General features: G+C 40.7%; 1 protein-coding gene across 1 annotated transcript; it reads left to right on the forward strand.

The window, feature by feature from the left end:
- Positions 1-43,685: 43,685 nt before the first annotated feature.
- Positions 43,686-108,736, forward strand: LOC124067984 (teneurin-2). Its single transcript, XM_046405810.1, has 3 exons — positions 43,686-44,188; positions 90,701-91,058; positions 107,808-108,736. The coding sequence occupies exons 2-3, from the start codon at positions 90,833-90,835 to the stop codon at positions 108,239-108,241; spliced, it is 660 nt and encodes a 219-aa protein (XP_046261766.1). The 5' UTR covers positions 43,686-44,188; positions 90,701-90,832; the 3' UTR covers positions 108,242-108,736.
- The last annotated feature ends 35,443 nt before the right edge of the window (positions 108,737-144,179 follow it).

The following is a 144,179-nucleotide window of genomic DNA, read 5'->3' on the forward strand; positions in this document are numbered from 1 at the left end:
CCTCAACCAGTGTTCATGAACTGAGAAAAGAGGAAAATATCACTAAATATAGCTATATAGCGAGAGAGGGTGTGATAAAAAAAATGCTCTCTGTTCTTGAATGCTGGTCTTTGAATCTCTTGGAGTCACTCACTGAGCTTTGGTGTCATAGCCCTGAATAGTGACCAAGTTCAAAAGCTAACTTATAAAATAAATGGTAAATGCAGTCAGGGTTATGACTGGCACATTTTCGTAGCCTTTTTTATCCAGCTGTTGTGTTTTCTTAAGCTGATGCTTTTTGTATGGTTTACTTCAGTCATAATCCTTATTTCAGCATGATTACTTTCTTGATGTCTACAGCTTCTCCATCCTCTCTTGGCGGCTTGATACACCAGCTGGATATCTGATAATTTAAGGGGTGCATGAGTCTGGCTGGGATCTTCTCATTTCAGTGTGTGCTTGAGCACCTGTCTTCTTCTATCAAGATACATGGATGATAATGTCTCACTTGGGTTATCATGGTTCTTGAGCTGCTGTAGAACGCCCACTTACAGTTTGACTCTTCTACTGCTAATTGTCCTTTCTTCCTTCACAGTTCCCTTCCAGTTCAGAAAAAAACCCATTGTCATTATGGTTTGTGATGATCTGACTCATGCAAAACAGCAATGGGATAACTCATTACCTTGATATATGTCATACTTGATGGCTGCACAGGGAACTGCCTTTGAGTTGGCCTTTAGAATTTTCTCCACAAACCCTTGATCTTGATTAGGGGCCTTTCATTTGAGATCGTTGGGACAGAGTCAGCGAATAAAAAGCATTCTTTTAGATATGAGTCAAAGAGCATTAAATATCCTGAATAATTTAGGGGAAAAAAAACTTGCAATAAGCTGTATCTGCTGCATCTAATCCAATCCACAACAGAACGTGAGTTGAGTTTCCAGTAGACGAGCTCAGTGGTACTGAATAGTCTGAGCACAGTACACAAAATTGTTTATGGGAAGCCCCAACAATAGCTGTCTGCTGTATCCTGCATCATCAACATACAGGTCAGACTTCCTGTAGACAGGCAGAGTAACATCAGCAAATTAGTAAGATACCCATAAATAGGGTCTATGTGAAGTTTCTGGAACCACCAGCCCAGTCCTGCAAAGGTTATTAAGTAATACTGAAAGGTGTAGATAAAGGGTAAAGACTTGACACGAGTACAGTAACCCACAAGATCAAAAATATGTTTTACCACCCACACTGCTAAGACTAAGTTACACTTTGTCACAGTAACTTAAAATGTAGAGCCAGTTTGTAACATTTGATTAAGATTGTAATGTCTTAACACTAGCAATAACTGTATATCATTGGCATGGTAGAATGGTAATCTTTGTAATGGGACAAGGCAACTTGTTGTGCCTGCATTGAATAAATAAAAGCCAACAAAAATTAATGACAAGAAATGCTTCCATGGATGGAAGATGCAAGCAAGCACATGAATTGCATTTATTTTACATTTGGATGGCAATGGAAAGATCAGACCAATGTTGTAAACATATTTGACAAAATGCCACATTTGAGGAGGGAGTACTGAATCTGGCCTTGTAGTGTGTCCTTTCTGTGATAGACTTATTATGGCATGCCAGTGATGATGGAGAAATAATGGACTCCTGCCAGTCACACCATGTCTTGGATGTCTTGGACACAGCTCCATACCAGGTTAAAACGCTGGCAGGTGTTCCACAGTTAACACATCGTCTCATAACATAGATTAGCAGAAGGACTATTTTTCTTTTTTTCAGTCCTGTAGAGCTGTAAAGTGGGAGGAGCTTGGCACATGCATTTTGACTAACAAAACAGTTCTTTTTGCAAGCCCTCATGGTATCCTTGAGACTGTTTTCATAATCTGTCTAGACAATGATTGTCCTGAAACCCTTACAATACTCAATGCAATGTAATGAGACTTTGTTTCTCAAGTGGAGACATGCTTTAGGTTGAGGGAGACACTTTGTGACTCCGACATTTGAGGAAGACGTGACAATCTCAAAAGCAACATTTATCTTGTCGTTACCCAGCACTGCAACCTGGATGCCTCTTCAGAAACATTTACCTACATTAGGCCTCTGTTGGGATTTTATGCTTTATTGTGCTTAGAAACTCTGATAATGAGTGAGAACAATAGGAACTCTGTGAAGTCACTGGCAGCTTCTGTTTCTTGGGTTAGAGTTTCTTTTCATTCCCACCATCAAGACTATCTTTAATTTGATTTTTCTCATTTGCTGGCTAGTTTGTTGATGGATAGAGTCGAAATTCTCTTCTGCTGATATCACATATAAACTGTAGTTGTGAAAAACAGCAGATAATATAATCTCCAGCTGCAAAATGAGGCTGGAAAATTTTGAAAATGAGCAAATTTTCAAAAGATCTTGGAAACTCACCCAGAAAATGAGATCATTCTCAGCTAAGAGGCGTCCTGGAAATCTACAGGCTGCAATAAACCAACCACCACCTAAAGTCTGACAGTATAATCAGGGTCTGATGGAGCAGCCAATCTCAATCTGGGATTATTCTTTTACTGGTTTTCCATTCAATATTTCTTGCATTTATGTGGTGTTGCAGGCGTCAGAGTTACTGTAATCTTATAGTAACCCAGAAACACTTAAAATGGAGACCTTTCGTTAGGTGTTTGGAGGTGTCTAATTTATATGTACCAAACAACACTAAGACAATATGATGATTTATAATGCAGTTATAAAGGATTTTGATAGGAGATACATATGTGTTTTTCATATTCTGTTTTTGTGAACATTACAAGTGACCCTCAAACAGCAGTCTTTATGTTGTGCTAATATCCGTTGTGAATTTAAAAAAAAAAAAAAAAAAGTGCTTGCGTTCAGTGTTTCTTCTGATATTTTTCTCTGTACTTTCAGGTTCCTGTGAAATTCCTGTAATTTTCAATAGCAGAGCATTATTAGGCCTAAATATTGTGAAATTTGATATGCTGTGTTGGTGCTAATTTATGCTGTTCCATTTGGTGTGTCTTGAAAACCATAAAATAAAAAGATCAGATTTTGGCTGCTAGGTTGTTTTGACTGAGATATTAAGTCACAAATTAATTATGCAACTCATGGCTGTTTTGAAAGATGAACTTCACCTGTTAGTGCTAGTTTGTCATTTGTTGATGAAAAACATATTCTTTCAACTTCAATTTTAGGCTTTTCACTGTATTAATAAAAAAAATAATATAACTGATTGTTTTATTGCTTTTTAAAAAATTGTACCTTTTGAAGTACAACCACATACACTTACCAAAACATCATGTGGCCAGTTGAAGGACTAGTCCGAACACACTTTTGTGGTTTCTTCTTCCTGACAATGTGTGTATTGATTCAATTACCTGAAAGTCATGCCAGTGTTTGTCAGCCTACTCACTTTTTTCCAGCTCTTTGTCCACTGACCCATACATCCATACATACATCTGTCCTCCTACCTCCCCAGTTGTCAGTCTGGTTTTCTATCTGTCCATTTCTCCGTGTCAAGATCCTTCCTTTCCTCTTATGTTGACATCTCACATTCATTACTGCATGGCCTTGGCTCAGTCTCTCTTCCCTTCTGTGGTGCTCAATTACTCTGTCTTCCTGGGGCAAGCACTGGTGTCAAGCCACTGTAATGACTTTCTGATTATCTGTCTTTATGTGATGAATGAGATGGAAATGTACCACCATGGCCAAACAGGGCTGGCGCTGTGCCAAGCTGCCACACCACAGACAGGGTGGATGGGAGCAGGGAGGGGTGAGCAACAAAACAAATAACATTAGATTGTAATACAGATGCAACTGTTGTTATCTGTGTCACTGCAACAGAAGGAGTCATGCTCAGTTTTGGTATTTTAAAGCTTGTGATTTTATTGTTCATGACATAACATGGAAAACAACAGTTCAAAGCCATCCAATGATTAATTAATCAAACGGTTTGCGGGCAAGAGCTAAAGACAGCTCATACAGAGTCTTTATGAGAAATAAACTCTTTGTAGCATCCCAGTGAGATGTGGGCTTAACCTGTACTTGGGCAGACGTGCTCTGTGAACAAATTCGCCTGAGAGGACTCACTTCTCGTCATAAAAGACATACCAATCAAGGACAAAATCACCCTCCATTTTAGCATTTAAATCTACGGGCCTTGCATGATGTAAAGTGGTTGTTGATGCTTGACCTTCTAAAACTCCTATTGATTTTCTCCCTTGCTCCTAGATGACTGTTAATGCCTGTTCAGCCTCTAATGTGCTGGAGGTGAAAAATGAGGTTGACGCAGACATGGTTAACCATAATGCCAAGGCGAATGCCACCTGATAGCAGCCAGACACCTGAGAGAGCAGGCCCGGGTCCAGCTCGCCACTCACCCCCCTCTCCACTTATATTATTCATCCCTCTTTCAAATGCCTTTTATGCTGCTCAATTACCCCTCCACCGGCCCAGTGTGGACACTGTAATGACATTCTGATTATCAGTCTGTAAATGAGAAATGAAATGAGTGTGTGATGCCGTGCCAGGGGAAGAATGGAATGGCTAGAAACCTTTCAAAAATGAAAGCTGTGGAGGAGGGGAAAGGGTGGAGGGAGGACAGAGGGGGAGATGAGTGCAGCACTCTGCTGATCATCGACAAGACGATAAAAAGAGGAAACATTTTGAAACACACTGCAAATGTATGAAATTACACTTTAGAATTTAATTGCCCCCTATTCATGGGTTCACTGTGAGCTTTAACAATGCAGGGAGATCCTTTATGTTTTCAAACAATCCCTGGAGTAGAAAGAAGCCGTGTTGCAATTGAAAATATGTCCAATAATCTCAGAGAGCTTAAATAGCAGTTATCTATTATACACAGAATGAAGAAATAACGTTTCCTGTTTTCACCACTGTAACTTAAATGTCAGACAACACTGATAGAGCTCTACGTTGTGCAAAAACGGCGAATACCTAGAAAAAGAAAATACCATCACCTTGAGATAAGACACTGAAACAATTTACCACTCGAACTAAGAAGACAGTGTCAAAGTTTACTCAAGTCAGCCTGAAAATGAGAATCAGCACACCATACTGTACTTCAATTATGACTGCCAAGAGTTTAATGAAAAATAAATGTTGATTTAAGTCAGTTACTGTGAAGGATCCTTTGACAAATACCATCGTGTGTGAAACAATGTTTAAAGTGTAATATTTTTCAAAGCCTAGGTCCCTTTGCTCTTGTAAAATGACAATGATATCTGTCTGTTTCTGGCTTAGCCATCTAGAAAGTTGTCTGTCCATTTTGCTTTTTATAGCTCCATGAACTGCCTTTCAGTAGCAATTACCCAAAGTTGTTCTTGTCCTGGTTTATCTGGCAATAAAACGCAACTCTGGGCCATCTCTGTGTTCATTAGAGCTGCAATCTAACTGGCCCACTAAACCACAGTCGCTTCATCCTGGAGAGTCTCTCTCATTTCAGCCCAATCAACAGAAATGCTCTGTAGCCCCAGACTGCTGTTTAATAGGATATTAACATCCTGATCAATCACCTTAATTGATATTTTTTAGGCATTAACGCTCTCAAACTCTAACAGATGTAATTGTCAGATAGGGAGTGAGATCCCCATCGGCAGTAATTGGGCCATTATGGATGCAGGCATGACTGAGAGATTTAGAATGCCAATGACATGGGAGATAGATGGAGCCAGGGCCTTTGTGGGTGGATCTGTATATCACTCATGCTTGAGCACCAGAGGAACAAGGCTGGTCTAAATTAGCTGGGAATGAACTCAGATGTGATTTTAACAATCCTGCATGAGTGTGCACAAATGTATGTGCAAGTAAATGTGTAAAGCATGTCTTTTCTTTTGTCTGTGTGTCAGTCCAAAAGTTCCAGTGGCAGTGATGCCATATGGCATATTGCGTTGACTGCATTTGCGTTGTGTGTCATGCCATTAGAGCCAGGAGCCAAGGACTGACTTTGGCATCTTCATTAATCCTGGCTAACTCCTGTGTGCCAGGGAGCCCAGTTCCACAGGAGCCTGCTGATGCTAGCACAATGTCACAGCTCACTCTGTCACTGCTTCCTCCCCTTTCAGTCCACAGTAGAGAGAAAGGGGCCAATTGTTTGCAAAATACCTTTCATTACTCCATTGGCTGAGAGCATTCAAATTGAATTTCTGTGAATTATTGCCCATGGCTGAGTTTATGATGAAAAATTTCCATAAGTGCACTTTGAAGATGCCTTTTATTGAAGCTTGGTAGATGTAAAGCACTGACAAAAGATAGCAGAGGCTAAGTAGAAAAATATACCTTTGTCACATTTTCATTCTTGCTAAATGCTGTTTGCTTTTCTCCACAAGAATAAAAGCTATTAAATGCAACCTCACATGTTTTTGGGGGGTCAGGACCAGACAAAGGAAAGATGGAATAGTGTGAAATCTCCCATTCACACATACATGAAGACTCCTTAACAAATACTTCAAATAATACCAAAATGGATTTTGTATCTATGTTAGAGAACAAATATCTGATCTTTTGTATTCAGTTCATTTCAACCATTCAGCTGGAGAGGAAGTACATGTTTTATTAGTGTTATACTATTTGATTTGATGTAAATCTCTCAACACTTGAGATGAATCTGAATGTTCTTCTGAGTAATTTTTTGATCATATGTAACATTCCTTTGAATAGAGTCCTTTCTTGAGAGGTGTAATGAAAAGTGCATCTTGATTCCATGTGAAACAGGTAGCTAAGTTTAGATTATCTGTTGCCCGGTTACAGGCATGTTAGATTATTTCACAATGTTTAATTATTACAGCAACAAATTTGTCCAACAGCTTGCTCTTCACATTTGCTGTTATTTGGGAGAAATATAAAACCCAGCTTGTCTTTTGGAAAGATCGACTGGGAGCCAAAAGGCATTAAGTGGAATACACATTCTTTTTAAATGAGATATGTGTGAAATATTAGGAATACATCCTAATTCAGTTCAATTCAATTCAATTTATTTATATAGCACCAAATCATCACAAAAGTTGTCTCATGACACTTTCCAATTAGAGCAGGTCTAGACCAAACCTTTTTAAATTAATGTATTGGAACAGAGAGACCCAACAAAAAACCTATGAGCAAGCACTTGGTGACAGTGGTGAGGAAAAATGTCCTTTCAGATTTCCTTACCTTTATTTCCTCTCCTAAGACAGAGATAACCCACAAGCGAGTCAGTCTGATATTTAAAAAGCAATTTAACATCACATGAGAATTTCGTGTTTGCTGTCCTCCAACAGTTTAACTTACCACCTATTTGCAGTGATATGTGTGTGTGTGTCAGTGCACCCTAACACTGCTGATGGGTGTGCTGAGAGGTGCCCCATACAGTACTTGCCTGCTTGAGTTCTGAAATATTAAACACCACCAATCAGAGTTTACAATGCAGGGTTTTGCAGGGAAACTTTGGGTTGTGCCAATCACGTAGATGTTCTTTAACACAGACGACCCACTGAAACAACGCAGACACCAAATATACCCCCCCCCCCCCATGACTTTTACCTCGACTCCCATTGGGACTTTCCTTTACTCTTGTCCACCATGACGCAGCTTTCTGACTGAGCAAGAAAGCTGCTCTGAGCCATTACACCAAGGTCAATTGTATTTGTCAGAATGTGTTTAACTGAACCCATCACATCATCTCATTGTTTTTCCTTTAGGGCCTATGCATCTGTTCAGCTAGCAAATGAGCCCAGAAAAGAAGACAATGCTGACAGTTTTCCTCTCGTATTCAGGTCACAGTGTCTGGTAGTTACTGTAAATAAGGAGCCTCCTCTGTCTGCAACATCATTTTTAGTATATGAGTGATCAGTTTATGCAAGACTATATTCAAAGTATTCTGTGCATAATGTGTTTTCTGGAAAAAAAAAGAAAAAGAAACCTCTATCTGTCTTGCATGTCAAGTGTCTGAATCCAGAGCTTTAAGATTTGACTGAACCATAACAACAGAGTGAGCAAGTAGGAGAAAAAGGAGAATGGCACAACGGTGAGGTGGGAGTCACACCGCTGGGGTGTTCTCACAACATTGTTCTAAACATATGAGACATTTTCTGTATTTTTTTTTTTGTTTGCTACGTTCTGTTGCTATGACTGTCAAATACCTTGCCAGCATTCTTAATTTTTAGGGAATCCCCATCGACTGGGGAGGGAAATGGGACCATCATGGCTGGTACATCCAACAAACTGATATATTTTTTCCAAACCCCTTGGCTGATCACCAGCTAATAGTCCTCCGTTTACTATAAAGTCTCATGTCTCAGTGACCAGTTTAGATTTAAGAGGGAATTGGATGGAAAATGAGCAGATAGGCAAGTGATATTGCATGCATTGAAAGGAAGAAAAGACACCAAAATGCAAAGAAGGAAGAGGAATGCAAGAAAGGGAAGACGAAGTGGGTGCAGGAGTCTACAGCCATGTTCTTTGGGGCTGTGGTCTATTTAATATATAAGTGCTACAGTGCTTTTAACTAGTCTAAATGTTAACATGTCTAAAAGGACAATGCTGACAATTAGCAAACTACAATTGTCAACGTCACGGTGGCACTAGAGTAAACATCAGGGGATCCACAATGTCAGGAAGATGTATCTGCTGGGTACCATGAGTGTCTGTCTCAAACTTCATGGCAAGCCATCCAAAGTTGCTAAGATATTTAAAAATAGGCTAACCAATCACCAGACAGACATTGCCATCCATAGGGCCATGACAGTAACAAATCGAATGAGAGATGATGAGAAATAAAGTGAGAAGAGAGTGCTAAGTATAAAAGAAGCATGTTTACCACATCCACTAATAATCAGTGAGTCATCCATATTCTAGATGGTGTGTTCTGAAGTGATACTGTGTGAGTGTTTTGCATGAAGAATGTCATAATACAGAGACTGACACCAACACCAACCTCTGGCTGATTGCAAAGAGAAGGTTGTGGATCTTACCATGAAGGACAAGAAAGGGTAATATAGAAAAAAAACACTTAGTAAGAAGACAAAGCAAGAGTAAAATTAAAATGTAGTGACTTTCTTTATAGTGATTTTCTTTACCTCTGGTGTAAACATGTTAAAAGGTCTGACAAGAAAGGGATGTCAGCATTTGCACCTTTTCTCCGTAATGTTTTGACATGTGTCAAGCCACGCTCCAGTTTAAAGCTGCACTTCTTTGTCAGCACTGAACTCAGTGAGAATACATCAGAGATAAGCACATTCATCTGACTGAGGGCATTCTTTTGGAGATGGGCAGAGCGCTGACTGACTTTGCACATTTGTTTGCTGCACTGAGGCACATCAGCAGTTCATCTTGATAATGGAAAGGGCTATGTGAGCGGATTTGGTGAAATAACCTTTTGTGAATTTTGTGGGTGTGTGGTTTGTGTAAATCAAAAAGGGAGGGGGGGTATTGTATCATCAAATATTTTATTTCAGTGCTGTTATTTCAATTTTTCAATGACTTTTTGCAAAGTGTTGTACTTTCTATGTTCCCAGCAATAGCAGTTCTTTTGGTACAGAGATCATTTTCTTTGAGGACAGTAAAGTTTACTCAAAGACGCAGATCGATGGAGTACAGTGTATCACTGAATTTAAAAAAAAAAGAACAACAAAATCTTAATAATCTGTCCCCTTTTGTAAATAAATTATTTTTTTCTTTGTGTAAAAAACATTGTGTCGGTTTGTCCCAATGTGTTGTAATATCAGAGTGTAAGGCTACTGTTTGACGAGATGAATTGTCTTGTTAACAGCATATCAACTCACACACATCACACACAAGGGTATCTGTTTCGGTGTATTATTTATTTCCCACCTTCAGTGTTTTTCTCTACTGTATCTCTCCACCTCTACTGTAATTTTTCATGGAGTTCTGTGGAATTATGAATCTTTTTCATGGAACAGAATAGTGGTAAAATAGCTCATTATTTATGAATCTCTAAACAATCTGTATTTTAAGTTGACTGGAAAAAACATTGATATCAATTTTATGTTGTGTATGGATGCCAGCACTTCGTATGGTTTGTGATAACATCTATGTAAAAACCAAACACTCAGCGACTACCTCCAGATCTGCTCAGGCAGATCCGATTCCACTCTGATCATAATAAGTTATATACTGCATTACCATGTGTTTTTCCCTATTTGGATATCATCTTTGGATTCAGACTGAGTTTTAACACCAGGAGTAAATGGGGTCTAGGACAGTGAAGTGGCTAGATGGAACAAGCGACTGAAAGAACCCATGAGTGGGTCTCATCAGCCAATTAGACTATAGTTCAATTGATTCCCATGGTGACACAGATGATGGGCACAGCACTCTGTAGCTCCCCCAGCTCCTTCTCTGTCCCTGTCTTTTCATATGGAAATATATGCTATTGTCCTGAGCCTCTCTGGCAGAAATGCGTCATGAACATGTTGGAGTATGAGTAGGGGGAAGCAGAACTTGAGGAGCACCAAAGACTGGTTTGGGTGGGGATATTGTTTACCTGTTCACTAATTTAACATCCTTTCAAGAAGTTGTAAAATGTACTGAGTGGAGGAAAGTAATGATTCAGAAATATATTAGCACATGCATCAAAATGAATCCGTTCCATTAGTACGACTGTTTCAACATCCTGCCATATTAAACCAATCTTACAAAACAGATGGTTCCTGTTTTGAAATTTTTAAACAATTTGAAAAACACAAATAAACATCTTACATGGTTATTTCGGTGAAACTCAGTCCCATTGTTAATTAGAAAAGGTCACTGTGTGTCAAATATGTGGGTTGAACACAGCCTGAGTTTAAACAATTTATTTGGGGCCCCTACTGGGAATGGGAATTTTAAGGGACTGTGTGGAGCTTGTCCAAGTACCTGGGACTGCAAATAGATCACAAACTGGACAGGTCAGCTAACACAGACGCACTGTTTCCTGAGGAGGCTGAGGTCCCTTAGCGTCTCAGGAAGCTGCTTTGGATGTTCTATCAGATCTTCTATGCTATGGTGTGCTGGGGAAACCGCACTCAGCAGAAAGACGCATCATGGAGTGACAAAATGGTGAGGAAGGCTGGCTCTGTAGTCCTCTGTAGGCAGAGGAGAGGACTCTGAACAAACTCAGATACTCCAAACTCCATAATGAACAGTGTCCATCACCGCCTGCACAGCATCTTAAACAGACAAAGGAGCACATTCAGTGAAAGGCTTCTGTCTCTGTCCTGCTGCAGGAGGGCATCATATGTCCCTCAAGCCATACAACTCTTCAGCTCCTCCCTGGGAGGACATAACTAGACTGTGTCGCTGGACGCTTTCACATTGCACATTTCCTTGATCATCACTCATTAATTGTTTGCACACCATTAGACTGTTTTGTTCTTTTATTCGAGTATTGTTTTTAAGTTTATATACTTCTTCATACTTTATATTTTAATATTTGATACTTTCTTATTTTTTAAATTCTTTATTGCATGCCTATTTGTGTACTTGTCAAATATATTTTCATATATTTTTCTGACTGACTTTTGTGTTTCACTTGTTTTCTGACATCCTCCAGTTTTGGAAACAAAGAACATCACATTATGGAATGGATTCGAAAGTGCCTCGAGGGACAAAATTCAAACTTTCTTTCAACTGTTAAACCCTGTACCACATACAAAAGTGAATTCATGCATATGCATGAGTGAAACCGAACACACAAGCACAATAGCAGAAACAATTCAGTCACGTGTGTGCTTGATCTGTGCATGGGTTTTACTTGTGAGGAAGTAATAATGTCAGGTATAGAGCAGAGAAAAGGACCAACATAGTAGGAGAAGTTGGAGGAGGCTATGTCCTCTGGCCACTGATAAGCTGGTGCTAAGAACTGAGAGCCTGGCAGAGGGAAATGAGAAGGTAGCTATTCAATTGACCAACTAGCATGCCAAGACAAGCAACTCACTGGATCGGCTAGTGCTTAGCTTGGTCATTACATTTCTGCAGCTGACAAGTAGCATGCTGAGGCTAACTAGAGCTACTGTCATTTTCTTCTTTTTATTTTATTGGTGTAGTGGAGCCAAATGTGTGGCTCCTTACTGACACCAACTGTCAGAAAAAGACCACACACCTTGTTATGATTAGACCTTTCACTACCAATCACATGAATTGTTTTCACAGTTTTTCCACTGTTGTGTCAGCTCTGTGCAATTATTGAATTATTCATTAATGTAATTATTCAACTGAGCAATTACTTTACATTTCCACTGCTGGTTGCAAAGTTATTCCAATATTATTTTCACTGTGGTTATATAGTGTACTTCCTTAAAATATTTTTTATGAAGTCCAAATCATTATGTGGGATAAAGATCCAGTACAGTTTGAGTTTGCTGAAAGATTGGATAAGCTTCCTTTCACATTAAAATTGCTTGCTTCAGTTATGTGTTCATGTGCTGTATTCACTACAGCGTGAGCAGGCATTCTGCACGAGGTTTTACTGTATGTAAGAGATACAGTTTGAAACTTGTCCCTGACTGTACACAGCTGTACTATTGCCTCAAATAGTACAGTTAGACCTAACTCATAATTCCTCAGTCTCCTCAGTCTGTTACCAAAGTAAAAATGCTTGCACCTTGAATTTTAGAAATAACTGTCAATTTTGAAAACACACAATAGCAGCTTTTCTAACTTTCCAAAAATAGTTCTACAATCATTAGGCTACAGAGGACTCATTTTATCGAGACCATTTAAAGTAAAATGCATTACAGATAAAAAAGCTTCACACTCTTTATTATATACTATTAGTACCGACTCCAGTTTCTGCTTATGTGTGGCACAGCAGGGTGAGAGACACTCAAGCCTTTACCAGAATAATGACAAACCTTTCTCCGGACCGGTTTTTGTGTCTACATCTATGTTGATCTCAGTGCATCTATCTGAAAGAGCAAACTGAGGCCTGTTCATTTGTGTATCTGTGTGCATGCATGTGCTTACCAGTGCTATTAGATGACCACACCACAGTACAAAAAGCAATTACACCCCCGGTTCCCCCTCAGCTGAATTCAGCTGCAGTGAATGTGGGCTTTTAGGAGAGCCTGGGGTGATCCGGCAATTGGAGCACACAACGGAAATGAGGTGAGACGGATGAAAAACGGGAGAGGAAAGGGATAGGTGTGTGAGTGAAAACGCTCAATCTGGAAGATTGCCGATGTGCTATAATAACTGCAGCACGAAGCAATCTTGTGGAGTTGAATAGAGTTGAAAGTGCTAAAATACAATGATAAAAACAGAGCTTAGTCTGAGTTGAGTGCTATTGTAAAGCAAAGGTCACCCACTGAAGGACAGATGCATCTACGGTGGTTAGAATGCTCACGTTTGCCATGTGTGTGAGCTGACGGTGAGTTTTTGAGCTAAACTATTTTCTACTATTTTATCTTCCTGTAATTGTACTCCTCAGGTGGAGTCAGGATGGACCAGTCACCCCAGGTCACCTTCACCAAAAAACAAATACAAAATATCTGTAGCCAAGTTACACAAAATATCCTCAAGGCAGTTTCAGCGCAGATTTAGGTGTGTGTGGACACAACAGTGGAAGAACATAAGGTGCATCATTCAAATGTCAGATCAAAGCTTGCAGGGGGGCAGAGGATGAAAAGATCGTGGCCTTGATCTCGGAAACACACAAGCCAAAACACATGCACACACACACACACACATGTGCACTGTAACAGTACGCCAGAGGGATACCTTACTTCCGTACTGTTCGTCCAGATGGTTTGAGTGAGAGCCTCTCAGCTTCTGTTAGTTTGGTTCTCTTCTTCTAAAAAAGTTTTATAGAACAGGATTGGTTAATGCAGGCAAATCAAATTAGGTCAGTTTTATTTATACATTATTTTGCCATCATTGGTACATCATGTTCATGCTGAACTACCCAGAAAAGTGATTTGTATGAGCAGGAAGTATGAGGTAGCTTGACACATGATTAACAAAAGGAGGGTACGGCAGAAGAACAACCTGGACCATAATTATTTAAAACCTAATAAATTAAACATTTTTTGGAAATCATGTGTCTCCAATGCAGCATGTCTCGGTCCTGGGGACCCCAAGCCCTTCATGTTTTGGATGTTTCTCTGCTTCACCCAGGGTTCAAACCAGCAACCTTAGACAGCAAGAACAAGTCACGACCTCGTTTAGCTACCTGAAGACAAGTGAGGAATTACAGATGGCTTAACACCGTGACACTATGACACTATTCTGAGAATCTGTGTACTTCCTCTTGACAACATACAAAGATTGATTGTGACCAGCACCTTCTCTGTGGAGTTTGCATGATCCCAGTGTCTACGGTGGTTCCATCACTTTGGCTACTCTGGTACCCCAGATTCCTCCCACAGTCCAAAGACTTTCAGCTTAAGTTAATTGGTGACTCTAAATTTAAGTATGAATTCTGCTTGTCTCTACCTGTCAAGCCTGTGATGCAGGTTGTTACCCACCTCTCGCCCATTGTCAGCTGGGTAAGCGGTGATAGATGGAGGATGGATGTTTGCAGTACTGATAACAGTCAAACATTTTGATGCACTGTGGGCTCAGGTTTTTGTTAAATCTGACTGGATCGTTTGTGCAGTACAGTCTGAAGATGCAGTGGAGCAAATCTGGTCATGTGGAAATTAGTTGGTAACTTTTTGAAATGCGCAAAGGTTTTCTACCTATATACCGAGAAAATACACAAACACTTCTCATCTTGCTTCTTGAGTGTTAGACGCAGGGACACAGCTGGAATGACATCTGAGAATCTATATTTTTCCATACAGGTATCCAGTCCTCCAGTATTGAAGCTGATCACAGGAGACCGACAAATGCCCCATCAGTTGTTCCTCAGAGATAATGAGCTGCTGAGTGAGATGTTTGCTGGGCCAGAGGGCTGGGATTGGAGCTGCTTCACTGGCTCTGTATGGAAAGTACCAGGGCTTGGCTCTAAATTAGTGAGCCTTCTGGATCAATGTGGGCTGTAATTAGCTGTTATTGATCCCAGACAGATCAGCCACTACAGTAGGCCACAGCCAAGCACCTCTCAACGTCCATCAAGCTGCTCCCACACAGCAAAGCAGCGCAGCCTCAGATCACTCTGAGAGCAAACAAATATCAGCCAGCACACTCAGCTCCTGGTAAGTGCACTAAAGATACTGTTCAACATTTCAGGATTCACTTACATATTCCATTAGTGCGCAGTGCAATGCATCTTCTTGATTCAGTGTTTTATCTTGTTCCATTAAATCATATAGATTACATTATGTGCTTGCGTAACATGCAGGGAAAAAAATCGGTCAAATCTCTAGCTATTATCCTGATGCATCACCCATAAATCAGTCGTCATTATACTCCAGAACTGTGGATAACACCATAGATGATGGTAATGCAATCTGGCATTTGGAAAAAGAGATCTAATCTTCTCCAAAATGATCACAATCAGGACTTTTTAAATATCTCATCAAAGTGAACGAAGTGATTTTGCTCTTTTCAGTAATGCTAATGATCTGGGCTCTCATTAGAAATGTGATAGGTGTTTTTCTATTTTCTCATGTGTTCAAAAGTGGCCTTATGTGATGGTCCTGAAGTGATTGGCAACAGCAAGACTTTATGTAAATAAGAGTCTTTTCAGACTTCTCGCCTATTTTGAAAATCGTCAAAAGTTTTTTTTTTTCCTCTCTGTCTCACTTGAATTTGTAATCACAATAAAATGCATGGGCTGTAATTATAATGGGTCTGTCTGTCAGAGATATGAAGTTGAATTCAAAGCTTAAATTATTTAAGTCCATTGAACAAATACAATTTAAACAAAAGCTAAAGAAGTCTGAATATGGTCAAAATTACACTCTTCACATTTTCATTTCTTTTTAAGCGCCACCATCCAAGGGCCTCATATTTTCACGCCTAATAGAATTGAAATTTCTTCCTGCGTAAGCTGGAAATGATCATGCTCAAATAGTTATGTTTCAGAGAGCATGCTTCAAAGAACAATGATGGCACATTAAAGATTCAAACCTGTCTACTCTGCTAGGACGCAGTTTATGAACACCATCTTCAATCTCACAAGGACATTAATTCTTGTGAGGTGTATAATTAACAGCGCTGACCTTTTCCAACAAACAGTTGCTCTATTTAGAAATGCTGCTGAGGAAAGCCGATCCTCAACTACAGGAATCAGGCCAGTGGGATACCATTAATGTCTAATATTCTCAATCATCCAGGTAATAAAGAAATACTAATTCCAAAGCAGCTGAACTTGTTTGTTCTTGAGTTCATTTCATCAGTCATCCAAGAGGCTTCATCAGCATAGCATTTATGATACCATTTAGATGTGTTGTTTTATTTAAAAGTGTTTCAGACACTGACCAACTTCACTGAAGAACATGAATAATTGCCTTTGCTTCCATCCAGTACTGGCCTCAAACTTATTGAACTACTAGAATATCCAATTTCACCCAGTCCAAATGTCCTTTTACTTCAGTCTGGCTTGGTTAAATTCAATATCGCGGTGATGTGTGCAATTCCAAGGCCAAATGAATCTCCCAGTGCAAGCCCATCTAAGAAAAGATGTTTCCAGAGATTGAGGCACAGAGATACCAGGTGGAAGAGTAGTAGTGCAAAGTGAGTGAGAGCAATTTGTACTCTGTAGGTTAATCCAAACTTTCTCAGATTTCCAAAAGAAAAAAAAAGAAAAGGAAAAAAATGAAATGATTTTTACAAAGAGTTTTTGGAAATAGTATGCATGTATGTGCATGCTGTAAACAAAAGATGGACCCACTCATTAAACTTTGTTCCATCGTGCTATTTGTGGTTACCTTTTACGGCTAACACACCTCACAGTCTTATGAATAAATGTAGCCCAGTACTGTCCAAGTCCAAGTCTAAGACAACCATATGATTTATCTCTACAAATGAATACCAAGAACAGTAACAAAATTTAGCAAAAGAGAGAAAATCCTCAGTTAAGCAGCAAAACAAAAGAAATAAACCACAACATAAAATTCTTTTTTCATTCTGTGTAATCAATAGAGTCATTTGTTTTGTTTAACTAATTTCTTTAACATCCTTTAATATATTTCCTAAGTAACATTTGGCATGGGAAACTAGCATTTTAGCAGGAGAAAAAAAAAACACAGTCGCTCTATAAAATACAGCATGTTGGCAGTCAAACACTGACTCCAGTAGTTTGTTATGTTAGCTTACCAAGGCATTGAAAAAATAGTAATTGACACACAGCACATGGGTCCATGGAAGGACCTATTCAAAGTTAAACTTCAGCGGAATTTCTCAGTTGCTGCACACCATTCTTGCTATGTACAGTAATGTATGGGGCAGAATTTACACTGAAAAACATATGCACAGGTCCTATAAGACAATCTGGAACATTTCATCCCTGACAAGTGGAAGAAATTCCAGTCAAGGATTATCTGTGTTTCACAGAGACTGCTCCTGCTATACATCATCAACCCAAAAGTGCTGGCTTTTGACCACCTGAGAAAGAGACTCAACAATCAGAATTACTCCTTACAATTACACCTTTAATACAATTCAAATTGTGCTTGTGTCAGAAAGCAAAGCGAATTCTAAACTTATACTTCCGCAAATCTGCGCTGACTTTGTTTTGGCCAAAATTTGCTTCATGTTGGGTGTGAAAACAAGGGAATTATTTTCAACGTACTTTATGAATGAAGAGATTTTCATTAATAAAAATCGTAATTACAGAACCTTTGGTACCAGGGTGTGTTTCAATTCGTTCCTCCTATGAGAGGTTTTCATTACAAGATCTCACCAATAGGAAAACAAAGCCGAAAGATGGATTAGTTAACCTTTAAACAAAATTTCCAGCTGATTTCTGCTGATTTCTGCCATTACTCAAGTCATTTGGGATGATTGCCATCAGCAATTACTTAAAGGGAAATTAATTTCATCTGGCAGAGGCATTTAGGTTTTACCTTAGCTAATAATAGAGGACTGTATTTCTGGTTTTGTTGATTTTCTGGTAATAAATAAATAAATAAATAAATAAAAAATAAATACATATTTCCTTCATGTAACTAGTTCTACAGGATCTCCTATCCATATTTTGGGACAAAAAGTCAAATCATTTCATACATTGTTACATATGGACAATGACATATAAAGATGATCTATGCTAATCTTTATACTTATGATTTATTGGTTGTATAAAGAGTTATTTTCTGATATGTTTTAGAGGGACAGATTTTTCTTTCTGAATCTAGAGTATTTACACTTTGAAGAATATATATAGTAATGTCATTCAAATGGCCTTGTCCGGGTGACTGTGCTTGAGATTCTATCTGCGTTGTGTCCAGTAGTGTCCACTTCAGTCAGTTCTCAGACTGAGGAATGTGTCAGTGGCTCCGATGCGGCTTGTCAGGCATGCTCTAGCTTCCGGCCAGTGTGGTCCAGCCAGCCCCAACTCTCCACACACTCCGGGGACTGTGCACAGACAGCCATCACAACCTCTCTTTGTCTCCCTTCGTCTCATCACCCGTCTCCTTGTCTTTCAAGTCTCACCATTGGAGTGTGAACATCAGGATTAGGTAAATGACAGGAGGAATCCACAAAGTTGACTAGGAAAACGTCCTTTGGGTCTGTCTTTTATACTGATATGTTGACCAAGAAAAAAATAAAGATGTTTTTTTTTTTCTGCTCCCTCATGAAAAATGGAACACAGAATTGTTTGCTATTGTTTCCATTAGCGCAGTCAATTTCGCCATCAATTGTATCAACAAACTCTCAAAGGTTTTTGTTAGAGGTCAATCTGGAAGCTTCTCCATGTAGAGACCAGGAAATAGAAACATGCTAGATTGACTCACATCAATTAATATCATTACCACTAGAGGGGAGGCTGTCAAAATGATGATGAGCTTCACCGCATTACACCTTCATCGCTAAGGGTGCTCCCACGAGTAAGGTATGCACTTCTAAACAAAGCAGCCACTCTCCACACACTCACAGCATTCTGTTTTCACACTGTGACTTCCACTTGATTCTATTCAGTTCACTAATTTCAGGAAATGACTGAAACCAGAGTGCAGAAAATGAAAAAGCATTGGCCTCTGTTACATTAAATCAACTCTGAGCTCAGTAAGACTCATTGCATTCCCTCTGTTTTAAAACTTATTCTTCAGTGAATCTTTGCTCATCTGCAGTGTGCTGTGTGTGAGTCCCCAGAGAGGGTTATTAGACATCATTAGTTTAGTTTCATCTGTTGGGTAAAACTGTTGACAGCTTGGTAAACCTTTGACCCTTTTACACTGCTCCATGGAATTTGGCTGCCATGTGGTACTTTGTTGCTTTGCCAGAACAGCTATTCCAGTCATTGTTACAAGAGTAAATTGCAGAAGCTGAACCAATGCATGGAGTGGAGTTTATTCATCCAAGCTCAATATGTGTTCTGGCAGTCTGCTGCAAATGGAGAGCCTGTCACGTATGGAAAGGGCATATGAATGTTCCTTTTCTTGCACCAACCTGTGTTTATTTCTTCAACAAAACAAATGGGAAAATAATGTATTTGTTGGACCATTTGTTGTCACTGAAACAACTAAGTTGCCTTTATTTCATAGGGAACAGATGCAAACAGTGGCACGAGGTTTTGAGTTTCATGGTAGAATTCTGTTTTTTTCCTTAATTTAAATGATGATATTTATATATGCAAATGCAATATTTTTACAACAACACGAAAGGCTAAAAACTGTATTTGCTGAACATCTGTCTCTTTATCACAAGATGGCATCACTGTTGACTTGTAATGTAATTAAGACTTAAAGAATACTCTGGCAATTACCTGTCTAATGGGGCGTTTATCAGTCCTCATTCTCCAAGCTGTCTGTCTTGCTGGCTGACTCGCTGAGAGGCAGGCAGATGTATATGTAATTGCTACCAACAGACAAGACGGAGAAGCAGCTTCAGCAGGACAGTCGTCATTCTGCAAAAATTCTCCACGTCTTTGACCCTCTCTGCCTCTGGTCCTTGTGAAGTCAATCAAAATTACTGGAGGAGAGAGAGCAGTTATTTCCCAGGTAGGAGAAGTTGTCGATCGCCTCAACCACCAATGTACAACCTGCAACCTGTTCCTGTCAGTTAAACATGATTGGTGAAAGGAGGGCACCATGAGCAGTGGGGGTGTAACCACATGGAACAATCCATATTCAGTCCTACAGTAATTTTGGGGGGAGGGATATCTTTTCCATCAACAGTGACACCTGAGAGACACCCTGCAGTGTTACCTTGACAACAGTTATGAACCTGCTTGCCCCCCTGGGTGCAAGGTCAGGGCTGAGTGACAACTTGTCTTTCCGTCTTTTTGCTCCAGTGGGTGGTGCGGAGTGATTGTGGCACAGCGGGATGTATGCGGATGAATGTTTGTGAGCGTGTGTGTGTGTGCGTGTGAGTGTGTGTGAGTGTGTGTGTGTGGGGGGGGCTATAAGCAGCTACAAGTCATTAGATTTTTTATTTACTAATTTTTTTTATATATTATTATAGTTGATGAGGACAGTACAGGGATGTTTTGCCCTAAGCTATCTGTTTTGGTCACTCCTTTGTGACTGCACAAGCTCCTGGCAATACTCAAGAGTCTGCAAACCTAACAGTTTTACAGGTTTTTCACATGCATTTGCAAATCTAATGCACAGAGTGTAATAAAGTCACACATAAAATTACAGTCAATTAAGAGGTGTATTTAAGGTGGAATTAAAAAGGAATTGTGTGACAGGAGTTAAACAGCATTTATATTTTCAGTTTTTGGAATAAATTTTTAAAAATTCTTATTTTTTTATTTGTTTTTTGCCCATGTACAAAACTAAAGCACGTTCACAGATTTGTATACCCGTCAAAAATCTCAGTACACCTGTAAATCTGACTGCACATGTGTAGACTCCTGCACAAATTTACATCTGAGTACATATAAACATGTACACAATGTTTTATGACAAGGAGAAGTGCTTGTCAGAACTGGCTTTCTTGATGTGTCAAGGCAAATACCCCAAGCCAGACATTACAGTCTACGCAAAATGTCAAGCCCAGGCACATCAACAAAACAATCACTGATGTTAGCCCCATCCCTGACAGCAGCACTGAATATGAAGCAGCCACACAATCAGGCCACATTATTATTCAGGGCTGGAGGGGTCACACCTAAATGTTAAATGTCCACCATATCTTAGTGGTCTTAAATCCTGTAGTCATTCATCATATATTAACGTCATATGTCAGCTTACTTCATGCCTTTACACGATTCCCCTTTCAATGAAGCAAATAAAAGAATAATTCCTGTCATGATACGGTAAAGTAGGCCATTCAAAAAAATTTGCAATTCTGCATGATGCCCCTGATTTCTGCACATGTATCATTATAAATATAGTGTCCGTGATGTTACATTGTGATGACAGTGACAAAGATAATTGCATTGAGTCCTTCAGGAGTTCTGCTGATGGTACAAAGTAAGACTTTCCAAACAAATATACCTCCTCATTTACAACTAGCAAGTCTCTTCAACCTGTCATCTCAATGTCAAAACAGTTATTGCAAGTTATTGCCGAAATCTGAACCATGACCTAATTTATTATGTGTGTCCTTGTATGTGTTGCATGTGATTTTGTTGTTTTTTGATTTTTTTTTCTTTTTTTTTTGCCATGCTTACCTCTGTTGTTTTTGTAGGTATTCATTGGTGTTATTTAATTGAGTTAACAGCTGTAGGAGATCACCGCATGCCTGACCATTTTAGAACAATGATGCAGCCAACTAAGAAGAACAAAGTGGAGCTGTAGTAGGCTAAAGTGACTCACAGATCAAAAAATGTAGTTATAACCCTCATAAGGTCTCACTTCTTGTCTGAATTTTGAGAACAGGAAGACTTTAAAGATCAAGTGCCCACAAGAACTTTAGGGCAGTGTAAGTGTTTAAGTATAACCTATGTGCTTTGTTTGCCGATCTAGCTGCTAACAACAAGTTTGTTATCTAAATTAATATCAGGCTGTAATTATTTTCTTCTCAGTGGCATAAAACTAAGCCTATTATTTGTATTAGTAATTTTTAACAGGTTATCCTTAATTGGGCAGTTAAAGGCCTGAACACACATGCTTGCTTGGACCACTTTTACAAGTATATAGTCCCACTTTGTGGTTTGTTTTTGTTTCAGAATGACTAAAGCAAGTGGTGTAGCTACTTTACAGCAAATCCCTGAGAGAGCAGGTTTGAGAGCCCACCAAATGCTAGTGGAGCCATGTGAACACTGCTGCCAATTACATGAAATGAAAAACCTCTTCCACTTTCCTCTTAGGTAAAAATATTGATATAAATTGACAACATACATGTGCGGCCTCCATTTATTGTGAGCATCGTGAATAGTTGAATAGTTGTTAAAACAAACAGGAGCTAGACTCCAGCATGACAAGTCAGTTGAATTGAACAAAATGACTGTTGCTTCTTTTAACAGAGGCAACAATCAGGAATGATATAACATCAGCAACAACAGCAGAGTGCTTTAACCATTGTTTAGACCCAATCTAATAAAGCCATATTCATTATCACTGATGTAAACTTTTTGCCTGTGTCCATAAGCTTAGCTGTGTTTTATAGCTGTGTGTTTGTGTGTGTCTGTGTATGCTGAAGTGAAAATGCAGTGTTGTCCATATGGATTGATCAGTGGGTGGTGGTTGATTAATTTAAGTAGGCTCTGTGGTGCATCAGGTTAGTGGTTGTCAGATTACAGCCCTTAATTGATTGATTCATTTTTATTAGTCATGTAATAAAATTACTTATTGACAAGTCAAGCAGACAACTGGTTCTGATCAATAAACAGTGATAGTGGATAGGGTTTCAACAGCCATCTATATATATATATATGGTGGTGTGTGTCTTTGTCTCTACCAGAGAGTTTGAGGGCTTTGTGCAGTATCTTAGCTCTTCCTGGGACTTTGCTCTTCTGGACAGAAACCACAGGCGTTGTACCTGGAAACTACTGTCCCCCAACACCTGACGCAGGCCTTGTTGAGCCTGGCGACATCCAAGCTGGTTTGACTCTTATTTGTTTGGTTTCACTCACGAATGAGTATGAGCAATCACAATAAAAATAATAAAACCACTTATCATGCTGCATCAGTCCAGTTATTATCAAGAAATGTGAATAAGTGCATCTGGACATGTAGAACAAAGCCAGAGCAAATTACATGTGAATGCCACTCCAACTTCATTAAAGTATGATTTTAAAAGTATTTAGAATTCTAGTTAAATTTCAAAGAGTGTATTTGAGAAAAAAGTTCTTCTTTACCTTAACTCTGTAATCTCGTGTGAATTGTACGCACTCATATTTCATACTTTTGACAGGAGCTCTATTATGATAGTTTCAGTTTTTTTGGTTCAATTTTAGATAATGAAAAGACATTTCATTTTACTCAACATTCAATATTAACTTACAAAGCATTAATCACTTCCTCACACCAAGAGCACTTTAGGCAATTTATTCCAAGGTATTATAAACTAATATCCTCCAAACTCTGATAGAAATCTAGCAATGGGACACTTGAATTCTTCTATCCTACAGTGTTTTACAACATTTACAATGACTTCATGACTGGATGCAGCAATGGGAATATTGTTATGAAGTCATACCGTAAGATTTTATGATATAATAACTATAATTACAAAACAAAATATTTCAACTGTTTTATTTTCAACATTTTTTTCCCCACTGTAAAAGAAAATAAAAGTCACACCCCTAAGGATAGGCATCTGGTTGCGTAGTTCAGTCATCCTATTTAACACTTCATAAAAGTCAAAGAATGCATTTGTTTGACCATCTACCCCCTGCTCTGTTTCTCTAATTGGAACAGCATGCAGATATTATCTCTACAGCCCTTGCATGTGTTGTATTCTACACAGTGTCTAAGTTAACATTACCACAGATTCCCCTGCCATTCCTTTGTCCATTTCAGTATTTCAGCCTTCTTTTTGCTGCAGGCATCTGCTAATAGGGACCTTGCCTGAGGTGCTTCACCTCACACCTGGCGTATTGCTGTATCAACACCAGCTTATGATACATACAACAAAACAGAACTTTCTCATTAGTTCTGCTGTACTTGCACAAAAATAACTGCCCGTAGGACATTAGATATTACTTGTATGCTGTCATATTGAAAGCAAACAGATTATTAAGGTTGAGAGATGACATGATTGAGTGTTTTCTCCTCCGTGGAGGAGATCATGCACAGAACATTATCAGCCACAGTACACTTGGTCTATGTCTCTTCCAGCAGTCTGACCCAGTTACCAAATCACCCTCACACTTAAACACACACACACACACACTCAGCTCTCTAGTGGGTATAGCAGTGGATAAGTAAGGTGTCATTCCCTCAGCAGTGTACTGTAAGTCTGGATAACGACAGTTCAAGGGGACTAAAGGAAAGGAGGAAACATTGGCTCTGAGGACCCAATTCCATGTGTTTTCCTCAGTGTCTGTGTGTCTATGTGATGCACATGGTGGCTGACTTCGCTCTTCTCTCAGTGACAGAGCTGCACTCCAGCACACATAGCTCACTGTTTCTCCCAATTCAGCCTCCACTAAATCAGCTGGCATTTAGGTCTGCTCTTTCCCCCTTACCCTCACCACTCAACCCTCTCTGTCTCTCTCTCTCTGTCTCTCTCACCTTCTCTCAGACTTTCTACACTCTCTGTTCTGGACTTCTTGATTACAGGTTCCTTTTGTCTTCTTTTCCTTTCTTTTTTTGTGTATTTATCATGTAGTATTTTGACTATGTTTTGGTTATGCACCATAGATAACTGAAATAGAAACAGGTTTTTGTAAAGTGTGTGGGTGGTGGAAGTGCAGACATCTCTCAAAGATGATCTAAAGAATATATTGTTGGAGCAATCCAAAAACTGTCAGGCATCACTCTGTAGTGAATAAATGGCCTGTTTATAGGTTCGTCTTTATGTGTGCAGTGGGTCCATACCCTGGAGACATGTGTCTGTCTGAAACTTACATTGATGGTGAGGGTGCTGAAGAAGGGGATGAAGGCCAACAGTAGATTTGTAGTAGGTGTGAAAATCTGCATCGAGATGTATTTAGTGTTTCTCATTTATTTCAAAGACACCTTAACACCTGCATAACTTAGTGCTGGATGTTATTTTATTTATTCAGACCATATTGTTTAGTTCTGAGGGCAAAGTTCATATTATAAAAATGTTAAGTAGGAGGTCTCATGCCATAGATGGAGCAGCCTCTGGTGGTTGAAAAGAATGGCTGAGGCAGAGGCCTGCGGCAGGGGCACTAAGCCATCATCTTTGGCCAGGGCTTATGTCAGGGCTGTGGCAATGGTTGTCATGCTACACAGCCCAGGGATATAGAGTAGTAGTGGCGCTCACTCCTGTCTCCTCCCCTGTTCTCCATGTTGTGAGACACGCTACACCTCTGGGCTTGGAGCTGGGAACCATAGCACAGAGCCTGGCTGGCCTACCTGTGTCTGCCCTTATCCCATCAACCAGCTGTGGCAGCTCTGTGTGTGTGTGTGTGTTTCTGTGTGTACGCATATTTCTGTAGTTGGGGACAGAAATCTGTTCACACAGTCACAGTGTGAGGACCTCGCTTACTTATGGGGACAAAATGCAAGTCCTCACAATGTAAATCATGAAATATTAGGGTGAAGACTTGCTTTAAGGTTAGGATGTGGTCAGGGTTATGTTAGAGTAAGGTTAGGATTAGACAAGTAATGTTTATTGTTATGGTTAGGTGGTGGTTAAGCTTCCAGGAAATGAATGTAAGTCTGTGTAATGTCCCCAAAAGAGATGGAAATAGGACTGTGTGTGTGTGTGTGTGTGTGTGTGTGTGTGTGTGTGTGTGTGTGTGTGTGTGTGTGTGTGCATGTGCAGAGCAAGCAAATCTGTTACTACGGCAAGGCATTTAGCTGTATCAAGGCTTGCACATTTTTTCATTAATTTATTTATATATTTAATCAATTAATTAATTTATTTGAAAATTCAGTTGGGATTTATTGTTCATTCATCCTGGGTTCATACTCTTCAACCAAACCTTACTATTACAAATAATACAAATGGCAGTCTGAAGAATCCAAGGCAACTGCTCAGATCTCCATTTTTCTGTTCAAAAACAATTTCTGCAAGTGTGAGACAGGCAGGCCAGTTCATTTCACAAAAGGCATGTTATCCATCAGCCAATTGATTTGCAAGAGTCTTGGTAGAGAAAGCACTCCCCTTCTCACAATACAGAGAGCGTGTCAGCTTGGATATGCCAATATTTTCAGCCATGCAGTCTTAACAATATCTTAATTTTCCAAAGTAAATTCATGAAGTCCTATTCTTTTTGTTATTGGTTGCCCTTTTCCCTTACCTAGAAAAGGTCTGCTGAGCACATACAGTACAGTGCTTTGTATTCACAGAATCACATGTTTACACCTGGGTGTTGGTTTCTGATAGTCTGTGTGTCAATATGTAATGATTTCCCCGGCCTGTTTGCAGCTCTCAGTACCATCACCATTTGCCCCTCCTGAAGATGCTTTTATCTTTTTAAGTCACAAATGTAAAGACTCATTTTTAAAGCTTTTTAAACAGCTGAGGCACTGTAGTTTTTAGCAGGTTTTACTCAAACAGGAGTTGGTTGGTGAGTATGAGATAAACTCAAAATAAACTATAGTGGTGACATTAAGTGAACTAGCATGTCACCCACAACATCAGTATGCCTTGTTGTATTAGTTTTTGGACAACAGTGTACGTTTATGGCACAGTGCAATAAGCTATAGCAGCCATTCAGTACATAGATGATACTTGTTAGTATGATCATTTGACTATTTTACTGTAATTTACTATAAGACAAATACAAAATATATTGTCCTGCTTGTAGTCTATTTCCTGTTTTATTGTGAAAGTTCACTCTGTTGTCATGTCTGCCTTTGTTGACTGTGCTCCTTGCCTCTATGCCTGCCTGTGTTCCTTGTGCCATACCGGTTTCTTCTCAGCCTGCTACTTCAGTTTTTGTTGCTTGTTTGTTTTGATGAATTGAATCAGCTTTATGTTGTTAAAGCTTGCTTTTGCCTCCTGTCTAATGTCTTGCATCTGGCTTGTCTTTTCGGACAAAAAAAAAGAAAAGAAAAAGGAAAATAAACACCCTGAGTAAATTTCCTGGTGTACTGCTATTTGAAGGCGTATACTCTCTGTTAATAAGACATTGCAGAAAAAACTCTCCTGAATATCTCTCTCTCTCGTATAAAATCTAACACCAAAATGCGATAAAATAATGAATGCAAGATCTCTTTAAAAGGACACAAGTTAGATCTGTGAAGCAGTGACTTCATTATCCTGGAAGCAAAATTAAAAATTGTCAGCAGACACATACATTGATATGTAGTGTTAACAACCAAAGGTGTAAATTCAATCACACTGCAATATGAGCATTTATGAGCATCTCCCTGAGTATGTAGCCCACCCCTTACCAGTGCTGAGAGCAGAGGGAGGTCTCCTTAATATGATAGTTTAGGCCTTAATTTAACTAAAGTGGTCAGATTCATGAATTTTGAATAATGAACATCAGTTTGCATTACCTCTGCGCAGAAATGCACGCACTCACATGCCAACAGAGCAACGCACGCTCAAGCTAGTGCACACACACAGAGGCACACATACACACACAAGCATGATAGCAGACATTAACGAGGAGCTAATGCTAATTTAAAAAGTGCTTTTTCATCCTTTTATAAAATGTGCTCTAGCAGTAGCACCAAAAATTAGTGTAGCAGCTCCAATGTAGCAAATGGTTGGGGAAATGAGAAAGTTGAGTTGCCTGATTTTACATGATCAAAAAATATTAATCGATACAATAGATTATGGAAATATGCTTTAAGCAGTTAGTATAATTACTTTCCTCTGCAATTACATAAAGGCTTCCCTGCTCTTTTACAAAGATGGTTTCTGCCCATTAAATGTTTCAGAGAGAAGACACATTTATCACCTGTTTCACCGTCTGTCTTCGTCCATCTATTTGCCAAAAATAGCAATACAGTATTTAATAGAAATTTAAATATGTATGTATCAAGAAAATTAATTTTAGAAGGTATCAAAAAACATGTTTTCATCAGGTGACTGTACCCGCTTGATTTAAGTGTTTAAGTTAATACAAATTAAGTTTCTTTGTCATTATTCCTGTATTGTCTTTTGTCGCCTCATATGTATTGTTGCCTTCCATTACTTACATAGAAACACAGCTTTTATCAGACACACAGTCACTTTTGGCTCCTCGCTGCACAGTCGAGCCAAAATGTTCCTTCTGTCAGCATTGAGAATTTGTCCTCTTTAGATATAACAGTCCCATGCTGCTATACCATGCCACAGACATGCCCTTTATTTCCAGTGTCCTGAATACATTCATGACCCCAGCCACTCGCCCCATGGAAGATAAGTGGGTACCCACTTATCCATGTTACCCAGGGTCACCCCTTAGTACCTCTGCCTAAGGCCATATAGCCCCCTCTTTTGTCCCAGATCTCTCTCAGCAGGATGCAGCATTCTCCCTAACAACCATGGGGTCCTTTTGGGCTTGCTCCAGTTACCACCATAACTCTCTGATGCAAACACTCAAGACAGAAATATACTTCAATGTTTTTTTTCCTTTTGTCATCCTATCTTTTTATATGTAAAACCACAAACAAACACACACTCACATAGAAACAAATATACAGTTTGTCCTGGTCGACCTGCAAGTAACATGACTGGTAAGTAGCACTGCGCCCTTATTGTCCTGTTGGCATTTTCAGTAAACTAGAAGGCCTGCTAATGCTTTCTGCTCTGTCTACCATTTATTTAATGCTCCAAGGCACAGGGACACAGTGTAAGGGAATGCCCTCTGGTACCACGCATTACACACACAGCCATACAAATGCACAAATATATACATGCACAAAAACATTCATTAAGACCTGCATTTCTTGTGTCTTCTTGCATCTTCTCTTCCATACACAGACATACTGACCTAAACATCACAAAATGAGGATGTCACCATACAAACATTTTCAAGCTGCAAAGAAGCATCATGAAGTGACCTCAAAGAAGGCCTCCAGTATGTACCATTTTGTGCATGCCCACACACACACAAATACTGAGAAATAAACTCATGGAAGAGTGCTTCTTGGACAAGACAGCTCACTCAAACACACAAATAAATGGAAAACATGAAAAAAGGCTCAAAGGTTTCCTCTATTTATATTCCTTTTTCCTCAACCTCTCCTTTTATCACATGTTGAATCTCTCACTTTGTTTCCTTACTGTTGATCTGTTATCTATGGTGAACATGTCAAAAGTGAAAATAGCATGGGGGTAACAGCAGCGCAAGTGCACACAGCATTCATCTGTATAATTAAAAGCAACAGATATGTTTTTGTATGTGTTTTATATGTGTTTTTTGTGCAAGCACACACACACACACACACACACACACAAAAGGCTGCTTTAGTTTTCCAAGGTTGTGACATCCGTTATTCCGAGAAGAGAACTGCATGGTGCTGCTGTCCAAGGTCCTGACCAGCTGATATCGCACAGGAGCTGTCCACAGTTCTGAAACCTGCTGTGGCTTCTACATGCTGAGGAGCAGAAAGCAGGAAGCAGCATGCTCACCTCTAAGTCTAAGAATAATACTAATAATAAATGCATTCAAAATTTGTGGGTATTTAATTGCAAGAATTACAAAATCCCATAGTTTCTTTACGTATATATATATATATATATATATATATATATATATATATATATAGAGAGAGAGAGAGAGAGAGAGAGAGAGAGAGAGAGAGAGAGAGAGAGAGGATAATGACATGCTATACAGCTGGGTCAGGAACAGAATTTCCAAGGTGCAGTCTGAGTCATGATGCTGGTGGCAGACCCACCATTTAATGTGATTTCGCAGACTTCTCCATACTTAGCAATGTGGGACACAGTTCAAACGAAGAGCTCAGACAGAATATATCGGGGGAGCTGTGTGTATGTGTGTGACTGTGTGTATGAGAGAGAGTGCAGGCTGGCTGATGAAGTTTGTGTGTGGAGGCGGTGTATTTGTGTGTGTGTCTGTGTGTGTGTTTGCGTGCACATGCTCACACTAAGTTGGGCGTAACGATGGATTCAAAGGGAGCCTTTGAAGTATTTTGATGTTCCCTGGCTGCTCTCTTGCCAGTTTCCTAAATAGGTCAGAGACTTTGCTCTCTGCCTTCTGCACTGTGCTAGCTGTGCTGCAGCCTGCTAGAAAGAGTCAGAATAGGCAAGCAATGGAAAACAATCTACTTAACTTTCCACGACTCCTTTGAAATAAAACTCTATGTTTAAATTCTAATTGATAGAGTTTTGGTTGGAGCTACTTGTTGTGATGTGACACATGTCTGTTTAGATAGAGAAAGAGTATGGAAATATGTACAGAAAGACAGACAGATGGATAGAGCAGAAGAAGGAAACAGAAAGTGAGTTTTAGCCACAGATATATTAGAGTAAGAGATGCCATGAGTGAGAGAAAAAAAATCTGACACAGAGATTGAGATAGAATGAGGCGGTAAGGAGAAAGATGGCACAGATAGAACCTCAGAGACACAGAGTGAGAGAGAGGTATGTGAGTGCTGGTGTGGTCCTGCAGGCCATCTGTCCATGGTGCTGTGTGAGTTCTGGCTTGGTGCTGCCGGTTCCATGTAGGCCAGTCATTTGCATCTTCCAGCCTGCTGATTAATTTGGTATCTGGAGAAAGCCTTTTCTTAGACACATTAACTCAGTCATGCCCACTTTGGTGCGTTTGTCTTTGTGTGTGACTCTTAATTTTCGTGTTTGGAAGAAATCTTGTACCAGCATCCACAGCTGTCAGGGTGAGTCCAGTGCAGAACCAGGCTCAGGCTTGTGTGCCAACCATACATAGCAGCCACCTTGTGGGGCAGCTAAAAAGATATCATCGTGGTCTAAACATAGAATAACAGAGCTGTCCATTTGTCCTAATTTTGTCTTTCTCTCTTCTCTCCCATGCACAATTTAAGGAGGCACACATAAGCACACACACAGATACACACACATGCAAGCAAGCAAGCACCTTCTTCTCACCATTCCCGGGGACCCTGTTAGCACCTCCTCTTCTCCTCTTTGGAATGGGAGGAATAAATCAGAGTGAGTGAAGTGCTTGTTTTAGTTGCCAGTGGTGGCATGATTTATTGTCTAGTGGCACAAAGAGAACAAATTCTGTCATGGGAACAGGACAAACACCCCCACAGAATGCGATTTGCCATCTATTGGGCTGGACCATGTTAGAAAATAAGGCAGAAGCCATCCCCTCCTTGCTTGAACACACACACACACACACACACACACTTTTACTCAACTGCAATACCACTGGGGACAAGCCAAGGGAGATCAGAGTGGGAGGTTGGTGTATGAGGGAGGGAAGTGTTTTTGTGTTATGAAAAGCCACATCCCTGTTTCCCTATGCTCCACCCTGTTCATCGGTGGCCCACAGTCCTAAAAAGAGAGCCCCCAAGTGGAACTCCTCTCTGATCCACCCCCCTTTCCTTCATTGGTCCCCCCAGCAGGAGGTCTGGACTCAACCAGAAACTCTCAGCCTCCCTCTGGGTCTCTGTGATCCCCTCCATGTCCCCGCCGTGGATAAAAGTCGTCTTACATCCTCACAGATGTTAGGCCAATTTTGCAGCACCCAAGGCCCCACACAGATGCACAGGTCTGTGTCACAGTCAAAGGCACCACAACCACGCACATGCAGATACACACACACATAACTAATGTATGTCACTGCTGCATATCAGAGTCTTTATGCATCCCCACAGACACAACTTATCATTACAAAGGCACACACACAAACACACACACACACATATATATATATATGTATATCTATATATATATATATATATATATATATATATATATATATATATACCAACTTTCAGCAAAATAACTTTGAGATTAAATGGAACAAACTTAAAACCAGACAGATGCCCTATCATATTTGAAGTATTGCCACCTGCTGTGTTCTGAAAAATGAGCAGCTATATTTGAAGCATGAGAGTCAGGTCTGCTTCTCTGCACTGTTTATCTTAGTTGACTTCCCATGGGGGATTGTAATGCTTGTGTCAGTGGACACACTAATAGAGATGTGTGAGGTTAAGACTATTGTATACATCAACGCCAGGGATCTGTGCTCCACTATTATAGGGCTGTCACCTTCATCCAGGGATTATACAGGTTTTAAACAGAAGAATGGCTTCTTACAATACAGTACTGAAGGGTTTTAATCTAGACAAACAACACCTTCATATGAGGTATTATAGCAGACTGTCATCCGCAGATCTCACTTCTTGTAGAACAGGATGTTGGGGTGCTGGCTGAAGGCCTGCCACAGACCACGCGAAAAGGATTAGTCTGAGTGAGTCTGCCTGAAAAATATTCATGTGCTAAACCAAATGAAAGCTGTCTAAGCCTGAAATAAGAAGTATGTGTTGGCAGGGTAGGGAAGGTTATATCACCTGTATGAGAACAGAGATTTCCTGCTCAAGTTTCCATAAATAATAACACATTTTTGCGACTTTTAAAGTAATATTTTAGTCCATTCTATGTCCAAACTATAATTTTTAGCTAGAGATGGTCTGTCCTCCACTTTGATCCAGTCTTGAAAAAAATATTGAATGGATTGCCATGAAAGTTGTACAGACATCCATGTTGCCCAGAGAATGAATCGTAAAGACTTTAGTGATGAAGTTTTTACATATGATCTCTACTGGATGGATTGACACAAAATTTGATACAGTCATTCATAGTTTCCAGAGGATGCACTTTTCCCCTGTGACTTTTCTTCCAATATCTGGTTTTGAACAATAACTGGATGGATTTTCAAGAAATTTGATGCAGAGACAGTATCTTATACCTTATATTGTTGTCCCAAAAATGGCTGCAAACTCTCCTGACATTTCACTGAAAATTTCCACTTTGGTTGCCACAAACACGACTGGAAACTCTTTCAAAATATGGATGAAATACCCTTTTTAGTTGCCACAAATATGGCTGGAAAACCTCCTGTGGTCGTGTTGAAAATATTCACTTTAGTTGCCACAAAGATGGCTCCAAAAATTCCCAGAAGTCGCTTAAATGAGCCAGTTTGTTGGTTGAATGAAGTGGTCTCATACAGTGGTCTCTTGTTTAATAGCTGTCATGCCAAAATGTGACATTATAACAAACGGTTCCTCCTTCTGATGAGAAATTGTTCTCATATAGACAGAAATCAGATCTTATACTTACTAAACATACTAAACTAACCTAACTAACAACCAACATATCCATGGTTTGTCAAAACATAGATTTCTAGTACTTAAATGTGGCACCCAGGCTGACCAATAACATTCCCATTAGCCGCAGCTTTACTTTGTGTTCAGTGCTAATTAGCAAATTTTAGAATGTTAACACAAACTAAGACAATGAACATCAATTTCACGCACTGCACGGCTGTAGACTCCTTGTCTTGTTGTGTCCTGCAGTTATTCCAGGACATTTAATTGACAACTGACATATTAATTCAAAAGAAAACTGTGTAAGGAGCCAGTCATTACCCTCTGTGATACAACAAGAATGTTTGTTGGATTTAAAGTGTTTCATTTCTAGCCCCAAACTATTTCTGACAACTTGAGTAGCTGTTCAGAGTTGAAACACCTTCCCTTAACCCCAAGGAAAGGTGACTGTATTTGTTTACCTTTGTGTGTGTGTGTGTGTGTGTCATCCTGTGCAACTTTGCATGGCGAATGCAGGTTTTTTGGGGGCTTTTTGGAAGTTTCTAAAATAGCTTTTTGTGAAGTTTCTCCTCTTTTGTGCTGTCAGCCATATCCTCCTCCAAATGGATGGCTGTTACTTGCACTCTCTACCTAACAGCAGCACATGGCTGACATTATACATTAATAATGTTTAACAATGATTACAATCTCAATCTAACCATTCTACCTTCTACCCCCCCCCCCCCCCCCCCCCCCCCCCCCCAACCCCCCACCATCTCTGTGTCTTTCTGCCTCTCCCTGTGAATTTATTCATAGAGCGAAATAGCAAATTAACTGAATTCCAAATGGTTATGGCAAAGGCCTCAGAGCAGAGTAACAAGTTGGGGAAGAAACAACACCAATGTCTTCATTTACATTTTCATTTAATTTTCCTTTGGCCTGTAGCACTGTCTACAGAATCAATCTTTCTAACTCCATTTCCAATATATTACTGAGAGACAGCAAGAAAAAAGGGGAGGTATTGATTGGAGTGTTCATTGTGTCTTCTCACAGATTGCTCACTTCATAAGAACAGTAATGAAATTGCTGTTTGTTTCCCTTTTCAGTGTCTTTATTTTATCTGAGAAAGTAATGATAGTTGTTTGATGTGGCTGAGGTATGACAGTCAATAAACATTTATATCTCCTGCACAACACATCCTCTCTTGCTTTGTGTCGAGCCACTAATCACACATTCTTAAAAGAGAGGCACCACTTTTGAGATCAAGTGGTGCAGTACTTCAATGAGAAATTAACAAGATTTTTTTACTATGTTACAGAGACTGCCTAATTTCTGTAGTTTTGGCAAAACCAGAAACTCTGTTTATGTGGTCTAAAGAGTTCACATTATATACATATATATATGTATATACGGCTTATATGTAGACGGCTCACAGAATTTTAGCATTAGCTTACAATAACTAGCTACAGCTGGTGAAATCTGCTACAACAGTTGCCAGCTCAGTTGTAAAACAGTTTTGTAAAAAACAACCAAAAAAAAAACAAAAAAAAATAAAAAAAAACAGGAATGTTGTCCAGTAATAAGAAGTTTGCTCTTTTGTTTGCTATCATCATCATTGTAAAATGTATTTACTATGTTATTGAGGGTAAATTTTAAAATTAATATTTACAACTTTAAAACAGCTCATCCAACTTTGCCTTTTAGCAACCTGCAAGACAAACACAGCAAAGCACATGCAAACATAGTCGGTGGGGTCATCAAGGAACCCATTAAAGAAGAAAATGTAATAGTGCTGAAATAGGAAGATATACTGAATACATTAAATATTTACTCTGGCACTAAATAATTGAAATGACTTGCCCTAGACTTATGTTTATGTAACTAATAATTTAACAAAAGTTTTGACTCAAGGTCTGATATTAAAATTCTATTTCACAGCTGTCAGTTAATTTGTCTTTGGCAATGTAAAGTAATCCACTGCTCCCTGTGTTTGAGGGTGAAAAGCTGTTAACTGGAATCCTGACACTAATTCACACCTTCAGCTGGAAGAGGTAGGCAAATCTGCCTCAGGACAAGTCCTCCCCATATTTGGAGTTTCTATTGAGATTCCAATGATTTTCAGTGAGGAGCAGAGACATTCCTAATGGAGGTGTATATTAGGCAGCCAGCTGTCTGTTACTGCAGCTCCATGATTGATGGGAGGAGACATGCACCATTTACTGGCCGAGCTGGAACTAGAGGAATCTCCATCTTCTTTTTCCAAGTAGTCACAAGACACCTTACAGAGAAAATTGGCCTATTTCCATGGGGGGAAGATCTGTTAAATTCAGGATCAGTCACACAGACCCACAAACATGGTGTCTTTGTTTCCATATGCTTTCAGATATACCTATGCACACACACAGTAAATGACCATAAACATGCTGAAGTACACAGATGGGTGTTTCTTGTACCTACAACGTAGTTTGCAGAAACTAGTTGTGGAATATATGCGTAACTGCAAACACATTCACACATACAAAATTATCAGCACAAACACCTTTTTTTAAAAAAAAAAAATATTCTGTCTGTCTCAGTTTACAGCTCTTCAAATAAATGTGTTTGGAGATGCCTGTCGATCAAAAGTTGCTAAAAAAAAAAAAAAAAAAAAAAAAAAAAGCTGCCCACATGAGTGTTCAGAGTTTTACATTTGAATTGTTATGTTTTCTTGTAAGCCAAAGATGTTTTGGCATGTTAGACTAATATGAAAGATCTTAAATTCATGTTATTACTGAGCACAATCATCAGTGGACAATCTGTAAAGACAAACTAATACAAACTTTTTCATAGCATGATAAACCTAACTCCTCGGATCTAAAGTATCTTAATGGTGTACATTTATTGTTACTGTCTTACAGAACAAACAGCCACTCGATTATACACTAACTGACAGCATGGCAGTTAACTGAGTCACCATCTTGTTCTTTAATATGTCTGCTGTCCTGTGTTCGAACAGAGTAAGTTTGTCTCTGACTGACATACAGCATGCTGTCATCCACCCATTCATCAACCTCTTGTGAAAACAATGGGCTGTTTAGAGCCAGCCCTGCCATCCTTGCCAGTCCAGAGGGACATGGGAGCCAAAGACAGATGCCGTCTCATCTCTGCTAATTTGATTTCTGGTGTGTGCCTGTCGCAGCTACATGGACTGAACATTAATTGAGATCATGCAAATAAGACAGGGCTTAATTTCCTTAATTATAGATTTTTTCCCCCTTACACTATTTCTTCATCCCTCTCCCAGTTTCTTATTACAGTCAGATGGATGTGTCATCTGAGCCTTATATTAATAACCATCCTCTTTGAATGTGCTCCGAGGTGCAGTAGAAAATATTTGATAGCGTGTTTTATTCTGTTTTAGTTGCAACTGTCTGAAAACATTATTTTGACATGTTTCCCATTTTGCACAGTCCTAGCTTCTCCCTGTTTGTAAAGAATTACAGTTAATTTACAGAGCACAACTTCAGCGCAGAGACTGCGTTTCCCCAAGGTCATCTATGCAAACAACAGTTGAACTGCTAAACTAATTATATTATTGCATTGTTAATTACTTCAAATTGGTCTGCCTCCTTACCTTATAAAATGTATTTTTAAATTTATTCTGCACCTTTCCTAATATATAAGGGTATGAGGGTATATTAATTGTTGTTGTTAATGACTTCATTAACAATATAAATAAAATGAAAATTTTGGTTCTCAGGGTTTTCCCCTATACTTTCAAGAAGAAGGCAGCAGAGCTTCCAGGCTCTTATTAGAAAGTTAAACCATTCCCAGTAAGACTGAATTCTGCACTTAAATCTTGATTTTGACAGAGGATACACACAAACTAAAGGAATCCTTCTCACAAAAGCGAGCTCACAACCTGGCGCCCAAAAAGGTCATTTCATTTATGCATTATTTGCAGTTTGTGTTTGTTAAATTGACAGACTGGTCCTGTATGTGTTTGCTTCATTCAGGACCTGGAGGTTAGGGGAAGCTGTTAGCTTTTTCTACTCCAGAAATGTGGTAGCTCCAAATTTGTCTTATTTATATGTTGTGGGTTCCTTGTTGGTCCGCACAAGTTTACCAGTGGACAGCCTAGTATCAGGAATTAGTTAATTGAACCCCACAGCTTGAATGCTGTGGAACCAACCAGTGATTATGTATTTGCCAACACAAACTGGAGCCTAAATGCAGTTAGTTGGCTTCTGTCCTTATAGTCTTTAATCCTGCATCATTTAACTTAGCTGTTTTCTGAGAAGCCCAGTTTCATGCATTAAAACAATGTAGGCAGCATATGCTTGTTGGGTCAATGCTGTTGTTTTGAAATCTCACCCCAGCAGAGTGAGAATAGTATTTCACCCCATTTTTACAGCATGTGCAGGGAAAATAGTAATACTGCTGACAAATGTGTCAAAATAAATTATACATTTCTCAAAGAAATACATCTCATACCTGAATACATTATCACAAAGCAATCTGGCTGTAAGCCAGTGTGTATTTTATGGTTATATACAGATTTAGGAGGTGCACAGTCGAAGAGGCACCTGTGGATGACTGCTATCTATTCCAAACATAATAACATGAAATTGCAAAAGCTGAACTTTGATCCAGGGGAAAGTTGAGGAATATCAAAAGCAGTAGCTCACAGATGGCCACAGCTTTTGTTCAGAAACATGTGTGTTTGGGTCCCATTCTCTTGCAGTAATTTTTGCCAAGTCAACAAGGCCTCACTGTATCATGCAAACATCGGCTATAAATGGGCTCAGAGAAGCAGGTAGCAGAAAGTTTTGTCATCTGCAATTGATGGTAGGGTAAGTAATATCAGCCACATCAACAATATTGTCACACGCCAATGATTTTTACTCAAGAGGAGGTTAACCATTGTCATTTGGCAGCAATTAAGCAGTCTGTCATTTGGCAAAGTATGTAGAATAAACACATAATTTCCCTCCTATAGAGCCAATGTGTGACTCGGCTGTCCTCTCTCTCAGCGTTTTCCATTTCTTCCCCCTTGAGTGCATCTGATAAAATTAATTGAAAAGAAAAGCAAGTAGCATCCTAAGGCAGTGTTATTGTTATTATTATAATTAGCAAACGTGGCATGGCCCACTGTCTCTCTGGCCTGTTAGCTCACGGGCTAAAGCCTCTAATGAGGTGGCAGTCATGTGGTGTCAGCTCCACTGTGTGTGTGTGTGTGTGTGTGTGTGTGTGTGTGTGTGTGTGTGTGTGTGTGTGCATATCATGGGCAGAGCTCAAAAGGTGCTCCTGACAGCATTCAGATGCGGTCAACACTAATCAAGTAGGACCAAGAACATATTCCTCAGTTACACCAACTTGACTTGGAACATTGTTACCACGTTTACCCATATAATAGCACTGGCATTACTACCTAACTAAACAGTGGCAACACTAAATTTGAGTTATTTTTATAACAATTACTGTGTGCACCCAAGTGAAAAACAGAACTGTATAGTTACTGGAAGTAAATTGTTTAGATCGTCACATCATTACATCATTACAGGAGCATAAAGATCCAAACCCAAGTGAGCTTTATAGCAATTTGCTGAGTATCTATATCATTTAGCTTATTACTGTGCTTTTGGATTTGGAACAAGAAATATGTCACCATTTTCCTGACACAACTGAGAATTCTAGTTAGCACTCCAATCCGTCTGCTCGTTCTTTTCAAAATGTTCATCACACATGTTTTCTCACAACTCATTAAAACAAAGAAATGTTCGTGCTGTTTGTTTTCCTGTTTGTTCTTGTGTTGCATCATGGAAATAAGAATTCAAGCTGTTTACAGTGAGAGCAGAAAAAGCCTTATTTTGTGAGGCAAAATTTAATGCAATTCCTCACTATTTCATAAATAGTTGCTGTGCTGTCAATTTGAACCTTGTTATCACTCTGTGATGCATTTACAGTAGAAATAGTATGTGTCCTAACCTAGCTTTATGTATTGCTTATTAGGTCATAAATGTTTAATTTGTTAATTAGCCAAATATAAAATCACAGAATTGTAAATGAATTTACTGAACTTTTTATCACATGGCCCAATGCTGTACAATTAAATCAAAGTAACTGATGTTTTCTGATGCTTTTATGCCATTGGACAATGGGTCCGCATTTGCAAGATGACTTGATATTTTAGTGCTAGGGCAGCACAGAAGCAGTGAGGATAGGTATTTGTAAACTCCTGAGGCTGGTTAGCAAACTGTGAGATTTCTATAAAGGTTAAAAGCAAGCAAATGACTCAAGTCAAGAGGGCACACAGAAGGTTATTTTCATTTTTCATCAAACGTTTCAATATGGGAATACTTGATGACAAAATGACACGGCCTTCTGAAATGAACCAACTGAAGATCAACAGCAGAGGGAGAGTCGTGTGAAAGACAAGCACTGCTTTATCATAACAGCAGTTTGTATATTCATAGTCCTACTCCCAGTCTTGCGGTTTTCTTTTTCACAGTGGAATACAGACTACTGCCACCTGCTGCTTCCTTTCATGCTGGCGGCGAACGTGCATGCTGCTTGGTAGCTGGTTACAGTGTTCGTGGTGTGTTCAAGTGCAACTCTTGGCCCTTGACCCAAGTGATGAAAGGTGATACAAGAGCCTTTGTCAGTAGTTTGGTATGTCTAGGGCTTTAAAAAGGTATACTAAAAGATTTACTAAAGCAAATAAGCAAATAACTGTGAATAAATTACAATATTTTTAATAAACTCATAAAATTAATTCATAAGGTGATGTATTACACTGAGTTATATCTGAGAAGCAACCATAAAATTCAGAAAAAGAGAAAATGTCTGAGCGTGTGACTGCTGTGGTCCACCCAGCTGAGATCACATGCTGAGGTAAGGCGGGAGGCAGACTGTTTTGGCTCGTGTTGAGACTGAGCACCAAGATTCATGGGAGCCTGCAGCTGTCAGAGACCTTGATTGGTGGAAGGCTTAATCAGTCACACGACTGAAACAGAGCCATTGTGGAGGGTTTCATATGAAGGCTGCTGCCGTACTGAAATGTTTAGTTCCTCTGAGCCATCAGCTGGGAAATTGCTGAGTAAAAATAAGGGTTTGTGTGTTGTGTGCACACACATACACATACACATGGTGTAGCAGGGGGGAGACTCAATTAAAAACCAGCTGTGCCTTATTCCTCTGTAAGCCCTCCAGCGTTCCTCACCCCCCTCCTCTCATGCCTTACCCCATCCCCACCTTCGCTACTACCCCCTGCCACAAACCCCCTGCTGATCTGTAAGCTGCCTGTAAGCTTCTAGACTCATGCCGATGGATCTAATGCTTCCTCCAAAAACACACTGCGCACATGTGAGCACACACACAAACGAACACAGAGTACTGCCTACCTCTCAAATATATTGTAAATGCTCATTTGCCCCCCGCTGCTTGATGTAATTTCGGCAGACTTGTGTGCCAAACCATGCCAGCTCCCCTCCTCTTCCACCACTCTCTCTTACTCCCTGATGTACCTGTTAATGCCTCACATCAGCCAGCTCCCAGTACAGCGGGGGCACTTACAGCTCTGAGGGAGAGATGAGAGAAATGAGGTATGAGGGGAAGCAGAAACACAAAGTCAAAGCTTTATTTACTTAAGAGACAAACAAGCAAACAGAGAGAGAAAAGTGAAAGAAATGCCTGAAAGCCTGTTAATATGGGTTTAAACAACCCCCCTCATTTCATGCGGCAAAGGTGAGCACAAATTGGCTAAAGATACTGTCTGCCTAATACGCATTACTCTGAATATTACAGCTGTTTGCTGCTTGTCATGACTGACTGAAAACCACTGTATGTTAGGGTTTCCTTTTAGTATTTTTGTACTATTTTTGAAAAGTTATGATTTATATATTATATCACTGCTGTAAAGGAAGAGGTACACTTAATTTACATTAGCATGAAAAGGGTGTATCCAGGGGGCTGCAATAGTGCTTAGCCAGCTAATCAGTGGTAATTCTATAAGTTTATGTCCTTTAATTAGTTAATTTGCATGTTGAGAATTAACTGAATTGATTTTATAATTAACAGTACAACGTATTTTCTTCCCAGTGTTAGCAAGGCTCACATATACACTCACAACACCAACAGATATACACTGTAGGGAAGGTTGTTGGTCGTAATAGATGTAGGTTATGGGAGAGAATGCATTGCACAAGGTTAAATAGAACCCCTGACACCGCGCAGTGTGTAATGGTGGTGATAGTGCTGGGAATGCGATTCACAACTAGAGTGCTGTGAGGCTGAGGGACCTCTGAGCACTAGCTATAAGCATAAGGCTTTGATAGGTTATAATGGCTTGTGCTAATACTGGCTCATGATATAGAGAAAGGTCAGCTAACTCATCTACACGTATAACATCTGACAGCTCGCCTCGGGATTATTTTTTCCTCATTTGAGCAAGTCTTGAGAAACACATTCGTACAGGGGTCACATTTTATGATGATCCATCACTTTTTAAGATGGCGTTTTCTAATTATGGCACAGGGTAACAGTGCGGGATAGAACAACTGGGTAATGGAACCTAGTTGCTAACAAATTAGGAAAACATTATTTCATAGTGTGTTATAAAGGTGGGGGGAGAGTAAAAGGTGAATTGCCAGTGGTCCTTCAGTCACCACTAGAGGCCCTTGGTTTGCCTTGTCGTGGTAAAAGAGAGGGTGGAGGATTGCAAAGACTGATCTGGCGTCATGGCAGGAAGAAGCCCATGGGCAGCCTGAAGGCAGAAGCTGGCGGCTGTCTAGTTGGAGGTCGATTTTAAACCGATGAGCAATATTCTGGTCAGCCACCCTTGGCTGCAGCTTCTGGGTGATCTAATCTGGGTTAGTTGACTGGACGCTCTCCACATCGATGCTCACTAGCTAAGTGTTGGCCTGTTATAGGACATATTGGGGCTAATCTCAAGGTGTGTCCATATGCAAGGACTTAAGTGCAGACGGATGGAAAGGATAGATTTAATACTGCTGACATCATTACTTTCAAATCCTCACTAACACCACGGGAAATGAGGAGGGGAAGTGGGGGTTGTAAATGTCTATGTTGTGTTTTCAATCATATAAATCTTAGTTCTTGGTTTGTAGAATAACATTTTATATGAGCAATAATGTAATACTGCAAGCAACAACACATTTTTGTCAACAAGCTCATGATGCTGTATCTTAAAGGGAGCAATACTGAACTCATTATCTTCAAGGAAAACAAAACTCTACAATGGACAGTATGGGGAAACTGTAAAGCTCTGGACAAGCTGCACCTGCATGATTAAGAATGGGTACCATGAGCCTAAGTCAAACCTGGGGTTTTTTTAGGTTATCACTCGGGGACTCAAAAGTGGTTCAGTTCACCATCCCTCCCTCATCTGCATTTTTCATCTCATACTGCACCTGCGATACCCACTAAAGATCCATTGGTTCCTTCCTCTTTTCTTTCACCCTTCACTCTGGATTCAACCATGCCATTTGTGAATTCAAATCAAGTCAAGTTTGCTTTACTTATCCTATAAGCTGACACTCTTATTTGTCTTCACCAATATATCACTACAACTACAGGGTAATGTATTTCTAAATCAAAATAGGAAATTAAAGACTAAAAAACAAAATAAATAAATAAAGCCAAAAGTGGGAGGTTTATGTTCCCTGCCAATCCCCAGTTATGCATAAAAATGCCTCTGAAATGAAATCTTTATCAAAAGAGCCACAAGGTTCTCCTTACAAGGTGTTTTCAAATAAGCAGGCGTGATTATCATACCTCCATTGGGAAATATGCATTTACAGCTTGGAGAATGAGAGGCAATAGGGTAACTGTTAACAATGTTTTCCCAAGTTATGGTGCATAATTGCATACTTCTGTTATTGCACCTTTATTGCTGCTAATACAGAGAAAGCCCATTAGATAGTGTGCTAAGGTGAACAGTAGCCTGCAGTGCAGTGGGTGCACTCTTTTAAAAGAGATGCATGAGGAGCGTAATGAGCACCGGGCCGCAGAGGGAGGGTTGCTAACACCAAGGAATGCATGTTCAAGCTCTGAAAAATACTGTGGGAGTCAGTTTTGCCTGTTATGCTGTAAATATATGTGGCTGTATATATGCTGCTGCAGCCCATTTGGTATAATGGAACTGACCTTTTATTCTTTTAGTACATGTGTCTTATCATTCAAAATTTTTCAGTGAGGTAAAACTGTGGTCTATATAATATTTAAGAATATATTATGATCATATGATATACAGAATAATGTTATTATTTTCACATGTGAAGCAGAAGTAGTGTAAAGACTGATCAAAGCACGTACCATTACCCAAAGATGACATTTTGACTTGTTTTTGTAGCTGTCACTGCTCGTCCCTGCATGCCGTCTCGCATGGATGCAGCTGCAGCTAACAGTGCACAGCAGATTACTCTGCACACAGGCTGATAATGACCATTGACTTGGCTTGGACGTGAACGCGCGCTCCGCGAGCTCCGGTCATTCCTCTATACTATGTGCATGGTCGCTCCCTCGGTGCTACCGCGCGGCCGTGGCTCACGTTCAGAGCATGCCCGCCCGCCTGCCGCTTCTCCGCTCTGAAGAGAAATCAACGGAAGACGTGCCGCTTGCACACAGCTGCATCCGTCCGGTTTTCGTCCATCTTTTCTAGTCAGCATTGTTCCCTATAACGGTCATCAGCGAATGGATTGCTCCATTTGATTCTCCGATTTGGTGAGATGTTGTATCGGAGGCTTATAGCCTATCCTTTTGATTAGCACACCCCTCACCTCCCCTGCGCTCTCATCTCACGGTGTATGCAATAGCGGCTTGTCGGGATAGTCGGGGCAAAGAAAAGTATGCAATAAACAAGTGTCAAGTAGCTTTGGGCCGTTCGACTGGAGGGAAGGAAAAGTTCAAGTTGAAGGAGGAGGATTATGCAGTGAGTGCTGGAAACAGGTACGTGATATTTAAAATACATTCCAACAGTAAAGATGCTTGTGTGTTCCGGTTGTTTACGCACCAGCATCTGTGACCACAAACAGCACGTGTGTGCGCAATCAGTTCTTGTGGCGAGTAGGACGGGGAGGGCAGCGCGGAGAGATGACATTGAGGTGTCTTTTATCGGAAGTAACATTTCGTTCAGTGGCACTGGTCACACGGGGCTCCTTTCGCGTCTCCGCAGCGTCGTTTGTGTGTCAGTTTGCTCAGTTGTCTGTTAATAATCCCCAAGAAAGGGATGACCTTATAGCAATCGCTACGGAGAGAGGTTTGCACAAAACAGATCTTACACGGCATGCCAACAACCCTGTCTGTGATCAGATCACTAAAAATCACACGTGTCCTTGTTGTGAAGGGCTTATTTCCTTCCAACGGTCATACGGGGTATGTCAGATTTGTTGTGGTGCCCCATCCGACACGTTTATGGGTACCGCAGCGCAACATCCTCGTTACATCCCTTTCCATACGTGCGCAACAAAGTGAGTTTATCGTTCGAAAGAGCTGCTCTCACTTCATCTTGACAAAGATGCAGTTACTAGTGGGCTTTAATTGGCTGCTTGACCTGTCATTATCGCTCATCTCCTCTCCTCTGGACCGCTACAGCTGTGTGTCGCCGCGGTGCGTCCGCTCGGCCGCAGCCGCTGGCTTGTATGCTTTCCACATTTCATTTTCAGTTAATCTGTTCAGAAGCACCAACTGCTACACTCCACTTTATATTTTCTACAGTCTTTGTATTCACCCTCTTGCTTCCATGCAGTCATATAGGACTATTGGATTAGAAATAATGCATGGCATTATGCTTTTTGTAGAGGACTAAATCAAAGGTCCAGGCAGCGTAGGTGCGTGTGTGCTGAGCTGAATTTTAATGTTTCCTCTGCTGCCATGCTTGTGTGTGTGTGTGTGTGTGTGTGTGTGTGTGTGACACAGAGAAGCTGAAAGCCATAGCCCAGCTGGCTCCTCTTGAGCTGCATTGAGGACTACAACACTGTAGGGCACTCGTTTGCTCAGGAACAAATTTTTATTGGGCAAGAGCGTTACTATTAGTTAAAGGATATAATGCCATATACAATGAGCTTAAGGTTGCATTGGAAAAAAGACAAACTTTTGGAATCAGTTGTGTATCAAGGGATAAGGCCCACACACCAGCTGTAGATCATAGACTGTGGCAGTCGCCAGCATCTTATGACATGAAAACACACAGACACACACACACATGTCACGCAGATCTTGATGATAAGGCGTCCTGCTGAGATTCACACTTCAATCTAACTGGTACACTTTCTCACTGTGGCCCTTCTATCTCCTCCTCCACCTTTAGCGCTTGTCAAGCTTGCCTGCCTGTGTGATCTCTTGTGCTCTTTGATCTCTCTCCCACTTTCCATCCTCCCATCTTGAGCTTTTGACAGGGGCATATAAATCAAAAAGAACGCAAAGCCAGATTGTCATGCAGTCATTACGTGGCATATATTTAAATATACATATCTAGAAACAAGTGCACATTGTGTACTTAACTATGTTTACTTTATTCACATGGGAAAGTACCGCCATCCACCTTTGGTCTTAACTCTGCCTGGCATTATAATTAGGCTCAGTGTGTTTTGTGTGTGTGTGTGTGTGTGTTCACCCATGCCACAGTCTTAAGTACTAATAGGAGCTCACAGTGGACAGCAGCAGGACGTGTCAACCGCAATCTCCAGACAAGCCCTCAGGGTGTCCCATTTGGCACGGCTACCCACACACACACAGACACACACATAAACAGACCTGAGAGGTTTAGACTGGACTCAAGGGTCTTGAGCACTATGGGTTCTCTGAGTCCATGTCCTTGCTGGACCTTCACAGCGATTCAACAAGATTAACACTGAGCTCTTGCCACGGGAATACACTGTTGATTGACTTTTACACACACAAACTTTTCTGTGCATGCCAGATATCCATTAATTCACACAAGAATATGATGAGAGAGTGAGTCTTGTTTGTTAATCTCTTCCCACTCTCTCTTTTCCTTTATGTGGGTTACGTATTTGCACAAATATTTCACTGCAACACCTGTGAAGCCTGGAAAGAGGAGCATCAGTCTTCATTAGACTGAAATGAGGATGGCCTGGTTGAATAAATGAGTATCATTGAGTGTGTGTGTGTGCGCGTGCTGGTGTTGAACCCTGTAGCCTGCTCTGACCCAGCTGACAGATGACTGCAGTGATTTCCAGGGTTCAGCAGATTAGGGGATTAAAGACTGAAGGCTTCACACAATAACCCAAATGCATGTTTGTGGCGGTAAACGTGCACATGCAGACACATACTCTCATCAGACAAACAACCATGCACTGTCAGGGCTGCGGGGCTGTTTAGAGGTCAATGATATCCAATGTGGCCCCTCTGCTGTGTGCTGTTTTGCAATGTGTATATAGGACCGTCCACACTCATCCATGCAAACAGATGGAAAACAGCATTAGAAAACCTCAAGGGTCCAATCTCGCTAATGCCGTTTTCTTACTACAGGCGTGACCCACATCAGAGCCTCACTGATACATTTTTGTCCTTCTCGACTAATTCAGAAACCACTCAGTGTTAGATAATGAACCATCAAAGTGAGCTGAACGTTGTTGACAAAATTTAAATTCAAATAGAAAATTGCCACCATTTTGTACATTGTTCTAAATTTTATCAAGGTTAACTACATTGCAGCACGTAAACTGTAAACTTCACTACTACCCGCTCATATTTTATGTCTCTCAGGTATAATTACCTGAGAGGCTGTAAAGTGGCACTTATTATTTGGCTTTGAAAGATTTCATGTATTGACTACTTTGGTTTTGGAAACACCATTTGCTACACTTTTATGTTTTAATCTGGATATTTTAACAAGGTTTGAAAGGCGAAGTATTGCTACCACTGATGGTGCAACCACATCAACATTAGTTTTAATTTAAAATCTATCAACTTTAGCCTGCGAGCTAAGTTTAGATTTTTGTTTTTCTTCTGAAGATGCTCAAGAGATATACAAACCTTTTGCTAAAAACCTCAACATTTTGTTTTTTTGTTTGTTGTAAGTCATTTTCACAAGCCGGTCTTGTTTGATCATGGCTAAATAGAATTCATGAGTGTTTTATTATCATGAGTGTTTTGTTTAAATATTGCAAGGAGGTTTGCGGTACATTAGACCATAGCATTTTATCTTTTGGGACAGAGCAGGATATGTGGTAGTGGAAGCAGAAACAACCTATTGTCACTACTGATTAACGAAGAACACTGACCTTTACAGAGTAGGGAGGTGGATGAAAAGGATGGTCTTTGTGACAGAATGTGGAGAGGAGTCAGAATCGTACAATTTTGCTGTAATTGTCATCCTGGTAAACAGAAAATACTAGCTTAGCTTTGCTCTGTGTGTCTTACTACCCTCTCTCTGCTATTCCACAAGCTCATGGCTTTTTTGGGCCAGAAATACAATTAACTCGGTGTCATAAATCCAGATCCAGAAGAAAAAACTGCTGCAGGAATGGCTTCACTTCTATTATGCAGCCCTGGTTTGGCCTCCTTCAGAATAGCTTTAGGGTTGCATGACATACAACATTGTCAGAAAGGCTGACACTGTTGTATCATCCCCCTCGATTTCTACTGCATCTAACCAGTCACACACTCCTTTTTGTCCCCCTCCACATTTTCTTGCTCTGGCTGTCTAGTCCTCATTTTGATCCATTCATGCTCCATTGTCCACCCTATTTCACATTTCAGCATTTCAGCTTTCAACATTAATTGTGCTCCTTCTTCTTGCTGAGGCAGATGTAGGAATAGCCTGCTGAGTTTATTTCAAGAGGCTAAAATTACAAAGAATTGCTTATGAAGGAGCAAATTAAATGTAATAATTGATTAATCGGTGGGTAGGCCCTAGGGAAACTGCAGTTAAAGAACTGGTTGATGACATCTCCCATGGCTCTCTGAAGTACTGTCAGTACAACCATATATATATATTTTTAATTCTTACATGCTTGCAAGTTTAAATTAAATCAGTAGACACCCCCCTCACCACTTGGCAGAGTCCAACACTAACTGGGAAGGAGTTTGACTTATTGCCAGCAATGCAAACCAAGTTCTCACTCCGACAGTATAGAGACTGGATGGCAAGTAGCAACAGTCCATCCATCCCATATTCCTGGAGAACCTCCCACATGGTACTTCAAGGGACATGTTTGTATGCCTTTTCCAAGTCCACAAAACACATGTGGACTGGTTGGTCAAACTCCCATGATTCCTCCATTACCCTTGCAAGGCTGTGGAGCTGGCCCAGTGTTCTACGGTCAGGACAAAAACCACATTTTTCCTCTTGAATCTGACGTGTAACTAACGGAGGGGCTCTGAATGAAGTGCCACTTCCCCTTCCTGAGTTGCCAGAGGGTTGGCCAGAAATTCTGCGAGGCCAACCAAAAGTCTTTCTCCATGGTCTCACTGAACTCCTCCCACATCCAGGTATTTGCTTCCGTGACTGCCCGAGCCGTGCATCGTTTGGCCTTCCAGAAGCTGTCAGCTGACTCAGGAGTCCCACCAGCCAACCATATTCTGTAGGACTCCTTCTTCAGCTTGACGGCACCCTTCACCCCTGGTGTCCACCAGCTGCTTCGAGGATTGCAGCTGCGGCAAGCACTAGTGACCTTCTGACTGCAGCTTTGAACAGTTGCCTCAGGAATGGCAGCATGTAACATGGACCACTAGGACTCCATGTCCCCCACTACTCCTCCAGTCGAAGCTCTGACCTAGGTGGGAGTTCAGTTCAGTTTATTTATATAGCGCCAAGAGAAGGAGCACACAAACAGAGATTCATAGCAACAACAATATTACCAGGAGTAGTGGAACTATAGATAGTGATAATGATGAAGTATACAGAAGGCACTATGGTGATTATGATAACAATAATGGTAACAGTAATAATGGTAGCGGCAGTACAGAGAAGTAATAGAATTAAAATAGATTATGAATAAACAGTAGTAATCGCAGTAGGTTTCAAGCAGGACCGCAGCAAGCATTTTTCCATGCCACCTGATCAGTTGACAGCTCTGTTCCTCTCTTCACCCAAGTGTCCAAAACATACGGCCACAGATCCACTGATATGACTATAAAGTTGATCATTAACCTGCAACCTAGGGTGTCTTGGTGTCAAGTGCTATTATGGACACCCTTATATTCGAATGGTGTTACTTATAGACAAACTGTGACTAGCACAGAAGTCCAATAATTTAACGTCACATCAGTTCTGCTCTGGTAAGGCATTCATCCCAATCATACCCCTTCATATCACACCATTGTTGCCTATGTGAGTGTTGAAGTCCCCCAGCAGAACTATGGAGTCCCCAGTGGGGGTTTCTTCCAGCAGCCGTCCCAAGGACTTCAAAATAGGTGGTTATTGTGAACTGTAGTTTGGTGCGTAAGCACAAACGAAAGTCGGGACCCGCTCCCCAACCTGAAGGGACAGGGAAGTAACCCTGTCGTTCACCAGGTAAAATTCCAACATGCAGGCAGAGATCTGCGGGGCTGTAAGTAAACCCACTCCTTCCCTCTACCTCTTACCCGAAGCAACTCCCGAAAAGAGAAGAATCCAACCCCTATCAAAGAGAATAGTTCCAGAGCCCAAGCTGTACCAAACTCTATCTGGGTGGTATTGCTTGACTTCACCCACAAGCTCAGGCTCCATCCCCACCAGTGAGGTGACATTCCATTTCCCAACAGCTAGCTTCCACTAGTGGAAATCAGACCACCAAGGTCCCCACCTTTGTCTGCGGCCACAACCATAATGCACCAGATCCCTTTGACTCCTGCGGGCGGTGGGACCACTGGAGGAGCAGACACTTGTCCTTGTTTTTCTTCTTCAAAGAGGTCTTTTTGAATTGCACTTTGTCTGGCCCTTCCCCCAGGACAGGGTGCTCAAATCCCTCCACCATTCCTTATATGTGGCATCCTCTCCCACCACATCCCCCATAATTCTCCCCTCCCCAAACCAAATTTCACTTTTGCAGACAGTTTGTAAAGACAGACATAGTTTTCCCTCCAAAAATACTGGGTTTGTGGATGAGGAGAAAGAGTGCAGAGAAGTTTGTGGGCTTACTTTGTAGAAGCCTGTGGGTTGCATATTATTTAATTAAGGTCAACACAGTGGATAACAATATGTAGTGCATTGCAATTGAAATATAGCTGTGAATATCTCTTTATGGGAACACTGATTCTCAAAATTGCCACCAAGATACATATTAGAAGTGAAATTAGTCAGTGATACACTAATGTAATGTGTGTCATCATCTGACAGACATTACCTGTACTGTTTCTTAACATAATCCAGTATTGGCTTTTACTTTCAGATTCATTACATTCTGTATTGTAAAAGTATATTGAGTGGATGATCAAAAGGCCCTCAAAGCCTTCTTGCCACAAAGCCTTTCTAACATGTGCTGAACATGAAAAGGCACTTTGATTAAGTCGAGGCACAAAAACTACTTGGTTAGATTTAGAAAAACAGCGGTGATGTTTTTGTTTCACACAAGAAGCAAACCGTCAAAGTGGTGTTTGTGACTTTCCCTTAAACCCCTGCCTCCACCCTTCTTGGGCCTTTCATGTGTTTCTTAGTTACTGTTTGTGACCTTAATGACCGATATTTGTCTTTCAAGGGGCTGTAACTCAGACCACGTGCTCAGAGTAGCATGTTTTGTGTATGCATGTGTGTGGTGTGTGACACCCAGCATTAGCTGTGCTTTAGAGGAAGTGAAGCTTGTAGAGCGCAGCCTTCATCTTGGATTACCATGCCCATGGATCCTGTGGGTTTTTGTGCTGGAAGAGATGGCAGAGTGGGATGATATTCACTACATCTGTCTGACAGCTGACCGACTGGTTTTAACTCATTCTCATGTGCTCATGGCGCCTTGTTGTGAGCTTTCTGGTTAGAATTAAGTTGAGAAAAAATAGTCTCAGGCTCATCTGCCTACTTGCATGTGCACCTGTGGACAATGAGTATCAAGTTTTGTAGCACAGACCACATCATGTAAGGCCATCAATAACCAATAACAGTGGATGATTTGGATGAAACCTTGTGCCAGAAAAACAAAGACTATTATATATTCTGATTTTTTGATCAAACACTGGTTAAAACAAGCAATCCGAAGATGTAATTTTAGACTTAAGAAACAATTGGCAGATTAATTCAAAATGAAAAATAATGTTGGTTGCAGCCTTAATTCCCTAATGAGTGACATGTTCATCCAGTCATGTCAACTGTCTGTTGAAGTATGAAAACAGTTTAAAGACTGATCACTTTGTAAAGTCATATTTGCCCCACTTAAGATCGAAAGCAGGCAAAGGGCTCTTAAGCCTTATACAGGTCACAAAGAATCAAACAGAACTTCCTTGGCTTTCTTTTCTCTTTGCAGAGAGAAAGTATACAGAAACTAGAAAGTTCTTTTATCTGTTGGCCCTGCAGTGCAAGATTTCTTTTTAAAACTATTTCCCATTAGTGTGGAGAGGTGAGTAGTCTCCCAGGCAAATTATAAATTCTCCTGCTTCTTCGTTCTGTCTCTGTTTTGAGAAATGCAGTGAAAAGTGGTCTTATCCTCTGCTGCTCTTATGTCTGGTCTGTTGAGTTATGCTCAAAGATATGCGCAGTCATTGCTCAGTCCTACAGTCCCAGTCATGCTATGATCATTCTGCTCCTTAAGACTGGAAATGCAGTTAGGATCATCATTGATAATGCTTCTACAATCAGCTGAGGGCTGTGCAGGTTGCATAAACGTCTGCTATAAAACATCAGTTGTCGAGGACATGTCAGCTACAAGACTCATCCAAGCACATATGAATCCAGGCATGCACACATGTATTCATGCTAATAATGCCACACAGGAATTCTCGTGGTTTTTCCATTTATTTTACACAAGCTCCTCTACCCTTGAATGATTCCCCTTTATGGGAACATTCAATTCCACGCCTTTCACAGTCAATGGAATAACCACAAACTCTCTGTGGCAGCCAATGAATTCAAGAAATTTAGTGAACCTTCCACCCTATTGCTTATCCCCACCCTCTCTCTCTCTCTCTCTTTCTAAGCAGACATGCTTAGTTACAGTCTAAAATGGTCTTGTGAAGGAGTACGGGAGTTAAGATGGCATCCCTCGAGACTTTTCAGAGAAGTAATTTAATAAACTATGATATTTTCCCACTCCACAAAGGAAAGAGAATAGACTCAGAAAAGTAATGAAACTCAGCTGTTGAATTTTTAATATTACAGAATCAATTTCCTGCACTTGAACATAACCAAGAATGGTTCTTCTACCTAAGTTGCAAAATGCACAATATAGCATTGACATCTGACTAACTTCTTTTTCCCACTGATGTCAGAGTGGGGAGGTCTTTTTGATCAGAATTTTTGTTCAGTGGTATTTCTTGGCTTCCAACTGCCCTCAAGCATTTGAGTTGTGCACAGTCACTACTTAGAAAGTTTAGGAGAAGCTACTTCACAAGAATGGATATATGTCCTCAGCTGTTAATTAATAATAAAATAATAATGACCAAATGCACAAGTTGCATCCAATCTGACAGTGTGAAGTTTCAGATTTATGGGTGTAGAATAGTGTAAAATTCTAATTTTATGCATATTTTAAAAAATGTTCTCAAGAACTCTCAGTTAATCAAATACCACCACTGTACCAGTTTGAACTGGGCACAATTATTTACCATACTCTGACACCCCAAAAGCAAAACAGAGGTACCAGTACTCAAGATAGAAACATCAATAGCCATTGCTATGGTATTTACAGACAAATATTTACAGATTCAGCTGCAAGCAAAATCCATAGCGAAAAAATAGGACATTGCCTAATCTTACCATTATTGTATTTTACAGTCCACAAAAAAAAAAAAAAAAAAAATCTGATCATATCCTTGTCCAGTTTGTCCCAGGCAGAGATAAACCAAGTCAAATCAATGGCAGTGTTGTCCATTGTAGTGCTCTTATTCTCCATCCATCCACCCATCCATTTTCTATACCGCTTATCCGTCAGGGTGCTCTTATTCTCTAAAATCCTTTTAGAGCTTGACAGCCTTGTAAATTTAGTGAGTGGATATGGGTCTTTCTGTGTCATGATGGCGTGACACTGTAGAAATCTTTGTAGTCAACTCCTGCTTGCCACAAACATCTTCCCTTCAATGACTTATTTTTATCATTTTTCTTGATACTCAATCATTATGTCTGCCCCACACTGAGTACCAATAAATACATTGTGAAAGCCTTGTCTCTAGTCTGTTTCAAAGTGCGATTTTATTTGGGGGGCCTTTGTTTGTGTCGACCAGGACCTCGGCTGTTGTCAGAGGCCCAGATTTCAATTTATGACTGCTTTTACTTGAGGAAATACGGAAAATCAACTTCTTCAGTTTGGCTTTTGGAAATTCACTGCCTCTCATAACACTGTGCCAGTAAATTGGTGAAAAATTAGTGTGTCTGCTGAGTGTCATATTTCTGTCACTGCCAATTGGAACTGGAGCCAATAAATGCCAGTGACTTCAGCAGAATCACTTGACCTGGGCATGAATGCCAATTGTACTCTTTCCCATTGGGAGCAAAAGCCAGATGTGAATGGCTGTTACTGGGTTTTTTGACCAGTATGAATCTAACCTTTACTGTACCTTCAGCATTATGTATTTGCATCAGCCACTTTTCTTTTCTAATCTTATCATCCCATAGTTGCCATGTGCTGATGTAAGAGAAATAAATCTTTTCCAAAATGTTGGCATCGAAGGTTTAAAGAATGTTATTTCATTTTTATCACAGCTTTGAAAAAGCATTTAGTGTGTTTTTTCTGGTAACAGGGTTGAACTCAAAATATCTAATACACTTGACAGTTATGTTCTGCTTTCCTCTCAAATCTTGATTTAGAGTATTACTACCATTATTATTGCTTTTTTTTAAGTTTTGTCACTAATAGGATTCTATACATTTGATCAATCATTCGATTAAGTTACTGGTATTTGGTAATTAGCACTGTTTCCTAACTTTAATGCTTCTGTCAAGGCTGTTGGTTGTTTGTTTACTGCAGATATGCAATGACACTCCTTTTACCCCGACTCCACTGCTAAGTGTGGCAGAGAGAGAGAGAGAGAGGGAGGTCAGGTGATGATTTATGACCGCGATGCTGCATTCCAGCACAGGATGATTAATCTCTTCTGGGAACACTTCACGAGTACAAGTTTAACCTACCTCGGCCTTGCACACACATGCACGCAACACACACAGACGCCAGTGCGCACACACAAACACGACCACGCACACTCTGCATGGCTGACAAGCAGGACATAAACGCAGGGGCACAGTGCACTCAGGTGCTTTTGTATGCAATTCATGCACAACTCCACTCCGACCCTCCCACCCTCTGCTCTCACACGCACACACATTTGAGCCCCACCCCCACTTACACCCTTCCCCTCTTTTCATCTCTGCCTACCTTGTTCATTCTCTTTTCTTTCCTTCTCTGACCTCAGTGGTGCAATGTCTCATATTCACCCCTCTCCTCTTTTGCCTCATCCATTCATCACAACCAGTCACAGACGCTCACACTCAGACAGAGAAAGAGACTGAGCATAGGAGGAACAGAAATAGTGAGAGAGCCTCTGTATAAGGCTATTTGGCTCTAGTACCAGTGAGCATAAGGCTATAGGATTAGTGCTGCTAGGTGCTAAAAGCTTCAATGTCTTAATAAGCACAGAGAAAGGCAGGGACTGGCCGTATCAGTGTGAAACAGCTGGGTGTCTGTGTGTGTGTGTAAGTGTGGGTACTCAGGTTGTCTGCACAGGTACAGATACTCTTTGGCAGCCCTGGGCCAAGCACATTGAGAGGATAAGTGTAAATACCACAGGCTGCATCTGAAGCTCTATTACTTGAGCACACTTCAACGAATCGTTCAACAGTTATGCTCATTGAAACACAGAGGGTGGTTGAACACAGCTTTATTGTAATGAAGTCATTTATTGTAATGGAGAGCATTTACAGTCAACTGTATTTTAGATTCCTACACTTTTGTCATTACAGCTTCCCTGTCTCTTTATCGAGCCTCCTCTCTCTCTTTTCTAGTGTGTCTCTCTGTCTTTCTAGTGACCAACTTTTGCACAGGGACCCCAACTGTCTCTCTTGAGGTTGGGATTCTTTTATAGGAATGGGATTTGCAGTAATTGTGACATTTATAGAAACATGTAGTTGTTGTGGTGCAACACAGGACATATAAACACATGATAAAATAAAAACAGTTATAATGCATTTAAAAGATGGGGAGTAAGGTCATTTTAATGAGACATATATGTTTATTAGGTTAACAGTACTCAAAACACACAGTATTTCACACAGCTCTAAAAGGCTTATATGAACCTTTATGTAGGCTTAATGCTGTCAAGAAACTCTCTCTCTCTTTCTCTCTCTCTCTCTCTCTCTCACACACTGTAAATACCCATCAAGGCAAATATGTGCATTTTTTTCATACTATGAAGTTGTCATCATTAACCTTTAAGTCTTACTGCTTACTGGCTGCAACTAAAGCAATTTGATAATACAGGAAACACTCAATGAGCTGCCACTTTGTCAGCAATACAAAGAAGAGCAACTGCTGCAGCCAAATAAACATTTTAATAAAAAAGTCAGTCTGAAATAATGGCAATCTGATTTCATGCTGCTCTTGGCATACACAGTAAAAGGAGTTTGTTACCTTCCAGAGGAGGTGGAGATGTAGTCTGTGACTTGCAGCTCTTTATCTAATTTAAAGGAGCAGCTTCTCCTTGTTCCATTACTTCCTGCAATATTTAAAGCACATCTCTTATACAAAAATTGTCCGAAAAATGTAGTGACACATACATTACGTATGCTGCACCTGCAACTCTCATAATGCTTTCACTGTGTTGCAGCACTGTAGGAAATTTTAGGTTTTTATTAACAGTAACTCAGTACAGCTCTGATAAGACTGGCTGAGTGAACAGTAAACATTTAGGCTGATATCACTGAGATTAAAATAACAGTATTGCTGGATTATACGCATGAATCATTCCTGTACATTTGTATCAAATGTGGAAATAGTGGGTCTTGCACTAACTGAAAGCAACTATAGAGAGAGGCAATTACAGAATACATTGTATTATAGAACTTATTCACAATCAATCCCTGATGCTTAATCACATGATTTTTTTAATGCACTAAAAACCACACATAACGTTCACATACAGTAACTGAGCAAAGTCCCACTTCATACATTTATTCCTATATTTAAATGGAGGGCAGCTGCCGCCAGGTTGCAGCTTATTTCATTAACTAATGGTCACACTGTAGACACCGTTATGTCTACACTACATTTAAACACACATTCAATCATCCCCACTGTAATGCCACCCATACAATAATGACACAGATAGTACTGCTGGACACACTATGTCTCAGCTTTATTCATACTATTCCCACTGTGGAATTGCTTTTCCCTGCCAAATATGAGATAACTTTTTGATTAGATAGTCAATAGATTAACTAAACTGCATAATTATCCTGTAAGTCTGATACCTTGCTCCTGACACTTGGATAGCAGTGGAGGATGAATACCAGTTGGCAGAAGAACAGGAAAGTTCAATAAGTCATGTCAGACATAAACATAAATGCACATATGCTTCTGTGCCTATAGCTCCATGTCTTTTGGGCTTTATCCTTTAAGACCATCTCAATTCATAACATAGGTTGTGTCCATTATCAAATGTGGATTAGGGAGAGCAAAAGAGTACTTTATGATGGGGAAGGAATGGGAGAGAGTAATGTAATCCTTTGTGAAAGTGCCATCATATCACCCAACCCGACTCTATCTACTTACCAGCTCCAGAATGAATGAATGTCCTGAATGATTCTAATCTCATCACATGCATACACACATTATACGCACATAGACACACTTGCACCAGCACACACAGAGAATGACTTGTCCACACCATTGATATCTGATGTTTTCTAAAGAGAGGGTGAATAGCAATAACATGAGTGGATGTTGTGTCCGCGTTTGAAAATGTGTCCTGTGACATTTGCGTGTGTGTGAACGTGTGTTTCAGCATTTGATTGTGGTATGTCTGAAGTTATGAGTTATATTTGTAATGTCTGGACAGAACCTCTGTGGTGGCTCTGACCAGGTGTCATTGTGCCTTAAAATTTCGTTTTTTTTGTTTGTTTGTTTGTTTTGCACTAGTGTTGAATCTCAACAGGCCCCTGGCGTGATGAGACATTGTGGCTAATAAGGGCAAGTCACATCACAGTGTAAGTGCGTGTGTGTGTGTGTCTATCCACAGTCGCCTAGACACTAAACGTCTTTTCGTCCAATCCATTGTATTCTTTACTTTGCTACTGCTCTGCATTGATTTAAGAATATGTCTGAAACTGAGAAGGGGGGTCTGATAAGGACTGAGGACGGTTTGGGGAGCCATGTGTTTGATTTATACTGTGAAGTAATCTGGGGCTTTCAAGTCTGAATTGTTCCTTTTGAAGCATGCTGTATTCGATGTTCGTATTGAGTAGTTACCTTTGCTTGATTAAAGGATCACTCACAACCTTTTTTTATAGCTTGTTTGGCTTTGACTTTAGACACCATGCTCATTGAATTAATTTGTGTTGGATGCGCCATCTTTCAGGACACTCAATGAACTTAAATATATTCTAAAATTTACAGCTATACTAATTTTAAATTGATACAGGATAGTTTGCACATATATCTGTTAAATATATAAATTAAGCCACAAAATGCTATTATTTATCAAGGCATGGAACAGAAATATTTTTATTTATAAAATACCAGCATTTCTTAATGGTCATAAAGGGACATAAAGGGCAGTCTGTCACAATAGATAAAATATTTATGCTGTTGATTTCTTACATTTGACTTGAGAGTCAGCTATGTTGCAGCCAATTTAGGTGTTTAATTAACTATTAGTCATGCTGTGACACGAGTTGAAAGCTTTTCTTTTTCTCAGGTAATTTACAATCCTGAAAGTGAAGACTGAATGATATGATACCACTAATATTAGTATGTATAATTCTTCATTAGATTTTTGTATGAAGGATGCATGATGTCAAATGTCCCAATTAGCTGCTATTTAATTCCTTCATATAAAGTCTTTGCAATGGTAAAGAGCAAAATGGTTTGCAAGAGTAGAAAAAAAAGCTGTAGTAAATATGGTGAAAAAACACACAAAAACACTGTTGTAGGTGTAAAATTCTGACTTTTGTCATTGGTCCTCATGCATCTTTTTACTAAAACAAAACCCTTATTATACTATTAAACATGCTCAGAGCGAATGGTCAAGATTAGAAAAAGACTGCATTGCATTAGCTCTGGCTGAGTTCTACCCCTTAACTGCTGCGACAGCACAGAGCACATCTCTGCGATTAGACTCAAAATTGGAAATTTGCCTACAAGTGAAATCACTTCAAATATCATCTGGTGTAAGGTCAGCTCAGGGTATGTGAAAAGGCTTTAAAGCAATTTTGGTATAAAAATTTGGCTTTTGCCTCTAACTACTCAGACTATGTCTTAGAGCAAACACTCACATTCTGTGCTATTTTCATGGATTTAGTTTCATGGATTTTCATGGATTTAGGTTGTGAAGGCGCACCAACATAATCACTTAAACTGCCTTCGTGTTTATTATGTCTGCTGGTATTTCATTTTCCTCAACATGGATTTTATAATTCAAAAAGGAGCCAAATCCAGTGGGAGTCTGAAGCAGTCATTAAATCGGGGATACAGGACCGTGGATGGTGGGATCCTATGGATTCACCGGATGAAGGCAATCATATGGTCCATCAAAGATATAAAGGATATTGTATATTTTATTGTTTTTTCTACATTCCTTAAGTCAGTGCAATATTTTCCCACCTATCTCCATTTTCTAATCATTACTTTCTCATAGTATTTTGTAATTGCAGTTTGTCTAGGACTGACATGAATATTACTAACAGAAAATGTTACAACAGAGAGCAGGAGGATTTATATAAAAAAATATCCTATCTCTGCATACATAATTGAAATAAACACCTTGTTCATGTTAAACATCAGTAATAATTCTGTCAAATTTGTGCCAGCATTGTATTGTGCTGCATACTACACACACTTTGATATGATTACAGCCGCACATCTGGGTGCTGCTTTGCTGTCAGTTAGATGACGCCAAAATTCGTTAACGTCAATCTTACTCACTACTTGATTCCATCATCGGTCTTGACAGTATATTTTATTTCCTGTCATGCACACATTTGTGACTGGACTTTTGAGGATAAAGACTTGAAATCCAGTATAGTGACATATCTGTACATTTTCATTGTTATAAACAATATTACATGTGTCTCCTGAGTTTTCATTATTGAATCTGCCTTTATACTGCTCGGACTTCAATATTTTCGGCACAATAGCCGCCTGTCAGGGTGAAAACAGTGCTGCCAGTTCATCTGAGGGATGTGTACGTGGGAACGAAGAAAAAAATAAATTAAATAAAAATATATGAACACCGAGAATGAGGTAATAAGGTACTGCCAGTGTTGTTGTGGTTGTTGTTGCTGATGAGTTTAACTCTGGCATACTATCTGTATTGCCTCACATCACCTTACTGTCTCATCTGTAATCTCAAATAAAAACAAGAACAATAAAATATGAATACTAAACAATAACTGTTAAAAAAAAAAAGATTAAATCAGCGAAAAAATAATTTGACTGCATTCAAGACATGTTTTTGTTCCACAGTGAGGATTACGGTGGGGCTTTTAAACTGTTAGATTCCTGCTGCTTTTTAATATCTTGTGTGATCTATTTGTGTCCTTAGCTGCTAATAGCTAGAGGGAATCAGGGAAACACAGCAGGGGTGGTGCTCACATAATGGATTGGTTATTTTATGTGCACCCCTCCACCACCACCACCAATAAGATCGGATTGGGAATTTGTCTTTCTCTCCTTTTTACATTCATCACTTTTGTCCGAGTTCTGTTTTACTAGAAAACCAATGCTTGAGAAGCAGCGCTATAAAAACTCAGCCCAGTATTACTGTTATTTAGAGGCATGAGCTGGGCTTTTTTTGTTTTTTTTCACAGCTCAAGCCGAGACACAACATTAAGTATATGGCAAGGACCAAAATCCAGTGTAGGATGGAATTTCAGGACCCTGCACTCAACACTGGCAAGAGGATATCACACTGGGTGTGCTGAACTTGAGGAGCTCCAGCCCAGTGGGTGAGAGTGATTTTCTGAAGCAGTGAAACTGTAGTCTCCGTTTCACAGTCACAGCACTGGCACAGCTATGATAACAATGTGCCCTAAACCTGACTTATATGTTCTTATTTATTCGATGTGTCCCACAGTCACTTGACAATTATTCTGAGAAAAAGCAATTGCTAACAATGTACATGTACACATTGCCCTTCCCTCTCCCTCTGCTCAGGTTTGTCCTCAGCGCAGTAAAGCAGAACTGCAGCTGATGTTCACAATCACGCGTTTAGAGACGGGTGAGAAAGAGCTATTTTCAAAACGCCTTCCTGACAACTTGGAACAATTTTGGAAGTTTTGAGGACAATCAGCCTGCTAATTCTGCATTAATTAGTGATAAACTATGAAAAGCCAAAGCAAGTTAATGACTACTTTCGGAGAAAGGGGGGGAGGGGGTGAACGCAAAATGTGTTTTCCTCATGCAATACTGCAATGACAAGAGAAGAAAAGAGTAACTGGCAGATAACATTTCTCCATGCAATTACAACATCTTTGATCATCTATAGGGACCAAACAATTCTCCATAACAAATACTAAAAGCAGCAATACTGGCTGATGTTGCATAAATGTTTTAGAAACGTGGTGCTTGTTATGGGCTAGACCAATCCTCAACGGACCAATTTACCCAGCCCTTATAATGGCATCTCTAATGCCTCGGTCTACATGAAAATAAACAAGTCTGTAAAAAGGAATTTTCAATGTATTGTATTATTGCTTGTTCCCTAAGAAACAAATTGATCTTTTTATGGAATACAATCTATAAAGCAAGGCGGTAGCTATTTTATGACATTTATGATAAACTAACTAGTGAGCCAGGTTTTATAACTTCACATTTCAGCATTGTAGACAGAATTTTTAAACTGATCCGGTTGACTACACCTGGTCCGTGAAGCATCTCTGTGGGTGTGTGCGTGTGTGTGCTTGTGTTTGTGTATAAGGGAGATTGAGTACAATCTCTGCTATAGCTGTATGGCTGATTCCCTGATCTAGCAGGTTAAGGAGTGCTTTGGCTCTGTGCTGTTGACCCATCTGGACAGTTTTCCACCCTGGCCTGCAGTTGGATCACTGGAAGCTCATATCCCCAGCATCTTTTCAATTCACACCTTCCACATTACAGCTGTCACAAAGTTTTAATGGTCAGCGGCCCTTTATACACCCGAAGTTTTTGTGTGACTCCTGTGTGTGTGTGTGTGTCTGTAATCCTTTGATATATGCACACACAGATACAGACAGATAACTCATATTATTTTTCCATATTTTTCTATGCTGCTGTAACACTGATCCCTTTCAATCTTTTGTCGGTTGCTTTAGCTGCTGTGCAAATATTGTATCGCCTCTGTTTTTTATTTATTTATTTAGCCCATCTTAGCCAAGAGCTCAAGCTTGATGTGACCTCGTACACACACTGTGAGAGCCAAAGAGGATCAACACTCCGATCCACTCAGATTACCACCTCTCTGTCGATCTCTCTCTCTCTCTCTCTCTCTCTCTCTCTCTCTCGGTCTCTCCCTTTTTCTTTGCTGTCCACCTGGCAATGAATGGCTACTCCATCCAGAAGTTACATTTGGACAAGGACAAATTGTACAGCAGGCGCACACACACATCCACTCAAACGCAGACACCACTGCAGGGCTGGGTAGCATTTGAGGGGCAGAATGTCAGCTGACCAAGGCATTGGTGGCTCCCAGTCATCCACGGCTGCCAACTTCACTAACATCAGCTCTACTCCACAGTAATAGGACAAAGGCAGTCTGCTTTTTTCTGCAGCTTTTAATAGGACAGCTCATCCGTGTGTGCCTGTGTGCGTGTGTGTGTGTGTGAGAGAGAGAGAAAGACTGAATCAAAGAGGACACAGAGCGAAGAGGAGGGGCATAGTTAGCATCAATGGGACTTTGTTCCTTTTTTGTGACTTAAACACAAGCAGGTAGTAGGACAGTGGGATTAGCCAATGAGGCTTCAGAGATGACAGCAACATCTGGTGCTGCTCTGATGAAATCAGTATTAACCACAATATAAATTAAGCCGTCACTACCTATTCAAATTATCAGAGAAAGGAAGGCATGACTGCTTTTTACATTTATGCTGGACTTGACTTTTGAGCCATATTGAAGTGTGTGTTTATGTTTTTTAATTATATCTTGTTCATATGCTTGATTTACTCTACTGTGATGAAATGCTGCAAATTATGTTCCTCTCTCCTTACCCCTTTTTACCTTCCAGGTATTTTCTACTTTAGCATCACACCCCTACGCACATATGCACATATAGACTGTACAATCACACTTATCTCAAAATAGAGTGCTTTCACTGATGAAAAAAACATTGCAATTTGCGCAGCATCACAAACAGTAATGTGACATATTGGAATATGACATGTAGGTTGGACTGTTTGATGAGAGACGCCGCATTTGAAAATAAGTGTGGTAGACTCATGTATAGACGCACACACGCTAAAAATTGTACTTGGCCATTGTTACTTAACTCCCAGTCATCCTCCCACACACGCACAGCAGCAGCAGGGCAGCCAGCCTCTTGACACCATTCCATTTAGCCCACTCTCCTGCCGGAGGGTTCATTTAATAACTCACATAGCCGGAATGCAGCCATAGCGTGAAACAATTACTTTCCAGAAGAAACAGAGGAATCAGGGGAAATGAGAGAAAATGTAACCTCGAAAGAAGATAATATTTTTTGACAACAGCCAAAATCCATGGACTGTCAGTAATGTATCAAAAATATTCATCAGAGTTTGTTAATGAAACTCTCAACTGCACTGAAGTTGCATTACAGCCTATACTCATCACTATTCAAGGCCTTTTACTCTCTGCAGGCCAGAGAAACAGACTGGAGAAAAAAAACCCAACAACATAAAGAATAAACACTCCCAGTGTGTCAGAGATTGAACTGCTCTCCCAAGAGAACTAAATTACCTTGAGCAACTGGAGACATTTAAGAAACACACACAGCCCATCTAAGTTTCCCATCAAACGTGTAATTTGCGTATTGTGATTGTACAACAAGACAGTGGCTATTGATTTCATATTACTGGGAAATTAGCCCTTCAGCAAAGTGCGGGGTTCCTCAGCTCAATGGATATTAAGAGTGATAGAACAGATATTTGGCAATCAATGACAAGGAAACAAAATAAAGAATACAAGCTACATTGTTGGGGTAGGTTTCACACTGTCCACCAGTTTTCTTCTGTATTCCAAGGGCATGCCAATTAGCTGAAGTGGATTCTCTATATTCCCCATAGATTTGAAATGAAGTGTGTCTGTCTGTTTCTCTGGCCTGTCTCTCTAAGGCTGGCAGTTCTCGGTGTATGATAGGATATATTTCCTGATCTGCTGTGACTATCCAAAGTGGAAAGGCTAGATAAAAGTTTCTGACATTGTTAAAGGAAAACTGAGAAAAAACTTTATTTTGTTTTCAGGTTTGTGTTTCTTGGCCTTCTTTATGAGAACAAAGGTACACAATGTGACCTCAAATGGATACATTTCCAGTGCTGCAATATGCTTTATGTAATAATTATTAAACCCTCTGAAACAATTAAAATTTTATATCTCTATAGAACATTTTATGTGATGCATTTTGCAACCCAGTACAGTACAATACAATGAGATGATTTATTTTTCTTGACTGAAAATTGGCTTTCTTGCTTGTATCAGACTAATGTTATTAATACTACTATTGGCTTTGCTTTCTCTGGCTTCACACATAATCATGTTGAGTCTAACCATCCCAGGCACGTTTTCTGGATTATGTCGAAAGGCTTTCTGGGAAATATAGGAAATCACTAATTGATGCAGAAGCAGATTGAGGATATTTGAGAGAAAATGGATACGGTTACCACAAGGAAAATTGCCACATTAAATCAAAAAACAACCTGTTGGCTTGATAAATCAGAGGATAACATTAATTTCTTCTTCATTCTGTAACATTAGGCCAAATCCTTTGCTTTTTTTTTTTTTTTTTTTTTTTTTTTGGATTACAGGTAGTACTTTCAATATGTGTGAGCATATCAGTTAAAATGTCTTCTGATTCTGAAGTGTGGGCCGCATTTGCAAATATTTTCTACCTCAAAATTATAGGAGACACACTTACAGAAAATATATATACTCAGACAGAGAGGTTGTGTTTCCATCAGTGTAATGAAACTTGAAGCTCAATAAAACTGAATTTCTCTTCTCATTAAATATTAATGACTTAATAAGATACAATCACAGCTAAAGTTAATGAACAAACACATAGGTATCATTTATTCATCAAAAAAAAAAAAAAAAACGACACTCCTGAAGTTTGCGGACGACGCCACACTCATTGGGCTTATCTCTCTGGAGACCATCTGGTGACATGGTGCTACCACACCAGTCTGGAGCTGATTTGGCTAAGACAGTGGCAATGGTTGTACACCTCAGGAAGAACACTGCCCTATCCGCTCTCATTCTCGAGTGACTCTGCAGCCAACACTGTGGCGTACTTCCACTTTCTGGGGACCATCGTCACCCAAGACCTCAAGTGGGACCTGAAAATCAACTCTTCTATCAAAAAGGCCCAACAGAGGATGTACTTTCTGGGGCAGCTGAAGAAATTCAACCTGCCAAAGACTATGATGGTGCCCTTCCATCTTCACCTCTTCCATCCCAGTCTGGTACGCTACTGCTACTGCTAAGAAAAAGAGCAGACCACAGCGTATCACTCACACTGCTGAGAAGGTGATCGGATGCAGTCTGCCCTCCCTGTACGACCTGTTTGCCTAACCCTAACCCCTAACCCTGACCCTGAGGCGGGCAGGAAAAATTGTAGTCGAACCCTCACCCTGGACATGGACTCTTTGAGCCGCTCCCCTCTGACAGGAGGCTGTGGCCCATCAAGACCAAAACGTCACGCCACAAGAACAGGGCCTCACACACAGACTCTAACCCTCTGTAAAAACATTTCATTACATGTTGCATGTATTCTACAATCTGTTTATGTGTTACATTAATGTTCATTCCTGGTCTTCCTGTTTTGTTTTGTTTTTTTCCTTTAAAACTGTGCAGCCATCTTATTAGCCTTAGCAACAGTACTAACCACTGCACCACCGTGCCACCTGTCACCATACATACTTTTTAATGTTTTTATAATACTTTGTTCTTCTTATTTTAAATATTGTACTTTCTAATTATATATTTATATTGTGTATTTGCCCCTTATGCCAAGACAAATTTCTTTTGTGTGTAAACATACATGGCAATAAAAGTGATTCTGTTTCTGATTTAACATTACTTGTTGTAGCTGTTAGACAGTTACCGCTAGCTCTGTTTGCCCTACAGCGAACATTACTGGTCCTATTAGCTGACTCAGCCTCGTAGTGCCAAGTTCCATTTCAGAATTTAATAAGGCAGTGAACAGAATTAAAGATTTTAGTAAATGTAAAGTGAAAAGAAAAAGTAGAACCAGAGGCAATTGTCATAACCCTACTGTGATACTGTAGAGTTCATAAATTCCAGAGATACCATGTTAGACTTTTTATGTGTAGTTGCCTTATAATGGTGTTGAGTCATAAGCAAAATTAGAGCTGCTTCTCAGCTGGGTAGATGTACAGTGATATGTGTGATGTAAATGTATGTCTGTGTGTGTGTGTGTGTGTGTGTGTGTGTGTGTGCGTGCGTGCGTACACATATGCAAGTATGCATGTGTCTTGGGGGCGAATCTCTTTTGCAGTTGACTGCAGTTGAGTGGAGAAAGCTCATTTGAGAAGATGCGATTTGAGGAGTGATCGGGGAATTCCTCCGACATCATGCTCCTATAAATCATCTCTTTAATCAGCCTGAAACTCCCTCTCAGTGCACAGCTGACAAACACACATAAACAGACACACAATGTTACAATGCAAAAAAAAAAAAAAAAAATCCCGCTGCAGGCTGACAGAGCATGACGGCGTCACATAGAGTGGTAAACGAAGAGCAAAGATAAAGGTAGCCTGACTGAGCTAAAGGAATGTAAGGGAGACGGAGTAGAAGAGACGTAGTTCACCCAGGTTGGCAGAGTCAGTGCTGAGCCAAGCAATGCCAGGCTGGTAATTGGATCGGAGAGTCTTTGGAAGGAGGATAGACACTGGGGTTGGGGGGGGGTGAGGAAACTAGATTGCTAAAATCCCTGTCTCCTGAGCCTAGAGGAGCTATCTATGGACTATATTACACACTTATTTAGTTGACAGAATTCAACATAGAGCCTAAACAAGACCCAAACCTTATCATAATTCAGTGACTAATCTAGATCATCTTGCAGCAAAAGAACTTTTTCATTTTAAATATATAAGGTCTTTGCTGTAAGGCGTTTTAATCTGATATGCATAGAAATGAAACGTCTATACACTATAGCGGAATCTATATTAATAACATGACTCTGGCTGATGTTCAGCCTGAATGAGAGAGACAGGGAGCGATAGAAAGAGATAGAGTTGTCCGATAGTTGTATTACAGTAATACCTTGGTTTAATGGATGTCTGGTTTGGAATAAGGCTGTACTCAGTCCAACTGAGACTGTGTTGCGTTGGAGGGATGAGGTGCGCCCCCTCATAAATCCTCTCGTAGATGAGATTGGGGTTCAGAATGAGGGAATGAGCGGACAGTAAGACAGTAAGAAAGACTGAAAGACGCACACAAATCCAGCTGAGGATTTTGCTGTTGTGATGTGTGTGTGTGTGTGTGTGTGTGTGTGTGTGTGTGTGTGTGTGTGATGATGGATCCCACATATGGGCTCTGTTAATCCTCCAGTCAGGCCTGGTGTTGTCCATGTGACACACACACACACACTTACCCACACGTACACAGAGGAAGAGATAATGTTTCTGAGACGCTGCTCTTTGGAGGACGATGTTATTTGTTCACTGTCGCTCGTCCCTCTAGCTTTATTACTCACCGTCCTTTTTCTGCAAACACACACACGTTTTGCAGCGCAGTGACACTCTCTGGCCCTATTTTCTGGATTTAGATGGACCGTAAGAATCCAAGAGAGGGAGAGAAGATGACACAACTGTTGGCAGAAGAAGAAGGAAGAAAACAGCTGGAGGTGGAAAAGGTCAGCCAGCCAGTGGTTCCACTATAAATTATAAAGGTTTGTAGGTGCGTAGACTCAGCTCGTAGTGAAATAAGAAACAAGAAGTGTTGAAAAAGGAGACAGCATTAGGAGGGAAGAAATGGTGGTAAAGATAGTAGACTGGAGACAAGAGAGCAAAGAGGAGATGACAGGGAGGAGGGCATCGATGAAAAGAGAAGCACAGAAATGCTGCAGGAAGCTGAGGCAGTCATCTTGAGCAGAGGCTGATGATTTTATTGGGTCCTTCTGTGGCCCTGCGGGAGAGGGGAAGGGTCAGGTTGCCCATGTGTAAACAGCAGATGTGAAAAGCCGCCTGCACACGCCACCACCCCGGGCTCCAGCGAGCTGCACAGTCAAGGACTCGTCATGTGTTGCTGCTCCTGAAACCCTCACCCATCTGCCGTTGCTTTAGCCCCATAAGCCAAAGTCCTGTAAAGACACTGACGGTGACAGTTACCTTGAGCCTTGAGGATTCAGGTGCGATTAAAACAAGTGTTGCTTCCATTAGGTTTTACACACTAGTCAGCAGAATAGCGAACAGGCCCAGACACGCTCCCGCTCATTAGTAGTGTGGACTCTGCGCTGGCAGGGTCTTAATTGTTTTTCTCTTTAACTGAGCAACTTCATCAATAATCATTAAAAGGTGCTCAAGCAGGTGAGGCACTTCTTCACTTTGTCACAAGAGGCACAAAAGTCACACACACACACACACACACACACACACACATTATTGAATATTGTTTAATTCCCTGTGAAATCAGACTGGTGATGCTTATTTAATTAGGTGTTTTAAAGACTTATGATAGAAATCCGTTGTTAGAAATGACACATTATCGGTATTAAATGTGACTGAGTGGAGCATTACTTGGCAACTGCAAGAGAATAAATCAAATAGAAGAGGCTGAGAAGAAAATAAGAAGTTGAATTAACTGAGACTTTTTTGGCAAAACGGAGGAAATGTCTTCACATTATTTTGCCACAGAATTTTCAGTAATCCGAGTGTACTTAAAAGACGATTTGGTTTTGTCAGCTGTCTCGTTTGTGTCGTACAGTCTCTGTGTGTGTGTGTGTGTAAAAGGCATTTTTTTGCTTACTGTCGATGACATTTCAGCTGTACATTTGGGACCATGCTGAGTTCTGTAAAGGTTGTCATAGCAAAGTCTCCTGCAGTGTCCCCCATCCCCTCCCGTCTCCGTCTGTCTCTCTCACCTTTTCCAACTCTTCCGGCGTTTTTCACTCTATGTCGCTGCATCATTTTTCTTTGGATCCATTTTGCCTCCATTTCTCTGCGTGCTTTTTCTTCGTCGCAGTCGTTCCGTCTCTGCCTTTTTCTCTCTCTCTTAGAACGTCATTATTAAATACACCCACACTGCTTTTCTTAGCAATCTAAAATGTACAAACTCATTACACATGACCTCTCAACACTCAATGCTCCCCACACACATTTCCAATTTATTTCATTCACAGTCATTGAATCATTTTTGCTTCTTTGCTACTTGCATCATTTATACCCATATATTTGTGACAGCAAACTTTTTTCCCCTGTATGTCTCTCTGCTGGTCCTGCTGCTTCTTATGTCACACTCTCTGTACCCTCAGCCAGCCTTCTGTCTCTCTCTGTTAGGGGTGATCTAGCTCCGTGTCGCCACTCTTTCCGTTCTGTCATCTGTTGCTGATGGTTGTGGCGTATTAGAGGAAGCGGGCCCTGGGGCAGCCTATTTGTATGGGCCGTGTGCTCTCGGAGCCTTCAGAGCTGACAGGAAAGCTTTACGGCAAAACACATTGTGTGTTCGGCTCCACGCTTACACACAAATCACTCTTGTTCATTTACTTTTCTTGTCCTGAGGAGATGTCGCTGTACTGGGGGAAAGTTCGCTTGCTTTCCACTGGCAAGAGCTGAGTTCCCCGAGTGTGTGTGTGTGTGTGTATTAAAGCCATCAAGTGAGCATGTTAAGAATAGCTGTGGGAAATGAATGTTTTTGGTCCCTGTAGTCATGCGTGAGTTGCAAACAGAGGTGAGCAGAGCTGCTTCAGTGAGTGAGCTGAGTGATTACTTCAGTGGTAAACACAGAAATTAGAGAACTGCAACCACAGAGTTCCATATGTGAGAAAATAAAACATGAGCACAAAACACAAGATATTATTAGTACTCTAATAGAGTGTGGTGTTAATTTGTTCTATATCAGCAACAGGGGCGAGATCACCTGGAATTAGAGGTTCATAACTCAGTGACATGTTTAATTCATTTAATTATTGATTTATTATTATTATTATTATTATTATTATTATTATTATTTTCATTTGAAATGAAATTTCCACAGATCAGTCTGGTATTGTGTAATTGTGAAAAAGACAAGGAAGGGGACATTTTCAACCCTTCCCCAAAACCCCAAAACCCCACCTCCCCAACTCCCTCCAATCATGCTTTCCCTGCCTCTTTGGCATTTGTGTTATGCTGTGTGAGTGACATTGGATAGATGTGGATCTGGAGTAATAATTAAATCAAGGTCTGCTGCTGTTAAACACAGGGCATCCAGGGGTGACAATTCGTATTGACAAAAATCTATGTAAAATGTCAGCTGCCCCTTTCCATTCCAATTTTCTATAATTTACCAATGTTGTCAAGCTAAATAGCTCATTGGGGCTGCGAAGAGAGATTCACTGAGAAACAGGCATTTTGGCAGAGAGATAAAGAAAGAAGTGAGCAAACATTTTATTTGCTCTGAGAGATATTTTCCCACCTGCCATTACTCCTTCCCAGTGTCAAAATACATTTTTTCCTTTTCCCTCTTTTTGGTAGACGGAAGGGCTGAAAGGCTGCTTGGCCTAGAGACACAGCAGACATCAAAATGTTCAGTAAGTATTTTTGTATGACCAAAGCTAAGTAGACATGTTTGTGGAGATTAAGAACTAACAGAATAGGCAACATCTCCAGCAACTTGTGTCAAAAGGGGATGCAGCAACAAAATCCTGTCTAGTGATCAAATTTGAGTGCTCAGACAACACTTCTGTGGCTCCGGAAGTTTCCCTGTGAGAACTGTAGAGTTCACAGGGAGTTGTATTTGCATATTATTCCCAGAAACATACATGAAAATTTAGGGCAAGGACATGTTGGCACAAATGCTCACATGCACTCAGGCGTGCACATACATTTACAAACACACACACACACATTTACACATGTATATATTTGAACAAGAAAAAAGCAGTGCTAAGCCATGCAGGGTAAAATTAATATTTAATTTGTTATGAAATCAGCTTTTAACACCATTCAACATGAACAGTGCATCAATGGCAGCAGGGTTAAAACTGTGTTTTTATGCTGCTAACTCTCTGAGCCATCGTGATTAAATGAGCAGAGGAAAGCACAGAGGGGAAGTGGAGCTGTGGAGAAGAAAATAGAGAAAAGAGCACTTATTGGTGTGATCCTTATGAGTTGGTCTTAATTAGCATAATGAGGAAAAGAAAGGATTAGAGGAGAACAGAGTACATACTGCCAGTTGCCATGGAAATGAAAAATGAGTAGAGAAGATAGCAGTTGAAGTTGGGCTGTCATTCAGCAATCTTAGTTTTATTCGAAGAGGGATGAAAAAAGGCCAAATGATTAGGAAAAAAAAGTATAAAATAATGTTTAATCTCACCAAATTTCTTCACCACCTGTACAGGATAAAATTGTTCATGGTAACTCAAATAACAAATGGTACATTTATTGCTTTAATGTTGGTTGCAAGGGCATCATTCTAATCTCAGTGGGGAGGTTACGATGTTGAAAATACATTTAAATTTTTTTGACAGATTAATAAATGTGGAGGCTTAATTAAAGTTCTACCAAACATGAGATGAGATGAGAAAGAGCTGGACTGCAGGTTTAGTGTATCTTTTATCTTTTTAATGTAATTAATTAATCCTGAGAAGCTGGTATTTTTTGTTCTTTTTGTTGTTCTCCAGCCAGTAAAACAAATTTGAAGTTGAATGTTTTGAACAAGTGCTGTATTGTTAAGCAACTTTCAGACAAACCATATTGAATGACTGTTCTGATGGCTTATTTCTTACCTCTCCGTGCACTAAAAATGCCAAGGAGCTGCCCAGCCCTGCCCTGGTTAAGATTTTGCATTAAAAGCAAAATGTTATAGACTACAGAACAGACACCTACTTTTATCACACAGAAGTTACAAAATGGGAAAAAAAATGGAGGTTGGATGGAAATGAGCTGTTTGTCACAGTGAGCTGTTGCATTACAAAAGGGCCTGTCCTTGGAAGAAAGAGACAAAGTCATGTGATTCTTATTCCAAATGTCTGTATGTTGCTGTGGGTGAATGAGAAGCACAATCAGTGAAAGTTAACTCATCTCTTTTCTCTTGCACTTTGTAAACTTTTGGCACAGATGCCCCGAGAAATTACTTCTTTTTTTTTTCTCTTGTCTCTGCCCTTTCTGCTTTATCTCGTGCTTGCTCACTGCTACCGTTTATCATCTCCATTACTAAAAAGTCAGAGAGTTATGGATAGAAGGAAGGTTTATGCAAAAAGGGTTAGACACAACGGAGGGAGGAGAAAGGTTGTTTTAGGATGGAGCACATGCACCTATAGACTGATTAATGAGAGTGTTTGCTTGGTCTGAGCATGTATACGGTTTCATATGCACGTCAACAACGAATGTACGTACAGGACTTTGTTACTAAGATGCAGCTTGTTTGCAGGTCCCAACATGAACCTTCAGCAACCTCCTAATGTTTTGAATTCGAAGCCACAGAAACGCACAGAAACATACTCGCTGCTGTGGCCACTCATTTGCATGACAAAGGCTTGGTTAATTATTTAAGGAGCCTTATTTGATCAATACAGGAGAGCTGTATCTTACTTCAGGGACAATCTGAGCCACTAGATTCTATAGGCCTTCATTATTCATGAGAACCACAGAAGAGGGACCAGGCAAGAGGGAGGAAGGGAGAGAAGAGAGGGAGCAAGAGATAGGGAGCAACAACAAAGGCAGCAGGGTCTTGTTTCATGTGTATTAAAAGTTTTCCTTTTTAGGTGCTGATGAATATTTTACAGGGTTTGAAACTTAGATGGGACCTTTCTATCAGTGGAGGTGAGAGTGGAGGGAAGGGTTAGGTGGCGACACCACTGCAGTGGCAATTACATTTTATCTTGGGGTGTGGGGGTCATCCATACAGTTCATCCATACATACATGCTGTATATATGCTGGACACCCGTCTTTGATTATTAGGCTGTTTCTGTGACTCTTCTGCACTTTAAATGTGGAATATTGTGACACGTGGAATGTTAAAAAACATGTGTTGTGTGTTATCCTTTTCATTAGCATGCATGGGCAAATCTGTGAGCAAGCATTCATGCAGAGCTTGCAGGTGTGTGGCACATGTTTGCATGGATGTGTGTTATGGATTAGTCACAGGTACATGTATGCACTCCAGCACAGCCAGGGGGTGCTTATGTAAAAATAGCCTTAATCCCACAGGAGTGTGAGTCCTGGCTTCCATCCTCTGGCCACACCTGTAGGGGATGGAGGTGGAGGGCTGCTGGATGTTGTTCAAGAAAGAGTTTAACTTGCATGCATACACGCTTAAGCACACAAAAGCCCACCATGAAGCCCACTACAGACATTGTTGTTGCTGACTGGAGAGCTACATACATCTTTGGCTATGAAAACAACATGCGCACAGGTACATATACAAAAAGAGACACATACACACTGTCCTAAATACTGACATAAACGTCATCCCACTACAGAAACACATAATTGTTCCCTAGTTGAAAATCCACCCACTTTTATTGACTTCTTCTCCACTGCAACACGCAGCTCATTTGGATCTTGCTTCATCAGGGAATTTTTTTATGCGGCCCTGATGCGGCTCTGCCTTTTGAAGAGTAGGCGAGTTATGTCTCTGTATAGTGTAAGAAAGCAGAAAGAGAATTGTGGGGCTCACAAGCATCTTTTACTGGAAACTACTGAAGATTTAAGTGAAATTAGCACAAGTTTTAGTTTCCCATAAATCCCATATACCTTTTTGTTTTTACCGTATTTTGTAAGAGGCAGCAAACGTTATTTCACTGAGAAAGCTTTTTGTTGTTGTTATTGGAGAAGAAATGCACAAGCACACTGATGGAAATTTTTTAGCAGAGGTCAGTGCTAGGTAAGGGTCCTTCAAGGGGTCATTTTTGCAGTGGAACACCAGATGGTGGTCGTCAGGTGAGATGCACTGTGGGACTCAGGGAAGATGCTTAGAGCCTCCCTATGAGACTTGAAAAAGAGGTTTATTTTTGGAGAGACACATCTTTTGCTCACCTTTATGACTTGTGCATCTGCGGGGAATGTTACCCACGTGCATGTGAGATCTTTGTGTGTGGGTGAGTGTGTGCTTACATGCACATTTGACCAAACATTCATAATTGGGCCCAGTAGCACTTTGACTCGGAACCGTCGTCCCACCAACGGGCCACTTTCCTTTTATGCCTTTCCCATTTTGTGTTGAGATGGCAACTGCACGTAGAAGCCTCACCAATCATCAGTCTACAAGCTGCATCCTTACCTTGGGTTCTTTTTTTATTTTCAGCTATACTTTTATGTCCTGTAGTAAAGGCTTGTTTTTTGCCACAGTTTGGCACGTGTCTAGTGTGTCACATGCTGTATCTTACGCATGTGTGTATGTGTCTGTGTGGCAGCTTTTTTGAATGTGTGTGTTTTGCACAAGTATGTCAGTGTGCTAGTCTCATTTAAGGATCGGAGGATTGGACACCTCTCCAAGCGTCTGATTGGACCAAGATAGGCTTATCTCTCCAATCACAACACCTGCTGTTGTGTCATCTGGATACCCCAGGAATCACCACAGACGGAGGGGGGGGGGGTGATGTTAGGAAGTTAGGAAAGCATTAAGAAGTAAGTAAGACAGAGTTAGGGTAGTGCTTGGTTTATGAATTATATATGAAAACTATTAGATATAAAGAGAATGACAGCAAAAAGGCTGGGATGAGTAGAACTTCTTCAGTCACACTCGATCCGTCAAAGAGAGTTTTTCCGTCTCTTGAAACTGACTGTTATGCAGCCAGCTTCTCAGTCAGACCCGCTCTGTTATTAAATATCTTCTTCCTCAACTGTCTGCCTTTTGCTGTCTCTCTCTCTCTCATTCCTCCCTCTGCCAATTAAATGCAAGGCACCAAAGAATTATATAATTTGATTCATGTATAATATTTAAAAGAGTTCACAAGTGAGGCATAGATATTTGTTGTTAAAATTTGTGCAGCATAGGATCACCTAATTTGATTCAACTTTTTTTCATCATTTTTATAGAAGGAATTAATGTGTCTGAGCTATCTGATGCAATCCAGTCTCCAATTACTTGGAACTATCACACCAAAATCCATCCAATGAACAGACTTTCAGTGGGCTAAGGCGGCTGAGCTACCGCCCAATCAGAATCTTAGCTCGACTTGAGGCTGATCAGGTTATTCCAGATGAAGTGTAGCATTTGGAGTGCGGCTCAATCAGTCCCATTAATGGATTAACAGACAGCATGTAAATGTTACCCCAGTGGCTCTGTCTCTCTTGTGCTCTCATAATTGTTAACTATGAAGCTCACATCAAAACTAATCATCAGTCTGATGCCTTCAGTCTGTACTTCTGTTGCCACTGGCAACCGATAGAGTCCTGCTCGGTGTGGGGACTCTGTTGCCGTGTTTGAATGTGAGAGAAAGAAAAGAGAGACACAGACTCAGCAAAAGAGCAAGAATAAAAGAGCATCATAAAGAGGGGATCAAAAGAGATATACTGGATTCTGATCATTCAGAAAGAAGAAAAGGACACACGCTGGGTCTTGACGGATGTAAATGTCAGCTGGATAGTTTGGTTTGAATGGTTTTCAAAGGAGAATACCTATGCTCTTGTGTCTCTTTTTCTTTTTCTTAAAATGTGTGTGTGTGTGTCTAACAGAGGGTGCGGGGGCTGAGACACAGAGAGCTACAGCAGACGTGAGCAGCCCCGAGGAAAGCCTCGTCCTTCGCTGGCCAATTTTTTTCAACTACACCATACTGCACATGTCAGCCCCTGCTATGCATTTTACCTGAACTTGTTTGCTCATTCCTGTGAGCACGCAGTTTCTTTAGAAGGTGAAGTAAAGGAGAGGAGGCTTCTGACGCAACTCATCAGTGAGCTCGCTGCTACTGTCTCCTGCCTTGTCTGCTCAAAGAGCTCTGGCACCCCACTGGGAAAGATGAGAGGCTTGATTACAGTCAAATTAGCAAATGAGCAGGTTAATTACAGAACCAAATTCCTGTATAAGAACTGTCATTTCTCTGAGAGATACTCTAACTCATGCTGAAAGAGCCTAAAGAAAAGGGGGAGGAAGGAGCGGGGAGGAGGAGAAAAGGCAGAGGACAAATGGCTTTTTCTCCTGCTTTTTCTTTTTCAAGAAAATTCTCTGGTTTCTGCTCCTCTTAGCCCAGAAGCACATCGTTTGAGGTTGAGAGGAAATGGTTGCATCAATGAGCTATTATTTTTTTTCAGAGGACACTTTTTACTCTCTCTCTTTCTCTCTCCCTTCTCTCTCTCTCTCTCTTTCTCTCTCCCTTCTCCTCACTCAGGAGAATGCATCAAACCCCCTCACTCCAGCTTTCTACCCACTCTCCCGCTCACTGACTTTCATCTTTACACCTCACTGGAGCCTTTGGAAGGCTTCAGAGTTTTATTTGCAACAACCACGTAGAAAAGGAATTTCTGAGACATCGTCTAAAGTTTGCAAGGACGTTCCATTTCACACAGAAAAAGAACTTGGTGGAGAAAATGCCGAAGTAATTAAGGAAAGAATTAAGATATTTTTTAGCTGACCTTGGTTAGTGCCAACATAGTTCAGTTTGTTAACATTACAAGCCGGGGTAAAGTGTTTGGAAACTACGTGACGCACCTCACTGCACACTTCGTTTTGGTTTGGACGATAGCTTGCTTGTAGTTTTATGGCTGCAGGGATATTATGTGTGTCAGGTGGTGTGTGTGTGTGTGTGTGTGTGTGCGCGCGTATCTGTGTGAAAGAGAGATATGGAGATGGATGGATTTTGTGGACAGATGTGTATGAAGTCTGGAGCAAATGGAGTGAGAAGCTGAGCAGCTGGCAGAGGACAAGTAGTAGGCTAGAGAAGAAGAAGAGAAATTCACACATGCACGCACGCACACACACGCACACACACAAGAAGCTATGATTCAGGCTGGTGATGCACACGCAGTGACATGACTCACACCAGTTCACTTACCAGATGCCATCATTTGTGTGTCATCTTCTTCGAGACAACCTACTGCAGCACCGTTAACTTAATTTGTCCTGCGTTGTCACTGGAGTGTCATCGTCTGTCATCAGTTCAGTGAATTAGAGTTTCACTCCGCCAAGTGTTTCTAGGGAATTTGTCTCGGATAAGTCATACTTCTTAATGGAACTTAAGATGTGAAAGTTGGCAGTTGGCTCTTTAAAGATTTTATGGGTGGTGTTGTAGCCAGAGGGATACGCATCGTCATGTCAGAGGTCTGTGCAGATACACTCACGGTGTGTGTGTGTGTGTGTGGGTGTGTGTGTGTGTGTGTGGTGGGGGGGCTGTTTGAAGCAGTGGGAAGACATCTATATTTTACCTTCCATTCATATTTGAGTGAGGGAGAAGACAGCAGAAGCAGTATGGTTGTGGAAAGAACAGAACATGTTCTCACTTTATTTTTCAGAGGATGCTTTTCTTTACAGTGGTATATCAGCACAAGTTATCCCTTTTAAATTACAGTTTCAGCAACACCCCACCCCCGCTTTTTGCCCTTTCTTTCTCCATTTCCCCTACATCCATAGTCCTCTCTGTTTTCCTCCTCCCTCTGAGGAAACGCTATTGGATTTTTAGTCCTTTCCAAATGAATTGAGCTGCGGCGTTCATGTCGAAACGAGCCCAGTCGATTGCCTAAATGTAACTATGCATAGTTATCGGGACTGCAGCACAAGCCATTTGCGGGAAGCCTAAACATTATAAACAAATAAAGCAGCCGTATTGCCTCCAGGCCCTTGGTTAGGAATGCACTGCAGTGTCTGGTGAATGGGCAACCAGCGTGAAATCCAATATAGGTCTGCGTGTGGAGAAGGAGGGAGAACTCTCCACTCCAATCTTCATCAATATAGCACTATACAAGGCTGGTGGGGCTGCTGCCACCAAAATAATTTTGACCACTCCACATCACATTGGATACTACTACCACCACTGCTGTTTTTTTATTATTACACAGAGAAAAACCCTGTTCTGCAGGGGACCTGGTTACTGACTGTTAAGGAGCAGTAATCAATTTCTCTAGCTGATTAGAGCTAAAGCAACATGTCTTCAGAGCTCAGGTGGATCTTAAAAATGCCCTCTGCAAGTGAAACATTTCATCCACTCCAGTGTTTTATATTTTACCTTTCTGCCTTGCTTTAGTGGCGGCCTACAGAACATTTTAAAGAGCATTTTCTAAAGCGCCAGTGTGGGTGTAGGACAAAAAAGACTTTTCCCACTGATGCTTTCCATATTGTTATGTCTTTTGTAATCATAAAAACATTGATGCTGGTGTAACTTCACTGGTGGCAAAAGCTGGTATTAACAGCTTGAAATTGTGATGTTGGACATTTCAGTGTATCCATTGTGAAGATTAAAAAAAAATCACCTTGCAGCACTGACAACTATTGGTGGAAATTCATTCAAATGACACTGAGCAGGCTGTGTTCTATCTTATCTTCCTTATCAACTCTGTCTTAGGGTATGTTTATCTCTTATCACTAGGTCCTAATGGTTTACTGTGGCGCAGGAGCAGAGAGGGATAAATCACCAGGGGTCGGGTGTTACTAGACATGTACACCTAGAAGGCTCCTTTTTCCTCTCTAATTTGCTGAAAACCCCTCTGGTTGCCATGGAAACCCCTCAATCACAGGCAGTTATTCTGACATTGACCCAAAGCAAGGGTCACGGCTAAGTGTGATGGCCTCTCACCATTCATTGCAGGGCGCCTTTGGATGACCTTTTGTTCCTGGAGGATAAGTGCTCCACGATACCACATGAATCACAAACACACAAACACACACACACACACATATCCACAGCCTTGTTGTGTTCGTGTACTCCTCTTGGGCACTTTGGTGCGTCTCTGTGTGCATGTGGAAGTGCCCGCAAAGAGAGAGATCAGGGACAAGGTTAAAGGGTAACATGTCTCTTTCCTGATGTACTGTATGACCTTGGGGTAGCCTGTCCCATCTGTTCCTGTTTGCGCTGCTCAGATTGTCAGATGTCAACCCAGCTACAGTCCCACTGATGCTATCAACCCCAGATAACCTCTCAGACAGCCACAACCATGTCTTCTCACTGCAAATAGAATCCATCTTGACAAGCCATTTATTGTTATTATCAAGTCTACCGACGTATTTTTATACAATGAGTGAAACAAATCTGCCAATTGGATGTGATAGCTCATTTGTTTCTGTTGAGCCAAAGTGGGGCATTTCTTGAAATAAGACAGTTTTAAAAGATTACCCATTAGAAGGATTATGTAAAATGTCTAAATATATCTCACTCCACTGGGTAGATTGTGGGTGTCCCTATTAGTGGAGATTATATGTTTTGGTTGAATAATTTTAAAGTGCTCATTATTAGTTATTTTAGAACATCTTGACTGTATCCCAAGGCACAGTGTGGAAACCTGTAAAGCTTCTTGCTGATTGGGATGTGTGCCACATTCTAGCCCAATGTGGTGTGCTTTCAATTTAACTCCAACTGCTGTATTAATCCATCTCTCTCTATTGGGCAGCCATTATGGATATGACTGGTTTATAAAGTATTTTTATGAGATGGCTTTGGCTTTCTGTCCAGCTTTACTGCAAAAGTGGCCCCTGCAAAAACCTAGCTGTTGTTCTTCCATCTTCCCCTCTTACCCCTCATTTCATTTCTTCTGTGTGCCTTCCCAGCCTCATTCACTCTAATGAAGCTAAATCTAGCATGTTAAATGGGACCAGTCAGCTATGTCATTGGTGCTGGAGCGGCCATAGTAGTCTTCTATTGGTCCCTGAAGGCACAAACGTCACTCCAAGACCAGTTGATGACATTAGAAGCATTCACAGTACTGCAGACACAAACAAACCAGACCCAAAGCAGGCTAGCCCTTGTCTGTGGTAGCTCTGAAATGTTGGTGCCGTGCATGCATCCCATGACAGAGGCACCAGTGTGTGGGCTGCAGAGTACAGATAAGGTAACAGAGTCAAAATGTGTATGTGAAAGTGCAACTGTAGCTGCAGTTGAGATCTGTACTGTACCAGAGATCAAGAGTAGCGATGCGTGCTCTGCAGGATAGGAGCCTGTCAATTGCGGCGCTCTCAGCTTCAAAGTTCTCGGCTTTAGGATTTCGTATAGAATCTAATGGCTTTGGAGTGTGAGTGCACACAGTTACACAAGTGGAAAAGCACTGTAATATCGGACTCTACATGACAATCCAAAAAGTGCACACACTTGTAGGCACATACACACACACATGCACAGACAGTGTGTCAAATCTCCTACTGAAGTCCAATATACCCCTCACAAACCCATTAAAGGTGCTTCATACAACAGCCTCTCACAGAATACAGAGAGAGGGAAGTGAGAGCAGCACAGACCCAGAGAGAAACAGAGTAGGATAGCCATGTATTTGTTACAGTAGGTGCTCAAAGTTAAAACACATTCTGGCAGGTAAAAGTATGTTTATATCTATGATGTATTTTTAGGTTATTTTATTTTAAAATGTAATAACAGTTTTTCTCATTACAATTTGAAAATTGAAATTATACCAACTGTCTCTGTGCCATTTGTAGAGGATCACAATATAAAAATGTTCCACTCTTCCCTGACTGAACATGAGCTGCTTCTATTTCTACACTAACTTGCACAGCAACATCCAATTGACGTTTTTAAGAGTATTTTCTAACTAAGACAAGCAAGCGCAGTCACAAGATAAGTGTTTTGATGCAGTTATGAGTTTGGTGAATGTAGGTATACCAAAATCATTGATAGTGATAATAAATGTCACTATTAAATAAGCTTTAATACTTCAACAGATGTTTCTTCATCAAACTTGAAGCAGAGTCAGTTGGACCGTCCACCACTTTGGTCCAGACTGAAATACGTCAGAAACTGAATAGATTTACATGTAATTTGGCTTGAATATGTTCCCTAACGTCCATCCATTTTCTATATCGCTTATCCGTCAGGGTCACGGGGGAGCTGGAGCCTGTCCCAGCTGACTACACGCGAGAGGCAGGGTACACCCTGGACTGGTCACCAGTCAATCACAGGGCTGACACACAGACAACCACACACTCTCACACTCACACCTAGGGACAATTTAGAGTAGCCAATTAACCTGATGTGCATGTTTTTGGTATTGTGGGAGGAAGCCGGAGTACCTGGAGAAAACTCATGCAGGCCCATACTGGGATTCAAAACTGGAACGCTGTTGCTATGAGGCAACAGTGCTAACCACTGCACCCTGTTCCTGAACATATGAAACAAAATAGCTTTGGTGATAGCCTGACTTTTCCTGTTGAGTAAGTCAAGTTTTCACTTACTGACACTCTGTAACTTCACATGTACTAGATGGATTGGATTTATAGTGCCATCAGTTTTTGCTTTTGCTGTATGTTTTTGTTAAAAAGTGACAATGACAACAGTTGGTAGTAAACAATGTACTTCTTTGTAAGTTATATTTTTGTATGTTAAGTTTCTTCATTTGCTATCATTGACTGCTATCTGTGAGACAAGTTGTCTCACTCTGCTGTAACACTAACAGGTGGCCATTTTTTTTGGTTTAGTGAAATTTCTCAGTTCATTTATATTTATTGGGTGGATATTTTGACACACATTCATAGTAACTAACCCCACCGATCTCCTGGCTCTTTATCTGGTGGCGTCAGGTCAAATATTCAGTTTGTCCAACATGATCAAAAAACATAATCATCCAACAGGTATGCTTTGTGTAAATGTGTCAATTTTACAAGATGTTGCACATTTACGTGTCATTTAGAAAAATACAAACTATGCCAAACCACACAAAACTGTACCCACTAAGCTACTGACATGCAGCCGCACATGTTTTGTTGTCTGTGTCATCACTGTTTAATCCTGGCAAGTTGCTGCCTTTACAGCTTGCAAAAATTTTTTAAACATACCTGAACGCGCATACACATCATCTCTGGGACATTCTTGCTCTGTACTCATTTGTATGGTTCCACAAACATTTAAATTCTTTGAGCCTGTTATTTTTACACTTTATCAAAGTATCTCAGACTAAAGCTTATACAGGTGTCATGGTGAAATTCCATGTTTAGAATTGAGTGACATGAAAAAAAAAAAACAAAAACAAAAATGGAGAACTTGTTTTGTTGTGCAGCCAGCTACTATGTTTCAGGTCTGCTTATACAAAATCCACTCCGCTTTCATTCCGCTTAATACATCATTGTGGACAATTTTACAATCTCCCTCTCCACTGTTAGCCACACATTGGACAGATGAGGGAGAAAAATGATGGAGGAAAAAAAAAATAACCTGCCCTGCTGAAGTTACGGAACAGTTCACTGCAGCTTGTTTTTGATCTACATGTTTGTACGAGGATTGAAGTAAGACAGCTGTATATGGCTGGCATTCTGGTCTCCTCACTGCTCTCCTCCTATTTGACATTTCAGCCTGAGGAAATGACTCTTCTCTGGCATTTATTCACTGCTCCAGGGTTGCACAGCCCTATAGCTGCTGTCATTTACACTTTTTAATGTGTCTGTTAGTGCTACACTTTTCCTCTTTAGTTAAACAATAGCTGACTTTCCTCTAAAGAGACAGAATGGCAGTAAAAGCAGCTACAGTGTTCCTCAGCATTTCACCTCTGCATAGAGTTATGGAGTTGCATGGGCACATACACAGGCGATGCATGTTGTACAGTAAAAGCCAGCCAAAGCCCTCAGTGTGTCACCTCTGTCATAGTGTTAATTAGACAGTGTCACCGTCTGTCCCCAGTGACATTTATTGCATATTTGAATATTTTACCCAGACAGATGGTAAGAATGTCAAGGCGTGACACTGAGTTATTAAGCCCTAGCCCTCTCCCTTGGCGACACAATGCAGGGCTTGTCAGCACTCGATTGTTTTAATAACTGGCTGGCAGTACCGCTGCAAAGTTTGCCCTGACTCTCTGTGCTGCAGCTAGTTCCTAGGGCACAGGTGAAAGAGCTGACCCTTCCTACCAACTCTCTCTTTCACACACACACACACCAACCTGAGTGTGATTGTGAATGGTGAAAAGCAGGAATTCCCTCATTGAATAAAAGAACAGACAGCTTGGCTTTATGACCCCTGTACTGACATTATCCATCTGCACACTCCTATGCTTTTCTGTATAATGCATGACCTTCACATGCACCAGCACTCTTGTCATCTGCACAGCCCAGCATGGATATGCTCCATAACCTTAGAATATGATACCATGGTGTCACACTCTGGTCAAATCCTTACTCTTGACTCTAGTATACGTTGGATTCTGAAGGTCTTGAAGGAAAATATGTTTTAATAATACTAAGATTTCTACAGTGGAACTGTCGGGCAATGCATTTACTTGACTGTAAGTTCCACATTTTTGCGTCTGAAAAAAAATTATTTTAAAGGCTTTCCCATGAACAGACAACACAGTAAACCTGGTAAATCTGTGAAAGTATCCATAAAATAAACTGAGCCAACTTGTCAACATTAGAGCATGCTGCATTTGCTGAACGGACTCTCTGTTACTTAAAGTGTAAAATTAACATTAACAACCGAGTGAACGCAATATCAGCACTGAGTTTTTGCATTATTCATTTGGAATATTGAGGAGAAACGCATTGCAATTGTGATTCAGATTGTGTGGAAAAACATAGAGAGAATAAAGAAGAAATTTCTAATATGCCTGTCACAGCTATGGCATCCATCTCAGGTAGGCACTGGTGTTGTGGAGAGACTCAACTTGTAAATTGGGAGCACATTATCATGTTGCAACAGTGTCTGTTGTGGAATTGAATGTCTTTTAATGCAGAAAAGTAGTGGACAAATATTGATTTGTTTGCACTTTATTGTCTGTATATTGAAACAGGCCTGTAGACCCCAAAGTGGACTCCTGACATCCACTGCTATTGCGTAAGAAAAGAAACTCTAATCCTCTCTTGCTTCTGCGACAGTGTGAGTGTATAATATAAGTCGGGTTTGTTTAGTTATTCTGATTATAACCACCCCGCTGTCGCTGTGTCTCATTCCCACAGCTCATTCTCATCTTGTCCGTCATTTCTCCCATGAGTTTGTGAGCTATGTGTAATTACCCAGTTTGTTTGCACCTTGGCTCTAACTGCCTGTCTTTTCACAGCACGCTTTTGTTCACAGAAAGCATGTGTGTGTGTGTGTGTGTGAGTGATTGTGGGTTTGCGTGCACCAATCAGTCTTTAGCAAACATGGGTGTGACAGGCAACAGTATGCAAGAGTGCTAGTGTGTTTCTCCGCACATGTGTGCGTCACCTCGAGCCCACTCTGGCAGACACAGAGAGACAGAGAGAGGGACCTTGTCGTCTCTAATCCCTTTGTTTTGAGTCAGATTAGAGCTTTGCGAGGCCTGCAGAATGTGGATTTAAGGATTAGTCTAATAAACAGAGGCTCTGTGGCACTCTGCAGCCCAGTGTGGCGATTACCCAGGCACCGAGAGCAAGGAAGAGAGAACGGTGGATTCATTCTCCCTCGATTTGTTTCCATCCTGACAAATGACGGGATGCAAAGAGGAGAGACATAGAGGAGAAAATGGAAGGTGGATGAGGTCTCTCTTAACAGTTCTTGATCAACGTGACAACTTTCATCCACCTCGTTCCCTGCAGGGACCACAGCTGTTAGTCACATATGCACCCCTTGGGCAAAGTGGAAATAATACAGAGAACAAGTATTCAGTATTAACTCAGTAGTCTAAGAGGAAAACAACTGTTAGCCTTAATGACTTAATTTCGTGTTTCTGTTCTATTTCAGTACAGTAGTAACTTGCAGAGGCTTGAAACCCTAACAGAACTTGGTTTAATTACAGAGAATATATCTTGTTTTATTTCTGTAAGTGACCCTATTGTTGGGTGACAGTGCAAATGAGAGGTGGCCTAATTTTACAGTCTACCACTGACTTATCGTGCACATGCTAATGAGGGGCTCCAAAATGTGAGAATGCTGGCTGCACAACATCACCGCATTCTGAAGTTATGTTGTGGGACATTTAAATGCGGAAGGCACACAATAATTAAACACTGGCATTGTGAAAATGATCAAGTGAATTGGACAGCAGCAGCAGCAGAATGATTTTTGTATTCTTTATAAGAGCTGATCATTCAAAAAATAAGTGCATCAATATCACCACAATGTCACTGTCAAAAAAAAACCCCAGCCACGTAATATTCTATACAAACAGCAACACTTACCATAATAAACAATTTTTTTCCCCCTATTTGGCTAAAAGAGGTGTTGGAGGTAATGGGGCGAGGTGTGTGGGAGTGTGAGTGATGAAATGTTTCCTGTCCTGCACGCCCCTCAGCTGTTGGCTCACAGATCATCTTGGATCCAAAATGGGCCACAATTTCCAGTTGAACTAGAGCCATACATGCAGCCCCAGCCATCCTTTTGCTTTGTGTGTACATGTGTGTGAGTATGTATATTTGTGTGTGTGTGTGTGTGTGTGTGTGTGTGTGTGTGTGTGTGTGTGTGTGTGTGTGTGTGTGTGAACATACATGCATGCGCTCTCAATGCCACCCGAGATCGAAGACATGATTAATGACTCCTCATGGTCGGGAGCCTCTCAGTCAGAGCTCTGTCCAAGACTCAGACAAGACAGGCTTGTGTGTGTGTGTGTGTGTGTGTGTGTGCTGTGTTGTGTTAGAGAGAGAATGACAGAAGTCATAGTGGATTTATTCGGATACATGCAGGAATATTTATATAACCTAATACATGGGAGTAAACACATGCATACTTCTGTTTCAGTCCAGGATGTAATCCAGAAGCGCAGCTCTTCCTCTGACAGTAAAGCTCCACAAGACTTTAGACACACACACACACACACACACACAAACACATGGCTTACAATTGTTGTCCATACATTAAAATTGAAAGTATATTGTACATAATGAGATATTTGTCAAGAAAATATGAATTACTATACAGCGCTCAATCTGATTACATTGACTCAGTACGTATGCTCAGATAAGATTTTAGCGGTGAACAAATTAATCATAAGGATAATCAGGATTTATATATTTCAACCATATTTGGGTCTGTAGTAGGCACTCATTCTGAAATCAAGATGCATGCAGTTTTCTTTGGTAATGTGTAATTGAATACGAGTCTCATGCCTCTTTATTCTCACGCAACCTCTCTGTACCCCTCTCTCCTCGTCTGTTCTTTTGTTTCCTTCAGTCACTCTGTGTCTTCCTCTCTTTCTCTTTGGGAACAAACTGTGTAAACAACTTAATTTGAGCACCAGCACAGAAACTGCAGAAAATTGAGAGCAAGCTTTATAGCCACAATTCTGCCTCTTGTGATAACAGGGCCTTTTGTTTTCAACAGGCCATATTTTTCTATTCGAATTTCTTTCAAATTAAAAAAAGAGAGAGAGAGAAAGAAGAAGACACCAATTGAAGAACTTCATCTCCTAGTGACAAAGAGTGTTGGAAGAGTGGATGAATTTTCTGATGGAAAGGCTCCATGCTGTGTTTTATCAGGCTTTTAGACACCAGTCTTGTTGGCTGATTGTTGCTTTTGGTTTGGTTACAATTGAATTAAATGAGCCAGATAATGACTGCTTTACAGGCTCCTCTTATCCGACCATAAGATAAGATAAAATGAGGGATTAAAAAAAAAAAAGAAACAAATGCAGTAAGAAAATGAACAGAAGTTTAAAAACATGATCCTGTTTAATGTGGAGATGAAAACCTATGAATTACTGCTCTAAATGTAGATGCAAAACACAAAGACTAAAAAAAAAAAAAAAAAAAATTAAAAAAAGGAAAAATGAGAACGAGACAAAAGAGAAATTACTTGCTTATGTCCGTGTGCAGAGCAGAGCATTCCCATTTATCAGGACCGCAAAGCAATACATACTGGCTGTACATATTGGCAGAAACCACAGAAAGTGGTTTAAGTATATGGAGATCAAACAATTGGTTGATTGAAAGAATGACTAATAATGATAATAAAAATGACTGGTTTCTTTGTTTTGTATGGCAAAAAACTGAATTTGTTTGAGGTGTGGATTGGCCAGACAAAATAAGACAGGTTTTACTAAAACAGGGCCCCAGTTCTTTCACTATTTTCATATTATATGCCAAAGTAGTAATGAAGTACGTGAGATAATAATATGCAGATCAATGGATAATTATTCTTAGTTGCTGTAAACATCACATGGAGCTGTATTCATACTGAAATATACAAAATAAAAAACAAACAAAAAACAAAAACTGCAAACTGTGCAAGCTCTGCTGGGTAGTTTTGTCTGTATGTCAAATGTCAATAAATGTCAGGATAGTTTTGTAGCTTATACACAGTGAGCATGCCCTGCTTTAGCCTCCTCCTTGTTAGCTGCAGCAGGAGTCATCTGGACAGGAAGCCTCCCACAGTGTGATGGTCCTAAACAGTGTATATAGGAGCACTCAGATTGCTTATTTGCCTGATAAATGAGATCAGTGACTGCATTGAATTTTTGCAGCTAATTTTCTTTGGAGCTTTAGCCAAAGTACATGAAACAGTTAGAAATGTGGTGAAATAATACGCGTAGCCTAGACAAGTTTAGCCACTTCACCAAGTGTTTATGTGATATTTTGACAGGTAAAGAAAACTAGATGCTTACTATGTTGTGTAAGAACCAGTCTAGAAGCATTTGATTACAAACCAGATTTAGATGGGTAAAAAAAGGAACTTTTTAAAATAGCTGCATCAGTATTCAAAGGCTTTACTGTGTTAACACTTTTTATAATACAGCCTTTCTTTCTTTGATATTTGGACATTCAGAGGTTGATCATGATGAATGGGAAACCATCTTGTTTGATGCTCGCTATTCCACTGATATCATTAGCTTCCTATTAACTGGGTGTGATTTGTGGTTACAGTGGATTTACATTGTGTCATTTTCCATATTTTCCTTCCCGAGCTCTTATTTGCAGAGAAAAGGCCATTATCTGTACCAAACTTCACCTCTGTAATTTTGTAAATGAATTCTCCACCCTCCCTGTCGTCCTCCAATTACTTTTCTCATTCTGCCTGGATTTCATGGTCACTTCACGGTCACAAGCATGTCTCTTTTCCCCTTCGTCTAACCACCTTTTTCGTCTGTCAGGGAAACGCAACCACTTGCAGGTTCATGGTGGTGTTCGCACAGTTTTGTATTTGTGTGTATGTTTGTCTGTCTGTCTGTGTGTTTGTATATCAATATGCATGTATCTGTGCCTGACTGGTGGCATACCATGAAATTGTGGTACGCGATCAGTCAGAATGACAATAAGGCATTATACTGCTGATAAATTAGATAATCTGTCTCACTGTGATGATCAGGGGAGGTTGGAGTGCTGTCACCAGACTAATTAACAAGAAAAAGTTTGGCGTGTATGTATGTGTGCGCTTCAGCGACCTTGAGGAAAACACCTGCGTGGGTGGAGTGTGATTGATATGCGTTCCAGATCTCGTGATCGACCCCCTCAGCTTTCTCCACTTCAACCATCTATCTCTTATTCCGTGTCCTTTCTTCTCCTGCTCAAGTAGTATAACAACTATGAACTAGTACTCAAGCCCTTATACTGAAAGCGGTATGCATAAACACAAACGCATTCTTTTGTACGTACACACCCACCGACAGACACACACCCACGCACATGCACACACAAGGTCACACACCTGTTCACTATCAATATACACATCAGTCCACATATCCATAACTCCAGCCATTCTGACTTGCACACTTTGGCCCTGCTTTTAAAGAAATAATTCAACATTTTGGGAAATATGTTGATGAGAAGATCACGACCACTCTCATGTCTGTGATGCAACTGCATGGCATCTCCCACTTGCTTGTTCTTCTTATGGGAAATAGTGTTTGTTGGAGGTTGGGGAGGCAAGTGGGAGCACATACCATTCTGTCAATATGATCTGAAATCTTGATTGCTTGACACCCAAGTATTGTGACTTTATGGATTCTTGTTAGAGGCTGCCAGTCAAGTTCGAGAAACCAGGTTTCACTTGCTTCCAGTCTCTTTGCTAATCTATGCTAGTAGACTTATCCAGCTTTATGCTTTATGTACTGACAAAGAGTAGTATCAAACTTCTCATCTAACTTTTGATAAGAAAATGAATTTCCCACAGTTTTTAACTGTTTGTCTCACATAATCATAAGCCTAACCTGTATTATATCCACTCAATTTCCCCTCGGGGATAAATAAAGGAATTCTGATTCAACAGACATACAATGCACATGCACAGCTGTTGATGCTCACAAAGCCTTGTTTGCCCATCTTTGCATAATGCCAGCCAGAATACCCCCACATTTCCCAGGCCATTCAAGGTACCAATGCATTAAGGCTGAACTCCTAATAGCCTGTGTGATGGATGCCTGATCATAATGAGCTCTTTATGAGACTTAATACCTACTGTTAATCAATGGACATAGCAGGGCTCTTTTCAATACTACCTTCTAAGCATTTTAAAATGAGCCCCCACTGAATAGATTGACTCACATTCTGTGTGTCCTTCTCTCTCTTTTCCTCCCTTCTCATTGTTACTCCAACCCAGCATGCAATTTGTTACATCACATATTCCAAATCTCATCTGCTCATTAGAAATGTCTTTGACCGCTCTGATATCAACACATGCTGTCCAGACTGAGAGATATTTTGATAAAAAATGCAATGCTACGCTGAAATGTGGTTGGATAGACCAGACTTTACTTGGCCTGAAGCAAGAGAAACATGGATGACCCATATATTACCATAAATATCCCATACGGGCAGCTGCTGGAGGCGTTCCTGTCAGTTACTGCTGGTTATTGTATTGTTGTACTTTGATCTTTGACTGCTAATGTAACGCATTGCTCAAGGCCGCTACGCTAGTATCATGCTGTATTAGCATCATAATCATGTACGATCTGCATTCAAAGCAAAAGATTTGAATAAATTAAAAGTATACTGGTTGTGATGTGGTAGAAATGAGCAGTTCACGTGTTAGCACAGTGGAAGTGATAAATTCTACATGTTTACACGTGTTTAGCTGTGGCACACTTATTAGTTGTGTCAAGTAACACTGTTACCTCAGAACCTGTACCCCCATACTGTATATGTGCTTTTTAGTGTGTTTGTTTCTGGGTGTTTGCGACATTGTGTGTGTGTGTGTGTGAGTGTGTGTATCTGTGTCTGGCTGTGTTTGATTATCCCTTACAGCCTCTAAGGGAGCGGGATTCATTCTCACTCTGATAATGAGGGAGAGACTAGCAATGCCCTCAAGTCATTTCTCCTCTTCTTCCATCCTTCCTGTTGCATCTAGCTGCCTTTCTTACTTTGTTGCCCTTTAGTTTTTCTTCCCCAGTCTAGAAAATCTGTCTCTTTTCTCATAATTTTGCCTTTTACACACTTTTTTGTTTCTTAATTCCCCTTCTTGTCATTCATCATTTTTCCCCCTTTGTGAGTATATATATACATGCATCTCAATTTAGGATGGCATGCTTGAGTTACTTTCTGTTTTTATGTCATAGATTTAAATGCTGTCTGGCCATTTTTCATCAGCGCAGTCGATGGTTGTCTATCTCTGTGGACTACAACGCTGCCAGCTCTGTTTCTCCCCGCAGCAGCCTTACTTAAGCCACATCAATACACCGATGTGTGGTATATTTGCCTGGTTGCTCAAATGTCCATTTGCCGCACTTCCTCTTTGCTAACTTTCCCTGTAGATTCTCTGGGGAGTGCAAAGCAAGAGTGAGTCACAGCAGTGCATCCATTAATTTTATACTAACCCTTTTTCGTTTTGTTCGCTCTCTCCATCTCCCACTCTCTCTCTCTCTGTCTTCCAGGTGACTGAAGTGGAGATTGACATCACTGAGGCCTGCTAGGACGCCCCTCCATCTCCCCCTCACTACCTTCTGCTCCTGCTTCACTTCCATCTCTTTTCCCTGGATCCCTATCCCCCTGCACCCAACTTCAGCATGGATATGAAGGATCGTAGGCACCGCTCCCTGACCAGGGGTCGCTGCTCCAAAGACTCTCAGTACAACACCGCCTCCTTGGATGCAGATGAGTGCCGTGTGCCTACTCAGAAGTCCTACAGCTCCAGCGAGACACTCAAGGCCTTCGACCATGAGCAGAGGCTGCATTACGGTGGCTGTGTGACTGACCTGGTCCACCACGAGGCTGATGAGTACTCCAGGCAAGGTGGGTTTGTGGATCAAAGCAGCCCTCTCAAATTTCTTATGTTTGGAGCATTATTCATTATCTACACAGTGCTGGATAGGAGACATTACATGGAAAATCAAGCCAATTTTATGACTAACGGAACAGTATAACATTTTGGGAAACATATTATTCTTCTTTCTTGCCAAGAGTGATTTTAGAATATTGATACCTCTCACGTCTAATGGATCTCCAGCCAGTAGCCAGGTGGCTTTACACGGGGGGTATAACTATCCTTGTTCTGTCAAGCACCTCAAAAGCTTGCTGTTGAACATGTTCTATCTTGTTTCTTTCATTTGCACAAAAACCAGCGCTTCATATTTATGATACAGACATTACAGTGGTGTTGATCTTTTCATCCCACTTTCAGCACGAAAGCAAATAAACATATTCCTAAAAAGTTAATTTGCTGAGTTTTATTATAAAGCGTAGAAGAGAGGTCTTTGCATGCTTCATCAAAAAGAATGTATGAGATGTAATATGGTCCCAGGATTATAAAATACTTTTTTTTTTTTTTTAGATATAACGGACAATGAAGGCTACCAATAACAGCTTTAAAGCAAAACTAAATACTCAAGGATGTAGAAATTTCTTCTCAAATTTTACAAAGTATTTCTGCTTTCAGCTCCAGTAAGCAACTCCGTCTCCTATCCAGCACTTAGGGTTGAGCCAAGTTCACCTAAACACCTGAACCCTTCCACTTCTGTTCCATATGCTGTTACATCATCAACATCTACTATCACAAATTCAACAGTCCCAGTATTGGACATCCAGTTCTATATTACTTTTAGCCACTGCATGTTTCAAGCTGTTAAGTAATCAGCTGGTGTAAATGCTGCACTTTGCAGCAGAGGACCAAAGCAGACCTTTAGCACTGGCAAGCCTGTCATAATGAACTTCTGTATTCCCCGGTGAGCAAGCTAGCCGATAGGCCGATAGGTCATCTCTAGAGGGGTGGGCCTGTTCTCATAGGCATGTCTTTAAACCGTGTGTGTCTGTCTCTTGTTTATGTGTATGTGTATGTGTGTGTGTGTGTGCATGTGTGCACATGTGTATATTGCAGGGGGACATGAAACAGGCAGTATTGATCTGTGGCTAGTGAAAGGAGTCAGACTCAATGGGATTGATCTTTGCTAAGCTCTGTTTTCTCTGCATGGACACAGACAGGAGAGGAAAAGAGCTCAGAGAAATACAACAGTGCAGAAGTAAGACAAATAACAGTAAAATCCCCCCAAAAATAAATAAATATGTATGTATGTTCTAGAGTTCTTGATGGTATTTTCTAAATGGAGCATCTTCATTATAGCTTGAAAAGGTAGACCTGTCATGGTTTCATGTCTGGCTACGCCAGGTTTCAAGCAATAAGCGAAAATGATCAATCTGACAGTAGTTTAAAAAAGAAAATGGCACTGAAAGAGAACAATGCAACAGAAGAGCATGCTTTGCTCTGCAGAGGCCAAGGTAACGATAGAAAATGGAGGATTGATTGGCGGGATGAATGTAAGACTAGGAGTCAGTGGTGTGTGCTGTTCGGACACACTCCACTGCTGCACAGAGCTGACCTCACACCAGGCGATGGCTGGTCGATACCACAATCGTCTCAGCCTATCAGCTCTTTCGAAAGCCCAGAGCCACAGATGCATCGTGGGAAGTGTGGCCACAGGAGACCAACAGTGTTGCAGTACCATATGGACTGTGACACCACGGGACAACGAGTTGCGCTAGAAGGGAGAAAGAAATGGAGTTGGAGTGAGAATGATGCAGAGAGAGAAGCAGCAGATAAATAGAGGTTTCTTCATCATTTGACCAAATATTTATGTAACTAGTGCATGAGAAAGTGAGGAATTGATGCAATGTGTTTTTCTTTTGAACAGCTTGTAGTTAACAGGCAAGATGGTGAGAGTAGACAGAAACTTTATTTTCTTTAGCAGGAGCTACAAAAGTGGACATAGGGGAGAATGAATTCTGATAATGTCCTCGTTTTATTAAATATCTCACAATAGTTTGAAGGAGAGGTTTGGAATCTGAACTGACCTGTTATATTAGTAATTCATGCACTGATGGCCGCACTAGAAAATATGATTAACTTTGATTAAATAATAATGATGTTGTTCTTTTGGTTGGGCAAGCCTTCGTGGCGTTTCTACTTCTTGTTAAGAAGTTTTGAGGCCATTCAAACCTATTGTTAGACTGCAGTTTGGCTTTAATGGTTATGTGTAGCGCAACTAATTTGCAGCTCTGCCGCGTGTTAATACATATTGACTTGCCCTTACACCTGTCATTAGATCCATGTGTGAGACAAAAAGGTGTCAGTCATGCACAGGTGGGATTGGAGCCGAATGAGCATATGCTCATATACAAGCTATTACTGGCTTTCATATTGAGTAGCCTACTAACTCGCCTGCAGCCGTTGGAGAAAAGTTCATACGTTGATGATTTTCACTGTCACATTTTCACTTTTGCCCATCCATGCAGTAGAGAAAGAGGTCAGGGCTCTATGTGGGCCAATCACGTTCTTCCACACCCAACTCATCCAACCGTGCCTTTATGGGGCTTTGCTTTGTGCATTGGGACACAGTCATGTTGGAAAATGTAAAGAGTCTTCCCCAAACTGTTGTCACGAAGTTGGAAACATAGGATTGTCCAAAATGTCTTGGTATGCTGAGCGTTAAGATTTCCCTTCACAAAGTAAGGGGCCGAATTCCTGAAAAGCAGCCCCATCCCAATACTTTTGTCTATATAGTGTATAATATTCTACAGATGCAAACACTGCTTAGGCACAATTGCACATTTTTCGCACTTTATTGGTTGCAGCGTGGGCTGTTTGTGGCTTGTGAAAGTTCATTTGCATTGAGTTATGCAGAGCAAATTATTAGGAGTATAGCAGATGTCCTCAGAATTTGTCCTGAGCCAAATCAAGGATCTTGGGATGTGATTCTGGAGCTGCACTCCAAGAACACAAACACTTTTGTGCAGTTATCAACATAATATTTTTTATTGGAAGAACAGGTTTATGAATAGTTTCATTTTTTTCATTTCAAGAAAGTATTGGCTTTATCATTTCTAGATTTGTATACTAGTATGGCTACAGCTTAACTGTCTAAAATAACTTACTGCACATCATTTTGTATTAAAAGCTTCACTGTTTCCTGAGGCATAAATTCATTCAAAAAGTACATCACCTCCCTTTGGAAGCATATTTGCCGAGTGCTTGGAGTCTTTCTGGGGGAGGTCCTATATTTGTTTTTTGTGACTGTGGACTTAACTCCCAGCCCATTAAGAAACTGTTGTCTATTTAAAAGGAGGAGAGAGGAGCTGATGTCAATGACTTTTATTTAGGCTTACATTTGTGCTTGCATTTGCTATTCAGAAAAGTCAAGTTACATCTTTTTGTGTCTCCTTTGTATATTTTCTTTGCGACGCAAGATAAAGCATTATATTGACTGTTCATCTGCAGGAAAGACAGACTTCACACATAGCATATAAACTGAAAATAATGTCAGTATAACAGCTCTAACTGGATACCATGAACATAATATCAGATTGAGGGAATTATTTTACAACATGTGGACTTTTTAGGTGATTCATTTGTTCGTTTCAGTTTATTTTCAGTGTTTTCATACTACTTGTCCCAAACAGCTCCTTGTAGATTTTCATAAAGCGGGTGTATTCCAACGGACCCCTGCTTTCATCGGATCTCATTCCACTTTCCCCATTACACACTTATTACCTAGTCTGCTTGGATAAGCACAGCCAAATAACACATTCTTTCCTCACCATAACATGCAGCAGCCTGGAAAGCTCATTAGAACTGTTCACTGTTTAACACCACAAAACAACATATTTGAATACATCAGCAACTCCAAAGTACAAGCCCCAATCACATATAACCAGAAATATTACAGGAAGCGTTGCCTGCATCTTTGTTTCATTGTACAAATTCACCCAGTGTCAGCTCCCTGTCACACTGTTAATTGTTACCATGATTTCACAATAGGAGCGGCACGGTGGTGCAGTCGTTAGCACTGCCGCCTCATAGCAAGATGGTTTGAATCCTGGTCTGGGCCCTTCTGTGTGGAGTTAGCATGTTCTCCCTGTGCCTGCGTGGGTTTTCTCCGGGTACTCCGGCTTCCTCCCACAATCCCAAAAACATGCACGTTAGGTTAATTGGCTACTCTACATTGCTCCTAGATGAGTGTGAGAATGTGTGGTTATCTGTCTTTGCGTGTCGGCCCTGCAATCGACTGGTGACCAGTCCAGGGTTTACCCCGCCTCTCGCCTGTAGTCAGCTGGGAAAGGCTCCAGTCCACCCGTGACCCTGACAGACAAGCAGTATAGAAAATGGATGGATGGATTTCACAATATTTAACAGCATTATATCACAGTAAAATACCATATTCAGAATTACTGTAAAATTAATATAGGCTAGTTCATCACAGCAGTGCACCTTGCTGTAGCATTTGAACTGCACTTGAACCACAAGCAAGGGATCTGGGGAGATCTGTAGGCTACAAAGTGAGACACAGACATTGGTGACACAGAGCGTTGCATCAAGGGTGCTAAGCAGTCAAGAATACCAATAGCTAAAATAAGTCATACTCCATAGTCTGATTGCAAAACGGTGAAACTGTTACTTTTCCCCCCTCCACCTTGAGAATAACTAATCTAGCTTTCATTTAGGCTTGCTTCAACAAGTGAAGCTATTGTGTCCCCTTCTAGCAAAGGCTCCAGCACCCTTATGACCCTGCTTTGAAAAAGTGGAAATAGAAAATGGATGGGTAGATGTATATATACAAGGAATTATTGTAATTTACAGTATGTAGTTGTAGATTTATTGTAACTTACTGTGAAATAGTTCAGATAAATTTCTGTGAAAATAATGCAACTAGCAGCCACTAATTTGCTGTGAGTTTACAGTCAATAATTTTATAGTGGTATCTTTTTAGCGGGTTAGCTTGAATTGAACATGCATGGGCCACTGCTAATCAAATAATCCTGTGACACAAATACAATGTATCAAACATAGATGCACGATACATCTCTCCTCTAATACTACAGTCACTCTTTGTTTCTCTGCAGTCTTTCACCGTTCTGTCTCTCCGATCTTTCAGCACACACTGTAGCCAACATCTCCTTGTCTCTTCCCCAGTCCATCTTTGCAGCTAATATTCATCACATCTCTATGATGGGTGGTCCACCTCCAGGCAGCAGGCATTACAACAGCAACTGCAGTCTCTAGAAGCTTTGGCCTTACCTTTTAGAAACATCTAAATGAGCCCCTCTACATTCTCCTCTGTTACTTTTCCCCCAGGGATAGAAACCACACAGAGAATCCAACACCCACCTGCCTGCCTTACTGCCTGGACAACACTCAACATCATCTACTGTCCATACTCATTCTGCTGCTGTCTCTTTCCCTCTGAGGGTCCATCTTTCCACCTCTCACTTTTTCTCACTTTTTTATGCCCTCTTTTGCTCTTCTGTCACACCTTTCATGTCTGCTTTCTCTGTCTCATTCTTTTAACCCCCTTTCTCCCACCCTTGCTGTTCCTATATTGCTGCTTTAGTGATCACATCACACATTTGTTATGTTGGGGCCCTCACTGTGGCTTTGTGAACACTACTGTGAGTGTTTTTTTGTGATTTTACACTGGGTTTTGTCTCTTATGTGAGCTCTATAAACTTGACAAGTGTGAGAGCTATATAATCAAAATGAGCCCAGTCAGAACTATAAGAACCCACAATAAGCCTACAGTATAATGGTCATACTTACCTCCGTCCTTTTTTTCCATTGAATTTGATGTGACAAATGACTGCTTTAGCCAAGGACTGCTTTGTACAAAAACTCTGCCAATCTCTGCCGTTCACATCCTGGCATGATTGCTTCCACTGCCAGTATACAAGACCAAATGGCAGGAAAAATAAGCTGCTGGGTGTTCAGGAGTGAGCTTTAGCCTACAGACACATCCTATGCTTCCTTTGTCCTCTCATTCTTTGGGAGGAGAAGACGTCCAGCAAGTATCAGCAAGAACAGCAGCAACAGCCTCTCATAATATTGTGCCCTCTTTAGCAGGATTCAGGGACTCTCATCCCTGGTTCTCATATGTGACATGTTTGCAAAATTCTACATTTATCAGATGAGATGGACATGCACGACAAGGATACAAATGTGCATTATCAAGTCTTCGACTAATTCAAATTCCTTACAGTCTGTCTTTACAGACTTCATTGCATTAAGACAAACATGTTGGTACACAGGTGGTACAAGACTAAACGTATCTCCCACTGCTACAGAGACCCAGGGTTTGATTCCTGGCAGAGTTGCCTTCTGATGGCTTCCAGTGAGCACAATTGGCTGTGGGAAGCAGGTGAGGGTTCTTGTCCTGGTCGCTTCACTTGCAACTTCTGCTTAGTCAGGGTTCCTGCCTGTGGTAGGTGTGTATACCTACCACGTGTTATGCCTTCTGGTAAAGTGTATTGCCTGCAGCAGCTAATGACACCATGTGTCACAGAAGTAGTGCATATCTGTCTGCAGCGCTGCACAGACACCATCAAGGACTGCATTGCGTACAGTTCTAGATATTCAAAATTAGGAGTAAACAAGTAGAAAAATCCACAAAAATGAAATACAGAATGTGTGTTTGTATGGTACTTTGTATTTATGCATGCCTGTGTGTGTCCTTGTATTCCATTGGTGCAGTCAACCTGGACTGCCAATGATCAAAGAGAGAACAAAGCAGCTGCATGCTATTAAAAATAAATGGTGGTGAGATTAAATGTGATCCCTCCCCTCTTCCTCCGATCCCTCTTTATCTTTGTCTTCTCCCTGGCATTCTGCGCTTCTGCCAGCTGCTGACACTCAAAAGCATCCCGTAGCTGCAGCAACAGAACAGTGGAGTCGCTGAAGAATATCCTGGGGCCGACTCTACGCTCCTCCAATTCTCAGTGCACTCCCACTCACCTCATCCCAATGTTCACTCTTTTATAGACAGGAAACTGCTCATGTGGGTTTGTATGTGTGGTACCAACACACGCAAGGAGGTCTGTAAAGGGGGACTTAACTGAAAGCAGCATCTGGTCGAACATTTGGCACTCTTACACACACACTCAGGCTTACTGTACAAGTCAAAAGAACCCAGTTTGACACACAGTAGCTCTTTTTCCTGCATCGTGGATATGACTGATTAAAAGTTGTTTTGGGACAAAGAAGAATGCCTGACAGTAAGTACAAGTCTGTCAGAACTTCATATGCACCTGGGATTCTTTCTATAACATTATCCACACAAATCAAGAGTACACCTCAGCTTAGTTTGTCAAACCTTGTCTATGCTATAAAAGTAAAAATGCTAGTTATTAGCACTGATGTTGACACAGGTGCACGCGCGCGCGCACACACACACGCAAACACTGAGTAACAAATGAGACAAATAATAGGAAGAGGTCAGGGAAATGCATTCTAAAGGTGGCAGCATTCAGCGATGCCAGCTGTTATTCGCACAGACACACATGCCCTGCCACACGTACACACAAATATTGGGAAACAAACAAGACAATTAATTGACAGAGTCTGGGGAAATGCATGCTGACATCTGCAATTTTCTTAGACTAAAAATCATTTATTAGACAATGTTGTGTGGGTTTTGTGAGAGTTGAGTTAATCTATGTTTACTATGTAATGACCCTCTTTGACTCTGCTTTGGCAGCTTTTGATAAATGAGGCAGATTGTAAATGTCAGTGTTATCAAGTGGCATTTTTTTCCTTTCTCAGCCGAGTCACTGGCTTCATAGACTGTACCGTAATTAAACATGTTCCCCAGCCTCAGAATTTAATTGTGTGTATGTGTATGTTTGTGTGGGGATGTATACCACATTTCTTAGACACGTGTGTTTTGATACTGATTCTGTCTAAATGATGATTTACAGATTAATGCATGTGTAAATAAACTTCAGTCACTATAGGATTACCATACAGATGCATACACAGTACTTATGATAAAAAATACGAAATGGTAGGCATGAGAAGATGGAACAATGGCTTATGTAAGTGGTAATAAATGATGTGGTGTATAATGTACAAAAATAAGTGATGAAGTAGAGGCAGAGACTGTCACAACAGGCAACGGCTTTTTCTTCACTAATAAATTCTTAGACAACTTAACATTAAAATGGCTCCACCTGGTAACATATTATTCTCCATGCAACGAGTCAAAATGTTTTGTTGTCTGTTAACCAGCATCAAGTTGCATCGTCAAAGGAATTTTCATGATCTCAGAAATATCTTTAGTCTGCCTGTAATGATAAACTGTCTCCCCATAGGAGAAACCAATGTTATTTCCACAGACTGTGCTGCATCACTTTGCTCTTCTTTTTTGCTGTGTTAACTATGGTGTCTTATATAACATGGCATAGCTGTAAGATAGATTATTATCATATCTGTTGAATTACTTCACTGGTGAAAAATTGGATATTCCAGTCAAAATCGGTGCAGTCTATGTTTTACCTCAGGCCCAAGTGTTTCAGTGTTCTCAGGTCAGATCCATGTGTGGGGGGTGTGACAGTGTGCACTGGCGTTTGACAGTGTCTTTTCAATAATACCACTTACCATTAAGAGTCACCAAAAATGGACATTTTCCACTTTTAAGCAAGATTTTAATGGCCTACAAAAACAACAAGTGAGGAGAACAACAATGAAAAAGGAGGACATAGAAAATCTAACAAAAAGAAAGACAAAGTGTATGTGTACATGCATTAACCATCTTAACAGTATGGTCTGATAGCCCCTTGACCTACATACTTTGTGAATCCCAGAATAAATCCATCATATCTCATTTCCCTTGATACTGAAGATCATATGCGACTGTATTATACAGAATTTTCAGTACCAATGCATTACTTTCCAAAAGGATATTTATATACATGTATGTAATTTATCTGTATAAATCTCCAGACTATAAATTATTTATATTAAAAAAAACATTTAATAGTTTTTTGTCTAAATTCCTGAAAGCTCTTTAATATTAAAATTAGTGTCTTAGCAGATGTGCGTGGAGTTTTCAGTGTTACGAGCAACAATTAGGCCCGTGTCCCCGTTTAGTCAACTGCGGCCTCCTATTCATAGATGAGAAGTGTTTCATTGCTTCGCACTAAACCTCTCAGTGACAAGACCTCCTCCAGAGTGCATGGTGTTATGTCATGTTCTGTAATGTCCTGTCCAATCCAAACTGCTGTCTTCTGGGCAGGGGAGTAGAACTAGCCCAGGGATGGATGACATTTGTCACACCTATTTTGGTGTCCTCATTAGGAAGTGCAAGGGCCCCTCTGGCTCGGGCAGGAGCCGAAAGAACGGATGTCATTTGGGAGGTGTGGGAAGTGTTTGACCATGATGGGCGTATCTGTCATGTTGTTACTGCACTGCTAAAATTGGCGTTAATGACATGACAAATGTTATGGGATATATATGTGAATATGCATGCGTGTGAAATAGCTTTTTGGTAATTAACACCAAAACGTTCGAGGTTGACTGTCAGAGTGCCCCATAATTCTGCGACGACATGCCAGTCACATAGTGAAGACATTGTTTTAACAAACTGTATTTCAGCTACTGCCTCTCATGCACTATGAACACCATAAGCATTTTGGAAGACAACAAAAGTTTAAAGGAGCAACAACACCAAATAGGCATGAAACCATTAAATGAAATAATAAATTAATATGCATCCATATTCAAATTAAACAGACAAGTATTTATTTATGATTTATGTATTAGCTTGTCTCCAAATGCAACATGACAATGTACTTTTTTTTCCAAGAAAAAAACAAAAATCCTGACATGCCCATTAAGATAAATGAATTTGTGGGAGTTTAAAGTTAGAGTGTGCATGCTAACACTTTGTTTACTTATTAGAGCAAAATCCACATGTTTAACTTCCAGATGTCAAGATAAAGCACTTTAATCCTGTCAGTATCATCTGCTACAAACCACTTATTTTTTATTTATTTATTTCTGTTTTTTAATCCTGGCAAATAAGAGTCGAAGAATAATCTCCTTTTTGAGAGATGAGGTATTTTATCTGATGGTCACGAGAGTGATGACTGAGATAAGATATTTAGCCAAAGAGAAAAGAAAGACTTCTAAAGTAATACCCTCTTTAATACTTTGACTAGTGAGCAGAGGCGGAAAAAATCATATTATTACTATGATTGTTATTGTTGTTTTGCAAGATGAGAGGCCCAAACATTTTTTTATCATTATGAAATAATTGGATATGATCAAGGACACAGCTAGAATTCTGAAAAATCTTTTGTGCATGGCAAATATCATTAAGGTTAGCAAAATACTGTGTTTACAGCTAACTGTATTTACTATATGGTTATGCTTAGGCTACTAAAAGACAAAATCAAAGCTGCAGTGACACTTGGGAATAGCAGGATACACTGTAGCAGAATAAGCCGCTCTAAACATAGACGAATTATTGCCTTATTAAGTTGCTGTGACGAATGTTAGCAGACACAGAGCAACATTCGCATTCATTTGGAGTCATTTTTCTGGCCACCTTCACTTTTGTTTGGGTCTTCATTGTCTGAGAAAGATCAACTGTAGCTGTTAAATGTTCCTGTATGTTCACAGGCCAGACTCTAACTTTGCTGTCTGGTGCTGAGCAGGTAATGGGCAGTGGGTTTATTAGAGCTTTTTTCCTGGAAACAGCTGCCTGCTGTATTTAGAAATGAGATTGATGAGAGCTCTGAGAATGAACCAACACAGTGAAGTTATAGCTGTAAAACCAAAACAGGCAGCTGAAAGACAGTGAAATAAGATTAGGGGAACTGCATAGCTGGGTGATAAGAATATAAAAAAAAAGAAGCAACACTAACTGCAGTCCTGTGAGATGATGCAAACTCCCTTCTCCCGCATGAAAGTCGGATATCCACCACCTTGATGCTCCTTTTTTTCCTCATTATAAAGCGAGCACTTTTTCCTGCTCTAAACATGAACATTGATACATGATACACAGATACTGAACTGGTGTTTCCATGTGTAAATGAAGTATAGTTTAAAAAGTTTTACTTATAAATTAGCATTTTGTGTGTGAAAACAATGTAATACCAAAGAATGTGATCTCATTATCACCACTTTTAGAGGTTTTGTTCATTAGCATCCTCACTCAACGTGTGCACGTATGCTACTGTGCAACAGTCACTCCAGTATAATACACTACTTCACTTTATCACCATGGAAACCAGGATTTGTGATGTTTGCTCGTATTCTCCCATACTATAGATGAACCGCAATCCCACAAACTTCATTCTCACGGCCACAGACAATAGTGACCTTGAACTTTGTGTTTTATATAAATTGTATTAAAGTCAAAGCCAGTCTACTATGTACTGGGGTATACGCAGTACCTCTCTGTCTGTCCCCTGTCTCTGTCTGTCTCTCCCTGCAGAAACTGTTCCCCATGACTGAGGGTTTCATCATTCTCCACCACCACTTCTTATGATACCTTTTTCATCGTCATCGGCTTGACTCAATTCCTATTTTTTTTCCCCTTATCAACTTAAGAGGAGGAACATTTTTCTCCTCTGCACACAGTGTCGCTCAGCAGCAGCCTGTGTGAGTTAAACTGAGGATCATTTTTCATTGCTTTGACACAAAATGAATTCAGTGACCACATCTTTCAAAATTCATGAATTTTCTCACTGAGACCCCAGCAATTGTCTCTAGACTATATTCCATTTTGCATATGTGTACATAGTAATTTTGATTTTCTAATTTAATTACTATCTGTACACAGAGAGGAAGACGTTGGAAAAGTGTATTTATGTAAACACAGAGATAGATAAGTGTCTGATAGAGGATGAACTATTATTCATTCATTATATTCATATATATATATATACAGATTATTCATATATCTGTATCATCAGTAGATGTTCTATGCATAAAGTATGTCATTTTCATAGTGTTTACACAGTTTTTTGTATTCAGTATTCCAAGTAAGATAAGACAAGATAGTATTAAAATAGCAGGACAGAAACTGTTTCAGAGCTAAGAAATACAATTATTATTACTATTATTATTGCCATTATTATTGCCGTTAAAAAAAACTGAAAGTAAGAACACACAAAAAAATGCAAATAACATTAATAATGGGGGACTTTAAAGGAGGCAAAAATACATTTAAATATTTTGGTAGACTTTTTGGATATGAGATTCTGTTGTGTGTCATTTTAATGTGTGTGAAGACAACTGCAGAGAGTTTTCAAATAGTGAAGTTAACACCAAAAAATGTGTGTCAGTAATCAAAAAAAAAAACTGTAACGATCCCCATCTTGTCTTCAGTTTTGCACTCCCCACTCTCCTTCACTCTCCTTTATTTTTTAATGGCAGTAATTTTTTTTTTTAAAAAAAGCATTTCATCTTGTACTGAGTCACTAAGTTGGTTGTTGAGTGTGTGTGTGTGTGTGTGTGTGTGTGTGTGTGTGGACTTGCATTCCTGAAGTTGTGAGGACAAAAATCTGTTTACGCAGTCACATTGTGAGGACCTGCCTTATTTATGGGAACAAAATGCAAGTCCCTACAATGTAAATTCTTAAATATTAGTGTGAAGACTTGCTTTAGGCTGTGGTTAGGTTTTGGTTAAGGTCAGGGTTAGGATGAGATAAGTAATGTTTATTGTTATGGTTAGGTGGTGGTTAAGCCTCCAGGAAATTAATGTAAGTCTATGTAATGTCCCCAGAAGTGATGGAAGCATGACTGTCGGTGTGTGTGTGTGTGTCTTTGTATACATATATATATATTCCACAAGCCTAAAAGTGTTAAAGTTGTGAGCCAATGGTTGTTAATCTTAAAACCACTTTTAAATTAAATTCATTTTTTTCAGTGGTTGTAAAGTGCAGTGCAGATGAATCGTGAATTGGATGCAAATGAAAATGGAAAATAATAAGAAATGACACATTTTGGCTGCTATTAGCAACAAATTCTGGCATTTTCTTAGCAGTGACAAAGAAAATAAGGCTTTTACTGTTATAACAGTAATTTCAGCTATTTCAGGGCATTGCCGGGGAACCTACCGTGCACAGTTACATTTGCTTCCTGATTTTGATGCATCCTCCACCCAGGAGCAAATCAGTTCACTAGTTCAGCACTTCAGGACAAATCAGAACTTGCTCCGAATTGGCACTCCCTCCAAAGCTCAAAATGGCATGTCCAAGGGTGGCCTGCACTGTAAACTATTAAATCTGGAAAAAGCAACATAATTGCAGGCACTGAAGCCCACACGTTCTGCCTGTTTTACATCCTTTACAGAATTACACGGTGGGGTGAGGGAAAGTCAACCAGCATAATGCAGAGTCCTGCTGCCTATACTTTGCCTGTCAAACTGCTAACAAGCACAAATGATTTTTTAATGATAGGCCCCTCTATCCCACAAAGCTGTCTACTCACAAACACACACAAAAATACTCACACACACACACACATACATCACACATTGCACACATTCGCTCCCACACACATTCATAATGAGTTTTATCAAGGGAAGTACATGTGGTTTAATGGATCACTGCAAATGCCATTCCCGCTCACACTATTGTATTCGAGGTCCAACAAGATGCTTCTTTTCCCCATGTGTCACTTATTTTTCTGAGAAATGATGTGCAGCATGTGAATACTCCAAATGATGATGTATTTTAGATGCAGGAAACTAAAGTCCCTACTGTGTGAAGGCACAAGTGAACCTGCAGCTTCACCCATGCAATGTTTCAAACAAACTAGACATAGACCAATTATCAGTGTAAATATGTAAGATTCAGTGTGTGGCCTGTAGTTTGTTGCGTTAAGAAAACTGCATTGCCATTGAGACCTTAAAATAAGTATATGGAATTAATTCAGACTCATTTATATGTTCATATTGATTTATTTCAGGGACATATTTATTTATTTATCTTTTCTGTAGTTTTTAAAATAGGATTAAATGGCATTCATATCAATAGATCCACGAGTTTGAAGGCTTACCAGGCTTAAAAAAAAGTCAAGCCAAGTTCCACTTTCTGGCCGGACATTGAAATAAATGAGGTGGCTGCGTCATGTCATGCAGGTCTAAAGTCAGTCCTGCTCATGTTCTGCCTTTTCCTGTTATTGCCGTTTCACCTGATATAGCACCGTTTTCATTTGAATTTGATTGAGCGTAATGATTGAGTCTCATCTTGTACATCTCATGTTCTTTTATATGCATGCTGACAAAACAGGCTTATAATCTAAAGTGTAGACCACGCTACATCGTAACTCGGTAACTGTGCATGCGTCTTTTTTCGCACACTTACACACATTTCACACTGTTCTGTCGTTCTTTCTTTTCCTTCCTTCCACTCTGCATTTCACTGTATTTGGAAAATTATCCAAGGAAGCACTCGAGATCATTCTGCTTTCATCTAATAGCACGTTCTACGACATATGTCATAGATGTCATAGCACACACATAGATAGTGTTAACCCACTTAGTAGTGCTCGGACATGTGCATGTTTTCTCCTTTTTATTGTTATTCCTAATTCATTAGAATGCAGAGATTTCCTTCCTTCTTTCTGCTCTAATCTTTGCTTTTCACCTCTGTTAATGAAAACATGCAGGGAAGCACTCTGCCTAAGTAATGGAGAGATACAGATGTTAGCAGCCTAAGGCAGCTGCAGGGGCTGCGGAAGGATCAAAACATACATTAATGTGCGTTATAAGCCAACAATGACAGTGACAGGGTTGCAACAAAGAGAAAGGCATTGATCTGATTAGAATGCAGCACCACATTTGTCCCCACATTTGTCATAATATCATGTAACAAACATGCGATTGGTTTTCTATTTATGGAATAACTGAGATAGATTTTCATGTCTGCTTCAACCCGTAGCACCAATCCATCTTTCTCTGAGTGCATGTAGATTGCTACGGCATTGGGCTGTGTCAACCGCTGATGGGAGTGATTGGATTTTGCATGTGTAATCACTGGTTATGGGATGTTAATTGTACAGAGCTTTGGCCTGTGGGATGTAACGCTGGATATGTGTGGCAAGCACACACGCACATGCACGCACACACTTTCCTGTTGTGTAACTGCTTTCATGTAGTGTTTGTTTAGATTAGAAGATGTGTTTGTGGCCCAATTATTGTTATTGTGGTTGGATGGGGTGATTTGCATAAAGACTAATCCTAGCTGTGATTGTGGAGTAGACACTTTTCTGGGGAGCTGTTCAGTTCAGGATGATTTGCTGGCTGATGTTAAAGAACCCATGTGCTTCACTCTCTCAGGCCTCCTGGAGTTCTCTCCCGTCCTCCTGCGATACTTCATCTCAGGTATGGATTCAGCGAGTAGAGTTAGATCCTGTGCATACAGTAGAGCTGCAGTGTAAATTACCATCAGATTATAAAAGTCCCTAGTGTTATGTATAGTAAAGATGATTCCTTTTGTTGTCCTTTTTGACAAGTGGGAGGAAAAGACAAAGAAGCAAAGAAGACAAGGAATGGTAATATTCCCTGGTGTCTTCCAGTGCTTGGGTAGCTGGTTGAATGCTTGGCAAGCTGTAGCCTAAAAGCTGAAACCACCTGTGGAGTTATTTGCTTGCCTCTGCTGTCTAGTCTGGTCCATCTGTTTGTCTGAGTAGAAGTATAGAGCCTTTCACCACTTCCCTGGCTAAGTTTCCTACCAGGCCTTCCCTCTCCTCATTACTTTCAGCACAACTCTTGAGTTTCGGCAAGGCTATGAAGAGGAGCCGTGAAGATCCAGCAGACGATTTTCATCTGTTTAATTCCTCTCTCTGTGATTGCGTCCGTACGCCTGATGAGTCACAGTTAACCCAGTCACACAGCTGTGTGATTCCCAGCGCATTGATTCATGCAGTGTGCCGGCACAATGACAACCTCTCTTCACTTGCCTCTTCCTTTCCCCTCCCTCACAAACTGCTAATGAAGTGAATCACAACTGTTTTTCCCCCGATCCCTTTGCCCCAACAGCTGATGGTGAGCGATTGCATCCACAATACTCTTTTAATTAGTATAGAGAATAAATTGGTTGAGCATGCCTTTTTCCTTAATTGCTTTTTCCTCAGCTTGGATTTAATTGGGCTGCAGCACTGTTTATTGATCTCCTTTGATGTGCTTTAATTTGGATAATTTTATATATTTATTTTGGATGTGACGAGATGGTTTGTCTTGAGGGGATAGTGTTAGGCAGCGGGGCCAGTACTGCAGCAGACTGCAGTATACTCAGTGAGCCCGGGGTCCAGCGTGTGATGGCAACTAGGTGGGGAGATGAAACTCAGAAGGCAGAAAAGAAGCTCCACTACAGTCTGAGAGGTCTCAAGTGAACAGCTCTTTGATCTCACATCAACATCTCATGAATGCCAATGCGGAGCAGTAAAGCGAGGGAGGCAGGCCTTCTAAGCCAGCCTTAACAGGCCTGCAGGCCAGTACATATTCCTTCCAGCAGCCAGCTTGGAGTTTGTGCCTGATTCATGCTGTGTCATCTCTCCCCCTCCTGCCTGCCACAACAAAGACCAATTTTCAGCCTCCTCCTCCATAGTTTCATAATTAGTGTGCTTCTCTGCGTGTGATTGTGGGTTTGTTGCTCGATATGCGTGCGCATTTGGTTGTGCAAGCATTTGTCTGGGAGAGAGTCTCCATTTACTGCTTTAATTTACTTCACTCTCTACTCGTCAGTGATGTAACTCCACCCTCTCCCTTACAGGGGGTAACTTCACCCTGGCCGAGCTGGGAGTATGTGAGCCAGCTCCCCCTCCGCATCCTGCTGCTGTTCCCTACTGTCCAGACCTGAGCCTCCTCCAGAGGGGTTACTCCCTCAGTGCCGGCTCTGATGCTGACTCGGACCCTGAAGGGCCGCTGTCTCCAGAGCGAGCCATCCAACTGTGGGCTGGACAAGGAAGGGTAAAGTCTCGGCGCAGCTCAGGAGTGTCCAGTCATGAGAACTCTGCCCTGACCCTCACCGATTCAGAAAATGACAACAAGTCTGACGACGAGTCAGGTAGGACCAAGGACAAACTCGGTCAATATGGTATATATATATGTATTACAAAATCCAAGCCCAACGATTTGAGAGAGTGTGTGAGAGAGCGATGTTCCCAGAGGGATTCTCCATCCTCTGGCAACTTTGTTTATTGCTAACTTCCCATTTCCTTGTTAATCCCAACACAGTCGTAAACTTGCGTACAAGCTTTGTCGAGGTGTCAATCGAGGTTAATGAAAAGTGGATGGAAGGAAAAGCAACAGTCTAATTAATTGAATTCTCAGCAGCCGCACATATCAGCTGTGGATCAACCTCTGTTGGACTGCAGGCCTCTGAATCAGAGACAACTTCTGTCGACTGATCAAACTACTCAACACCTATTAAACACGTCAAGAAACACCTTCCCTGAGACGCGCCTCTCATCCCATCACCCGATAATTGCTTTGTGGTTAATTACCAAGCTAATCTTGCAGCTGCAGATATCAGCCGCAGACACTGCTCTCACTCTCTTTGTCTCAGGGCCAGGAGAATGCCACTAACGTCCTGTCGTCTGCATTTCTAGACCTTGTAAAATTAGCTTCTTAATCCGGTACTATATTGTGATAATCATTTGCCTGCGGTATGATGTCACTGAGAGTTGATTGTTGAGAAGATCAGAAGTTGTTGTTGTTTTTTTTTAGTTTCCAAAAAGAAACTTTGTGAATAAGTGTGATTCATGGATATTTTTGTGCTCCTGGTGGATCTAAACATTCATTTGTCTATTAGAGAAATTCATATTGATGATTATGCAGAAGACATGTCAAATCAAAGTCAATTAAATTCAATGCAAGACATCAGAAGTTTTCCTTCTGTAGAAGCGTTTCGGGGTTAGGAATCATTGGCTCACGCATTTAGGCTTGTCTCATAGTTTCACAAACCAGAGATTTAGATCAGCTTCACTGTTTCTGCCAACATGAAGAGATCAGAGATAGCACGGCTGCTTGATAAAAGGACCAGGTGTGTGCGTGTGTGTGATCAAGTCAATTCGTTTTTTAGTTGCTCTGAATGAGGAAATCTCACCGTTCATTCCTGCATCTCCCTGCAATCAGGACAGTTGATACTGGAGGCACGTCACACCTCAAAGCACCCAGAGGAAAGATTTCACTCCCACCAGACCTAACCGTTGTGCGCGCCCCAAGCAGTGTGGGTGCTGAATTTGCAAGTGTGCATGTGGAGGTTACTGTCATTGTCTGTCTATAAGCGATTTTGTCTGTCTACGGGTGTGAGAGCGTGTACAAGCTCATAGCCTGCATGTGTGTGTCAAAGTGTGAAACAGGAGCAACGGGAGTGTCAAAACAGCAGGAGAAGGATGTGAGGGTCTAATAATAGAGATTGACAGAGGCAGACAGAGAAACAACATCATAAACACATGCTAACAAATCAAAAAGACGGTGACGTGTTAAAACACCAGAACAGCACGCTGCACCACTCTCATCTCGCAGCATCTCTAACAAGCTTCAGAAGTCTCACCTCAACTTGCTTCTCCTCCTCCTCTTCATCTCCCTCCTCTCCCACCTTTCTTCTTCGTCTTTCAAGCCTTTTCGTCTATCTTTTCTTTGCTCGCGCTGTGCCTCTCACCATCCCTCGTTATGCTCCTGTCAGTACAGCTTGCCAGCGTGACTGACAGGTGTCAGTTTAAGGGTCTAGGTTTCCCCTTCAGGGCATGAGCGTACATGTAGATGAATGTGCGCGTGTGCCCTATTGCAGATTTCACTACCAAAATAGAAAGCTCTGAGAAATGGTGACAGAAATCAGAAATCTCAGGGAAAGTACTATTTGTGTGTGTGTGTGTGTGTGTTTGCGTAGAAGCTATTTTTTGTGTCACCAGAGAAACTGGCAGCAGAGTAACTGTTGGTAACTGTCTTCTGTCTTTTATCTTTATTACCCAATTGTTCAATAATAATAATGATAATTAATGAACTACAAATGAACTCAAAATAAGTCAGGAACATTTTTTTTGTCCTATATTCCAGCTTGCCTAACTACATGTATTATTTTTAAATGCTTGGTTCTTGAGGAGTTGAAATGTCGGGAAAAACAAAACAAAAGCTGAGTCAATAACAAATTAAAGAGTGTGATCCTTTGAACAGATACCAGTCCCTAGTCATGATGCCTTCTGCTCTGCTAGTCTCAACACAATTAGAATCACATATACATCTAATGCGAACAAGTAGAACTCACATAATTGGTATAGAAAACAGTTATTGAAGTATATGGGATAATACTTTTGTATGCTTACATGTGTGACTGAGTGTGCATCTTTATAGGCATCATACAGAGGGGAAGAGATGGATACAAACATCTTGAGAGTGTGTGTGAAGTATAGACTGGACTGGATATTGTTGTGTTAGTGAGTACTCTGGTGTGATCATATCCATTTTAGAAGCTTTATAATCCAGGCCTGAAGTGCAGTGTCTTTTTAGAGGGTTTGTAAAAAATAAATTCATAATGATAAATTGAGCACTGACTGCGTTCTGTGATTATACATCCAATCATCTGTGTTGAAAAGAGTTATTGTTGTCCATCCATCCGTTATTTGTCACTGCTCATCTCAGCAGGGTTATCAGGGGGCTGAAGCCTACCCCGAGTGACACTGGGCGAGAGGGAGGGTACACAATGGGCCACATGGCCAGTTCATCACAGGGCGCTTACATTCGTATCTGTGGGCAATTTAGAGTCACCAGTTAACCTAACAAGATAACTTGTTGTTAGCATAATTGTTAGCCATCCACTGACAATCCCATCATGCCTTGGGTTGAGTCTGTAGACCAATCAGAGGCTGTGTTTCAGACTGAGAGCCTTTTGAGGCTATACAATACCAGCCTGCACTGGATTTGTAATGAACTGCAATAAACTTTAGTTTCTGTGCTTTGATTGGCTACTATGAAACATAAACTACTGTAATGCTTACCTGCATGCATATTTTGAGTTTTGCAAAAGAAGTGTAATCAGTAACACTTTACCCTGCACAGACAGCAGTTTAATAAAATAACTTATTACTTTCAAATGAAATTTACTAGTAACATGGAATACATTACATTTTGAAAGTTACTCATTCAGAAACGTGGTTTGTCTGTGTAGCAGTCTCCTCTACATACCTCTGGCACATGTTAAATCAGTTTCTCAGCTAAAACACTGCGAAATTATTTTCTCATTTATTTTTTTTCTTTTACCGCTAAATTCCAATTACCGACAAGTATGTAAGTCTTTTAAATTAGTTTTCTAAATGCAACTCAGGGATTTCAAAGTTTCCCTACATCTAGCTTTATTGTCGAATATTGAATAAAGACACTTTGCTTTTATTGCCCCTTCCAGACACTATTAAAACAAAGAGACTAGAACGTTGACTTGGCAGAGCCAGGACAAGTTTCATTTGCACAAGTAACACAGTGAGGCAAACAAATATGGGCAAAGAGAGCAGCACTGAGAGATTTCATTTTGGCAAAGTGGAGGAAGAGATTTACCGTCACACTGCGCACTGCCTCGTAAAACTTCCGTCTGGAAACACAAGCAGGAGAATGGAAGCGCTTGTAAATTCACCCAGCAGTGCCTGATGTCCGCATCCAAACTGCACTGATCAGGAGGGAGAATGATTAAAACATGCATTAGATGAAATAAGTTGAGGCTGTGACATTGATTTAAACCCTAAGCTCAGGGTAGACTTCATGGCCATAATCCATAGTCCAGAGTTCTGCATATGCTTGTGTGGGTCCATATGTCTCTGTGTTTCCCTCTTGCTAAATAGCAGCCTGTTAAAGAAGCAGGCAGAAGTTAATTCAACTTCTACACTGTTTTCTGTCGATAAATCCTGACTTTACTTAAACGGACAATTTTATGAACATGCATGTAGGGGCAGCGCGCTGCACAGTCGAGGCCCAATAACACATGCATGTTGATTAGCTGCTTTCAGACAATCTCCCTCTCCTCCTTCCCTCTCTGGCCCAATCTCTCCATCTGGTTGACTGGATAATAAATCATAGGGTGGTATTGTGACGTATGTGACAGGATGTATTAATCTCGTAATTAGAGAATGAAAAGGTGGCGCTAAATTTAGTCTGGCCTTTCTGCCTAACCCTGTCCCACATCTGGGCATGCTCAATTGCTTCACTCACTCCTTCATTTTTAAAAGCTGGTCTGTGTTAAGATGTTTATGTTACTTAAACTTTATGTTCATTCTTTTTATTTATTTTTTTTCTGACAAACCAGAAAACTTTCAAAATGCCCCTTAAAACATCTGCTGGCAAAATTTTGATTTATTTCATTTTTTGAGTAGCTGGAGCTGTAATTATACTTTATAAAAGCTGCAATGGGCAAAGTGATTCCTGATTAACTAATCAAATATACTAGCACAGGTGGCAGAGTGCCTGCACCCGCACTGTCCTCTTTATTCTTTTTTAGCGTACCACAGGAATCCCATCATAAATCTTACCAAATCAGTAACATCCAAGTCAGCCGATGTGTGTTACTTTGGAGAATTCTTAGAACTGGCACACAGAAAAGATAATCTTGTAATCAAGGTAAATTAAGATAATGTTTAATTATGGTTATTTTGACTAAAAAGTGGTCTACACTTTGGAGTACAGATTATAATTATATGTCACACAGTGATTGTGAACCCCCCACTCCCACCGCAGCCACTCTCAACAGCAGTAACCTGGTCCACGCAGCTCCTGTCTATCAAATTCAAGCAACACTTATAGAGTCAGACTGGTAGGGTCCCCCAAGACCTCCGCTGTCCCCTCAGGGTCTCTGTGAGTGTGTGTGAGTAAAAAATCGAGAGTGAGAGCTTGTGTGTGTGCATGTGTGTTAGGGGGGTTGGGGGCATTAGCCTCTGATTGAGTTTTCAGAGAGCAACGTGGGGTGCGAAAGGCTCGACAATGGTCTAACAGAATTAGTAGCTTGTGATGAATGGTGTGTGAGAGCAGCACTGACAGCTCGCTTTCACAAACGCACACCACTGTGAGCGCGTGCGTGCGTGTGTGTATATGAGTGTGTGCGCATGTACGCCTCCATACTTCACCCACTGGTTCAAGGACTTTTTGTCCATGCAGCGAGATCATGCCGGAATGAGCAAAGTAGTGATGGACGCACGTGCTTACACACAGATGCATTTGTCTGTCTTTGGTTTAAGGCCATGAGTGTGAAAAATGGTTTTGATATCCTGCGCTCAGGATCAATAAAGATAAAGATTATATTCAATGTACTGAACGCAGTGCTCGTACATTCACACATTGATGAATAAAAAATAAACATTCACATTCCTCTTTATGGGACTCAGTAAAGACAGACCAGAGTTGACGTGAAGTAAAGGCTGATAATACACAGAGGCACACAAGACAGGTGCGCATGCACATAAACACGCACAGATGCATAAGAGCACTGTTTAATAAAAGCCCAGGGATATTGATCACAGTAGATGGATGCTAACTCACATTAAAGGCCTGGAGCTTGGAGTAATAGAGAGAAAAGAAGAAGAAGAGGGAAATATAAATGGTGAATAAATGGAAAGGGAGCGATGCCAGGGATTTTCACATACAGCTGATAATAAAGGCATTCAAAAAATTATGTTGTCCTATACTCGGTGTGAGCGGGCAGTAGGTGACTTTAAAGTGGAGGACCCGAGAAATACTAACTGTATTATTATGAGGTAAAAAAAAAGAATCACAGGGCATGATATCTTTGGATAGCGTTGGACTTGTAACTTGCTGACGACTATGCCGCCACCCTAATAGGGAATTTAGTGAGCTGTAATGGCCTCTCAAGCCATCCTCTGACCTGCCACAGAAAGAGATGGGAAAGAGAGAAAGAGGGGGAGAAGGAACACTGAGAGCAAATTGAGAATCCACCAGCCAATTATGAGTGATCATATTTTCCTCTGCATGGTGCTGAAACTAGTTTTGTAGTTTAATGGTCAATGCTTTTCTTCCTAATGAAGGCTGAAGGTATCAGACTGAGAGTAAGAAGGAGGGGGAAATTGCAGTGGGTGATTGGAGTGCAGAAGGCTGCATCCACTTTGTGTGCCGTTAAACATATCTTGTATCCACTTTCTATAAGTTTTACTTTTGTTACACAGCATATCTTTGCTTTTCTTGTTGAGTTTCTGTTTTGTTTCAGCTTGCTTTTTAGTCACAAACTCATGCTTTCGTTCTTGATTTGTCATAATATTTTGTTTTTGTTTCTTTTCTCCTGCTTTTTCTTTCTGTCCTAAATTCCTCCTCCTCCTCCAGCTTACCTAGATGATGAGGAGGATGAAGATCCATTTGGAGACTATGTAATCAGTAAGTCATATCTGACAGTGGCCTCATGTAGATTACTTGGCCCACCATAGACCTATTTTTCTTGTATGTGATTGTGTTTGATGTGCTTTTGTGCCCTTTGCTGTGTTTGTCTGTGTGTGATTTACTGTTTTGTCCACAATGATGATGTTTTGTTTTTAAGAAAGGGGTTGTTGCACACAATATAACAGCTTCCAACTGGGCTTCAGTTGAAAGAGTACAGCATTATGAGTCGGTTCAAAAGTTTGCTCTTTCTTAATGTATGATTGCAGATATTACTGTAATTTCTGTAATATTGATGTTTACAGTCAAAACATTAGATATTGTTCAATCCATTGTTAAAAGTCGGTAGGATTTCAGTGCTGGAGAGATGGAGAGAGGGAAGGTAAAATAATTGCTTTCTGTACATTACTCTTGTGTTTTATCTGATACAAGGCGTCGCCATTGTTCGTTTTTACATGCCTCATCTACATTTACGAGCTCCTTTCATTATGATCTCCTGTTCATTAGCACAAGTCCAACTGGTTAATCTCTTTGCACTTGATCAGAGAAAATTTCCCAGAGGGTGCTTTTTTCTTCTCCCCCTCCTCCACTGTCGGGAAGTCAGTCGTATTTACTCATGTCTCTGAGATTGTTTGTCTCTATGAGCCTAAATTAGTGTTAATGTTTGTGTTATTGGGCTGTGGAGTTTTCATCTGTTTTCATTAGTAGGATCAGAGTGGTGGGTGAGAATGAGAGCAGAGTGTGTGGTATAAAATAATGAAAATAAATCCATGTATATCTCAGCACGTAAATGTTACATTTTACAACTTCAAGGTGAATAGAGAGGTAGCAATACATTCACACATATGGCAGCAAAGAGTTGAGGAGATAACCGGTCAGCCACAACATTAACACTCCTGACAGGTGAAGTGAATAACGTTAATCATCTGTTTACAATGCAGTGTTCTATGGGGAAACCTTGGCAATCATGTGGATGTTCTTTGCCACCCCAAACATCTACACGCTCGCATCCACACCTACGGGCAATTTGTTGTACTGCCAAGGAAACCCACACGAGCATGAGAGGAACATGCAAACTCCGCACAAAGGCCCCCAATAGGTTAGCATGTTTTTGCTGTGAGGTGACTCCTGCTGACCGCTCTACTACCAAATACTTACAAACAACAAATGATAAATCCTTACAGGTGAATATGAATCCTTAAAAGTTTATGAATAATGAAGCTTAATGACACTGACACTTTTGAGTGAAATTGCTGCTAATATAGAGTTAGACTTGCGCTCTTCTGGCTAAATTAGAATACTTAGATGAATCAAAGTTATTAGAGCTAATATGTACTGATGTAATTTTCCCTCTATGCATTTTTTCATGACTTTCTGTCTGTGGAAATAAGCCAGAAATATACTATTTGCTGTGCACAGTTTCCTTGGTTTCTGGTGAGTAAATAGTCACCAGTTTCTCAGAAATGAAAGTCTTGAAATATATATTTTATTTACAGAAGATAAGTGGGAGGGATAACATCTTGCGCCATAATATCTTCTGATACATTTCCTTTAAGAATCAGTATAAAGTCATTTTCGATAGAGTTTTTAGATAAAAGATATAGACTTGATCCAGAAAAATTATTTTACTTAAGCTGTTTCACAGACAATGAAAATGACAGTTCATTGCTGATGCTGATATAGAAGATGAAGTACTATGTAGACTACCATATAATAACCAAAGCCTGACAAATGCACAAATGAAAAACTTTCATTCTCCTAGCACCACTTCTGCAATTATTAAAGCAGTATTTCACTTTAGGCACATTTTACGTTTTTAGCTCCACACAGCAGCATTCAGTTTCTGACTAGAACTAGAAGTTCTATTTCAACACTGAAATAAGGAATACTATAGGTCTTGTAAGAAGTAAGGTCCAGCATATGCAATAAAATATTATTGTCATTTATTTTTCTTGTTTTGATTAATTATACTTAATTATACTAATATTTACTTTTTCATATAATCTCTCAGGATGACAACAAGCAGAAAACATGATGCCACAATTATTGAGCTATCAGTCAAATATTCAGACAAAAGTGTCACATGTCACCTGCCCAAAGAACAATACACAACCCATCAGTGACTGTAGAGGACATCAGGCTACACCGTCATCAATCTTCTGAACTGGCAGAGAGGCAATGTTGTTGGTGCTCAGTATACATAGAAATAACAGCCATTATGGGTACATCAACTGACTTATTGTTAACTCATATTGGTTTTGCCATTAAAATGTAAATGTTTTTGACCGAGTGAAGCCTACCCTGCTTATTCCAGCATCTTGTTCCTTGCACATTTGTTTTGGATTTACCTGTGCAGTCTAAAGCGTAATGTTGAGATTATTTCTCTCATTATACACATTAAGGGGTTCACCTGTGGTTGTGAATGTCTAATCCTGTTTGTCAACTGCAAATGCAACCTTTTTTTTTTGTATCTTTTTTGCTTTACGTCATGGATGAGCAAATTTTCCCCAGGGATCAATAAAGTATTTTTGACTCTGATGGCCGTTGGTCGTGTTGGTCAGCCTGTAGGTTGGTCCACCACTTTGTTCCATACTGAAATATCTTAACAAATATTGGATGGATTGACATTTGACAAATTTGGTGCAGACATCAATTGTGCCCTGACAGTAAATTCCATTGACTTCAGTGATCCCCTGACTTTTCCTATAGTGCAACCATGAGGTTGACATTTATGGTAATTAATGAATGTCTCAGCTGTTAAATGAGTTGCCATTCAGTTTTCTACATATATTCATGTTCTTGTAGTAACTTTCACTACCTGACCTTTCCATCAGCTATACTTTGTGTTTAGTGCTAATTAGTAAATGTTAGTATTTTAACACACAAAACAAAGATGGTGGTCATGGTAAGAGTTACCTTCTAAGGCTTCCAAAACTTAATCGACAAACGGAAAATCTACCCACATTTGCTGCTTGGCGGATGTTTATTTTGTACCCATGGCCTTCATTTTTAATTGATGCAGGAAATAGTGGTAAGTAATTGATTTGTAACATGCTTTTTACATAATATCCCTCTTAATCCCTGGGCTTGGGGAATGTGAGCAAGTTTTATCAAAGACTCAGGTACAAGTGAAGTCAAAAGTCATTCATCCAAAGTCAAGATGCAAGTCATCAAAGCTATGACTCGAGTCTGACTCGACTCCCAGCCATGTCACTCGAATCAGCACCTCAGGAAGAAAAATTAAACGAGTTGAATAGGGGAAAAAGGCAGTGTCTTCATTGCACAGCACACTAAATGCTATCTGAAAATATGTACAGATGATGTAGGGTGAGTTGCAATGGAAGGCGTTACTGATCTTTGGACACATGGAGAAGAAGGTCTGCGTTTCATAATGTTGTTTCATAATGTTTAATTGAGTGTACAAGCCAGCATGAGTTCATTATCAATAAATTTATATCGATTAATTAGTGTGTGTTAACTTTTTCATCAGTACAGATTCTTGCCATGTCCAAAATTACTCACTCAAACTGGCTACTGTAAGTATCTAATCGATACCACGATGAAGCTATTTGAATATTTCACTGAATTTAAAAAGTTATTATCTAACTTTGTAAATATTCAAGGTTCAAGTACATTTAATATAAGGTCTAAGCATCACAGCAAACATTTCAGAGATTTATTGGATGTGCCAGATCTCTTGTGGCAGAAAGATGCTGAGGTATGTAAAGACATAAAGTTTGCAATCCATGTGTTTTGCATGACAACAATGCACAGTAAGATAGGGATAACAGTCTGAAGACTGCTGACGGATCACCAACTGCATTTATTGTTTGAAAGTTAACAGCCGTGGAGTCCTAAAGAAAATCCTATGGGACAAGCAGTAAAAAAAAAAAAAAAAGTGCGAGGAGCAGAGGGCAATTTTTATGTGAGAAAATCAGAGTGAATAGCAGAGGGAAGCTGTGGGGGACCAGATATCATTCAGAGGTTGTTTTTTGTCATTTTTAGAAGGAATGGTTCCAGCAGCTGTCGATTTTATTGTTCCAGCACATTAATTAAAAAGGAAAGAGAATCAGATTCATCTCTAACAGAATGGGATCTGTTAGAAATAGTTAATAAACCTCTATCCCCCCTCCCTTTTTTTTCTTTACATATTTGAAGAATGGAAAACATCCAGAACCTGTTCATCCCAAAAAAAAAAAAAACTGTCTCTACATCAACATGTAGCAGCTGTGCTTGGCATTCATGCTTCCTCTTTCAGCAGAGTGATTATGACAGGCTGATTGGTGTTTTGTTTTCTTGGTGATGAGAAGATCAATGCAGGGCTGATAGCAGGGGTCGGGAGCAGAGAGAAAGGATTCAAAAAAATGGGGATGAAGCCTTGTCACATTTGAGTAGGAAACAGGGATCAGGAGATTTTTGGATTGGAGAGGATGGAGTTAAAAGCAGATGAGAGAAAGAGAAGAATTTAGTGGATTGCAGGAGAGGATAGAGAGTGGTGGATAAAGAAAGAAGGGAGTTAAGGAGGAGCAGCGATTGAGAGGAAGATCCAGATTTAACAGTACAGTAGAAAAGATGGCTGAGGATTAACATTCTGTGACTGTCTGCAAGCACCAGGATAATCTCTAGTGTCCCACAGAGCACTGTGGGAAGCCCACCACGACCATGGGGGTTGAGTCCTACCACCAGGCCTGTCACTGTGTGTGTATGCATATATGTGTGTTCGAGTGTGACTCTCAGTCTAGGTGTGGCAGGTGGGATGAAGTGCTGATTCCAGCCCCCCCACCATGTAGCACTCTAAGCTGCCTGATGGATATGCCCCACAGGTGGCAAGAGGCAGGCGTGGCGTAGGCGTGTTTGCTTATGTGTCATGAAGGCCTTCAGTCCAGAGCTGGTTTATCTTCCACTTTTCACTTTGACTCTGCGATTTAAAATACACAAAAAATTGCAATCCAGCATAATAAGCTCACATGTTCTTCTTTCAAGAAGCAGTCAGTGGATAGCTCCTTACAGAGTTTAAATCCATATTGATTTGAGCCTTTTGCTCTCTCATTGAATGGAGTGCAGCACTGCTGGGGGCCCCACACAGAGTGGTGAGGCATGGAATGGCGCTACCTTGCAAGTCTCTGCTGGAAAGTGTTGTTTATGTGAAACAGAAAGAATAAAAAAAGGGAGAGCGTTTACGTGACAAATTAAAGTCTTTTCAGTGAGAGACACAGCCAGGCCTTCATACATGCAGTATATACAGCACACAGGCACACATCTATGCAATGTCATTGATTGGTTGGGATTAAAAGTACACTCCTGCTTTTAAAGCTCTGTTCATCCATTCCGACATGGTATGTCAAACATTAGGCAGGAAATGTACATAATTAGCGCTCGTTGGAAAGTTATTTTCTCCTTTTTACACTATACTGCATCACAGAAAAGTATTTATTTCTGAAGCATTTATCTTACCATGCATTGTTTTTCTTCTCCAAGTCGATGACGATCAGCTTTTCCGACATTTTATTGGAAGCACTTGCACAAAGTGAAGTTGGGCATGTCAACAGCTACACTTTCATTTCCTGAAGAAATCGAAGTATGATTGATTGTCGTAGGGTATTTTGCATAAAGTCAGGGAACTTTCATTAAAGAACAGTCAAAAGGCATCTGGAGCAGGTTAAGTTTTGTTAGACCCGCCCTACGGTACCTCATATCAAGGTCATGGTCAAGGAGTTTTTATTGTCATTGCAACCATGTATGTGCAGTACATAGATCAATGAAACAATGTTGCTCCAGGATGTTACATGGTGCTACATAAAAGGAGCACCATAGTGAGTATAAAATAAAAAGTAAAAATAAAAATAAAAAGCACTCATTAAAACATGAGGACAGACCAGACAGTACAAAGGACAGTGCAGTAACAGTATGGACAATAAGTACAGTGTACTACAATACAATACAACACAGTACGGACAATAGACAGTGCAGAGGAGACTGTGTGACATTAAAATGACAGTAGGGATAATAAAGTGACAGTATGGATATACTGTATATCCAAGTCTTTCAACTCCATGGTCCAATTACAATTTAATGTTTATATTTTAACAAGGTATAGTCTCCAAGCCCAAGTCAGGACATCATCATCAGGATGAAGTTCTCAAATTTTTACAGACCTCCTTCGAAAGCCACAGAACCAATATAAAACTGTTGATAAGTACTTGTCATGTCAGTTAAAGTTGATGCTAACAGTAAGGAACTTAACTTAAAGTAAACGTAATTAAAATTTTATCTTAATGTAAAAATTGGCGGAGCTGCCCTCCCCCTATATCTCAGAGGAAGAAAGAAACTGTAATCACTGCGTATGTTTCCTCCATTTCCAATTCCCCTCCCATTTCAGCTTAAAAGCAGTTATTCACATTGTGTATGAAATGTAGACCATCTCGTGTTATGTATTTACTGAATGGCAACAATGTGCATTCGAGAACCAAACCCCTTTGCTCAGTTCCAGCATAGATACCAAGCAAAGACACAGACCCTGATTAAACCACACTGTTCAGCAAAAAAAAAGCTGCAGCGCTGATGTCAATATCTCTATAACTGTTTCTTCTCCACTCAATACAAGCTTTAATAGGTTGGCTTTGTTTAGCTAGGAGTCAAATGGGAGTAAAGAAAATTGATGAATAAATCTATTTTAGAGTCTCTAACCTCTGATTGGGCATGTCCTCTTGCTTTGCCACTTAATACTCAGAGCTGGCTAATCATCAGACAAGTATCTGACTTTATCTTCCATCTCCATAACCGAGCATGGAGACAGCTTGGCATCTCAGCTGGTCCCAAATCTCCCTTTCTCAACCCTTTCCATGGCTAAGCCAAGTATCATTTGTACAGAGAGGGGAGCCCAAGCCAAGGAAAACAAAGGAATACAACTTTCTGGATCTTTTTCAGCCGTTGTGGTTTTGCCATTTTCCTCCTGACTTGACAAAAGCAAATAGGCGCATGAGAAGTGTTTTAGTCTGGGTTGTTGCACTAAAAGCTTAGTCCATTTTATGCAACAGCATACCTGTCCCACCAGTCACAATCAATACTCCACACCCGGTCACCTTCATACCTAATCAATAGGTCAGCCTAGACTCCAGTCTGTCCCCAGTGGTCCCTTTGCAAAGTCATAACTATCTATTTTAGGGCAGACAGTAGCAAGTCACTGTAATCAATAACAATGCATACAGTGCACATGAGTCCCAAGTTGATCTTGTAGATCAGTTGCAGGGCTAATGAAGCCATTTTTAATAGATTGGAATGAACAAAGGTAAAGAGTTCAGAGGGGATGCAGGGGACATGCCCCCCCTTAATGTTTAGAACAAGTGAATTTCTCCCACCTAATAAAAAATGGTAACAGAGAACTTTTATTTTCACAAACCGCTTGCTTGAGAGCCTTATGTTTCAGTATATTTTGCATTGTAACCTGGTTCCTGAATTTTGAACATTTCCTCAAACTGAAAGCATAAAATTCAGAAAAAAAGGCTCAAAATAGTGCTTTAAGATTTACTAGAATGTAGGAAGCACCAGAAAGCGTCTTTGATGCACAAAGCTTCCTGGGGGAAGGAAGGACCCCCCACTTAATATGTGAACTGTCCAGTACTATCCACGACTCATCGATTCATCGATTCATCAACTCATCTTGACCCAGATCAATTTCAGCATGCTCCAGTCACTTGAGGGTGTAATTGATATATCAAAGTTGTCTGGACCGATTAAAAATAAACTGACCAGTAACAAATTGGTAGCCAGCTTTTGCCTCTTTATTTCTATCCAAAGAGGGGAAGAGACAAGACTTTGCTAAGCATAATGCTGACGCAGAAAACGCTGGGAAGACATATGTTTATCTATTCAGTGTAATCTGATTTTCAGTCTGAAGCTCTTTTGTATCTTGTCATGCGTCTACATATTGATTTTTCTTACTTCTGATGCTAGGCTCCTTCTCTTTCTTCTTTTACTTCCTCCATCTTGCAAACCTTTCAGGGGTGAACATATTGTCAAGTTCCCCATCAATGTAGCTGTGCTGAGGTGTTGAGATGACTCCAGTAACAGCACTTATTTGTGTGCTGCCACAGGACATTTACACCGCCTGGCTACTGTTACTGTTATATTCTATTCTGTTTTTTCTTTCAAAATAGCTCCAACTATTCATTCATACAGAGTGTGTGTTCTTGTGAGTTGCAACGAGGGAGAAAAACTATATCTGGCCCTATCAGAGTGAAAATGTCAAGAAGCGTGCAAAAGAAAATCTGTCTTTGCTCTGTAGATTCACCTGATCTTTGAGCCTTTTGCTCTGCCAATATCTCAGTATGTTTTTGCATGCGCACACATGCTAGTACCTCTATCACTGTTTTGTTTTGTTTGTTCGTGCCTAAGTTTGCGTAGGCATGCATGTCTGTGAGTGAGTCAAAGACAAGTGTTTGACTTTTTGAACAGACTCCATTCCGTCTTTCTTCTCCATTCTCTCTTTCATTGCTTTTGTTCCCCCGTCTTTCAGTTCTTCACACATCTGCTGGATCTTTTCGGTTTTTTCAGTGGAACTAAAATTAATCCTGAAAGCATCCTATGGCCTTCTGAGGGCAAATATAGAAGGCATTGTCTTTCATTTGCTTTCTCAGTTACTTTCAAATCTCTTATTTTTTGTTCTTATATACCAGTATATATTTTCTGTGTTTATTTATTTTACTCTGGCAAAGTTGCAGACATAGATGAAAACAGGGCTAGTGTGTGTGTTATATCAGCCATGGATTTAATAGGCTTTCGAGTACTCCGGTATTCTGGCACAGTCATGCTCACAGCCTATAGACATGATCACACACATATAGAAATATTCACATACATGTACACAGAACCACGACCACACGTATACATCAGTTAACAATTAGCCCTAAGTGTGCTTGACTCTGTATGTTAAGGACCCATCTAAAGATTGCTGGTGTGGGATGAGAGGTATGAAAATTGAGAGATTATGCACCCCTTCCAATACACCCACGCACATATACACACACACACGCACACACACACACACACACACACACACACCTCTTTCCCTTGTCTCTCGCCCTGTCTCTGTCGTGTGATTAACAACAAAATCCTATTTTGCATTGTTGGGCCCACACGTTTACACTGTGACACACAGTGAGGTGCATGTTATGAGTCTAACTAGCTCTGTAGCAGTGACACATAGCCAAGTCCCTTTCTAATCAGTCCATTTACTCACACACAGACACACACATGCACACACTTTGCAGAGGCCATGTGTTGGGATGGTGATAGAGGGTTGGCAGTTGGCAGACAGACAGCAGACGCTGTTCTTCGACATCAAACGTCTCAGAGCAGAATCTCACTTTCATGCCTTCTCCCTCTCTCTCTCCCGTCACACACACACAATCATGCACGCACTCACAAACACAACAACTCACATTTCCTCTGATCTCACTGCCAAAACTCAAAGACTTGGAAGGACTAACACACACATGAGCAGGCACGTACACACTGACATATACCCAAGTACTAAAAAGTGAATTAATTTAAGCCAGCCATTGTTGAAACCTGTTCTGTTATACACAAGTACACATTTAATGTGTGGCTTGAAAATGATTCATAATATTTTTGGTTCCCCTTAAGACTGAATCCAGTCAAGCATCTTTATGTTATGTACAGATACCCAGACACATTGCAGCAAGCAAACATCGTGTTACCAATACATACATTACAGGAAAAACCAATTCAGATGCATCTATACAGAGCTGAATCGTTTAATGAAAACTAAAGTGATGTGAGTCATACACTGTGGCCTTCACAGTGTCTAGATCTCAACCAAAGTTATCGCAGATTTTGCATCTCTCCAACACCAACAAATGGTGTTCATCACTCCACCAGAGTTCCAGAAACTTGGAGAATCAATGCGACAGGACACTGAAGTGCTTCTGTTGGTCTGTGGAGGCCAGAGATCTTAATGTGGGGCTTTCACACCTGCTTGTTCTGAGTTCAACCAATATCTGTCCGTCAAACTCAAAATAAACAAGCGGACCAAAATCATCTGAAAAGATTTTGGTTGGATTTTGCATCTAATTCGACTCTAATTGGTGTGTTTCATTTGTGACATGAAAGCAAAATAGAGCAAGAGCAGAACTGTATGAATGTAGCATAAATTCCAAAGCTAAGCTGCTACTGAATTCATTTGCTGATCTTGGGAACTTTTAAAGAAGCAATTTGTGTCAACAGCTGATACAGTTATGCTACATCATTTGTAAATGTTAACAGTAAATGGCAACAGTGCATCATTGACATTAAGCATCATTTTCTTTGTTTTGTTACCCATCTGTACATAAAACCCCTCTGTACGGCTTCTTCAATCAAGACCAACTAGTTAATGACCTTAATGTTTTGTTGGTTAATCATATTAGGCTGTAGTATCGACTCCATTAGAGAGAAAACAGCAGAAAAGAATTGAGCACTAAATGTCTTGATTAAACCTTTGCTTAGCTCCACTGAATAATGTAAAGGTCTTATTCATGATGGATGAATGGTAACAGACAGTGATAGAGAGTTTACTCAGACAACAGACAAGATGGAGAGATATCACATAGATATGATTGATAGATGAAAAGTGATTCATCGACTCATCTTGACCCAGCGAGAGCTGCAAATTGAGCCACGGGTGGCGCGTCATTGAAGGTGAAATTGACTTCTCACATCTCTAGAAAGTTTAGAGGAGATTCTCGTGAAATAAATCTGGCCGTGAGGAAGTTAGCAAACCTGTGCACAATCCACTCTTGTTTATTGAGAATCATGGCATCTGTGTCATCACATGTGAGCAAGCTTTAGCCACTGGTACAGTCATATTCCTACCTGTGTACATGATAAGTGTATAAACACCCACAGATCTACTCTAAACATACACAAACTACATTCACCTTGACATTAGGCTGACTTAACATGCAGTATTGATTTAAAGAATAGCTGCATTCCAAGCTGGTGTATCTAAGTGTCTGAATGGGTCAAGGAGCGGGTCACATTTATCTGATGCTGTTTGTGTGCATGTTTTCATGTTCATGTCTACGTGTTTGTAACCAGCCACTTCTCTGGAGAAAGTTGGGTGGACCTTCTGCCCTTCAAAGTCATTTGGAATTCATCTGCAAGTCTGACCCTGACAGCTGTTTGTTTTTCCGCTCCGGAGAGAGAAGAAGAGAGAACAGAGGGATCGTGAGGCAGGAGGGGGTGTGGTTAATGAATGAGAAAGTGATAGATATCGGAGAGGACAGAGCAAGAATGGAAGTGAGACTTGGGCAAAAACGCGGGCGAAGTGGTGGAGGACTGTTTCCATTCCTGCCTTAGTGGTCTCAGTGCTGTTTGGCTTGTTGAGCATTTGAGACTCACAGGACAATAAGTGGTGCTCTGAACGGCTTCCATTAGTATCCCTCATAGAGCACTAGTTCGAATGTGTTGAATCTGTGTAGCAGCATGAATGCAAAGCAAGGCGTGAAAGAAAGGACATGAGGCTGTGTGAGCAGTCCCTGGGTTTTCATAAAATAAAGTCAAAGTTTACTGTATAAATGTGTCACCTGGGGTCAGCACAGCAAAAAGTTTTAAAGCCTTTACAGCTGTGATGTGACGCGGAGGAAACAAATGTGGGATGGAGGGGTTTCTGTCTTTTGCCTGTGTTGGCTGTAGGTGTAAACGGATGAGTAAGTGGGCACAAAGGAGGGAAGAGGGATGAAGAGTGCTGGGAGACAGTGTTGAGAAAACAGCAGAGAACAACAGCACCAAGAGAGGAAGGAAAGAGCAGGGGAAGTCATAGGTGAAAGCAGAGCAGGAGGAGGGAATAAGAGGGATAGGAGACTAGAGATTGGATAAATGGACCAAGAGGAGAGGTGTCAGTGGAGAGGTGCTATCCTATTTTTACACTTCTCCTTCTGGGAGCCCCTATTCTCGCCATCTATCCATCATAATGACAGAAAACCCACAAACTCACTTGTTTTTCCTTTTTCCGTCCCCCTCCCTCACTCTGTTTTATTTCCCTCTCTATTCGTATGCACACAGTATTCCTTCTCTTCTGGATTTTTTTTTTTCTTTTTTTTGGAAATTTCAAGGACATCTAGTGTAAATGTACAGGCTGAAATTGTTTATTGACTAACAATGACTATTCTAAGCATGCACAGTTCATTCAGACAATGACCTCTCTCTCTCACACACATATTCACACACACACACTGCAGCACTCCTCCATCCAAGGCTTATTCCTCTTCTCACAAGTTCCTTGGTCTTCCTTGCATTGTCACAAGCAATTAATTTGGCCATAGCTTGTACATATTGATCTGCATGGCACAGGAATTGTAATCTCTTCATTCTGGTAAAGAGGCAGCATTCATGCCGAGTAAAGAGCCTCCAAAGGACACACACACACAGAGAGAGAGAGAGAGAGAGAGATACACACAATTTAGCTGGAAATCAGTCCCTGCTTCTTGGAAAATACATGCATGCTTCTCTATTTCGGATCCTAGCTAATTACTGTGTGTCTCTCGTTGAATATGTGTTTTCCTCAAAAACAGAGTGAATTTATTGACTATAATGTGTGTTTATGGATGGACACAAAAACTTTTTCTCCAGCTCATAATTTGAGACATTATTTGTGCACTTTCATGTCACACAGGGATACACACTAGCTTTGTATTTGTTTGTAGTGTGCTGTTTACTTACCCATGACGGGTTTGTTGTAGCAGTGTCTGTATGTATGCTTTGTTGGAGTCTGATTAAATTCCCCATAGAGGAATTCATCATTTTTATCAGGTAGAAAAGAGAAACTTATAAGCCCATCTATCCTTGTGTTTGAGCTAGCTTTCTCCTTCTGCCTGTATGTTCCATCTCTATTCCATGTCTCCAGGCATTTATTTACCTGGCACTTCTATGGCCCACAATGTCTGTGTTGTTTGGAAGTCATTTGTCTCTATGTTTGATATTAATTTTTTTTTTCTTTTTTCTCTTTTTTTTTTTTTTTTAATTGTTTTGGCTTTCTTAAAACCACACATGTTGATATGGAAACAAATCCAACAGATTTGGACATTTGTTTAAGCTGGTATGATGTGTAAATGATCACAAAGCATTGCTATTTTTTCAAATAAGCAATTACTTCATTTTATGTTAATATTATATGTTGGCTATGCATGAATAAAAATATGTTAATTTGTTTCATTTACAAACAAAGAGTGTTGACAACAGTGTTGCTGTATGTTGTCCTCTCAAATGACATTTGTGGCTGTTATAAACCTTCATTAACAGAAATCCAAACAGTCCGACCAATTCCATCCCAGTCACTAATGTAGAGTATTAAGAAAAAATGATCACCATCTTTCAGTTCATAAGCAACTCTCATAAAATTTGAAAAAATTATTCAAGCATGCAGATGATGAAACAATGTTCAGCAAGTTTATTGACCTTCAAGAGAGGGCACAGGGTCCCTTAACAGAATCAGACTTTCTCATAGAAATCAAAGGAATCTTTATACGTGTTTGTTATGATGTATTCCTTTTAAACCAAACTGTAATAATTTTGTAATCTGACAATTTATTATTAAGCCATCCTCAGCATGTCTCTGTTTTTATCCTAGTTAAGTCAAAACAGCCACATTTAATTAATAGTTTGTTTTTTGTTTGTTTGTTTTTTAAATATTAGATCAAACAAATTTCAAGATTTCATTTTTTTTATAGCTTTGGGAACCAAACAGCAGTGGTTTGTGGGTCAAAAAAACCCATCAATCAATCAATCTAGTTCCCTTGTGTGTTCTGTATTGGCCTGCTTCTGCTTTGTCAAGAGGACATTTGAGTCATCTCAGAGATGTGAGGGTCAAGACGTGAACTTCCCCGCTGAGGAGGGCAACCAGGATGGCTCTTCCCTCCTTCCAGCGCGAGGAGATAACTTTCTCTTACTCCTCTTTTATTTCACCAAATCCTTTCTTTTTGGCATTTCATGAAACACAGTCCATCTGCGTGTGCCTGTGCTGTTCCCTCAACTCAAACAGTCAAGTGAGTGCGGAGATGAAGGCTATTTGATGTGGTTTGTTTCTGATGCAGGGTTCATATTGCTTATTTGCATTTGTGAGATCCTCTAGAGTTAGAGAAAACACTGATGCCCCAAAAATCCAGCCTCAGTCCCCTTTTTTGCTTTTTTAAATCAACTTTTAGGAACATCCTCTGTTGCTCCATACCTCCATTCATCCGTCTTTCCTCTAAAAATGCAGGATTTCAATAATTTCAGTTGTGTAGAGTTGATGTTATGCATTCACGCTCTTGCTTGGAATTTGGAGTTCTCCTAAAATGAAGCTTACTCTGTACATCAGCACAAATTCAAACATCTGTATTGTTTCTGCCATACTGAGAGAAGGAAGGATTTTTCTCTCTTGTTGTCACATCAGCTACAGTATAAAGCATGTGTGGCTTGCTTTGTTTTCCATCGTAGTTAAATTCAACAGTGTGAAAAGCCTCCAAAGTCACTTTTGGGAAGGAAAACAGCTGCTAAATAGTCACATCTCACTCTCAGAACCATAGCTGAAGCAGGCTTTACCTGGTGTGTACCTCAGTGTGCATGTGAGTGGCTGGCATCTGTGTGTGTGTGTTTGGCAGTGCAGAAACCCTGGCTAACCCCCTCTGTGCTTCCCAATGTCCTGTCTCTGAAGAGCTATGACCATTAAGCAGCTGTTCACTTCTAAAGCCACAGAAAAAATGAAAGAGCTGCAAGAATGCAAATGAGTCTCATATGCGCCAAAACTTCTCCAGAGGGACACACTGTTAGGTCAGAGACACACAGAGGCGCATACAGGGCATGTGCTGGCACATGCACTGTACAGACACACAGTCGCATGAATGCACACGTGCTGCTAGGTTAGACTCCCTATTATGTAGTGCAAGGATCCTCTTGAGTATCAAATGATCTTGCTGTAACTACATTTCTCTTGGAATGGGAAAGCAGAGGCTTTAGAGTCCAATACATCTGACGAAACAGCCTCCAGGTACAGGCATCTACTATAACCACCTGTCTCAGGCAACACTTTCCTATTTGTGTTACAGTTTGATATACTTTTACACTCAAATTGTTTGGTACACAGTCTATTAGGATGTGAGTGTTACTATTAAGAAGGAAAGTATCACGCTGTGCTCAGAAACAAGGACATTGTTGTAAGGACATTTCAAATTTGTTCATGAAAAAGTGCCATTGTGTAGCTATCCATGGCACTGAAACCAATCTGGAGGGTGAGTTGGAGGGGTGTTGAGAGTGAGTGTACTCTTTTATTTATTTATTTTGTTTTGCTTCTTTTTTTTTCTTTCTTTCTTTTTTATTCTGTCACGAACAGCTGACAGAAGTTTTCCACGGGCTTGAATGAGTCATCTGCTGAATTAGTGTAAAAGTGTCAACAAATGCCTGAAAACGTTAACAAAGTAACAGCAACAACAGGCTTGTAGGTTTTCATTAGAAGCACATTTTCAGTTCAGGTTGTGGCGACGTGCTTTCCTATTTTTTTTTATGTGATTGGTTTATGGAAGAGTATATAGTATAAAGTGTCTGATATTGTTTTTTCTTTGGTCGAGTTTTATTTATGCTCAGACTCATAGCAGGCAGACATCAGTCATTCAATTTGTGGTATTTTGAATTTGTTGGATGTTGGCTTCTGTATCTGCAGGTGTGTGTGTGTGTGTGTGTGTGTGTGTCTATGTGTGTTCATACTCCTTGTGCTCCCTCCCTAATAAGAGCTTAACCTTATTAATCACATTAGTGTGCCAAGGGTGGCTCTGGCGACACTCACACATGCTTGCGCAGAGACACCGGCACAAACTCAGACATGCGCACACAGGCAGAGGCATGTCAATCTGTCATTAGTTAATAGCTCATTAGCACAAGGTGATTAATTACTCTGGCAGGGTGTGGGCATGACAAGGATGGGGGGATGAAGGAGGGAAGGAAAAGGACCATGGAGACAACACGGCTTTTCGCTGAGGGAAAAGAGCGAGAGCTGGAGGGGGAAGGGGTGAAAAAGTGGGAACCTGCGCTCGCTTTTTGCAGAACGAGTTTCACTGCTATCAATTCTGGATTCGGAGGCCTACTGCAAGGGCTATTCATGCATGCGTCTGCGTGAGTTTGTGTGCGTGCACGTAATGTACCTGTTCTCCTGAAGGTGTTTTGCTGGGTTGTGTTTTTTCCTGCGTCTCACAGGGATCAGCTGTAAAGGTTAACTAGTCTTTTCTTAAGCTTTCAGCATCATGATAAATGACCGTGTTGAACCCATGGGGGCACACCTTCCCCCTCCATATATTCCACCTTCTCTCTCTCTCTCTCTCTCTCTCTCTCTCTCTCTCTCTCTCTCTCTCTCTCCCTCTGTCTGTCTCCTTCTATCCCCCCTTCAGCCGCTCTCCCTTGGTGTCTTAGTTCAGGAGGCAGGTAGAAGAAGGAGAAGCAGGAGGAAGAAGGTGAATGGGAAGAGGCAGACGTAAGAGGGGCTAAAGAACAAAAAATGTCACTGTGGGAAAAAAGGGATTGTGAGGCGAAGGCAGTGGAAAACTTGAAAAAAAAGAGCTTGGGTTTTAGAAACCCAACATGAACCTTAGAGTGTAATAATTAGATGAAGAAATGGTGGGAGAGATTGAGTAAATTTGCATAATACACCTAATAAGCAGAGGTCTCATACTTTTCCACACCGTCCTTGCTCATCTTAGTCTGTATGACCTTTACATGTGCTCTCTTTCTTGTTCCTTTAATACATCCTTCTTTTTCTTCTTCTCTTTACATCCTCTGGCCTATTGCCTTCCATACTGGAATGTAGCAGGTTAAATGGACTCTAGTGAATCACCCTGAGCGTAAGCTTCTGTGTAGCTCACATATACAGTACAGCTAATATATATGGTTATACAGATATGTCAAGTATAATGACGCTGAATGGCATTGATGAATAACCTGCAAGAGAAAAGATATCACTTTGCGTTTGTGCATGCGTTTGTACATGCGCATATGCACGGGAGCTCACGTGTATGCGTGTGTATGTGTGCATGATGGAGTATTACAAGGTGTTGTCAAGAAAGCAATTTGTTTCTGTGTCAGACTCATGACAAATTGACGTGAACCTCATCTAGTAATCCTGCGTCTCCTCCTGCGCTCCCGCTGGTTCTACCTGGGCCGCGCTCTCAACTTTAATATGATGACATCATAGCTGCAAACCACCCCCTCCCCTCTCTGCCCCCCTTGCCCCACCCTCTGCTGTAAATTGAGCCTCAACACCTGTGTATGGAACTGTGTGTATGTGTGTGCGCCAAGGGAGCGTGTAGCTGCTCTTGTGTGTGTCTGTCTGTGTACTGCTCTTGGTCTACACATACATACGTGCGTGCACACTGGGCATATTGTGTGCATCTGTGACTCGTTGAGCATGATAGATGGGGTCTGAGAATGTCACATGAAGAGGTAGAAAACGAGGCTGACAGCAGCCCTCTGGAGCGGTGGCTCACCGGTTGGCCTTTACCGCTCATCTCCTTCTATACCTGTGGTTCAGTCCCTGTGAGTGTGCGTGTATTGTTATCTTTTCACTCTTCGATGCTTTTCTTTCTGTTTCAGCATTTTTCTTTTGTGGCTTCTAGCAACCTACTGTTTGCATTTGTTTCATTATGTCTAATAATAGGAAAAATCAATCAAATCAATCAAGCTGTTCAACTATCATTCTTCTTAGTCATGTTGAATTATACCGTCAATGTACACTAAATGATGAACAGTTTTGGAAATGCATTGCTGTCTAAGTGCATAACGTCTTAAAGTGACTTAAGCGATGTGTCATATGCCTTGAATGTTGATCAATGTTTTCAGTAATGTACAAATATGTTAAACTTTCAACATGTTGATGAGCCAGACATGACCTCAGCCTGTTGGTTGATGGGTGACATGATGTCTGCCCTCTGCTGGGCACTGTTAGGACCTTCAGTCACCTGGTAACCTGCCACCTGAGCTGGTGGCTTGAGTCTGTGAGGGGACAGACAGAAGGAGAAACTGACCTTTATGATTTAGTCTCTTAATCCAGATAGTCTGATGTTTTATGTCTCCATTTTATCCATGGCTTTCTGTCAGAGGAAAAAAAACATTTTTCATTTATCCCAAAATGAAAAGTGAAATAGATTTCTGTTCTATTTGATGGTGTGTGAGGTTGATGTTTGGTTTCAGGGCAAGAGTTTTGTTAAAAGAGGCTGTTTCTATGGCTGCCATCCTCCTGCATTGTTTGACATTGATCTTTCCCTATTTAGGGACATGATGTGGATGCGAGCGCGCCCATGTGAGATCTGACATATTACGGGCTTCATCGCCGCAGTGTCCTCTGCCCTTCCTCCCTCCCTGCCCCCTCCCACTCCTCCGTCTCTGCTTCACCGCTTTGCTGTTTTCTCCTTCTACCCTCAAACCCTGTCTTTTGTCTCTATCCACCTTGCCTCATCCTTTCCTCTCCTCCCACTCCTTCATGTCTCCTATATGTCATTTTATCATTTTCTCCTCTCTCTCTCTTTCCCCTTTGCCTTTAAGGTGCATGCTTTGTCACATTCCTATGATTCTGTCACTCTCTCATTCTCTAGCGCTCGTGGGCTCCGTTGCTTTCTCCCGCCCTTGTTGCCACCTCTTCCTCCTCCTCCTACTATCTACCACTACGCTTTCCCTCTTTCACTGTCTCATCCCTACCCCTTTTTCTCTCTCCCTTTGGCTCATTCGTTAGCTCGTACCATCGTGCTTCCTCCCCCTCCATCTCAGTGGTGTGGCTCTACTGGGGGAGAGAGAGAGAGAGAGAAAGAGAGAGAGGAGGAGAGGGAGAGAGAGAGAACGTGTGTGTGCGTATGTGTGTTTGTGTGGTGAGTCTGCTCTCAGTCTCAGCTGTGGGCAGATGGAGGATGGAGTCACAGCCACAGCTCTCCTTCTCTTCTGCTTTGCCTGCCACAGGCTGAAAGGCACACTCTTCTTCACTCTCTTCATCCCTCCGATCCCCTGTGCCTGAGCTGGCCTTGATCTGTGACGGATTGAAAATAAAAGGACTGAGGACTAGAAACATTAGGAAGGCAAAAAGACGTGCAGTTTCCTGGAAAAGGGGAAAAGCAGTGCTCATCCTTTTCCCTTTGGTGTTTTGGTGTGTGGCGTTTTTCTCTGCAGTGCAACAGCTACACGTGCGCAAGTGTGTCGAGCCTCACTGCGTGAGTGTGTGTGTGTGTCTCTCGCTGCTCCCGCTCGATCTCTCACTCTCTCTCCTCCTGTGCGGTGTTCCGGCACTCAGCTAGCAGATTGTGCTTCACAGAGCTCGCTGCAAACAGGCGTAGAGGGGAGAAGAAAGGCAAACAAGAGTGAAGAACAGCAGAAAGGGAGGGAGAGACGACAGGCAACAAGGACTTTGTCAAAAGGAAGAAAACAGGGCGCAAAAGATTGAGAGTCAAGAAAAGAGGACTGGTAAGGGAGCGGAGAGGAGTGGAGTGTGGAGGAGAGGAGATAAGGGCAGAGGGTTAATCAGAAACAGAGACAAGCACGGAGAGATGCATCACTCAGGCAACACAGGAAGAACCAAGACCCTCTCTCATGAGACAGGTAAGACCCTCGGATACTTCTTTGTCACCACAGCAGTCAGAGGCATTGCGCTATGTTCTCTCCAGACAGCAACGTAAGGAACAATAGAGCATCGCTGTAACTGGACCATACAGAGTCAGGCGCACACACACACGCTCCAACGGAAAACTGTCTTGAATTATTTTTCATTCTTTCAACCTATGCGAGATTGGGAGATTCCAGTGCCTCACTGTAATGTAGGTTATATACACACACGATGGAGTGTGTGTGTGTGCGTGTGCATGCGAGGTGGAGGTGGTGGCAGTGATCAAACGGCATACATCTGATTAGAACTTGGCTTTGATGTGCGCTTGAAGTTATGATTGGCATCCGTGAATGCCAGTATGTGCTGTTCATGTGTGAGTCTGTGTGTGTGTTTGTTGGTCATTGATTTGAAGTTGGTGTGTGCGTAAGTTCGCCCTTGTGTGTCAGCCCCCAGCTTTCTGGTGAGCACATTCTAGTTGATGGTAATTACAGTGATTGACACGTAGCTGATGGCAAGAAATGGACGACACACGCGTTGCCCCTGTTCCACTCTAATCTATAATTTATTCATGCCTGTCGTTCCACAGTACTTGCACCGTTATTTCTAGGGATTTGCCTTTCTAATTCAATGCTGATTAATTGATTGAATATTTAGATGTGATTTGGATTTAATTTAAAAATCAAAATGGTCTGATTTGTTGTGAACTCATTGTGCGAAAATGCAGCTTGCTTAAGAACAGCAGGGGTTGTGTTGTTTGACAGATCAGTTTGACCTCAGGAAAAAGGTTAAGTGTGTGTACGGTATATCTCTGTGTCTGTATCTACGTGTGTATTTGTGCTTGTGTGCGTGTCATATAATAGTTGTTTGATTGCTTTGTGGGTGTGAGGGGATTGCTAGCACTCGTCAAGCTAATCAAACAGTTTCCACAGACAATCACAACATGGCACACACCCCTCACAGCAACTCCAACACATCTGCCTGTCTGAACAAATGTTACGAATTTACAAGCTAGACAGGCGTAATATGGGTTTTTTTTTCCCTCCCCGAAAACATAAAGGCAACATTGTCTAAGGAAATACAGGCCTTTCACAAGCTCACAAACACAAGCTCCCTGAACTGCCCACACATGTACTCTCACAAAGACACCCACCAACACACGCACACACACACACACACACACATCTGTTACACGGATCCAGCCCAGCGGTGGATAAATGTGCCTTTCTGATTGCTGCCACAGACAGGACGTGATTGGCATGGCAGACCGGGGAATTAGCCATGGTTTCCATGGTGACTAATTAGGAGGGTCCTGACTGGTGGGTTTATGAAGACAGATGACAGATCGGTGGTTCACTTCCTGCTTTATGGAGCGGGTGGTCCCATTGGCTAACGGGACCCCCTGCCATCTGAGACAGATAGACCCTCTGCAGGCCACCTCACACGTGTTCAGCTGTCACCAGACATGCAAATATGAAATGAAATCAAATGTTTTTCTGAACCAGCAGACACTCAATCTTAGTTTTCATTTTGATTCAATGCTCTGAAATACTGGTGCACATTTTAAGGATTGTGCACATCTCACTGAACACACACATTAACTGTAACTTGCACTTTTGGCTTTAACAGACTGATAGATTGATAGAAATCTGGTATTTCCACATTATAGTAGCCACTGCTTCACACAGTAAATACCACATTAGCTCTGCTGTAGGCTAAAACCATGCTAGACATTTGCGTATTTCGAGACTCATTCAGGAGACACCCATTCTGTGTGACAATAAACAAGTCAGACGGGCGCACACACTCACGCTGATTATGCAGCTATAGGGCATGTGAGAGAGAAATAGGTGTGATTGGGTCCATCTGTGGCAGTGAAAGAGAGAGAGCAGGAGAGAGAGCTCCATCTGTGGACACCTGCCCTTCCTCCAGGCTACCGTCCCTTTTTTCTGAACTGCCAGCAAGATCTGTGGTTGCACAGGTGCCCGTGTGACACATGTCTGTCTGTTTTCACAAATCTGGGAGGGCTCCTGGGTTTTTTGAAGTGCCTGAATCTTGTTGTGAAGAATTTCACAGTCACCACCACCACTACCACTACCACCAACCTGATCCTCTTTAAAAGTAATAATCAAAAGGGGCTCCTCTTGATTAATGTGTGAATGTAAATGTCACTTGTCCTCTCATCTTAAATTTGGTTTAACTTTAGGCTCAAATCTGTTCTATTCTTTTCTCTCTCTCTCTCTGTCTGTCTGTCTTCACCTCTTGCTCTTTTCACTGCAAGCATTTTCACATGCCATAGAAGGTGTAATGAATAACACTAACGATAGCTTCATTCCATTAAGATGATCCAAATCGAGGAATTTGGTATTGTGGCAGCTTGCTTACTGGTATGGCTTCCTGGGACATTGTTAATGTTATTAGCCACAGCTCTGCTTTTCCTGTTCTGACTAATTATAATATATGGCATGAGTAAACGTCTCTTTTATATTGGGTGTTTTGTGGCTCTAAAAGTCAAGGTTGCATAAATAATAGCGAGTAACAAAAAATTTTCCGACCTTTTTTTTTTTTCTTGTGTGTGGTGCCTACATCCAATAACACACTGATACCACCAAGTGATAGTCATTGCACCGTGAATAATTGATGCTCCTGGACCCAAGTATTCCAGCCTAGAACACGCTGTTGGATGCCTTAAAAACATACTGCCAGAAAAATTGGTCATAACAGGTAGAAAAGAGTGAGCCTTCGCTTCACTGTCATTCAGCTATCCATCCTGCGTCTCTGTCTCTCCATATCTCTCTCTCTCAGGCACCAGCTCCACCTAATGGCCTCTACAGGTACTGAGGCTCACACTCATATGCACCCACACACACACACACACATACACACACACGAGCTTTGATTAAAATGGCTGGAGTATGATTCCATTTCAGAATGATGAGGGAGGTAGTTAGAAAGCCACTGAGATAATAGCCATGATTTTTGATCGGACTGTATTTATTGGAATACCACCCCTTCACATGGAGGGGTGACATGGAGTAGAGTGGAGGACACAAAAAGAGAGGTGATTGGAAGAGACGCAGAGTGGGAGAGAGGAAAAAAAATAGCACAGCGATTGAAGAAGACGTGCGTGTCACGGCTAAACAAATAAGCATGTGTGGGAACAGATGGTAATAAAGTTCTCTGTTACAAGACTAGTGGCTTGTACGCTCACACACATGCACACGCCGACACACACAGACCCACACATGCTTAGCTTGATTATGCAGAGTATTGAGCCATGAGTCATTAAGACTTCGCCTCAGTAAAGCTGACTCAAAAGTGAACAACGACAGTGATCTACAAAGGCCGGTCACTAGCAGTCATCTCTCTTTCTCACGTCCCTCTCCTTACTCCATCTGTCTCTGTCTCCCTCTCTGTCCTTGTTTCCACCTATTTTGGCCTCTTTACCGACTCCTCTTTTCTTTCCACCCACCACTTCTCTCCATTCACCATCATCTTCTTTCTCTACTTCACTTTCCTGTCTCTCTGTTCCCCTCCCGCTTTAGGAAAATGAGTTTTTCTTTGCTTTCAGTTTTCCATCCAGTGTTCTTTAAGCCAAAATGTGTGTGTGTGCGTGCATGTGTGTGTTGATGAGTGAGGGCGATGTGTCCTCAATCTCAGTGAAAGCATTTGTTTCCCTCTGCCAGTGGAGATAGATTATGTATTTCACTCCTTTTCCTTGCATTGGGTTTTTTCATCACACATTTTGTCCTCACCACTCAAGGTCAGTTGGAAGATTGCTTTCAGCCCCCTGTGTCCTTCCCAAAGCACCATGCTTTATTGTATGTATGGCTGTCAGCACCTGAGCGTTTGTGTATAATATGTGTGGTTTGATGGCCTTGTGTGTGTGTGGTTGAAGATCATAGAAAAGGGGCTTGTGCTTTTGTGCCAGTGCACTGGCTGCATCCATGGCCAGCAGCATTATGTTTTTGAGTTTTCTCTCCATCAGCATTTACACCTCATCCCAGAAATGCATTGAGGGTGTTTCTTCAAATCAGACACCGTCTGATTGACTTAGAATTTGCTGGTCAGACATCAAGGTCATTGTAACATCACATAAACACATTTTTGACCATAACTCAGGAATTCATATCGAGACAAAATTTCACACAGATTTCTAAAAGGATAAAGCGAAGTGATGACATTTTATATCCAAAAGGTCAAATTTGAACATTGTTACATCATAATGTTCTGAAAAACACTTGTTTTGGTCATTCTGCAACTCAGGAACAAAAGGTTAGATTGTGATCATATTTCTCACAGATATTGAACTGGTGACACTAATCTTGAATGCCCTCCTTGAAACTGATTGTACATAACTTCTGTGCTGCCAAGTTGAAGATATGTGTGAAGCATCCAGCTTTTACAATCTGAAGGCTGTATGTATTCTATCAGAATCAGCTCTATTGGCCAAGACGTGAAGGCATAAAACGAGTCTGACTGTTTTTTGCTTCTCTTGATGAACTTGCACACACACAGCATTAATGCCCCACAAGCTCATTGGTTTTACTGATACTGAGCTTCACTGTGACCAAGCTCTCTCTTGAATCATCAATATAATGATAACTTCCATTTTACTAAAATACACTTAATACATTTTATTACGTTTCTTCAAAGTCTTCACTACATATTTTGTATGAGTCTGAACAGACATGCATTTAAACTGCGACATGACCGTAAGCATATAACCTGTGAGGCAGTAATTCCAGTTTGTATTCTTCAGTCTATCCCATCTCTCATCAGGTGAGCACTTGTGTGTGGCCTTGTGTGTGTGTGTGTGTGTGTGTGTGTGTGTGTGTGTGTGTGTGTGTGTGCATGTCATGCTGATAGAAAAACAGCAGTCAATCTCAGTTTTAGAGTCACTTTTGAAGAAAAGGAAATGGAAAAACAAAGGAAATCGTTGAGAATGAAACGGCTGATATTAAAATGTTGGGATCTCAGACTGTTTTTATTGAACAGACTTTAAAAGCAAAAATGTTTTAAAAAGGTTTCCTCGCAAATTTTATGGATGCATTTTTCTATGTTAATATTTAATGCACTTATTGATTTCTTGTGTGTGCGTGTGTGTGTGGATGGGTGGGTGGGTGTGGGTGTCTGCTATAGAGTGTGGGGCTGGTTTTTGTATGGACGGTTGGAGGTATTAATTTTCACAGTGGTGATTTGGGTGAGTAAAGGGCTGGCAAGCTAACTGGTGTTCTCAGCGTGCTTTTGAGTGTGTGTGTGTGTGTGTGTTTCTGATCAGCGAGCTGGCTGGTTTTATGCTTCACTACCCTGGCTGCTCATCCATGTGTACCATCTGCATGTGGCGCTGCCATGTGTGTCACCTATACCCCAACACATCCCACTCCCTTCATATCTCTAACCAGCCCTCCATCCAAAACTGACACTGTCTAGTCATTGTCCTCTTATCTCTGGCTTTTTCTGTTTCCATATTAAAAGCCAGTTCATAAAAAGGAAAAGAAAACAAAAGCTGACATTGCAGTTAATTTACATCCTTTCTCTTACTTTACACCACATATTAACGAAGAAGTGGAATATTTTTACATTTATTCATCAGCTTCATTCGCCTTTCGGTTTTCCTTTAAGCAAGAACCATAATATACTCAATCAGAGCAGCTACGTAAGATGCAGTGTTAGATTTGTTAGCTATGCAACGCTACCACTCTAAGTGATCGATCCATGCCAGAGCTAACTATGTGACAGATGAAAGTGTCACAATTACAGTCATGCTGAAGTGACAAATTGATCCCAGCATTTCTGCTGGAAAGGAGGTTTTGTTATAGCATGCCATCGTTCATCTGCACGGCCTCATTATACCTTCTGGGCGAGCAGCGACAGCACTGACGCATTGACTCATCACGTCGTTGTTTGTAAACTCGAAACCCGACTAACCATTCTCTATTCCATTCTTCATCTTATCTAATGTTCCCCCATTTCTCTGCTATCTCTGCCTCTCTGCTGCTGTTACCTCCCGTCCATGTTTCCTCCTTCACAGCACCTCCCTTCATCTTTAATATCCTTCTCCCCAAAACACTGACTCCAGCTTCCTGAACTCTTCACCTCTTCTTTTGTTCTCTCTTCTGCAGCTTTGCCTCTCTTCTCCCAAACACTCTCCTCAGGTACATGTTATTAGCATAAAAAAGGAAGAGAGAGACTACCTTTCCTCCTGCCCTAGACTGTGAGTCACTCTGCCCTGCCAGCTACTGGCTGCCTCCCATGCAGTCATGTCGCGACAGATGTGAAACCGATTTTAAGGGATGGGGAGAGGACAATACCTCACACGTTATAGAGTTTGCATCCGGCAATTTCAAAGAGTGATGCTTCTGCTGTAAAGAGTCTGGGAGTTTGCTGTGCTGCCTGTGGAGCAGAAATAGGTCAAATGTGCTGTAGGGTTGTTTCACAAGCACAGGAAGGGAGATGGTTTTGCTAACCAAAAGTAGAAATCCTTCTGTTAGTGGAGGAGCTGTCCTTGTGAAATTCTGTCTCTGCCTTTGTTGTGTCAGGGCATGCATTGCAGCACTGATTCCCAAACAGGCGTATAGCTGTACCACAGTGGGAAATTCTGCAAGTGGATAGATCAGAGAGTAGCTAATATTTTTGATTAAAAAGATGTTTGATTCAAAAGAAATGTCAGTGTTATTGGACACAAGAGTATTATGCTCTTTGTTTGCTATTGGAGAGACAGCATCCGTTCAGAGAGGGTGAAACAATTTACAACAATACAAATTGCAAAATGCAAAACAATGCAATGTTGTTGAAATGATCATCAGAAAAGTCATCAGAAATGGTTAAATAGATAAATGGTGATGTAACTGGAAGTATAGGTAAACAATTAAAATAATTAACTAAAAATAATGGATTAAAGGTTGTGAAGATAAATGCATCGGATGAATGGCTGAAACATTCAGCGTCTGCTAATCCAAATGGTATGACTACACATGACCAAACAGACTTGAACACTGGTTGTTTAGCTATATGAAAACATTATTGACTGATATTGTTAAATGCCATTCAGCTGTCAAACGAACGTGTTTCATGCTGTCATTGAAGGGGTCCTAGAGTTCATCTGACAGGACTGTGGAAATAAATCAACAAGAGAGTATAAAGAAATAGGCTATTTTCCTTTGCTGCTGTCACATCCATTTTTAAGAGAGATTGTATCGATTACATGTGTCCTTTAAATCATAGCAAGGACTTCATGCAGACAGTACTGCATTATGGAATTAGTTTTATTACTTTCAAATTACTTTGATGAACTCAGAGTGATGACCCTTCTGAAAAAGGTGCATTAGCCGTCCATCAATTTTGTGAGGTTGGTCACACATTCAGCTAAGGTGTTTTGTTTTTTTTTTTCACTTTTCCTTCAATTACCTCAAAGTAACATGCTGACTTCCACAAGGACGTGATTAAATGCAAAAAACATCACGACTTCCTTCTTTTATCCCATTTTGGTATTCGGTCACAGTGTAGGCCTATTTACAGCTCAGTGGGGTTCCACTCAGCAGATACTGCAGCACAGTATCTTCCATTTGATGACTCTGAAAGGACTTATACCACTTTGTAAGTCTATAGTTTAGGTGCCGAGTTAGGAATTATGGTGGAGTGGACAAAAATTTTCAGAATGGGTCCCCATCTATGCGTTTTCATGATTACAATAAATGTATTTACCATGTAGAAACATATGGTATTGTCAGCAACATAGGCCAGTAAGTAAGTTGCTGTACTTGATACCATTTAAGGGCCTTCATCAGTGCCCTTTGACCACAGCAGCTGACCTGCTGCACATTACCAGCCTTAATGTCTCTCATCCTAATCCATATGTCTAAATAAATAAACCCACATGTGGCCACACACACACACACACACACACACACACTAGCTCCCCAGACAGTGTCTCCAGCTGCCGCACTAAATAGAAGGTGTGTTTTGAGGAGACAGGCCAATGTGACCTTGCCAGAGGGATGATGACAAAGTGAAACTCAGTCTTGACATTGTTTGCATGTGCGTATGCATGCATGTGTATGTGTTTGTGTGTGGGTGTGTGGGTGTGTGCACGCACTCTTAATGACCAGTGCTTAAGGGGGAGATGAGGAGAGATGGGCCATGCAGCAGGGCAGAGGAGGCAGTGAAATGATTCCATCGATCATTCTTGATCACATAAACAATGCCACACAGCACATTCATCTCTTTGTATGTGTGTTCCTTTCCCTCACTGTGTTCACTCTCTCTCTTTGTCTCTCATATTGACACATTTTGTGACTCTCACCTCTCGTCTCTCTAACCTTTTCCTCTGCCTGTTTGTCCGTGTGTGCATGTGAGCTTTCAGACTGATGCTGCAGTGATGGTACTGGCCAGATGCCAGCTCTTGCACAGTCCCATTAGCATTGTGAAGGCTGGCCGTAGATGGCTATTGATTGACTATGGCCTCTATTCATAGTCTGTTCAGCTAGAAGCACACATACGCATTCAGACACAAGTGCACTAGAATCCAGAGTATGTGAAACCAGACAGGCACATGGGAGAAATTAGAAGGATTTTTTTTCATGCCTGTTTAAAGCATTTCATCATTTCTATTTTAAAAATATCATTATGTTAGACATGATTTCCTGAGATGACTCACTGACTTCAGTACACAGTAATGTGGAAACAAAAAATTCAAGTATCAAAGTATGTGTGATTTGACTCGTCATTGTCTGCTGGACCGGTTTGTGCACGCTTTGTGCACTTGTTGGGTTTGACAGGGACTTGAGGACGCCAAGCTTGTCAATGACTAAGCTCTGGATTTTAAACAAATCAATGCCAAGCGACTGGACCCTGGAGACACTTGTTAATGAGAACCACTGCTCGGAGATCTCCATACTCCCTCTGCCTTTACTCATCCTCCAGCTTTCTCACCCACTGCTTCCTCTCCGTCTCTTACACTGTTTTTATTTTCTGTCACTCTCATTTCTCTCACCTTTTGCCCTTCGCCCACTAGAGAACGCGCACATATGCACATGCAGGCACATACACCTCAAACTCATTTTCTGTATGCCTGTTTGTTTGGTTTTGTTTTAAGATATTCTTAGCCAGCCCACTGTCAGACCCTCTGTGTCACAGCACAGAAAACCACACTTTATATATAGGCTTCAGCAGTATGTCTTCTGTATAAAGAAAAATAATTAAAAGTACAATCAAATTCTTTCATATCTGTCACTTAATAATGCAGTATTTGGAGACATATGAAGGTACATGCAGGTGTGTGCAATGCCTGGAGCAAGTGCATCTGTTGTTTAGCTTTGTGTTTGTATGTACGAAAAGGTGTGCGTGCTTGTGTGTGTGTGTGTGTGTGTGTGTGTGTGTGTGTGTGTGTGTGTGTGAACACGTTTAGGGGATTAAGGATGTAATGCAGGATTATCCAGCAGGTAGACTTCCCACTTCTTCTACAGAGAAGGAGATGGAGTGGCAGAGAGGATGAAAAGGAACAGATGGATAGATGGAGAGAAGGGAAAAAAAACGATAGGGAGTGCTGATGGAAAAAGCTAAATGGGGATGATGAGAACAAGGCAAGTTTATTTATACAACATAACTTATACTGTACATACAAAAAATATTTTTAATTTTTTTTTTAACTCAAAATATTTACAGCAAATAAGAGAGATTTGGGAAAGGCATTTAAAGAGTCCATTTCAATGTCAAACATAATAAGAAATAGTATCATCCACGCATACATGCATGGAAGTTTACGCCTCAGATCCTTTTGTAATTTGTCCCACAAGAGCATAGTAACTACATGATGATTTGCTAATCTTTGTTCTTGCTCTAGGAACAGCAAACGAAGCAGCTCCAGATGATCTAAGAGCTCTAGCAGTTTCATATCGTATGAGCAAGACAGCAGTGTGTCTTGGGGCCAAGTGATTCAATGATTTATGGAGAAGACAAAAGACTTTTTTTTTTCTACTCTATGACACAGTGGAAGCCAACGCAATGTCTGAAGACCTGGTGGAGAAGTGTGTAAGGAGGACGAGAAAGAAGAATACAAATATGCAAATATACCTGGTGAGAAGTGGCACGAATGTCGCTGTGCTCCTCAGAGAGCGGGAGTCTGAGTGAAAGCAGAAGGGGGGAGAAAGAAAAAGAGAATAAGAGTTCCACTGT

The sequence above is a fragment of the Scatophagus argus genome, chromosome 12 (assembly GCF_020382885.2).
Source record: "Scatophagus argus isolate fScaArg1 chromosome 12, fScaArg1.pri, whole genome shotgun sequence".
NCBI lineage: Eukaryota > Metazoa > Chordata > Actinopteri > Scatophagidae > Scatophagus > Scatophagus argus.

Excerpts from the sequence above, each read along its gene's own strand:
- LOC124067984 (XM_046405810.1), top strand. The coding sequence starts at position 90,833 with ATGGATATGAAGGATCGTAGGCACCGCTCCCTGACCAGGGGTCGCTGC. Across the intron at positions 91,059-107,807 it reads TGATGAGTACTCCAGGCAAG|GGGGTAACTTCACCCTGGCC; the intron begins GTGGGTTTGTGG and ends TCTCCCTTACAG.